We start from the raw sequence: 124,411 nt of genomic DNA on the forward strand, positions 1-124,411 counted from the left end.
ATTTGATCACAAAAAAATCGATTGCTAGGATTAATAATCTCATTCTTGAATTTGGTTGTTTGAATTGATAAAACCAATTGAATGATTTTCAAATTGAAGTCGTATTGATTGTTTGATCGAAACCCTAATGTCTTGAAATTAAAATCGAATACTATCTTGTTTGATTGGTTAAAAACGAATGCTTGAATTGCAATAGAAATCGCTAGCTAGGTTAAATGATTTATGCATTCTCGTCTTGATAATAATCCGTCTAGTATTGATAGTTTTCATACATTCTCGAATGAACCCTAATTGTTGCATTGCTCGACTGTTTGATTGCAATTACACATTGAACTCTTAGAAAACCGTTTGCTAATATTGAGAATGAATAATCATTGTATTGATTGCATTGAAACCGTTTGCTAAGATTGTAGCCGTGCGGCTTGTTTGCATCATGCATGCATAATGGTACGAACTGATTGCATATAGAATCTGAATGCTAAGATTGAACATGTATGCGTCATATACGAATGACCTATTTGCATCATACCTAGAATCCGGATTGCTTGAACATATTGATTGCATTCGCTTGAACACTTTTAAATCTAAATTATGAAACATATGATTTCAGATGTCGAAAATCAACAACTTGGATTTTGCTGCTCTAAGTCTCTCTGGAGATAATTACTTGCAATGTGCACTTGATGCTAAGATCATCCTAAAATCCAAGGGACTCGGTGAATGTATCACCGAGGGCAATAATGCAAGTGAGAAAGATAGATATGGAGCTATATTAATTATACGCCATCATCTTATTGAGAGTCTCAAAGATCAGTATTTGACTATTGAGAATCCTCTAGACCTTTGGACAGAGTTGAAAACGAGATAAGATCGCCAGAGAACGGTGTTATTACCAAAGGCTATGTATGATTGGAGGAATCTCAGAATCCAGGACTTCAAGTCCGTGGACGAGTATAACTCGGCCCTGTTTAAAATAGTTTCAAAATTGAAATTGTGTGGTGAAGATATAACGGATAAGGATATGATTGAGAAAACCTTTTTCACCTTCCACACAAGCAATGTGTTGTTACAACAACAATACCGTGAGAAAAGGCTTCACAACTTATGCTAATTTGATCTCTTGTCTCTTGCTCGCTGAGCAGAACAATGAATTGTTGATGAGAAACAGTGAATTGAGACCTCCTGGAACAAACCCATTTACCTGAGGCTCATGCGACCGTAAAGGTTAAGAAAGAGTCGAACCATGTCCAGAGTGATAGCCAACACAACCGTGGTCGTGGAAAATGGCATGGACGTGGTGGTCGAGGCCAAAACTCCTTTGGTCGAGGGCGAGGCAGCTCATATGGCCGTGGCCAAGGAAACTCTTATGGAGGCCGTGGTACATCTTTCAAGCCACAAAACTCGACCAAATCCATATGCCATAGATGTGGTATGGATAATCATTGGGCTAAGGCATGTAGGACTCCCGAACATCTCGTTGACCTCTACCAAGAGAGTTTAAAAGGGAAGAATCCTGAAGCTCATATGACTTATCAAGATGGTGAAGATGATTTCAATCTTGAACGAGACGATCTTATGGATTATGAAACTTCAGATTGTTTAAAAGAATGAAGTTAAATTCGACATCTATGTTTTGTGTTCTTTGCTTTATGTTTTCTATGTTTTGATTGCTTTAAACTTATTTTATTAATGAATGAAAGTTTTTATATGAAGTCTCTAAAGTATCATTTCGGGTATAGCCAGTCTCATAGAGGGCTACGGCCAGGCTAACATCATGTTGCCTAAGGGTACGCATCTAGAGATATCTGATGCATTGTGTTCACCCAGCTCTAAGAAAAGCCTATTGAGCTTTAAAGACATTCGAATGAATGGCCTTCATATTGAGACTAAGGGCGAAGGAAACAAAAATTTCCTTCAGATCATAGAGATTGGCCAAGGCTATAAGAAAGTCCTAGAGTCTATACATGCGCTCTCTACTGGCCTTTTACTATGCTAAGGTCGGAATGATAGAGACCAATACTGGTGAGTTCACGTCCCAAGCGTTTAATGATTATTGTATGTCCATGGGGGTAAGTGTGGAACACTCTGTGGCACATGTACATACACAGAACGGCTTGGCCGAATCTTTCATAAAACGAATTCAGCTAATAGCTAGACCATTGCTTATGAGGTCTAAGCTTCCGGCCACAGCTTGGGGACACGTGGTCTTGCACGCGGCCGAACTGATTCATATCAGACCGTCTAGTGAACATAAATATTCTCCATCACAATTGCTTACGGGTCATGAGCCAGACATATCCCATCTTAAGAAATTTGGATGTGCCGTCTATGTATCAATTGCTCCACCACAGAGAACAAAGATGGGACCTCAAAGGAGGATGGAGATATATGTTGGATATGATTCCCCCACAATTATAAAATACCTTGAGCCAACTACAGGTGATTTATTTAAGGCCAGGTATGCGGATTGTCACTTTGATGAATCCGAACATCCAACATTAGGGGGAGATAGCAGTAAACTGGTAAAAGAAATTACATGGAATCAAACATCTTTATCTTGGCAAGATCCTCGGACTCAAAGAGTGTGATTTAGAAGTCCAAAAGATTATACATTTACAAAAGCTAGCTAATCAATTGTCAGATTCCTTTGCTGATCCGAAAAGAGTGACTAAGTCATATATACCGGCTGCTAATGCACCAATCAATATTGATGTTCAAGAGGGACACAATCAAGTTGCTACAGAGTCTAGACAACGTTTGAAACGTGGTAGACCAATAGGTTCCAAAGATAAGAACCCTCAGAAAACTAAGAAAGGTGCAGATAATGAAACCGAGGTTGTTAAAACCCTAGACACGACCGCGGCCGTTCCTAAATCCCGGGACTTAGCCGCGGCCGATCCCAAAAACCTAATAGCGATCACGGCCTATCATGAATGCTTAGATGCAGCCGGCCCTGATGTATCTAATACTGATTTTTGGGACGCCAAGATTCAAGGTACTGAATGTCCTGATAATAAGGAGATCTCAAAAAATTATGTCTTGTCTGGGATACAATGGAATAGAAAGAATGTCGACATTGATGATATATTTGCATACAAGGTAGCACTTGAACTTATGGATTTGAATGAGGATCATGAACCCACGTCTATTTATGAGTGCACTCAAAGATCAGATTGGATCAAATGGAAATAAGCTATAAACGTGGAGTTAAACTCTTTAAAGAAGAGAGATGTCTTTGGACCAATAGTCCGAACATTATATGATGTTAAACCAGTCGGCTATAAGTGGGTCTTTGTGAGGAAAAGAAATGAACACGGCAAGGTCGTGAGATATAAAGCAAGGTTTGTTGCACAAGGATTCTCACAGAGACCAGAAATCGATTATGAGGAGACATACTCCCCTATGGTGGATGCTACTACTTTTAGATTCCTGATAAGTCTGGCTATAAAAGATAAATTAGACGTGCGGTTAATGGATGTTGTAACTGCATACTTATATGGGCCACTGGATAATGAGATTTATATGAAAGTATCAGAGGGTATAGAGTTGAAAAACAAATCGAGTACTCGAGAACAACACTGTATAAAATTGAATAAGTCACTTTATGGATTGAAACAATCAGGCCGAATGTGGTACAACAGGTTAAGTGAGTACCTAGAGAGAGAAGGATACAAGATTGATCCGATCAGCCCTTGTATATTTATAAAGAAATCCGGCCAGGTCTTTGTGGTTATAGCAGTGTATGTTGATGATTCAAATATCCTAGGAACCTCTGGAGAGATTTCCCAAACAGTTGAATATCTTAAGAAAGAATTCGAGATGAAAGATCTTGAAAAAAAAACAAAGTTTTGTTTGGGATTACAGCTTGAGTACATAAGAGATGGAATCTTTGTGCATCAAGTGGCATATACAGAAAAAGTACTCAAGAGATTCAACATGACCGAGTCTCACCCCTTATCTAGCCCCATGGTCGTGAGGTCTCTCGGCCTGAACACTGATCCATTCCGTCATAAGATGGACGATAAAAATGTCTTTGGTCCCGAAGTGCCATATCTCAGTGCCATAGGAGCTTTGATGTATCTGGCTAGTCACACGACCAGATATATGTTTTGCCGTGAATCTATTGTCTAGATTAAGCTCTTGTCCAACCCAAAGGCACTGGAATGAGATTAAACATGTTCTTCGTTACCTGCAAAGAACGAAAGAGTTGGGTTTATTTTATACTAACCAAAACAAAGAAGGTTTAGTTGATTTTGCTGATGCAGGCTATCTTTCGGATCCACACAATGCTCGATCACAGACAGGCTATGTTTTCACACATGGTGGAACGGCCATATCATGGCGTTCCATGAAGCAGAAGATCGCGGCCACATCTTCAAACCATTTGGAGATCTTGGCTGTTCATGAGGCCAGCCGCGAGTTGTTCAGAACAGGGGAGTAATACGTGTTGTACTCTTTTTCCTTCACCATGGTTTTGTCCCATTGAGTTTTCCTGGTAAGGTTTTAATGAGGCAAAATATAAAGCGTATTACAATCCTTGTATGGTTATGGCATCCAAGGGGGAGTGTTATAAATCATATTGTGGATATCCATAACCGGCCCGGTTCATAACTGGTCCAATGCTAGAGAGAGAGAGAGTCGACCGTGAGGAGAGAGAGAGAGAGAGAATATGCATCTTACCTTTTTCTTATTAGATTATGATTTGTACTCTTTCCATATTTGTATTTCTTTTCTTTAGTCTTTCCATTATTCTATGACGGTGTAATTCCATATATATAAAGAGCTCTTTATGTTTATGAATAATACAGAAACATATAGATTCTATTATCTAGTTTCACAACATTGTAGCATTAATAGAAATAATTTTACTTAAATAATTCTGGTCATTTTGGTTTATATTTATTATTTATAAATACTGGATTGGTGATCTGAAAACAATAATGGTTCCATATACTTTTTGATTTAGTAACTATTTTAAAATATATTTTCAATAAATTTATGAAATACTAAAAAAATTCTCAGTAAAGTTTTTAAAACTTATATCATATTTTATAATAATCATACACATAAATATATATATATATATAATGAAAAGAAATATATAATTTTGAAAACCCGACCGATTCGACCAGTCACCCAGTAGTAATAGTTTTTAAAACATTGATATTATGTTATTAATTATATGAGTAAGGTAGAAAACATTGATAAATTCTGAACAAAATAATCACAGGTTTGAAAGCCATAACCAAATACATTGTTAGAGAAAATAAATATCAATATATAATAGCTTGTTTGGTATAACTTGTAGGGGCGAAATCAAAGCCAATGTAAAAAAGAACTTTAGAAGTCTCGAAAGCTGATAACATATCTCGTGGTAACAAAAATATATTATTCTATTACTCAAACATTAGGTGGTCTGGGTAACCAGATCGGAATAGAACAACCAATAAAACATAGAGATCTATAAAAAGAACGAGCATTCCTAACTAAAGAATCAGCAATTTCATTCTGCATTCTTGGCACGTAGGTGATCTTGAAATCCGAATAGCACATCATGATAATTTGAATGACTTCCAGCTCCGTTGAAAAGTTTGGCCATGCTTGGGGGACCTTTATCATCGCGATCAGGTCCTTACAATCTGTTCCAAAACTTTGCAGGTTGAATGCTGAAGCATGCTCTGCATCGTCCATTTCAACGCTTCCAGTTCCGAGTGTAATGATGTTTCCAGCCTTCTTAAGTTCTGTGTCCCCATAAGTTGGATCTTTCCCGTGTTGTCCTTCCAAACTCATCCAATGCCGCTGAATTGATCCGTGGATCACTACAAGAAAATAGCTCTATTGCAATAGAAAAATTGCGACGTCCATTTTCGTTAATAATTTGCTATGTTTATTGCAATATTTTTGCAATAATAAATATTTGTTACAATTTTATTACAAATTTATTGCAAAATAACAACTATAACAGCCGTTGCATATTTTTATTACTAAATTGTAAAATTTTGCAACATAAACAAATATCTGGCAAAATTTGCAAGAAACATTCAATATTTTTGAATCATTGCTAATTTGAAAAAAAAAATTAAAAAAATATGTGGAAAAAAATGTGACAGTGATTTTATTTTTATTATATACTTTTATAGAAAGGGTTAATAGTTTTCGCATATTAAATATAAAATATAAAATATATATTAATACTGTATATTTAGACATGTACACTATATTTTTAAGTTTCAGATTCTTGAGATTTTGTTAATAGTTTTATTTTATGAATTTTATTTTGTTTTCGTCTAATATGGTACAATTTACTTATTCCTATTGAAAATAAAGGGAAATTAGACAACAAAATTATTTACATATTCTTTCAAAGATAATTATTATAAATTAAATATGCTATACGTAACATCTTTATCTCTTCTTATTTTTTCTTTTACTCAGATAAAGATGCGTCGAAGGTCTTTATCAAAAAAAAAAAAAAAAACCTTCTTCCAAATCATTAAGTGAAAAAAACTATGACACAAAGAAACTGATGCGGTCTTTGGGGCTGCCTTACATGATGTTCTTGTTGTTGTAGTGATCATCAACTACTGTTGTTGACTGGAAGTCTAGAACTTAAGATTGTATTCTCGGGTTGCTTAGTGTTGTTGTAGTTTTGAAGTCAAGATTGTAATGACAAGTGATGAGTCGGGTTTAAAGATGCATTGGTATGTCTTGATGTAGTTTACTTGTTCTGTTTTGTTGTTGTAGTGATCATCAGCTACTGTTAAGAACTAACATCAGCTACTGCCTACTCTTTAGTGATTGAACATTATGTATGGCTCTTATTCAGATTTCTTCACACGTAAGTTATATTAGTTTCATATTAAAAGTTCTATATTTTTGTGTTTTTTCTGAAAATTTATTAAATAGTCCACACGAAAGGAGCTTGTAACTACTAGAATATTTTTACTTTTTATTCAGATGTTCTTCACACCTTATATTTCATTTGCAGCTTGACTTTAGTTTGTTTAGAGAATATCATGCTAAAAAAGATATGGATATATCCAATATCGAGAGGTTTAGATTTTGTTGTTTCCATATATATATATATATATACAGCTTATATGGTGTTTTTAATAATTCAGTAAACTTCTGCATCGTAGTTCTAAGAACGCAACTCATCTCCAGATGGAAAATGATGGTCAAAATCAAGGAGAAGCCCAACCTATGAATGTCTTAGGTGTTTTTAATCCTTCCAAAGTGAATGGATCATTGTGGTAAAAAGAAACGTACATATATTTATATACATCACGTTAAAATTTTAGTTGTGGTATATTTTTATTTTTGTCTACAGCTTTAAACGTGATTCCCTAATCACTAATGAGATAAGAACAATCATCCGATCTGATTTTCCTGGCCCGTATCGGAATTGGTCAGCTACACCGCAACATGTAAAAGATCCATGGTGGTACACATTTAAGGTATATCACAGAAACATTACATATACAAAAAGATAAAACCGTGAGAATATATTTTTCTTGTTTTATGTTTGCTATGACTAAAGATCAAATGATGAGACTTTTATGAAAAAGGTGCAAGACATTTCCGAAGAAATGCAGATATCAAAGAAAGGCTGAGCAAACTTGGAGGATTGGAGAAGATGATAGCAATCTTTTGTCCAGCTATTCTGTCCACTGGTGTCAACCGTTAAGTTTCAGTTGGCTGCTTTAGTTATTTTTCTAAGTTTTTATTAGGTTTTTCTAAGTTCTTATTAAGTTTATCTAGCTTTCAAATTATCGCTGTTTTTTCTCTAATAATGCATTGTTAAACTTTTTAATATATTTTTTATTTAATAAAGTTGGTTATTTGGCTTTTGTGTTATTATAAAATATATTTACTGTATAAACAAATAATTCATCTAATACTATTATAATAAAATACTGCAGTAATCATTTATGCAACAAAGTTAACAATTTACTAAATTTATTATATAAAAGTAATTAAAAAGAATTGCAACAAAAAAATGCAACAACATTCGCTAGATATTTTATATATCAAATTTTGTAACAATTTAAATTGCTTTGTTGCAGTAATACTACAAAATTGCAATATAAAATTCTTGCAAATTTTCTATGTTGTTTGCTATATATTTGCGTAGCAATGATTTGCCACAATTAATATTGCACAAATACGTTGTAAATATACAACTAAGTTGTTATAAAAACGTTGTTGCAATAATATGACAGATATAGCAACAAATTAATTTGTTGCTAATTTTCCAACGCATATGCTACAAATATGAATTTGCAACATTCAAACAGCAAGAAAATTAAAATTTTCACTATTTTATTGCAATTTCATATTTGCAACAATATGTGAGCATATTGCAACAATATATCATTATTGCAATAGAGCTGTTTTGTTGTAGTGGATGTCCATGAACCATCCACCATACAAATATTATCCAAGCTTAAGGCTTGTGTCTCTTCAACAATTGGTGCCTGTTGAGGAGTAGGTATAGAATCCTTAGCATTATATCTGACTAGTTCCAAAGGGTCTCCATCTATCCCCCTGAATAGCTTATCATTTCTTGCCTTCCAGATGTACCAGATTATCCAGGGGTAAGGGTCTCTATCATCTTCCAGCCTCCTAATTGTATTCTTCCTCCGGAAAAGATAATCCATATTGGCGTACATACTTGATATAGGGAATATTTGAGAACTTGACGGCGTTGATGATAGTGTCCATGCTTGTAATGCTGGTGGGCATTCAAAGATCGCGTGAGTACCATTTTCATCTGGCTCTCCACATCTTGGACAATAATTATCACACCGCATATTATGATGTATTAAATTCCTTGTTACAGCTACCTGCCCTGAAATTATTTGCCATATAAGATGACGAATTTTTTGTGGTGCGTTCACTTTCTAAGCAAAGGCTTGGAGTTCAGTTATGCTAGGCTGTAGAACTCCTGTTTCCTCCTCTACTGTCAAAATATTTGTAGCAACCCAGTATCCAGACTTCACAGTATATTGACCATTTTTAGTGATCCAGCAGAATGAATCCCGTCGATGGGTCGGGCTTATGGCCAAACTCATAATCATCGGTATGTCCTCTTGATCAACATACTGTGCCAGTATTCGAGCGTCCCACTCCTTTGATTCAAAATTAATAAGGCAACTTACAAGCATCTTCGGATTTACTAATGGGGCGATGGGTCGGGCCGGCCAAGCTGGCGTTGAAGGAATCCATGGATCCTGCCAGACATTGATTTCATATCCTGAATGCACTTTACTCCTGATACCCAAAAAGTAAAAGCTTCCTTGCCGCTGAAATACTTGTCCACACATAAGATGGGTTTTCCATCGCGCCAATTCGCAAGGGCGAATTGAGGCGGTAATATTTTCCCCAAAGAACTCTCGCCACTAATGAATCTGGGTATTGAACAAGACGCCAGAGCTGCTTCGCCAGAAGAGCTAAATTAAATTCATGGATCATACGAAAACAATTTCACTCTCCTCTCTGGGAACACACATCTTTTCCCATTTAGCCCAGTGAACCCCTCATTTTGGTGGGTTTGAACTCCACCAGAATTGTGCTATGGCACTTGCAAGGTTCTCACAAATCTCCAAAGGAACCAAAAAGCTGGACATGACATATGTAGGAAGAGCTAGGAGAATAGATTTAATCAAAACTTCCTTCACTCCTTTCGATAACCATCTACCTGTCCAACCATTCAGTCTATGTAGTAGTTTTGCTTTTAGGAAAACGAAGAGCTTACACTTAGATCCACTGATATCCTTTGGTATTCCTAAGTATGTGCCCATTCCCCCTTCATTCTGGATTCCAAGTGTGTCTTTAATTTGTTGTCTATCATTCGCTGCAATCCTCTTACCAACGAGTAATGCACATTGTCCTGATGCTTTTCCATACTTCCTGACTACTTTCATAACTTCTTCACATTCACGGGGCTCCGCCTTACAGAAGAAAAGGCTATCATCAGCAAAGAGAAGGTGCGATACCGGGGGGCTAGCGCGTGCGACTTGCATCCCCGTTATCTTTCCTTGATTCTCTGCATGATTTAGAAGGCTAACGAGTACTTCCGTGCATAGAATAAATATGAAAGAAGACAAAGGATCTCCTTGACGTAAACCTCTTCCTGGAACAATATTTCCCCTTGGTTCTCCATTCATCAGAACTCTGTACTTAACCGAGGTGATGCATCTCATAATCCAGTCAATCCAAATCTCTGAGAAACCCATCTTCCGCATAACCGCCTCAATGAATGATCATTCCATCCTATCATATGCTTTACTCATATCCGTTTTGATGACCATTCTCTTAACTCTTCCAGCTGGCTTAGTTCTCAGTGCGTGGAACATCTCCTGAGCTATCACTATATTATCTGTAATTTGTCTACCCGCAACAAAGGCTGATTGGGTTTCAGATATCCGTTGGGGAAGAACCTTCTTTAATCTTTGGCATAAGACCTTAGATATTATTTTATAGCTGACGTTACATAGACTGATAGGTCTAAACTTTGTCATTTCGTTTGGCTTAGTCGTTTTAGGAATTAGGCAGATATTGGTATCATTTAGCCCCAGAGCCATTGTTCCTTCAAAAAGAAACTGATTTACCATACGAGTTAAATCCTCTTTGACAATATCCCAAAAATTCTGATAGAATAGGGCTGTCATCCCATCGGGTCCTGGGGCTTTCTCTGGGTGCATGGAAAACAGCGCTAATTTAACCTCACATTCAGTTACTGGAGCTATGAGATCCTCATTTATTGCCCCAGTAATCGTTGTCGAGACATTTTCCAACGCATCAGCTATACCTTTCGAATTTCAAGACTCAAAAATTTGTCTGAAGTAGCTAGTAGCAATAGCTACTAATCCTTCTTCATCCTCCACCACATTTCCATTTTCATCTAGAAGCTGTGTGATCCTATTTCTTGCCCTTCTTTGTTTCACTAGTGCATGGAAGTATTTTGAATTTCTGTCACCTTCCCTTAACCAAAGAACCCTACTCTTCTGTCTCCAAAGCATCTCTTCTGCCTTAAGAGCATTAGATAGTTCTTTTAGAGCATCTGCTATTTCCTCGGAAGTAGCATCATCATTCGAGTATAGATCTTCCACATTTTCCTTAAGCTCTTCCACTAGTTTTTCTGAGTTCACATTGTTTTGTCTCCTCCACTGACTCAAGGCTTTTCGACAACTAGCAATATGTTCCATTATATTCGCATCAGGAGGCAGGTCCTCTGATTTCCATCCCTCGAGAATGACTTGTCTTAGTTCCTCATTATCCAACCAGGGTTTATCAAATTTGAATTTCTTTTTCTTTCTCACTAGTTTTGAGAGAATATCTGCAAGGATCGGACGATGGGAAATATATCATATTCTCAAATGCCTAAATGAAATGTAAAAAATGTGTACTCAGAAATCCTGGGAATTTTGAGATATATCTAATGTTTATTATCATCCGCACATCCAACAAAAAGAGCAATTATCTCATAAGAGAACCAAGCAATAAAAAGGAATCTGATCAAATTGCCATTAGAAGGTTATTAAATCCGGTAACGTGTGAGTGAAGTAAACTGGCTCATCAATAACTATAAGAGGCAGCAGACTCGGATCCACGTTGTACTCTCTATGTTGGTCAGTTTCTTTAATATCCTTACATGTGAAACACAAGTCATCTTCGAAAACTTCCCATTTATCGGTTATGATTGTCTTGAACTCTGGTCTCTCCACTAATATGATACTCTTTTCTTCCACTACTTCCTCTTGCTCGTCCTTTGTCTCCTCTTTCTCTTCGACTCCGTTAATGGCTTTCTCGATTGCTTCAATGTCTTCTTCGGGGATTCTGACAAACTTAGGGATGTCGTGAGCATTTGAGACACCAAACTCTTTGCAGAACTCAAAGTAGAGAGCTAGGTCTCCTCCTTGAGATGTAGCCTTCTTTACAACCTTGAGAGCCATCACAGCTTCAGCTTTTTCAGCACCTGGCTGGATCTTGATCAGAAGCTTGGCGATGGCACTGCAGATTCTTCCATAAACGTCAAAGATCTCGAGGACTACGCAGTCCATGGCTTCAAGGATAAGCGTCTTCTTCATGTTCTCAGCCATGGGACGGATCTGGAGTAGCATATGGAGAAGAGACTGAAGCTTCTGGATCCTCTCCAGCTCTTGGTCAACAGAATCTTCCTGAGTTTTTTTGCCACGACCACGTATTTGTTCGGAAAAGAAGAAAGCGTACTGGTCAAGAAACGAGAAGTAGGCTCGGATAAAAGCGTTGAAACCCCAAGTCTTGCTTGGACGTGAATGACCATCGGAGAAGTCAGATAGGTCGAAAGGGAGGCGACGTATCTCTTGTAGGGACGTGACTTTGCAGCAAAGGACACCGTGGACAAGCATTAGGGCTTTCACGGCGACGATCCAGCTTCTTGTACGGTTAACCCTAGAGGAAAGCGCGTGAACAAGGGGCTTGAGGTTGGCGGGAGAGGAGCGGACCCATTTGTAGACACGGTGAGCATTGTGGTAGTCGACGGATAAGTCGTCGTGAGAGGTTGCGTGGATGATGGCGGAGTCAAGATCAGGGTTGCGGAAGGAGGTTTTACGGGAGAAGCTGATGGAAAACAAGCTTTTACGGTCTTTGAGAGCACCGGAAGCTCGTTTCCACAGCTTCATCATCACCCTCCTCCTCTTCTTTTTGCGCTCTTTTCCTTTCTTCTCTTTCTCACAAACCCACCAAACGTTACCTTTGTCTCTATTTTAAGGTTTTAAATCTTTTGCCACCTTTGTTTTTGACCGTTGTAACCGGTTTTTCTTTTTCTTTTTCCTTTTTAATTTCAGACAGAAGCTGTATATAAATATAAGCTGGCACGTGTGATCCGCTACACGTTTTTGCTTAGTTTCGTGCACGTCGGCCTTATTAAGGACACGGTTTCATTACTTTTAATATATTATCTAATCAATCTTAGAGCACAGTTATCGGGGATATACGAGGGGGTTTTAAGTGGTGGGTTCCACTTTTTGTTTAAAAATCGGTGATAGAAGAGATGAAATAAGGATCCACTTCTGTCGGTTTCTTGTACTGTTTGCGGGTCCCACTGACACATAGCGGCCTGCTATTGGTTCTTTTTTTTAATTTTTAATTTTTTTTTAATCAGAGAAAACAAAAAAAATAAAAAATTTAAGAAACCCAAAAATCGGTTTTAAGGATAATCACAGCCTTATGATGCTATAATTAAGAACCAAAGCTGGGAACATTGCAGAGGTCCAGAAGTACTCTACAAATTTTGAAATCTTAGTGATATATAATAGTTGCGACTGTTAACAGTATAGTGGCTTTGTTAGGGTGAATCCTGACCTCAGTAGATTCGCAAAACTAAAGCATGTCGACTTTGCATAATTTCAGGCACCAAGTACTGGGCTCCAAAGATACAAAGAATAATACGTTGGCATATTTTATAGAAGCATATAGCTAAAAGCCTGAAAGGCTGCAACGTACAATTACAAACCTCAAATGCAAAACATGTACACGAGTGTTTTTTTTTTTTGCTTAAAAATGTACACAAGAGTGTTACAAGATACACACGCCTTATATCATGATATTTGTCCACGCCCTTCAACAAGAAAAAAAATGTGTCCCATTACACGAGAGCACACACCTTCTATCATGATTCTCTTTGGCCTTGTCAATCTAGCGCAGCGTACGAACTAGATAATCAGCTCAACCAAGGGATTTGATAATCTTTTTTGGGACCTGCTTCGTTCAATCAAGGGATTCAAAGAACCACGCTTGAGACCGATCGACTTCTTGTTGATGAATTAATCAAATCAAAAACAAGGAAAAATGAAAAACTCTCTAGTTTATTAATTATATCAAAAGCCAATGAACAAAAAAGCTAGCAATGCCAAAGCTTAAATATAGTCTCGTCTATGTCACAAACCGACTTAGAGAAAACCCTAAAGTAACTTAAAAGCTAACTACTAAAAGCCAAATATAAAATAGTTCAAAATAAATAATAAAAGCTAGCTACTGTCCATAATGTAATATTACCGTTTTATATTAAAAAGTTAAATAAATAAACCTAGATTTAATTTTACTAAAAAAAGTTAAATAAATAAACTTGAAAACTAAAATAAGAAAATATACAATATAAAAATGGTAATATTACATTTTTTACATTCAGTTTTACAAAAAAAAAATTAAAATAAATAAACTTGGAAATTAAAATAAGAAGATATACAATATAATAAATGGTAATATTACATTTTTTACATTTAGTTTTACAAAAAAATTAAATATTTTTTTTGAAATGGCATGTAATGTAATATTACCGTTTTATATTAAAAGTTAAATAAATAAACTTAGATATAGTTTCGCAAAAAAAGTTAAATAAATAAACTTGAAAATTAAAATAAGAAAATCTATACTATATAAAAGTTGAGGCTATAAGCTATCGAGAGCGTCCACATAGGATTTAAAACCTCTAGTCGTGTTTTGACACATCAGATCATTAATTTACTATTTTTAAATATGTCAATGTTACCAAAAATCGTATATTTCATAATAGAATATAAATCAATTTAAATATAGCAAATTCACAAAAGTCAAAGAATTATATATATGTTAACTTAATATATAATATATTTTCGAAAATCAACATAAAATATCTTAAAAACACGTGATTTTTAAATATATGTTATATGCTATTGAAAATAATCAATAATATGATTTAAAACATATAGGATTTAAAACAACTAATCATAAAATGACAAATCATTATATTAGTTTAATATTTTAAAAAATGTCAATATTTCCAAAAATTTGTTTATTTCAAAATAACATAGAAATCAATATAAAATAAGGAAACCTAACAAAAGTAAAAAGATTATATATAAGTTAACTGAATATATAATAAATTCCCATTTTTTCTATAAAAATTTAAAACAGGTAATATTAATTGTTATTAATAAATTAACAAAATTTATAACCAATATCAAACAAGGTAAGTTATCAAAAATAAAATATTAATAATAAATTAACTTAATATAGAAATTTTTTTTTGAATTTTAACATAAAAATAAAATACAATATAATAATAATCAATTAAAAATGCAAGACTTTCAAAAATATATAAGTAAATTAATTTAACTCATGATTTTCAAAGTTTATGCTATATGCTAATGAAAATCTATGCTATATAAAAGTTGAGGTTATAAGCCATTGCGGGCGTTCACATAGGATTTTAAACAACCATATATATTTTGACAAATCATTTGTTTTCATTTATTATTTTCAAAAATGTTAATATTTCCAAAAATTGTTCATTTCAAAATAGAACATAAACCAATATCAAATTAGTTAAGTTAACAAAAGTAGAACATTATAAATAAGTTAACTTAATATATAAAAAAATATTCAAAATTTAACATCTATATTATATAAAAGTTGAGGCTATAAACCATTGAGAGCGTCCACGTAGGATTTAAAACCACCAATCATATTTTGATACATCAGCATTTTAGTTTGCTATTTCTAAAAATGTCAATGTTACCAAAAATCGTTTATTTCATAATAAAATATAAATCAATTTAAATATAGTAAATTTACAAAAGACAAAGAATTATATATATGTTAACTTAATATATAATATATTTTCGAAAATCAATATAAAATATCTTACAAATATAATAATTAACTTAAAAATGCAAGATATTTAAACAATTAGAACCATAAAAATTAAAAACACGTGATTTTTAAATTTAGGTTATATTCTACTGACAATGTTTCAATAATATAATTTAAAACGCATAGGATTTAAAACAACTAATCATAAAATGACAAATCATTATTTTAGCTTAATATTTTCAAAAATGTCAATATTTCCAAAAATTTGTTTATTTCAAAATAACATAGAAATCAATATAAAATAAGAAAACCTAACAAAAGTACAAAGATTATATACAAGTTAACTGAATATATAATAAATTTTCTTTTTTGTAAAAAAAATGTAAGGCTTTCAAACAATTATAACTATAAAAATTCAAAACAGGTAATATTATTTTTTATTAATAAATTAACAAAATTTATAACCAATATCAAACAAGGTAAGTTAACAAAAGTAAAATGTTAATAGTAAATTAACTTAATATAGAAAATATTTTTCGAATTTTAACATAAAAATAAAATACAATAGAATAATAATTAATTAAAAATGCAAAACTTTCAAAAAAATTATAAGTAAATTAATTTAACTCATGATTTTCAAAGTTTAGGCTCATGATTTTCAAAGTTTAGGCTATATGCAAATGAAAATCTATCATATATAAAAGTTGAGACTATAAGCCATTGGAGACGTTCACATAGGATTTTAAACAGCCAGATATATATTTTCACAAATCATTTGTTTTCATTTATTATTTTCAAAAATGTTAATATTTCCAAAAATTGTTCATTTCAAAATAGAACATAAGCTAGTATCAAATTAGTTAAATTAACAAAAGTAGAACATTATAAATAAGTTAACTTAATATATAAAAATTATTCAAAATTTAACATATATACTATATTAAAGTTGAGGCTATAAGCCATTGAGAGCGTCCACGTAGGATTCAAAACCACCAATCTTATTTTGACACATCAGCATTTTAGTTTGCGATTTCTAAAAATGTCAATACATTTCACCGTACATGGTATTGCAAATTGCCCAGGATCACTCTTCTTCATTTTTTCTCTAGCTTCACAGAACATTCTCCTAATGTCTTCTTCGGTCTCTCTGGTTTCTCTGAAGAACATCCACAATTTGTGGGTAAAATAAGCCTTCTCTAATGGCTTTTCTAAAGGAATCTTGAATACTCTCTTTTGGAAATTTTCCCTTTCCTTTTCATTAGCTCTCCTCTTTAGATGTTTTGCCATTTTTTCCTTTCTTTTCCTCAGGGTTCTTCCCATAGGAACTCTATCAACTTCCATAGGATCTGCTGCATCATCTGAAGGTGTCATGATGGCCTCTGGTGGGTTATCTGAAGGTTTGGATTGTGGTCTGAGTGCACTGAGACGTGCAACGTCTATCTTTGGCATATGCACTCGGTAAGTAAGAGGTGCTCGTCGATCGGTGAGTGCTAGAGGTTATCGATCGATGGCGGTCTCTTTTTGTCGATCGACGGGAGTATCGGAAGTCGATCGATTTTGACATAAACAGGGCTGGGCGGATGTGTGTGTCTTGATGCGAACTCCTCGTGAGTCAGGATCCTCACGGTATTGCAAGATGCGGTTGACTCCGTAGGTGTCATCGATCAATGCTCTGGAGAGCATGTCGATCGATTTTGATTGAAGTCTGTCGATCGATGTTCGAAGTCAGGCGTCGATCGACACCAATGCGATCCGCCGAAACTCATAAAGCTTTCTACTTCGAAATCTCCTTCTTGCAGCTTCTTCTGCTTCACCACTTGTCAAAAATCATCATCTATGATGGCGTTCACGTGGTGCTTCATCACATCATCCCCTACCCCTCTTGTTAAGGCTTCTTGCCTCTTAACAGCTTATCCTGTCTGAACAACCTGCATCTCCAGCTTCTTCACATGAGTGCTAAAAGTCTCAAAATTTGTGTTCAGGTTGGTGTAGACAGAATCAATCTTCCCATTGAAGTCCACCATCATGCGCTGCTGTCCCTCAAGAACTCTGTCAAGCATCTCTTTAACCTTGCTCTCTTGAGTAGGTGGAGGTGGCTTCTGGTAGTAGGAGTTTCCATAACCCCTTTGTTGTTGTAGTTGTTGCTGTAGAGTTTCTGGTGCTGCGAACTTTGGTTGAAGTTACCCCTATTTCCATAGAAATTTCTGTTTCCACCCTGGTTTCCAGAACTCTGGAATCCAGTTCCACTGATGAAGTTCACTTCTTCCTCTTCTTCTGCTCTACCATCTGTGTCTACAGCCTTTGCATCCTCAACCAAGCAGACCTGCTTCCTGAGAAGCTTGTGAACATTATCCAGTTTTGTCTTCACTTCATCCATCTGGTCATTCCCAAGAATGGCTACAGATCTTTTCCTCTCAAAATCAGTGTTCTTGGTGCTGCTGCTGGATGCTAAGTTCTCAATAATTTTCACAGCCTCCTCTGGATTCCTGGTGTTGAAGTTCCCATTGCTGGAAGCATCAAGAGCCATCTGATACTGCACAGTGATGCCTCTGTAGAAAGTACTGAGCAACTGTACTTCATTGAATCTATGCTGTGGACAGTCTCTCTGATAAGACTTGAATCTGATCCAGGAGCTTCTTAATGATTCTGCAGGCTCCTGAGTGAATGTAGTGATCTTGCTCCTCAAGTCTCCAGCACACGCCTCATCAAAGAAGTTGCATAGGAATGCATTCTTGATGTCGCTCGAGGATGTGAGAGATCCTGGTGGTAACTGATTAAGCCAATGCGAAGTATCCCCAGCAAGTGAGTACTTGAAGAGCTTGCATAGGAGGTAGTCTTCAGAGACTCCCTCGACTATAATAGCAGATATGAGATCCTCGAACTTCTCCAGATGATCCATAGGATGCTCGTGAGATAACCCATAGTAGGGTGTATGTCCCACGAGTGTTTATTACTGCGGCTTCAACTCGAAATTCCCCCTCTAAATAGTTAGAGGACGAATGGCTGTTCTGTTGGTGTAGAAATGATCTGGACGGTTGTAATCAACCAACGTTCTGGGTCGAGCAGCCTCATCTACAAGTAGAGTAGTGCATGTAGCATCAGACTCAGGGATTGCAGCCCCCAGAGCGTCTATCCTCTGACCTGCTGCATTACGCAGATGACCCTCCTGGTCATGCAGGTCTCCCCTCTCATCATGTACAAGTATCAAGGTCGAAACCATGTCTCGCGGTTCAGTATCGATCAATGTTCGGACTGAAGTATCTATCGACGTCGGATGGAAGTTGTCGATCGACATCAGATGGATGCTGTCGGTCGACGAAAGAAGAGTGTCTTCGGTCAATGGTGGTGAGCGAGTGTCGATCGACGACACTGGTGTTTGGGTTGACGGTGGCTGACAAAAATTGAGCGCCGAACAAGTGTTGTTGTCGATCGATGAGAAATGTATTCCTTTGCGGATTGAACGCTCCAAGGTTGCAGGATTTGATGAGAATAGCAGTTGAGTTTCTTTGTTGCTTCTGGTACTGCTGGGCATATACCTGAAAAGCCAAGACAAAATTTTTGTGTCAGAAAGTGGTTTTAAGAAGAAACTTAGACCTAACAAGATTAAATCTATAAGTCGATCAAAGATCCCCGGCAACGGCGCCAAATTTGATATCACTCAAATTACCCTAAGGAGTGAATTACTCTCTCAAATAAGAGGTTCAGTTGTAGTACTTAGGGATCGAATCCACAAGGAGCTAGGGAACCTAATAAATCTAATTAGAATTGTTAAGCTAGGTTGTTTAATGTTTTAAATGTAAAGTTGCAAGTTTGTGAGCAAGTAATTGCTCGATTGATTGATTGGGGTTCTGGTATTTAAATGGAAATAGCTAGACTTAGGATTTTAATTCAGGTAATCAAGATTATAATCCTACAGATGCCTAATAAGTCGTATGCATGATATTATAGAGCTCAACACTTAATAACAAACCCGTAGGCTTTCGCTTTCTAGGTTTATCTATTGACCAGTGTCAGTCGAATATTCTATAGGAATATCGATCGATACACTTGTTGAAAATTCGACTGATTATTCGATAGAAATATCGATCGACGCTCTTGGTCAAGCGTTAATGCGTGGATTGAATATGCTCACTAAGCTTACTAGATCAGCTCTCGCTTATTCTAGCAAGTCTTAGCTCAGTTAGGATGGATTTAGAAACATGCATTAATGGCAATCCTAATGATGAATATCACAACTTAGCAATCTATAGTTGGGGCTAATCCCTATATAAACCCTAAAATCTAACAAGAGAACTAATCAAACATGGCCAAGCAGTTCATAACAGCAAAAAGGTATATAAACTGAATTAGATAAATATATAGATATCAATGGAGTTCCAATCACAAATCTCTTTGGATCTTCTCTCCAATCTACTAAAAATCCTAGAAAACCTTTGCTGTAAAATCAGTAACACCAGAAAGCACTCTTTGTCTCTAACATGTTGGCAAAGTTTATATAATTAGGTTAAAACTCGTCAGGGGTAATCTTGTAAATTGGTGAAGACTTGGGCTCTAAGTCGGCTGAGACCAAACGGGCTTTCTGCGCGCTTCGCTGTCGATCGATGTCAAGATGTGAACATCGATCGATTATTCTTCCTCAATGTCGACTGATGGTCGAGCTCGATGGTCATCTCGGGTGCTTACTCCAAATATCTCCAAAATGCCCCAAAATCATCACTTTCCTCCAAATCACTCCTGATTCTATAAATATACTAAATAGACTCTATATTATAATAAATAGTAGTTAAAACACATATAAACCATGGTTAAAAGTGGGTCAAATCCATGGTCTATCAAAAACTATCGATGTCAGGATTAGGGTACCGATCTTTCAAGGTTGGAATACCTACAAAATCTACATGTTGCTCTAGATCAGAAAAGGTATCGTCATCAATTTGGTAAATCCAAAATTGGTTTTGCTCCTCTAGAAAAGAATGAAGTGAGTCTAGAGATTCTTTAATTTCAGCTAAATGCGGTCCATCTATGGAATCAACTCTCCTTCCTCGTTCTACGTCCATCATTTCGTAGGATCTACCTGTAACAACATTGTTGATCAAACCCTTTGCTTCTTCATGGTTCCTAGTACTGAAGCTCCCTTCACTGGTTGTGTCAAGCGTGATTTGGTAATGTAGGTTAACACCTCCGTAAAAGGTATTAATAAGTTGTGGTTCTGAATAACCATGGTGGAGACATTCAAGTTGGTAACTCTTGAAAAAGTGATTAATGAAGGTATTCCTTATTTCCTTCCAGCATGTCAAAGAACATGTCGGTAGTTGGTCTAGCCATTTTCTGGCGTCGCCCTCTATGGAAAATGGAAAGAGACTACAGCGATTGTACTCGTCATCCATCATATCTTCTAGGTATTCGATGTGATCGTGTGGGTGCTCTGAGACGGTTCCACGGAAAGGGTTCTGACGTACCAAAAATAAGTATTCGAGGCTGACCCCGGATTTCTTGGTATCATCTTTTGGTAGTTTAATGGCGGACCTATTCCAATAGGTCCGCCAGGATTTAAGTAGTCTTGCAAAGGCAATTTTGTTTCTTGATCTCTTTTTGAGATCAAATTAATTTTAACAGGGATAGCAGTCCCCTGTTCATTTATGGTTTGGTTAATTGTGTTGCTTAGATGACCTCTAGGTTCACCTAGGACTACTCCCTCATTAGCGTGATTGGTTAGAGAAGACTTACCTGCTTCCGGCTGGGGGTTGTCGATCGATGTTTGCTGTAAACATCGATCGACGTTTCCATAGACTCGTCGCTCGATGTTGTCGTCACTTCATCGATCGATGTCCGGCCGAAATCCATATCCTCCATCTTAAGTACATGTGTCAGCAGGGTAAGAGGTAAAACGTTAGCAAATTCAGTAACAAAAATCTAGACTAAATTCTAAACTTAATCTAATGGTAATAAGAACGAGTCCCGGCAACGGCGCCAAATTTGATATCACTCAAATTACCCTAAGGAGTGAATTACTCTCTCAAATAAGAGGTTCAGATGTAGTACTTAGGGATCGAATCCACGGAGACTCTACGATTACACAGTAGATTTATAGTCTTCGAATTAAAACTAGATTTATAGGTTTTTAAAGCAGTAAATGAATTGGCGAGCAAGGTTATTGCTCGAATGATTTGTTTTGAGGTTGTTAACAGTTGGGAGAATAGTTAGATTCAAGTATAATCTCAGGTATGATAAGTAAATAACTTAATTTGGGTTTTTAAGGGTTTAGTGATATTAATTGTTCTCAAACTCAAAACTCAGATATAATCAATTAGATTATCTAATCTGGATCTCGGATTTCAACTCTCGTATGTTAACCGCGAGAAAGTGTCGGCCGATGATTCGTAAAGAATATCGGTCGATACACCTTTCAAAATATCAATCGACAGAACTATCGTTGCGTCGATCGCCGTTTCTTCCAGAAAGCTTTACGAACAGGTTTGATTTGTGTTATCTAATTTTCTAGACTAACTCTCGTCTGTATCTAGTCAGTTAAAGCATACTACTTTATTTTCTGGTATTGAGTCAAGCAATGACTTGATCTCAATTAATCCTAAGATCTAAGTTTAAAGGGTGATCAATCCTAAACTTAGCTTTAAGAACAACTAGATGAAGAACTATATTTTTAAACACCCTAGCAACAGTTTAAGTTAGCATTACATGTATCAACCTATTGAGAAACCTAAACCTAACAGCAAGGACTACTCAGACATATTCATGAAACACATAGTCATGATGGTCTGAATAATACTTAATTAAAATGAATAACAAGAGTAAGCAATAAAGTAAATGAAAGCAAGGGAGTTCAAGATCTTCTATGTTTTGCAGTTCAGATCTATCTCTCCTATCCTAAGCTCTCTCTTCAATGGTGGTTTGTTGCTTCTCTCCAAACTAGGTCACCAAAAGGTCTCTAGGCAACTCTGCCTCTAAAATGATACAAAACCCTAATAATATAGCCTAACAGACGGCCATGGACTTAGAATGTAATTATTGAAACTTTTTTGAAACTTACAATCTTCTAATTTTGTCATTAACTTCTCGGGTGGCTTCACCGTCGATCGATGAGAAGAGCTCAACATCGATAGATATTTCTTGGTAATCGTCGGTCGATATTCTGATAAATGATCGACTATCCCCTATTTCCAGCAAAGCTTAAAAGGTCTCCAAATAGCTCCAAATACATCATTTTCCTCTAGTAAGTACTTGAACCTATAATTTCTTTAAAAAGGGTCCAAATGCATATGAAAGACTCTAAAAACATGTATAAACCATGGCTAAAAGTGGGTAAAATTCATTGTCTATCACATTTACTAATTTCTCTTCAATAACCTTAAATATGAACATGTATATATGCCACAAATAAATGTTGTAGCAAGATGATCCGAAAAACTAGAAATTATAATTTTTTATAATTTTTATTTTCATTATATTTTCAAAATATTTATGTTAAATAGTTTTTCCAAATGTTAATTTTAGTTCTGATAGGATATATCACCACATAAAATTGCCAATTAATGACATTCATTTATTTATGTATATATATAATTTTGAAAACTTAAATATGTGGCTAAAATTAATTATCAATAAATTAGCAACTAATTTGTTATTTACTAATTTCATATAGTTGGAAAAAAAATATTCTTCGATTCTTAATGGGTTAATCTATAGATATAATGAAATCCGGGCATACATTTACTGAAGTGAAATAATATTATAGGTAATAGTTTATATAAAAGTTCTTATTTTCTGAAAAAAAAATATTTTATAGATTGATAAATAAATAAAAATATATTATTTGTTATATGAAAGATATAGATTTACTTAAGAAATATATATATATATATATATATATATATATATATTTAGGAAAAACATAGATTTTCTTAAGAAATATATATAATAGTCAAAATATTGTGTGGAGTATTATTAGATAAAATATAATACTACATAAAAGTTTACAAATTATGTATCTAATTAGAACTAGAGTTGATTACCAGAAGGGACACATTATGTCCTTTGTTTGCATATAGAGACACAATGAGCTTGTAAGGCACATTATTTTGGATCAAGTAGGAAATTGGACATTTCTGCCCCCATAGTTACTTTAGGGAAGTTGTTGTCCGGTTAGGAAACCGGTTTGCTAGCTGTCTGGCCGGTTTGTACACTCCAAGGATCGTGTGTGTACTTTTTTTCTTACACCGTTGGATTGGAAAAAGCACTTTTAAATCCAGGGGTGAGTTTTGAAAGTTGTGTGAGCGTTGGGTGTGAAAATGACGTGAGTTAAATGCACGTTGGTGCTTGACGTTTAAGAACAAGAAACAGACACTATCTTCTGTGTTTGCGCAAGAGGGAGCAAACTAGGTTATTTATTTTTTGTTTCCTTTCAGCATAATGAAGGCAAAAGAAGCTAAATCCTCACTCGTATTTCGTATTTTGTTATGTCTTTTTGAGTTTTTCAGGCGCTATGGAGGAGCAGTGCTTGGTGATGTGCGGCGACTGGGTGTGTGGACATGGAAGCAAGTGGGATTTTGTGGTTGACAAACGGCAAATGGCGCGGCTTGTTCCTGTTTCAAAAGGTATTACAATGACAGAACTTCAAGTGAGTGTATTGAGGGAGTTTGGTAAAGAAGAGAAGCTGTGGAAACCTGTTCTCAGTTACTGGCCGCCGAGTAGCTTGGAGCTAGCAACGGGGATTCGAACACCTCCTGTCCAGCTTACAAGTGATGGAGCTATAAACTATTTTGTGCAGCACTTTAGGGTGAAGGGGGCTATGAATCTGTTTGTGAGGTTTGAGCAGAAACTTACAACCTGTGATGTGAGCGAGAATGTTGATGACTCTGGAATGGGTTTCGTTACGCCGGTTGCCTTTGGACCTAAGCGTTCATCAAAAATAGGGTCTGGTATCTCCAACGGGGGATATGTTACAACGGATGGTTCGAAGGCAAAAGCTGTTGACTTTGTCGATGTGGAGTTTATGAGCGAGGTGGAGAGAGTTGAGGCAGAGATTGAAAGCGGAAGCAAGTGTGGGAAAGGTGACACTTTTGGGGCTAGTGGTGGTGGGGAGAAAAGCAAAAGCGGTAGCAAGTATGTCGAAGGAGAAGCTTTTAGCGGTAGTAGTGGTGGGGAGGACGAAACTGTAAAGGAGAAGAAGTGAACGAGCTAGACGTTCGCCCTCGAGGGTATGACAAAGATTTCTGGAACCCATTACTAAGCAGTGACTATAAAGGCTCCAATGCTGTTAATGTCATCTACAATGAGGACGAAATTGTTGATGGTTTGACAAGAAATAGTGGACCTCGCCGTTACACTTGCACCACTAATGATGCTTTTGACCATGTTGTTGAGTTGGGTGGTAGTAGCAGTGGCGTCAAGCTCCCGAATAATGAAGACTTTCGTAAGCAAAACCCGTGGCTCTATGGCGTGGATGCCCATGTTAGTGTGGACAGACCGCGCAGGGTGTCCACAAGAAAATTAGATGAAGTTGATGACGAGGAGTTTGATATCCCTCCACTGTTTGATGATACTAGCTACGCTGCAGCAGAGATCCCGAACATGGATTTGGATGACAGGGATGGGAGGATCTATGTTGGGAAGGTCTTTGGTAACAAGGAAGATTGTCAGATATCTTTGGAAATATATGCTATTAAGAATTAATTCCATTTCAAGCAGACAAGAACCAAAGTTGATTCCTTTGTTGTTGAGTGTCCCGATGAACACTGTGATTGGAGGGTTACAGCTCACGAGATTAGAGGATGTGGGTATTATGAGATAAGGAAAGCTCAACTAGATCATCGTTGCCCCATCGAGTCAAGGCAGGGGTATAAGAGCAAAGCTACATCTAAGGTGATTGCAGCGGTTTACAAAAGTAAGTTTGGGCAACCCGGTAAAGGACCAGTGGCGTCTGAGTTGCAGAGGCTAGTGCTGGAGGATCTCCGAGGGACAGCATCTTACATGAAGTGCTATCGGGCAAAAGAAAAAGCTATCATTGACATTCGTGGATAAGAGGAAGAGTCGTACTTGAAGCTGCCCGAGTATTTACACATGTTAAAACTTGCTAATCCTAGAACTGTTGCTGATTTGGAAACCGAGATAGATGAGGATGGAGATGAGCGGTTTCGTTATATGTTCCTTTCCTTTGGGGCGTCCATAGATGGGTTTAAGAAGCTACGTCGTGTGCTGGTGATAGATGGTACACACCTAAGAGGCAAGTACAAGGGGGTGCTATTGACTGTTAGTGGGCAGGATGCAAATTTCTAGATATTTCCTCTAGCTTTAGCTGTTGTGGACAGTGAAGACATTGATGCGTGGACATGGTTCCTCCAGAAGGTTGAGCGTATATTAGCTGATTCCCCAAGTCTGGCTATTATATCTGATCGTGCTACATCAATCTCTAATGCTGTGAAACGTGTATATCCATCTGCTCAACATGAGGCCTGCATTGTCCATTTGGCAAGGAACGTCAACTCACGCTACTCTAGCAAGCACTTGGCCAAGATGGTGACTGATGCTGCAACTGCATACAGACAACGGGATTACAGAGATCTGTTCAGTAAGGTGAGAGCAACGAACAGTGCATGCGGTGTTTATTTGGGGAAGATCGGTTCTGCTCATTGGTCTAGAGCGAACTTTCCTTGCGAGCGCTATAATATAATGACTATCATTTAAATTGGTAAATTTGTTTCAGGTGTCTAAGAAGACAAAGCTGATTCCTAATAGGTGTGGAAGATGTCGTGGTGTAGGGCACAACAGGAGCCGTTGCAATGAACCCATAAAGAGAGGAGAGTGAGATTTTTTTGCAGGAAACATAAGTGGGATAGGACCCCATCGGAGGAGAGAAATTTTTTTCAGAAAAAACTAACTTAACATGTTTAAGTCGTTTATTTGGGATCAGTATTGCTTTTCGGAGTATTTTAAGTCTAAATCATTTGCTTATCAAGACTTAAGTGTATTGTTTTTGAACTAAGTTGGAATAATTGGGTTTCCAAAAATTAAGGATGTTGAGTTGTTGTTGATTTTGGTTATCATTTTGATTGTCTGATTAGGTAGTGTGTAGTGCATGTGGGCGTTGTTATACGCACACATAAATAGAGGTGTGGATGTGGATATGTACATGGAACACATGTACAACGAACCTAAAGTAAGGCAAACACAGAGTAAATCCCCTCCATCACAAAAAACACTTTGAGATCATCTGTGCTAATTATATATGTAAAGAGCTGTAAATCAGATTAGATTATATGATGAGATAGTTGGTTGAACTAGGATTCATAGATTGACATAAAAACTTAGAGTAGCGACGAAGAAGAACTAAAACGAGAAGCAAGCATCGATAACTTAGTTATAATGTTCAGAGGAGCTTCCAATAGAGGCATGCGATAGCTAACACAATGCCAACAGCAGCTCCGAAGTTATGAACCGGTCCATTGTTGCTGAGAAGTGTTGTTTTCATGTTTGAATTGAGAGTAGCATCCATGTCTTCTTTGAACTGTCGAGTTGCTTCATCCATAGATTGGGCCACCTTCGACATTTGTTCATTGAGCTTAGACATCATCTCAACCTCAAGCTCCTGTAGCTAAGTCTTGTGTGAGTCAATCTGTTCAGTTACGCTCTTCGAGAGGGACTGAAAGTCGTGGACGAGATCCAAGACTTTGGCCTCCACCATACTAACTTCATCAGGTATTGCTTCGTCTTCCCACTTAAAGAGGTGGGACTCAGATTTCCTCTGTTTTAGGGGCAGAACAGAAGAAAAACTTATGACTTAAAGCAGTGATATTCGAATAATAGATAACTGGGGTGAAAGGAGGACCTGTAGGGTAATTTCGCAGCGGTAAAATCTTCGGAATGAGTTCGCCTTGGTTCTGAAGCCCAGATGCTGAGTCCTTTCACACACCAACATTTTTTTGGGACGCCGTGAACGGACCTGCGGGCAGCGGATATGGAGCTTGAAGAAGACGAACTGGTCATCTTCACTCCGACGAGGATGTAGAAAGTAGAGAGGCGGAGATGGTTTTCAGAGTTTTAACCCTAATTGAGAGATACGTCTTAAGCTTATCGTTTGGTACATATATAGAAGACCGGTTAAGTAATGGTGGTTTAGATTGATCTAACTGGCCGGTATGTACATCCATTTATAAGGTGATTTATGGGACCATTATGCAGCTATGTTGGTTCCAATTAAACAGAAGCAACAATAGGAAACTTAAAACAGATCCAACACAAACTGGGCAAAAAGTCTGGAAAACATTATCACCCTAGAGAAAGCCGATTAAGAAGCCAACTAGTGACTCTACAAAAAAAGGTTTTGCAGTCACCAGAGTTTACATAGCATAAGACACAATTAAAAGCTTAGAGACAATAGTACTAGAGCGGTGATGGAATGGACTCGTGATCAAGGAAATGTTGGAGCGTGATAAGCAGGTAGGACGATGGTTTTGTAGACATCCATGGCATACTGCTTGCGTAGATCATCAACTGCGATGTCTGTGATTCCAGACATGTGGGGTGCTGGATCACCGTGAGCGTGAAACTCCATGAACTTGATGCTGAGAGGTCCACAATCACCCGAGCGTTCGTTGATGTAGATATCCTTCATCCTTTTCCAATAGAAAGGCTCGAGACCACGGAACTGAGTTTGCTGTGGTTTGGCAACCTTCTTCACGAGGTAGGGGAATGCAGTGAGGAGCGCTTCCATAAACGTGGACACCTTCTTGTCTTTGTTCAACGAAGGTTGTGGGTCCATAATCTCAACGTAGCCCATGTAGAGGTTAATAGCGAGCCCCACCCAATGTTTATCGGCCCAGATCATTGGAGTGTATATCGTGGTCACATCCTCCATCCACTTTTCCCCCGCCTTTAGCACCAACTCAGTCAGACGCTTGCCCCATTGGAATAGGTCTTTCCTTCTCAACGGTTTGAACCTCTTCCATAACTCCTGAATTCCGGAAACTAGATGGGGTGTTGTGAACGCAAGACCCTCTCGATGAAGCATTTCTTTGTGCCTTCCAGCGAGCATGTACATCAAAATTTTCATATGCTGCATTAGGATGAAACGTCTTATGTTATAACGTGATAAGACAAGTATTGATCATAAAATCTACAAACCACAAAAAAAAAGAACTTACAAATGTGGTGACCCATTTTTGAGGCTCCGCTATTTCAAGAATGAATTTGTTGGAAAAGTCAAATTTAGAGGGCGTGATGTGAAACATGTTCAAGTGTTAGAACTTGAATGTCAAGATGGCTGTAAATGCTTAAATGTGTCGTTTGGACATGAATAAAGGTAGCAACACCCTTACACTTGAATATTTTACTTAAGAGTCGACTTGAAGAGCTCCCACTGAGTCTGTGGGAGCGGAACCAAGAGTGCAAGGGCTGGTATAGAAGGGCGTTTCTTGAGTTATGCTGCGAGGTGGCATTCCTCATCTGATGGCTGATGCCTTGGAGTGGGCCTAGCCGGGGAGGAGTCACTTACATCAACACAATCCTCCTTTACAAAAGAGGTTAAGGCAGTAAGGATTGGAAAGAAAGAATGATAGATTAACGGTACATCTACAATCAATTTCTACCTGGTTTTGATCAAAATTTAAGATGGGGGCGGAGGTACGTTTAGATGTAGCGGTTGCAGCGAAGGCATTGACAGAGTCGGCATGTTCAGCAAAGCCGCTGCTCTTAGTTGGAGAAGTCTCTGGTGTGATGGAGTTTAGTTGCTGCTGAGGATCTTTGCGCGTTGAAGTGTAGTATCGAGGATTATTCAGTGAAGAGGGCTCTTGACTGAAGGGCTCGAAGATTTCAAGACCTTGGTTAAGGAGGTGGTGCAAGGGGGGCTGTTAGGATGATCAGCAGCATCGTAGATGTAAGAACGATAAATGACAGGGAGGGACTCGGGATTGTACAACCAAGGAGGTGTGCCAGAAGGGGAAGCTGGGAGTGGTGAAGTTCGTACATGTGCAATGAGTTTGGAACCTGGTGGAACAGAGGGAGTGTGTTGCGGTGAGTTGTGGACGGTGGTGGTTTGTTTGGGTGAGTTGTGGACGGGAGATGTGTGTTGTGGAGAGTTGGGGACGGGGGAGCTGTGGACGGGGGGTGTGTGTTCAGGGGATCTGTGGACGGGCGAGGTGTTCTCAGGGGAGTTGTGGACGGGGGAGCTGTGGATGGGGGGTGTATGTTCAGGGGATTTGTGAACGGGAGAGGTGTTCTCATGGGAGTTGTGGACGGGGGGGGGGGTGTTCAGGGGATTTGTGAACGGGAGAGGTGTTCTCAGGGGAGTTGTGGACAGGGGATGTGTGTTGGGGTAGTGCAGGGATGTGTAACGGATTTGAGTTGCTTGTATTTTGGCCGTAGTGCTGAGCTGCATATTGGCTGACGACGGGGGAGTTGCATTGAGGCTGGTCTTCCTCCATAGGTGTCGGTCCTTGCAATTGGTGGCGGAGACGAGTAAAGAAAAAATATTTTTTGTGAATTTGAAGGAAATTAATAAATTGTACCGTTTTGTTAGGTGGAACATCTGTAGTTTGGACCATTGGGTCAGTCTGACATCCTCTGTGTTATAGATGAGCTTTCTTAGAACAACAAATGACAGAGTGGAAAGCAGATCGCTTGCTGTGGGTACGAGACTTTCTGCGTTTGATTAGCTGGCGCAGCACCTTGTTCTCTTTTCGGAGTTTGGAAACCTGGGTAGAAACTTTAGTCAACATTTGAAAAACCTGATCGTTTGAGTTTCTGGTTGAACCAGTTCTGGGGAAGTAGTTGTTGATCCTCTTCTGCTTACGGGACGATGATGGTTTCTTTAGGGTTTTCCTGGGCTTGAGAGCATTCCTATTCGGTGCTGGTTGCTCCTCATGAGGTACATAAATTAGAATGAGCCCAGACCTGTCTCCTCCAGGCCAAAGATGCTTCTTGAAGGGGTAGTGGTTCGCTATGAGGTTCTCCATGTAAGTTATCCGCTCATCAGCAACAAAGTCAGTCCAAACTCCCCATCCCGGTTGTGTTTGGCTTTGTATTTGTATCAGTGATGTTACTGCAAGCTGTAAATGGCAAAAAAAATGAGCAGCATAAATCATAATCTCAACAATTATCAGACATAGCTTATATGCACATATCTCAACCAGCATCAGCCTAGCTCTAATAGACAAGCAAATTAAACTTTAAAAAACAAAGACAGTGAGGTTCTTACATTCTGCTCAGCTTCCACGCGGAGTATGTCAACGTAGTTAATGTTCGAGTGAAGAGGAAGATGAGGTTCTTCAAGTTGACTGATTGATAAAGTGTCCACAGGCGCATGGATTATGGTCTGAAGCTGTGGGACAGCTTGAAATGCAAGAAGTTGTAATGCTAGGGGGAATCCCTTGAGTCTGAAAGAATCCTGCCTCAATAGACAGACAAGCTCTCCGATTGGGTCTTTGCATTCCTGGGGAGGTTTCATGCAAGTAATGGTCTTCAGAAAAGACTCCCTGCCCCAAGGGTGTTGGAAGAAAGCATCGACACTCTGGACCATTTTGACATACTTCAAAGTAGGGCGTGTCTTCTGTTGATGAGCAATTAGAACACTGTCAACAATTAATATTAGAGCCAGTTGCAGCTTCTTCCACCCTAGCATTCGTGCGTCGGTCTCGAGCTTGTGACGCAGATCAGCAATGGTAACAATTTTTTCCTTCCCAAACAGCTTGACCCAGTCAGGATCACTGATGTTGTTGCTCTGGACTTCTAATTCGGTGTCATAGTCTGTAGGGAACTCTCCACATGGTAACCCTGTGATTGTGCCAAACTCTTGAAGCCCAAACCGGATGGGATCGCTACGGAAGACTGTCCAGAGTGTGTTATTATCCTCGCAAAGTAGTTGTCTGGTGAGAAAGGCGTGAATTAGTTTACACGAGACATGACATTGACGTGCTGGGAGCTCAAACAACTTCCCGAAACAAGAGTTTTTGATGTACTGAAGCTCCTTTGTGTTCATTAAGACATGTTGTATGAAAGGTAGAATGTCTGGCTTGGAGTAGATGTTGAGCCGACCGGTAGGGGACCGGTCTGTCGCGAACAGCCTCGGTGGGAGGCGTTTGTCCGGTTTGTTGTTTCCTACAACGAGATGAGAAAAAGATTATGACCGTGAGAATAAAACAAACAAAACACATGAATAGAGAGGGGAGAAACCAGAAAACAAATGGATAGAGAAGGGGAAAATCTCGTAAATTAAAAATCAAATCTTTGGTAAGACAGAAAAAATCGCGAAAATAAAAAATCAAATCTCAGAGTTTGGTTTGAGAGACCAGTTTCAGAAAGTGTTTACCTCGGAGTAAATCTCGCATGTTGGAATCTGTCTACGCTGGCATAAAAAGTGTTATCAGCTGGGATAGTAGAGGTGAAACAGGCGAGTCTGAAACTAGGGTCTTAGTCTCCGCCGCAAACGTTGGGAGAGAGTGAGAGAGTTAGAAAAGAGGGGAAATGAGGGAGATAGATCGCTAGGATTTCGTATAAGTTGGTCTTGGTATGATTTGGTTTAGGGGAATACTCAGTTCGGTTTGGTTTCATTTACTATGAGGGTATCGATGTCTTTAACTTATACGAAAGGTTGCCTCAGGTGAGATGTGTCTCATCATGAAATACCTAAGTCAAAAAGTGCCTTGGAGAATAAAAAAATCTCAGAACTAGCACTGAGACGACCATTATATTATTTATTGGTTATCAAAGAGACACATTTTACGTGAAAATCACTTAATAAAAATAGTAGTCTAAACTACCATTTGCCAAGATACAACACGACAATAGTGTCAGTAATATCTTATGCATTATTGGACAACTCATCTTCAAAATCAATAAGATACATTTCTCATCAGTAACCTTGTTAATATTAATCATATATTGTTTACTATAAGACGTTTAAACACCAAATCATGTATTTTTAGTTATTCTATGATAAAAATTCTGCAATTAATAATGATGTAAATATGGTATATTATTAATTTACTAAAACTCTCTGTTTATTTCAAATAAAAATCATTATTGTCATGGTTTATATATTAAATAATCTAAACTTTCCCTTTCATTATGTTTTTGTAAGATTATTTGGTGTATATAAGAATGTGTATCATATAATGTAAATGTGTTTTATATGTAAAATGATAAAACAATATAAAAATGTTTTGAATTGTTAAGAATAATTAGAGATTGACTTCATTGTGAAAAATACAATGATTTTTTATTTATATTATACAAATTTTATGAGACCATATTTGAAAAGACCTCCACCATTGTGAATTTTTATAGAATATATCATCTTAAAAAATTGAGTCATATTTTGAATCAGCCCAATCCGCGACTTGTGATAACTATTAGTATTTGTATTAATTATTTTATATATTGTATACTATGTTCTGAAAAAAAAAAATATATATATATATATATATTTTTTTTTATTTAATAAACCAATTGTTTACAACATTTAAATTTATGTTACACACTTCCATCTTTGTGTCACATAGGATTCTTTGAGCATAGCTTTCTTGTTTTATCATGATTACCTCTGCTCCTTGAATCACTTATATGCCAAGGTAATAAGTTAGCTTTCCAAGATCTGACATCTCAAACTTCTTTGACATCTTTCCTTTGAATTGCTTAATCACTTTAAATGAAGTTCCCGTCACAAATAGAAGATCAACGTAAATTACTATTAGTAAGAAGTCTCCTCTTTCATTTTTGCGGTACACTGATGGCTCCTTCCTGCATTTATTAAATCTAATCTCCTTTAAAACCTGATCGAGTTTCACATTCCAAGTTCTTGGTGTAATCCATACAAAGCTTTGGGTAACACATAAACTCGATCTTTTCTCTTTTCTTTTCAAAACCTTCAGGTTGTGTCACATACATTAACTCTTTTAGATCACCATTCAAGAAAGCGGTCTTCATGTCCAAGTGATGTATCTCCCAACAGTTTGTTTCTGCAAGGGCTATTAAGAGCCAAATAGTTTCGAGACGTGCTACTGGTGCAAACACTTCATCGAAATCTATTCGTTGTCTTTGTACATAGCCTTTTTTCACAAGTCTCGCCTTATACTTGTTCATCATACCATCCGCCTTTCTCTTTATCTTGTAGATCCACTTTACACCTATATGTTTATCACCAGTCAGTCTATCCACAAGCTCCAACGTCTTGTTTCTTGTGATAGATTTCAACTCGGCTACCATAGCCTCAAGTCTATTCACTTCACAAAATAGATAGAACTCAGCTGACGTAAACTCTCATCCTCTATCGGTGTGAAAGGTTTTAATGGTTGAGTCGATTTTCTTCTCTACACTTTCCTTAAACCTGGGTGAACGATCAAATGCCTCACTCTTCTCCTTCATAAGTATTGTCCACATATACCTGGAGAAGTCATCTATTAAGACAAACACATACCGATTATTTTCTGGAGTTGGTAGTGTAATTGTTCCACACAAATCTCCATGCAATAACTCCAATGGCTTTGTCGCACAAAACATGGTTTTAGTCGGGAATGAGTGTCTAGTCTACTTCCCTGCTAGACATGCGTCACATACAATTTCTTCATGTATTACACTCAGCATTCCTACGACCATCTCATTCTTTTCCATGTTGTTCATAACTCCATAGCTTATATGTCCTAGTTGAGCATGCCACCTCTATGTAGCATCTTCATCTCTGACATGTAAACACTTCAGGTAGCTAATCTCCATTGGGGTCGTGTAGATACGGTTTGAAGATCTTGTAACTCATACTAGCAGTCTTCGACACGAATATATGAGTGTTAAATAAACATCTTTCATGTTAACCTCACATCCGTTTTCTGTTGCTTGTCTAAGATACAATATGTTATTCTTCAGGTCGGTATGTAATATATGTCTTTGAGTGCCTTTTTCTCTCCAGTATTGCACACAATAGTAACCACACCATTTCCTACAATATCAACACATAAACCATCATCACACTTCACCTTCCCTTTGGTGTTTTGATCCAAACTCGAAAAGAACTCCTTCTTTCCTGTTATGTGGTTGCTCACTCCATTATCTAAATACCAAACAAATGTATTGCCTTTGTCGATATCAAGATTCTTCAGAATCACTTTGTCTTCATTCAAGAACACCACCTCATGTACATAGAGGGCGTCGGCCTCTTGTGTGTCGTTTAGGTTGGCTTTTTGATTCTTTATCGGTTTCTCGGGATAGAAAGTTATATAGTGACCCGGCTTGTCACATCTCCAACATATCACCTTTGAACGATCCTTCTTCGTTGTGTGACACATGATTTTGATTGTTAATCGACCTCGAACATTGCCTCTTCCATTTCGTCCTCTACCTCTACCACGGAAACCCTAGAACTATATGACTATGTTGGTCGTTATTTGAAAACATAAGCTTCTCTTGGTTTTATTTTTGAGTTTTTTCCCCTACACGCTCCTCATATGCCTTTATCCTTCCAACTATGTCCTCAAAACCCGTAGAATTAAGGTCTAGGACTTCCTCAATAGACACTACGATCTGGATGTACGTGTCTCGGGAGTCCCTTTAAGAATTTCTTCAGCATCTTGGACTCTTCTATGTTTTCTCCCAACAAGACTACTTTGATAGGCCTGATTTCTTTCCCGCAAAGTCATCAACCGTATAATTATCATAGAACTTCAACCTAACAAACTCCATCATCAATGTCTGAAGTCTCTCCTCTCTTACACGATTTGAAGCGGTTTATTCTCCCACCTAGAGTATCAAAGTTTCAGGAATAAATTGAAACAAAAAAGCAGTCGCAACATCGTTTTTCTTTGATTATCTGAACCGGGTTCGATTATGTCCCATACTCATGAACACACAGCAAAACTTCCATCCTCATCGACTACACAGTATAGTTTGTTGATGACAACATTGGACATTGGATGGATGCAGCTCCAAAGTTGTTCGTACGAGGCACAACTCTAGTCACGTCGGCCATCTTGCTTACGTGATATTCTGTCTATCGCCAAGATCGATGAATCAACTTAAGCTTTGATACCAATTCAAATCTCTATAAACACAAAAAATTATAAGAACAACCTTCTGTTTTCCTTTAAAAACTTCTCAAAACTAAAGCTATCAATGTTTCTCTTAGATCTTATTGAACACCTTTCCATTAGATATCTATTTATAGTGAAAGACAATTTTTTTTTACATACGGAATATAAAAACACAAACATAATCTAAATAGTAAACTTCTCTTTTTATCTTAGATTTCCTTTTTGTGTATTTAACTTATTAAACACTTATTAATAAGTTAACTTGATGCGCAAGTCTTGGAATTATCCAACACCTTATAAGGCATCCTCTATATATTAAAAGGGAAACATTACAACATTTGAGATAGTCCGGGTCATCACCATAATGAGTTTTAGAATCCTTAGAAAAATATGTTCGTCAATCTATATACATAATAAGTTTTTTTATTAAATTAACCATAAATTTCTCTTCATTCTTTCTTTAAATAAAAATTACGGATTTACCTAATGTGGATATTAATGATTTTGAATAATAAAGATTTAATAAAAAATTAGTGTATCCTCTATCATATTTTTAATTTATAATATTATAATAAATTAAACAACTACATTTATATGACCATATAATAAAATTTTAGATTTTCTGTATATGTTATATTTTGATTTTTGTAAACAACTATAATTCCTAAAACTGTTATAAGTCTCACATTCAAATTTTTGTGTTCCATAGTTTAAAATATTTTATATGACAAGATACAAATGATTACAAAATCATATAAGTAGGAAGTTTCATTTAATAAATATTAAGATTAAAATACATATATATATATATATATATCATTTAAATTAAATTATATACCATATAAATTTTGAAATTTTCTTTGAAAATGCTTTTTGATAAAAGCTTGGAAAAATATTGAAAACTTAATATTTAAATTTTAAACTTTGCAGTGAAATTTTTACAAAAATTATAAATTACTAAAACTATTAATTTCACAATGAAAATTTTGTTATCACTGATTTAATGTCTTTGTAATAAAATATACAAATGATCAAAATATCATATGGGTAAGCATCATTTAATATAAATCAATATTAAAAATACATTATATATATATATGTTAATATAATTTAAATTTAATTGTATACCATATAAAATAGAAAAGGTGATTGTTTGCATTAATGAAATTTATTTATGTGTTCACACCAATTTAATTATATACGTAATAGTTACTGACTTTTTAATTGGGGCAATTCTCTTAAATAAAACATTTTTAAGTTTTTGTCATAAAAAGAGCTCCCAAGAAATAAATGACCAAAACATGTTTTAGTAAAGAGACAAAAGACTCTTATACACTAGATATATAAATATAAATAAAAAAGAATAAAAAAATATTTTTATAGATTCAAATTATATGTTTTCAAATTTGAACTTTTTTATTAAAAATATTTTGAATTTTTTAAATATTTTTTTATTTTTTCAAATTTTCTTTTTGGAATACGAAAATGCTTTTTAAAGTTGTTTTAAATTTTTAATTTTTAAACTTTTAATATTTATTTTTATTTTTTCAAATTTTAAGCCTCAGTCCAAAATTCTATCTCTTAATTCTAAACCCTAAAATCTAGATTAGTTAACCTTATGGGTATGAGTGTATATTTATTTATAATAAAACATTTTGGTCATTTTGATTTGTAAGGGTTATATTTGTGATAAAAACTTTTTAGGGCTATCTAAGAATAATTCTTTTTTAATTATTTAATATATATATTATTCTTTTTATTCAACATATATTTATTATTTTATAATATATAAAAAATACATAAAATATATATATATATATATATAATGCTCGTCATGTGCAAAGCACAGATATTAACTCTTAACCTAGTACACATATATAGATGTTGTTTGTAGTAATGAATGGCATTAACACAATCATAGACCAGTCATACAAAATCGTCTCCTGTAAGAAATCTGTATTAGATTTGATGGCTGCTCGACTCAGCTTACTACTAATTCTCAACTCCATTTTAGATTAATTATTGGTTAGACTTAGACTTTGACCCACAAAAGAACCATCTATTACAATATGACTCACCTACTGATTAATAAACACGTGGTCCATGTTTTACATAAACGCATCGTTTTACCTGCCACTTCCCAATTCTCTCTCTCTCTCTCTCTCACAGAGCCTTCCTTCTTTATAAAATCTCCTCTCTCTCTCTCTTCGAACCAGAGAAAGGACTATAGGAGAATCTGTGCTTTCCGACAAATGGCGGCTAGTACATTCCACAAGTCTTCTTCTTGTCTTCTCCAACCCAAGCCCGGATCAACCACACGCCTAGACCCTTCCTCTCTCGTCAAGCCCTGTCCGAATCCGACCAGTAAGTCTCGTTGTTTCTTAAGCGTTATTGGATTCAAAAGGTTTAATATTTTTTTGTTCTTTCCCTCTGGTTGATAGGAGTTTCGGTGTCGGGGAAGAGTCGTAGATATGTCGTTACGAAAGCTGCGATTGAAATGTCGCAATCGAACTCGACACCTTCCTCTTCCGTTGTTGTCAATTCATCTAGTAAGCAGCACAAGGGTGGTGGTCCCATCATCGTGATTGATAATTACGACAGCTTCACCTACAATCTCTGTCAGGTTCCCACTACGAGAACCCTCGATAGATTATGGTCCTGGTTAATTGCAAGCTCTTAGCTTTATAGGAATGTGTTCAAGTATTCATTGTTAAGATAATTATGTTTCACAATTCTAATCTTCGTTGGACAGAACTATATAATATTGTAAGATGATTCTCTCGTGTGTCGTTTATGTCCACACGTTGAATCTTATTGTGGAAAGGCATTAGTTCTCTAGAGAATAGTGTTTTTTTTTTCATTTGTATGTTTTGTCGTTGTAGTTCTTGATCCATCAAAAGCTGATACGGTCACTTCTTTGAACTTTAGATTAGTTTATTCCTAGTACTCGCTCTGTCTCGTGAAGTTCATTTGCTGCTCATGTCTGACTTCTAGCTCTCTCCTCCACGCATAATGGTGTCAAGTGCATCCAATTTGTCTTTCTCATCATATAGTTTCTGTATTCCTATGTTTTATTAAATAGTATCTGGGAGAGGTAGGATGCCATTTTGAAGTTTACCGCAACGACGAACTTACAGTAGAGGAGCTGAAAAGGTGAGAATAAACCAATATTCATTCTGCTTAAATCGGTGAGTGTTGATTTTCCTTTTGTTGTGCAGGAAAAATCCAAGAGGGGTTCTGATTTCTCCTGGGCCTGGTAAGTGTTTTAGCCTCTGACATCGTTTTGTATCTTTTATGATTCTTGTTCGGAAGAAAGAAGAAGAAGAAGATATACAGCTTTCTTAATATATTGATTGATAGGTACCCCACAAGACTCTGGGATTTCCTTACAAACTGTTTTGGAACTTGGACCACATGTTCCTTTGTTTGGAGTGTGTATGGGTTTGCAGTGTATAGGAGAAGCATTTGGAGGTTAGTTTTGCATAAGAAACAAAGACATCTTAGGTTTCCTCAACTCAAATGCGCCTTTTGTATGACATGTTGGTTGTAGGAAAGATCGTGCGGTCACCATATGGTGTAATGCATGGGAAAAGCTCTATGGTTCACTATGATGAGAAAGGAGAAGAAGGCTTGTTCTCTGGTTTATCCAAGTATGAATCTAGTTTTTATACTATATATGCTTTCTGCAAAAAACAATAATCATAAGCCTGTAAATATGCGTTCTAAAAAAAAATCTTGTTGGTGTTTCTTGTTCAGCCCTTTCCTTGTAGGTAGATATCACAGCCTCGTGATTGAGAAAGATACGTTTCCCAGTGATGAACTCGAGGTTACTGCGTGGACAGAAGATGGTTTGGTTATGGCAGCAAGACACAGGAAGCACAAGCATATACAGGTAAAAGAAAAACTCACTCAAGTGTTTCATGTTTCTTCTTGCCTTATCCGTTAAAAGAAACAGAACTCTTGAAGTCTTGTAAAAATTGGTTCACAGGGAGTTCAGTTTCATCCGGAGAGTATTATAACAACGGAAGGCAAGACAATTGTCCGCAATTTCATCAAACTTGTAGAGAAAAAAGAGGCTGAGAAGTTTACTTAGGGCTCTCCTCAATCAGAAAACATGAAGCTGTGTTCCTGTAATAACGTTTGCCAATGCAAAATGTTCCTTGTCATCTTCACATTGTTTTTATCATAAAGTTTCGATTGATTCAACAGAAAACTGATGCAACTTCTTTAGCAAAATTTGTATTACAGTAGTCAAGTTGAACACATGGATTGAAATCACTGATGCAACCTCTTCTTTAGCAATGTTCATTAAAGATGTGGCGAGTCCTTTAGAGGTTTGGGGATTTCATCTGTTCCTAGTTTCACCGCATTGTGTTTCTTTCCTCTACTTCTTGATGAGCTTCCCTCAATGAAAAATGTTCCAACAGTTTAATACTTTCCCTGAGATACCACTACCATTAATATATGAAATAAACGAATTTATTGTAAATAGATATTTTGCATCTAAGCAAACTAGAGATATACAAAAAGAGTCAAAACTTATAGATTTACAAGTACTATGGTGATCATATTACCCTTTTTTTTTTATAACGCTGGATATTATTGAGCCATCACCGCAAACATTCAAAACAAGGGAAAAACAAAAACCATACCAGTAGGCAGGTGAAAACAAATGAAGTATAAAATGGTTGTCTGAAAAGACATAACACCATAACAAACCATTCACTTCAGAGATGGAGGTGAGACAGGGGTGTTCCCATTTAAGGAAGAGGAGCAGCGTTCCAGGCTTCATACGCAATTAGATCTTTCAACCACTTAGGTCCACCAGTAGCTATGTAGGACTGATATATGCGTTCAGAGGTTACACTATTGGCTATTCTCTGTGCTATCACATTCCTAGCCTCCAGAACATGGTCCAAATACCAGATAGACCAGATTTGAAACCTTTGTACCATATCATATTAAGTGATCATATTACTTATGGATTAAGAATTTGCCAAGCGATCAGGATTACATCAGGCAATTTGTATTGGCACACACAATGGTCACACGGTTTCTGTCTCATTAGCCAAGCAGAATGCTTTGCAGCTACAAAACCGCTGCATTTAGTTTGAATTTGTTGTCCATTTTAACCACAATTTAAATTTTCTGATTACTTCTGTTATTTTACATTATTGTTTTGTTATATCATTTCAAAGTGCATATGGAAAACACATTATTATTTAGGACTTGTGAAATTCTCTTGTACGAAAAATATAAATAGTAGGACTTACAATAAGATTTTTTTTTTCCCCAATTTGTTAGAGTGTTGTGCTTTTTGCAAATTCAATCTTAATTAGTCTAAATATTATTTATAAAATGCATATTCTTCCCAGCATGTGGCATATTTGAATTTATTGTAACATGGAGGGGAGGCAAATCACCGTCCTATATTATTGGAACCCATATTAATATGCTATATCATTTTAAGGAAATAAATTATAACATTAGTACATATGCGCTGTGAAATGATGATAGGATGGGCATATGTTAAGGAGTGGTATTAGGATCAAAGTCTCTACGCTCCACTAGCGTTGTTTGATTCTTCAAGGCATAGCAAAGAAGTGGCACATGGGTGCATGCAGCTTTCTTCCCTTGCTTCCCTTTTCTCTTTTTCTACTTTATTTTATCCTTCCCTTTCCTTTCAGATTTAATTGGCGACGTTAAAAAAAAAAAAAAAAAAAAAAAAATTGGCGACGTTAAAAAATTTGGTGACGATTAAGAAAGAGTTAGCGGTTGATGACGATACGGTTGATTGATGAAATTGCGTTTCTAGACCGATTGCGTTACAAAAAAAGTAAACTATAATTTGTTACGATTTTATAAAAGTAAGAAATTACAATATCTTTTTTATGTGTTTACTGCAGGTGTGATAACACCTGATAATTTGATGAAGATAAAGATTGTAGAGATTAGAATTATGTATCAGTCATGACCGGTCTTTAGCATAGTGGATGAAAAATATACTTAGTTTCCAAAATTTAAATGATTAATTTCTTTTTATCTTTCAAATTGACATAAAAAATAGTATGTGTATAGATCACCTCACTTCAAATTTGAATTTGTTTGAAATTCTATAAATTTGAGAGTTGACCCTAGTGTTGGTGGTGGTACAAATTTTGTAACATTGTGGTTCTAGACCTATTATATCTCAAAACACATATCATAAGATTTTCTTGATTGACGTTATGTGACAATTTTAGAGTAATTGATTCGCTTAAGTGGTGCTACACGTGTTCTAAGTAGTTGAAATGATATATATTTTTCGAACCAATGCATATAATGATTAGCCGTAAAATTCAGAACGCGGTTCGTCCGCCATAATTGTTTAGCAAGATCCGTTTATGGGCGCTGCCCACATAACCTATTATTTGCAGATCAAGGCAATGACGTCGCCGTTTGTCCGAAAAGCGTTCTTGACACTTTCGTACACGTTTTCAAAAAGCGTTCTCCGCATGTTATAGTTGAGTTGGTAGCCACAAACCAACCCTAACAGATTGTAAATATATCAAAAGAAAATATTACAATATTCTCGAGTAGTACTAGACCCAATGTATTGGTATTTTTAAGCAATATTTTAGTCCCTTTGTGTTTGTAGTGGAAGCAAGCAAGTGAGCACAAAACTTTAGTTAGATTATAAAAAATCGTTCAAGTAAGATTGCAGAATTTCCGACTCAAGAATATCAAATTATATAAGGTATTTTTAAGCAATATTTTAGTCCCTTTGTGTTTGTAGTGGAAGCAAGCAAGTGAGCACAAAGCTACATTGTAGTTTTATAGAACTATTCACCTACATGACCTGAATTTAACCACTACACTAGAATAGCTTCAAAATTTTCTGGATCTCTTAAAATTTATATAGAATTAGAAGGTGTGAAGCAAAGTTTCTTGTCATTTTTGTTCTGAAACCAAAAAGTATGTAGACTCATATAAGACCGGGAAAGTAGCATTCATTTGCTTATATTGCATATTTACACATCTATAAAAGTGATGATATGGCTCGTTATTCCTAACTTAAAGGTTGATATTCTTAGGTGATATCTCTAAGAATATGATTCTAAATGTTAGTGAAAAATAGCAGTTACAAGTTCATATACGTTTCTTATCGTCGTGGTCCATTGATTTTTACGAACCCAACTAACCTTACTTGAGAGAAAAGAGAAGAAGCATTATCCCTCGAAAAAGGAAAAAGGGTAACAAACATATATTTGGGACATCGAACATTTTCCCTCTTTTCATGCGCAAAGCATCTAATCTTCACTAATTACTAATTATACCTTTTTCTTACTAATCATACAATTAAACATTAGTGACCACGTCAACATATTTTAATCATGATTTTGACTATCTACCTTATATTTTATTACCTTTATTATTTACCTTATATTTTATTAGTTCCTCAAATTGTATTATGTTTTAGACAATGTTTCATGTTTCACGAAATAAAATATTTTTCTATTTTAAAAATATTAAAAAGGGTAACAAAAATTATTTAATTAAAATGTTACTATATTTATATAAAATATGTTTTTATTATTTTATTTATCTAAAAGATCATACATTTAAAAAATAAAGAATAGTAGAAATTAGATATGTCTCACCATATATCCTATAAATTGTTTCATAATTTAGTAAATACATAAAATAAAAATGATGTTCTCTTTTTTTTTTTGCAAATTATCGTTTCTCAAAAGAATATAAACCAAAATATAAACCTAGAAATAGAACTTGTGGATGAGTGGATGGGATAGTCTTAAGGAAACATAAAAGCAAATTAATAAGTTGAACAAGAAAAACTGCCATTAAACTGTTGGATAAGCTTCAAGGAAAGCTTAGGAAACAAGTTATTCATAAAAAGGAAAGATGAAGAACAAAATCTATTAGATTTAGGATTAAGATAAAGTTAAGATAAGATTCCTAGATCATGATGTAATAGGACAAGATAAGGGTCTTCTATTACCTATATATAGAGATCTAATTGTAAGATAATCTCATAAGAAAAGAAGAAGAAAGTTAAGAAAGTTTAATAACACAAAGCAAAAGTTTTATTACGTTTGTGTTCATACGATCATACCAAGTTCGGATCCTGCAACTTTATTTGGTATCAGAGCCAGGTTAATCAAATCATGAGTGATTCAGAGACAAAACCAGCTATGAAGTTAAGCGCGTTACCACCCTCTGTCAAAACACCAATGCTCACAGCAACGAACTATGCTGTCTGGTCTTTAAGGATGAAGGTTCTATTTAGGTTTCATGAGGTATGAGAAACCATTGATCCAGGATCAAAGGACCAAAAGAAGAATGACCTAGCTACAATTCTCTTGTTTCAAGGAATTCCAGAGAACATAATTCTACAAGTTGGTGAGCAAGACTCTCCTAAAGGTATGTGGGAAGCATTGAAAGCAATGAATATTGGAGCTGATCGAGTAATAGAAGCACGCCTGCACACACTGATGATTGAGTTCGATCATCTGAGAATGAAAGATAATGATTCGATAGATACGTTCTCAAGAAAATTATCAGAGTTTGCAGGAACAGCTGCATCACTCGGCCATACGATAGAAGAAGCAAAACTAGTAAAGAAGTTTCTATCGTGTCTGCCAAGCAAATTTCTTCAGCTCTCAGCAACACTAGAACAAGTTCTTGACCTAAACAACACAAGGTACGAAGATGTGGTAGGTCGCCTCAAAGCGTTTGAGGAGCGCTTTCGTGGAGAAGAGAGAATGCGAGGAGAGAAACTTGAGGATAATGGAAAGCTCCTCTACTCCGATCATGGAACCAAAGGCAGAGGACGAGGTTCCAACAGGGGTCGTGGGAAAAGAGGAAGGGGGCGTGGTAGTAGCAACAGTGGTGATAAAAGCAAGGAGAAGAGAGATTACTCTCAAATTGAATGCTTTAATTGTCACAAAAAGGGATACTTTGCCTCCGTATGTCCAGAAAAGAAAGAGGACCAAGAACTCAACAATACAGAGACTGAGACGTCAGATAAAGCTCTGTACATGCATGAGGTTGTATTCTAAAACGAAGGGAAGGTAATACCGAAGAAGCTTGAAGCAGACAATAAAGAAAAAGGGATGTGGTATCTAGACAATGACGCTAGTAATCACATGACAGGGGAGAGATCTTTCTTTACCGAACTTAACGAGAACGTAAAAGGGAAAGTCAAGTTTGGAGACGGATCGTATGTTGATATCAACGGGAGAGGCTCTATTCTCTTTGAAGCAAAGACGGGAGAACAACAGCTTTTAAAGGATATCTACTACATACCTGAGCTCAAAAGTAATATATTGAGCTTAGGACAAGCCACAGAGCAAGGCTGCGACGTGAGGATGAGGGACAACTATCTCACTTTACGGGATCCTAGTGGACGTCTACTGGTCAAAGTCTTAAGGTCACCTAACAGACTCTACAAAATCTCATTACAGGTTGGGAAACCAACATGCTTACTCACACGGTTAAAGGAAGAACCATGGAGATGGCACGCAAGACTTGGTCACATAAGCTTCAAGACGATCAAGACAATGGCAACAAAGGAGATGGTTTACGGTTTACCAGAGATCACAGAAGAAAAAAAGATATGTGACTCTTGTCTAGTCGGCAAGCAAACCCGATATCCCTTCCCCTTATCCACGACATATAGATCATCTAATGCATTGGAACTATTGCATGCTGATCTTTGTGGACCGATAAGTCCGGCAACATTATCTCAAAACAGGTACATATTCGTCATTATTGATGATTGTACGAGATACATGTGGTCTATCTTACTCAAAGACAAAAGTGAAGCGTTTGAGAGATTTAAGATATTCAAGGCTCTTGTGGAAAAGGAAGTTAACAAGAAGATAGTAACTCTCCGTACGGATAGAGGAGGGGAGTTTACATCAAACGAATTTCAAGATTTCTGCAACGTCAATGGTATTAAGAGACACTTGAAAGCTCCGTATACTCCTCAACAGAACGGAGTCGTCGAAAGGAGAAACCAAACTCTAATGGAGATGACGCGAAGCATGTTAAAAGCCATGAAAGTACCTAACTACATGTAGGGAGAAGCAGTTAGGCACGCAACATATTTGATCAACCGTGTCCCTACTCGTGCATTAAGGGATCAAACTCCATACGAAAGATTAAGAGGAAGAAAACCGAGTATTGGACACATACGTGTGTTTGGTTGCATTGCACATACTAAAGTGGATTCAGTTCATACAAGGAAACTAGATGATAGGTCGGTGACTTTGGTTCACTTAGGCATTGCACCTGGTTCAAAAGCCTATCGTCTATACAACCCAAGTACGAAAAGGGCAGTTGTAAGTCGAGATGTCATATTCAATGAAGAAGCATGCTGGAACTGGAAGAAAGAGCATGAGCAAGAAGAGACAGAATCTGGAAACTTTAGCATAACTTGGGGTTCAAGTCTTGATGATGGTAATGGTTCTTATACTGTTGAATCTCAACAAGATGTTACCGAAGACGAAGAACAACATCAAGATGATAATGCGGAAACAGAGGAAACAAAACCAAGCATTGAGACGGGTCCAAGAAGATCATCTCGACAAGTGAATACACCTAAGTACTTGAAGGATTATGTATTGATTGCCGAGATTGAAGGTGCTATGTTACTACTATCTATCGACGATGAGCCCTCGACATATCAAGAAGCAAAGAGATATGATCGTTGGATAAAAGCATGTAAGGAGGAGATAGAGTCAATCAACAAAAACAAGACATGGACCCTGGTAAGTAAGCCGCATGGAGTCAAGGTCATTGGTCTTAAATGGATCTTTAAGGTAAAGAAGAATGCAGATGGTACTATCATCAAGTTTAAAGCAAGACTTGTCGCAAAAGGATATGTGCAAGAACTTGGCATAGACTATGAAGAAGTCTTCGCACCAGTGGCAAGGATTGAGACGATAAGACTACTTATTAGTTTAGCTTCTGCTCATGGTTGGGAAATTCACCATCAAGATGTGAAAACAGCATTTTTGCATGGTGAACTAAATGAATAAGTCTATGTGTCTCAACCGGAAGGGTTTGAAAAGAAGGGAGAAGAGCACAAAATTTTCAAACTATCCAAAGCTCTATATGGGTTGAGACAAGCGCCCCGTGCTTGGAACACAAAGCTGGATCAAATACTTAAAGGCCTCGGTCTTTCAAGATGTTCAAAGGAGTGCTCGGTTTACCGTAAGCAAGAAGGTAAACTAGTACTCATTGTTGCGACGTATGTTGATGATTTGTTCGTAACAGGGAGCTCTACGTCTGCTATTAAAGAGTTCAAAGAAGCAATGACTAAGCAATTTGAGATGTCTGATCTTGGATTACTTACATATTATCTCGGCATAGAAGTGAAGCAAGGACCAAATGGTATAACAATAAGCCAAGAAGCATATGCAAGACGTGTCTTAGAAGAAGCGGGCATGGACAATTGTAATCAAACTCATATTCCGATGGAGTTTGGATTACAAATGTCGAAGTCCTTGGAAGAAGCATAAATCGACTCCACCCAGTATCGGAGAAGAATAGTATGCTTGAGGTATCTGATGCATACAAGACCATACATGACATTCTCGGTTGAAATTCTAAGCAGGTATATGCAATCACCTCGAGAATCAAATGGGAACGCATTGAAGCAGGTCTTAAGGTATCTAAAGGGAACTCTAAGCTATGGTTTGGAGTATAAGCGTGAAAAGAAGCAAAAACTTAGTGGATACAGTGATAGTAGTCACAAGACAGACCCAGATGATGGAAAGAGCACAACAGGGTACATATTTTGTATTGGAGAAACGCCTATCAGCTGGTGCTCTCAGAAACAGGAAGTAGTAGCCTTGTCATCATGTGAGGCAGAATACATGGCAGCTACAGAAGCTACGAAACAAGCAATTTGGCTGCAAGAACTTATGAGTGAGATAACCGGAAGTGAAGAAAAGAAGACAGTGATAAGGGTTGATAACAAATCGGCCATTGCCTTGGCTAAAAACCCTGTCTTTCACCGAAGAAGTAAGCACATTCATAAGCGGTTTCATTTCATAAGGGAGTGCGTGGAACAAGGACTGATAGACGTGGAGCATGTGCCCGGGACGAAGCAGAAAGCAGATATCCTAACTAAAGCCTTAGCCAAGATCAAGTTCAAGGAGATGAGAGACTTGATTCAAGTTCAAGAAAATGGCTTGAAGCTTAGAAGGGAGAATGTTGGATAAGCTTCAAAGAAAGCTTAGGAAACAAGTTATTCATAAAAAGGAAAGATGAATAACAAAATCTATTAGATTTAGGATTAAGATAAAGTTAAGATAAGATTCCTAGATCATGATGTAATAGGACAAGATAAGGATCTTCTATTACCTATATATAAAGATCTAATTGTAAAATAATCTCATAAGAAAAGAAGAAGAAAATTAAGAAAGTTTAATAAGACAAAGCAAAAGTTTTATTACGTGTGTGTTCATACGATCATACCAAGTTCGGATCCGGCAACTTTATAAACTTCTTCTAGACAAATCTTATGACATTAAAATAAATTTAAAAGAAAAAGTTGGATACCGTTGTCAACATAATAAATTCAACTAAAACTTTATCCAACAAAATCCTGATTATAAATTCCGTAAAATACAATCACTTTTGTATAAACTTTATTATTATTATTATTATTTTTAAGTTAAACAAAAAATTAATATTTTAAGAGATCCGGCAAACACAATTCATTGTTAACCACAACAACAGTAGAAAACATAGTACTAAATACTAATATAGAATTTTATAAACATATTTTATTAATCTGAAAAGTAAGCATGTTCGAACTCAGTGTTTATGAAAAAGATGATGAGAATAATTAATGCTAATCTTTCCCTCATCCTCTCGCTGTCTTGTCAAATCTATTGGAGAGAAGAGAGAGAGAAACAACTGTAACAGCATTTAAATCTCTAATCTCACATTCTCATCTTTCTCACTAGAAAGAAAGAAGACGAAACAGTTCTCTCAACTCTCTCTCTCTCTCTCTAGCCTCTAGGTTAGCATCATTCTCTCCTCGTGTGGGAGCAGAACTCTCTCCATCTCTCTCGAAATCTGCATTATTATTATTATTCAACTCACTGACGACAGTGCTGCTGATACTTTTTTTTTTAAGACTGTGTATAGGTGTCTAAGCATTTTGGATCAGATCGGAGATGTCGAATGTTTCCGGCGACGGAGATGTATCGGCGAATGCAACTGAACCAACGACGGCGTCGTATCCGTCACTGACTGTGTCGGCGTCGTACAAGGAGAGCGGGGGAGGGAAAAGCTCGGCGAAGAGAAGGCCAATTAGGCCGAGCTTCGACGCAGCGGCCGACAATGAGTTCATAACTCAGCTTCATGGCTCGGATCCAGTGAAAGTGGAGCTTAATCGACTTGAGAACGAAGTTAGAGGTTTGAAATGAACAATGCTTTGCTTCGATCTATAGATTCTGATTATTTTTTTATATTTTTTTTGGTTGATTTAGTTTTCTTGTGTATTGAGATGTGCAGATAAAGATCGAGAGTTAGGGGAAGCTCACGCTGAGATCAAAGCGCTTAGGTTGTCTGAGAGACAGAGAGAGAAAGCTGTTGAAGAGGTTTCTTCTTCTTCTTCTTCTTCTTCTTGTCTGTTTATCAATTCTTCGAAGGATGTTCTTGTCTGATTCTTTTTTTTTTTTTTTTGAGATGTAGCAATTCTTTTAAGGAAGTTCTTGTCTGATTTGTTTTGTTGTTTTTCTTGTCTTATTTTTTTGTTTGTTGAGATTTAGCAATTCTTTAAAGAAAGTTCAGTCATTTTCTTGATTTATTTTTGGTAGATTTTTTTTGGATTCAACTAATTAATAATGGTTGAGTTTAGATCTTTCATTCACCACAAAGTCTTTAACATGAAATGGTTCAGTTGCATTTATCCCAAGTGCATTCAGGATCTTACTGCCCACTTAGTTCTTCGAACAATTCTTACATCATGCGTTTGTTCTTGACTACTATAAACTGTCAGAGTTTTGAAGACTGGACCTGTTATTTGTATTGACTTTTCCTCTTATGTGTTAGCTTACGGAGGAGTTTTATGTTTTAAACTGTCAGAAAGACTGGACCTGTTATTTGTACATTCTCTTTCTTGGTTGCAAGTAGTGAGCTTTCATTATCTCGTGGATTGACTTTTCCTCTTTATGTGTTAGCTTACTGAGGAGCTTGCCAAGCTGGATGAGAAGCTCAAGTTGACCGAATCCATCCTCCAAACCAAAGTATTGGCTTTATAATCCTTCCTTAAGCTCGATTATGTTCATCTCTCATTCTTTATATTAAACAGACATATTATTAACCGTGTTGCAGAATCTAGAAATCAAGAAAATCAATGAGGAGAAGAAAGCATCAATGGCTGCTCAGTTTGCTGCTGAAGCCACCTTAAGAAGGGTCCACGCTGCACAAAAAGATGATGACATGCCTCCAATTGAAGCCATCCTTGCTCCACTAGAAGCTGAGCTTAAGCTTGCACGCTCAGAGGTATCTTTAAATTTGCCTTTTCATAAGTTTAATTGCTTCCTCTCTCTCTCTCTCTCTACCTTTATATTGAAGTCACTATTCAACTGCTTTGTGTTTCTGAATAGATTGGGAAGCTTCAAGAAGACAACAGGGCTTTGGACCGTCTGACGAAATCAAAGGAAGCTGCTTTGCTTGATGCTGAGAGGACCATTGAAGGTGCCCTGGCAAAAGCAGCCATGGTTGATGATCTTCAAAATAAGAATCAGGAGTTGATGAAACAAATAGAGATCTGTCAGGTTCTGTAGTTATCTTCTTCTTCTCTGTAGTTATTCTAAACGCCACGTGTCATCTGATTAATTTGATCTTTCTGTTTTAGGAAGAAAACAAGATTCTAGACAAGATGCACAGACAGAAAGTTGCTGAAGTTGAGAAGCTCACTCAGACAGTACGAGAGCTGGAAGAGGCTGTTCTTGCTGGTGGTGCTGCTGCAAATGCCGTCAGGGATTACCAGCGAAAATTCCAAGAGATGAATGTAACTAACTATACACACTATAAAGTCTCTTGTCTGTTGCTACATTAATTCTTTATTGATGAAGAGATTCTGTTCTTGCTGTGTCTTTTTCAGGAAGAGAGGAAAACTCTAGACCGAGAGCTTGCACGTGCAAAGGTTACAGCAAACAGAGTTGCCACGGTGGTAGCAAACGAATGGAAAGATGGTAATGATAAGGTGATGCCTGTTAAGCAATGGCTTGAAGAAAGAAGGTTCCTACAGGTTTAAATCCCCTCTCTCCTAGATTCTTAGGATGCAAATAAATTATCATGTCAACATTCTCTCACCTATTGATTCTCAATTCTCTGCAGGGAGAAATGCAGCAGCTTCGAGATAAGCTTGCCATAACAGACCGAGCTGCTAAATCCGAAGCTCAGTTAAAAGTAATGGATCTTATCTCATATTAGTCATCTTCTCTCATTTAATCTTGTTACAAGAAAAGAAAAGTAAAATATTTGTTTGTGCGTGCAATTTACCAGGAAAAGTTTCAACTCCGGCTTAAAGTGCTTGAGGAGACACTTAGAGGAACATCAAGCAGCAGGAACACACCAGAGGCAAGAAGCATGAGTAACGGACCCACCTCTCGCAGGCAGTCTCTTGGTGGATCTGACAACTTACAAAAGTTTCCATCAAACGGTGCTTTTTCAAAGAAAGCTCCAGTTTCTCAGATGAGACATTCCTTGTCTATAAACTCAACTTCTGTGCTGAAGAATGCTAAAGGAACATCCAAGTCATTTGATGGAGGAACAAGATCTTTGGACAGGGGCAAGGCACTCTTAAACGGACCTGGGAATTATTCTTTCAACAAGCCTGCTTCTGATGATGCCACTAAGGAGCCAGAGTTAGCAGCTAACGGGTGGAAAGAAACTTCGGAGGAGAAGCCACAAAGTGAAAACCCTGCAGCGACTGAGGATAGTGTCCCAGGTGTTCTGTATGATTTGCTGCAGAAAGAAGTAGCGTCTTTGAGGAAAGCATCTCATGAAAAAGACCAAAGCCTCAAAGACAAGGATGATGCCATCGAGGTATAGTTTTTTTCTTTTACATGTGTTTGTTTCTACTGTTAAGTCTTGTAAAGGGAGTTGTGAGTATATGATAATTTTGAGGCTTGTTTGTAGATGCTGGCGAAGAAGGTGGAAACATTAACAAAGGCAATGGAGGTTGAAGCGAAGAAGATGAGAAGAGAAGTATCTGCAATGGAGAAAGAAGTTGCTGCTATGCGTGTGGAGAAAGATCAAGACAACAGAGCTAAAAGGTTTTCAAATAGCAAGAGCTCATCCAACACTGCCCAGATCCTTGCGGCAAGGTCTAATATATCGCTCATTTATATTATTATTGTTTGATAGACTTTGATTATTCAAAACTGAATATGGTGTTTGGATATGTGCAGAGCTGCTGGACGAAGCGGATTAACCAAGAGTAGCCAGTGAGATAGCAAGTAAAAGAATCTTTATAGGGCTCTTGTTATTTAACTTGTTTTTTACTTTGTATTGCCATATAACTTAGCATGCTTATGATCCTGAGGGAGGAGCGGAATGTTGACATTTTGGATAACATATTCAGTCTCCTTTTCGGAAAGTTGTAGTTTGTGTTTGGGTGTGTATAGGTTTAGAGAGCCTTTGTATTGGCTTGAGTTTGTGCAACTCTGATTCCTTATTTGTTTGTACTCTACTTTCAGTCTTGGTGTGATTATTCGTTTGTATGTTTGGGTTTGCTGATATATATGGTTTTATATAACTGCTTTTATTCACATGTACTTTGCTCTCTTTCTTCTTACGTTTTGCAAGTCAACTACTTACGGGCGGGTAAAAATTCATAGTCCACAAGTTTTGAGAAAAACAAATAATAGCACAACCAAGAAAGTTATGGGCCTAATAACAAAAAGCCCATTATAGGCCGAGATGACCCCAATGATTGAGCTAGGGTTTACTCACAAATGCCTCCCTCATTCTAGTGGCATATATATACAGTAGTGATGAGGCCGTACCCTAACACAATGCCATCACCTTCGTTGCTTCTCTTCGAGTTTTCTCGCTAGAATTTTTAGATCTGTTTATGTGTTTCTATAAAGCTTTATTCGTTTTGATAAATGCGTAGAAGTAGTTTGCCTCCGATGATGATCAAAACATAACTTTCGTTCTTCCTAGATTTTATCATGCGGAGAATTTATGGAGACCTGAACTGAGTGGAGGCTTCTCTTTTTCAAAAAATCTTTTCTTTTATTTACAAAATAGGTTTCTGAAATTTAAGATTTTATTTAAAACGTATTTGATAGAATACTCTAATGATGTTAAAACTATTAACTTTCGTTCTCCTGAGATTTCATTGTGCTGAAAAATAATTGGAGACCTGAACTGAAGAGTTTCTAACAAATAGTCTAAGTTTTAATTTTTGTTATCGTGATTGTTTATTTTTTTTTAAAATTAAAAAATTTGCAGCATCACACAAGTTTCGCCCCCTAGACTGTATTGATCCTTGTATATTTTGTAAAGAGAAATTGCTGGTGCTGTTAAGAAATTTGAAAGATCTTGTAGGCTTAGGGCAATCGTATGATATGAGATTAATTCAGTAATCTGACCCTTTATCATATTTAACTTTGGTAATGTGACAATCTCAAAAGGATTTATTAGTACTGTACACTAAAATAACTGAAAACAGTGGAACAAACATTTTTAGTTCACTGTATATTGTACTCACACTGGATCAAAACTAGACAAAGCAATAGTTTCCAAAGTTGTTCAACATTTTGAACCAGACACGAGACGGGCCAAAACTGAGCAATCTCGAAGTTATTAAGTTAGAACAGCCAAAATATTTTTTGGCAATCAAAACCCCCACCAATTCCTTTCGCATTACGCTCAGAAACAAGCTTAAGGGACATAGCTACAAAGGACTAGAAAAGGAGAATATGTACAAGTATCCATAATCTAATTCGAAAGGAAACTTCAATAACATCATCTGTAGTTCCTTGAAGCCACACATAAAGGTCGACTGAATTTTCCAGTGGCTCCTACGGGTCTAGAAAGCAACAGTTGAAGGAAAAAGTACTCACATGCTTTCAAGATTTATAAAATCCTCCTTTACTAGCAAGGCTGAAAGCTTATAGAGCCCAGATGGAACAGGGCAGTTCAACTCCAGTCTCTGATAGTATTGAAATTTAAATCCAAGAATTTGCGGAGCATGAGACTGCATATCAAAGAGTTTTTTTAGCCAAGAAAATAGTATCTAAGTTATGGGGAAGAATATATCAACACAAGGAGACATTTCAAACCTTGGGAAAGACAGGAATAACATTGAGTAACATGTCATAATCTCGTTCAATTTCAAAGCAATCCAAAACCTATTCATCAAAACCAAAGGGAGATAGTACATAATAAGGAAGGACATCTAGATTATGGCTGGGTTCGCGGGTCAACCCGCCCTGCATGACCCGCGTTCGCGGGTCAACCCGCCCTGCATGACCCGCCGACCCGCGGATCAATTCTATTTTTTAAACTCAAAATTCCGACCCGCATAACCCGCGAAAGAAAAATCGTAAACCCGCACCCGCCCAGCTAAGATTGCGGGTAACCCGCGAGGCCCGCAGATAATATTAAATTTAATAAATAATTATTTTTACTATCAATTAATTACTTTTTATAATAAAAATTATACATTTATAATTTAAATTATATAATTTTCATTAATTTATATATTTTTTACATATTTTTATTTTTATTTTTATTTATTTAAAAAAAAATTAAAAAAAATAATATTTTTTTTATTTTGCGGGTCGGCGGGTATCCGTAACTCAAATTTGGTTGACCCGCACCCGCCCCGCTAAAAATCGACTCAATCCGCACCCGCACCCGCATGCTGAAGTTTGTAAATCGATCGATCCGCACCCGTCCCGCGGCGGGTCAAACGGGGCGGGACCCGCGGGTAATGACCCAAATTCCCAGCTCTAATCTAGATGCTTCTGTGATATAAAACAAAAAAATGAAAGAAGCGACAGAAAAAAATTACAATGTCGAAAACACGGTTTGGATCCAGGTCAAAATGCCCAATTTGGATCCAGGTCAAAATGCCGAATTAATGATTACAAAGAAATAACCAGTTCAGAAAAGGAAAACATAGGCCTGTTTGTTTCTCCATCCGGATGAACCATCTGGATGGAGATGAGAGTTTTGTTCGTTTAGGCACTAAAAGTACAACTCATCCGGATTTGTTTGTTTAGGCACTAAAAATACAATTCATCCGGATGGATCATCCGAATGACTTTCGAAAATTTAGGCTTAATTTAAAAGTTCATTCAGCTGAATCAATTTGGACCATTTGAATGGAGATGGTTCATTCAATATGGTATAATGTCTATTATACCCCTGATGTAATTCACAAATTACAAACTTAAACATAATATCATTTTGTCACACACAAAAACTGACAAAACCACAAAAATGCATTTTCCCGCGAAAACCTAAAAACGAATTTTTCACGCCAAAACCCTTAAAACGCAATTCCGGACAAAATTGTAAAAATGTGTTTTCCCGTCAAAATGGCAAAAACGTGTTTTCCCGCAAAAAATCGCAAAGACATGTTTTCATGCCAAAATCACAAAAACGCGTTTTCAAGCCAAAACCCCAAAATGCAATTTTCCGCCAAAACACAAAAACATGTTTTCTCGCCAAAACCACAAAACGTGTTTTCCCGCTAAAACCGAAAAATGCGTTTTCTCATCAAATGCATTTCCCGACAAAACTGCAAAACGTGTTTTCTCATGAAAACTGCAAAACGTGTTTTCCCGCCAAAAAGAATTTTCCGCGAAAACCGCAAAAACGTGTTTTCCTGCCAAAACACACTTTCCCGCAAAAACCGCAAAAACGTATTTTCCCGCCAAAACATATTTTCCGTGAAACCCGAAAAAATGCGTTTTCATGCCAAAACTACAAAAACTTGTTTTCACGCCAAAACCACAAAAACCGCGTTTTCACGCCAAAACAACAAAAACGCGTTTTCCTGCCAAAACCGTAAAACGTGTTTTCTCGCCAAAACCGAAAATTGTCATTATCCTGCCAAAACCGAAAATTTTTGTTTTCCCGTCAAAACTGAAAAATGTGTTTTTCCCGCCAAAACCGAAAAATGTGTTTTCCAGCCAAAACCCCGACACATGCTTTTCCGCCAAAACCGCAAAAATGCGTTTTCCCACCAAAATCACAAAACGTGTTTTCTCGCCAAAACCGAAAATCTCGTTTTCTCGCCAAAACCGAAAATCTCGTTTTCGCGCCAAAACCGAGAAATCTCGTTTTCCGCCAAAACCGAAGTTACAGTCGGTTTATTATTAATACTCTTTTTAGTTTGAAACTCTAAAGTTTTTTTTCAAATACATGTTTATCAAATTTTTTTGGTTTTAGAAGTTATTATTGTAGTAAAACATATTATTAATTCAACACAAGGGTATTTTGGTAATTTGTTTACTAAACTCATTTGGATGGAAATGAAAATAAAGAAACAAACATAAGATCCATTTAGATGATTCATATAGATGAGCTATCTGGATGGACAAACAAACAGTCACAAAAATCTGAATGGATGATCATGCAAATGAATCATCTAGATGGAGATGAAAGATGCTGAAATGAACAGCCCCATAATGTACTGGCAGAATCAATACCTTGATAATTCTCATTGTTGCTGGTGATGCATTATCCGAAGAACTTGCAGATCCTCGGCATAAAAGGGTAGCCTTCACTCCACAAAAGAAATACGTTAATAAGTTGTTCTACTGTAGAATCTGAGTTTATCAAACTCCAAAAGGAAATAAAAACTCTGCTGACATATATGTTGGTTACTCTGCTCAGCTATATTATAATTAAACTAGCAGAAGATTTGCCTTCCAACTGGAACCGTGTGAAAAGCAAAAGCCAAATAAGCATTGTTGAAGAGATCATCCCTTTCAAAAACTAAAGACAAGCATTCCTAAGGTGGATTTCAGAGAAAAGGAAGTAAAGAGCGACGATGTATCTAACAATAGAGCACATAAAAGAAGACGAACCAATTTGGCATATCCCTCGCTTTTTTCACGGAGTAAGTTGAACTTTGTCTGCTGGTACAGAAGACGGGTGTTTAGTCGAACCTGAGTAGAACCAACCAGAAATGTAAGTTATAAGCAATGAGTAGAACTTACAATGGTAAAGAAGACTCTTTTACAGATAAATCTTCCGCAAAAGTAACTCATTCAAACTAAATATCACATAAATCAGACCACATTACATATGTGCTTACGATTAAGTGAGATGATATCATTATATCAATATCAAATTACCGCTGTCCCTATAGCAAATTTGTACGTCACAATAATACAGTGTTTACAGAAGTGTTAAACCCTCACCTCTTTCCCTTTCAGATCTTGGGCTTTTATTTTAACCATTTCAGCTTCCCATAGGAACTCCTCCAAAAATAAAATAAAGAGATCAATCATCAGCTCCTTCAGAAAATATACTTTCTTACTAACCAAGAAATGGAGAGATTAGCCAGAAGAAGATGGACAATTTGTGAGACCAGCTGGTCAACTGGATCTGGGAGGACCTTCGTACATTCTAAGGGATTACTGTGGCTTCAACCTTGGAGTTAACATCGAGAACTAACAACCTTAGTAGATATAATAACAACAATTACCTAGCTCTGTCTCTGTCTATGATTCCAAACTTCTTGTAACTATTTGTATGAGGTGTATATGCAATACCTATATCTATATGAGAGGTGTCCGTGAAGTGTGAGGGAGTTATTAATAACTGAGTAAAAGTTGTGAGGGGGAATAGAGGGTCCCTGGTTAAGAAATTTCTCAAAGCTGTATTTCATTTCTAAGTACTATTAGTATTAAATTCTCTTCGTATTACTCTATTTATTGGCATCTTCCTGATTATTCATTGGCTGGGTGGAACATAATGTTTACCTCGCAACACTCTTGGAAAATCCTTCGAGGGACATTTCCCCTACAAAAGAAAACAACTAAGGTACTAAATTTAGCTGTGAACATTAAAAAATTTCAGCCCCTACAAAAGAAAACAACTAAATTTAGCTGTGAACATTAAAAAATTTAAGGAGACGGTAAATGAGAACATAACGAAGAGACCAAAGTATGTTATCATCAAAAACCAATAAACCAACAGGTATGCTAATAACTCCAAATAAGCAGATCTGAGAACTTTGGAACAAGCACACAATGTAAAGTGAAGAAGAAACTGCACTAATAGAGTACTGAAGGTACTAGTACTAGGGTCAAAGTTTCAGCCCCTTAGGCGTAAAGAATCTTTTATGATAAGGAGAAGGTATGCATAAGGCGCCTTGCAACCCGCCAAAAATGAGCCCAACTGTTAGTGGAACCTTAAGACACTACCGATAGCAAAAACAACACATGCTCTAATTATTCAGCATAGAAGGCTATTAAATGATTTTCGTAGTGTCTTATCTCAAGATGCAATTACAAAGAGCTGTATTTCTCGTTTATACTTTATAAGCAAGACTACCAACCAGTCGCTAGAAAGTAAAAATACTGACCAATTTTGTTAAGCGGGAACGGTGATCCCCTAACATCGTAAGCTGCAAAATGAAAGAAAACAATACAGTAAGATCTTCAAAGAAAGTATTGGAAAGACGTACATCTTGAGCTATCTGAGTAACAACATCCGAAAAACAAGAAGCTAACTCTTCTTTCGATGGATTATCAAGAAACTTCACCTTCTCCAACACTGCCTTACAGCTCTGAATCGGCAATTCGCCACGAACCTGATAGCCCAACACAATGCATCTTCGGCAAACTCGAACACATATGCATAGATTGGAGAATATAAAGAGAGTGTTTGTGTGCGTGTATACCAAAATCCAACAGAGCTCGTAAAGGAAACGAAGCATCGGTACGGAGCTAAGCAGCTTGGAACAGTGGTTGCCATTCTTCGCTTCGCGAACAAACTCATCCGTCACGTACGTGCACTCTCAAGTAGCGGAAGAGACATCTTTGACCTTTTCGAAACACTAGAAGACGAAGAAACTAGGGTTTAGACTGCTGGAGAATTCAATTGGCGAGCATAAATAAGCATTCCTGGTGTCGAGTGATCAGACGGGGAAACAAAGGATTTGTTCAAAGAAGACAAAGTGAAATTAGGGTTTTGGGGACATCGTTTGAGTTGATGCAATGTGAATTGAAGATGATGAATATGATGATGATGATGTGTTATGCAGGGGAGGGGACTGTTCCTTTACTAATTTGCTCCTTATACAATTTTGTTCCTTGCGTTTTGTTTCAGCCAAAAGGAAAAGTTGATGACTGTGGTTTACGAACCTGGTACGGTTAAGTTTTAGGATATTGTTTGAGTGGGAGAGGGAGGGGGGGGGGGATTACGCTTTGCCACCGTTAGTTTTAAGTCAGAATCGATAGGGTCCTCTTTCGTGGATTTAAAGGTTGTAATTTTGTATGATGTCTCTTGCACTTCGTTGAAAATCAACCTACTGAATGGTGTTATTTTAAATAAATTCATTAAACGCTCCGTTTTGGTAAAGTGCGATTTTAAAGGCGATTTCGAGTGTTAAGATTTTGAGGATGGATTCGGCTGTGCCGCCGGATTCACCCGTCTCTCCGACGAGGGATAAGGGTGATAAGGAGGTCGGTGATGAGGGCTCAGTGGTTGGAAAGTCAGAGTCTTTAGGGGAAGCGAAGAAAGTGGTTCCGAATTGGCTGTCTGTAGACAGGAAAGTTTTGAAGAAGTACGAGGTTGAGGTTTCAAACAAGGGTGGTCTGCATACCGTTGAGATTCCAGATGATGTCCTCAACACTTCGACGCCGCTGTGGGAGGATTTCGTTGTCGGGAAGTTCTTAGACATTTCTCCTCATGTAGCAAAGGTTCATATGGTTTTGAACAAGATTTGGAAGTATGGGGACACAACAACAAAGGTCGATGTTTATGAGGTTAACACAACAACAATGAGGTTTCGGGTTTCAAATCCGAAAGCAAGGGAGAAAATCTTGAAGAGAGGTATGTGGAACATTGCTGGAGTTCCAATGATAGTCACGAAGTGGACGCCAAGGTCTGAGGAAGAGAAGCAGGAAGAGGAAGCGATTCCTATGTGGGTTCACCTCCATAGAGTCCCGCTCCATATGTATTCATGGGAAGGTCTCAGCTTCATTACTAGCGCAATGGGTTTTCCGGTGAAATTGTATCCGGAGACAATAGCGTGTTCGAATCTGGAGGTAGCAAAAGTTTTCGCAAAGGTTGACGTCTCAAAGGCTTTGCCAAAAGAGATTAACTTTTCAAAAAATGGCAAGGAGTTTGTGGTGGATTTTCACTTTCCATGGCTCCCATCAAGATGCAAGATGTTTGATAAGTGGGGGCAAACGGAAGCAGTTTGTGTGATGAAAGGGAAAAGCACAGAGAAGGAGGTTATAAGAGCAAAGGAAAATCTACAGCATCATAATACAAGCAAAGGGGGCGGAGAATGATCAGTCAAAGGTGGAGAACACCGATGTGGTTATAGCAGATGAGGTTCTCGAGGATGTGGAAACAACCAAGGATGTTGTGAGAGTAGAGGAAGTGGGTGCTCAAACTGAGGATGAGAGAGTTGATACAGGGGAGAAGGAAGTTGTTGAGAAAAATTGATGTTTAGTCTCGCCAACAAAAGTGAGAAGATCGCCAGGGAGTTCTTCACACAAAAAAACAGGTAGAGGAACTTCATATCTCGGCCTCGAAGTATGCGGTTCTTAGTGTAGATGAGGAAGAAGGGGAGGGTGAAATTATGGAGACAGGTCTTCAGTCTGGGGCTGAGACTCAGGGCACAAATGGCAACAATGAAGAAGGTAAGGAGGGGCCTGTGGAAGTTAAAATTGTTACCAACAATATTGGACAACAGGATAATGAGATAAAGGACAAAGGGACCAAGGGCATAACGAAGGAGCAGAGGGCAAAGAAGGCTAGCTCACATGATGTGAATCAGATGGCTACGAGCACTAGGTCCTCTTGCCGCCATCATTAATATGTCGACTTTCTTCTGGAACATCCGCGGATTTAATAAAACTTTGAAGCAGTCCGTGGTTAAAGATTGGTTAAATAATAAAGAGATGAGATTTGAGTGTATATTGGAAACAAGAATGAAAGAAAGGAAAGCAGAAAGGATTCTGAGCACTGTGTTTAGAGATTGGTCATCCATGACCAATTACGAGCATAGTGGAGGAGGTAGAATTTGGTTACTTTGGAGAGACACGGTTCGCATGACTCCGGTCTACAAGTCTGACCAGCTTATCACTTGTTCGGTGGCGCTGCAGAATGAAGAAGATTTTATATGTTCGTTTGTTTATGCAAGTAACCAGGCAGATGAAAGGAAAGGGTTGTGGGAGGATCTATGTAACCATCATGATTCTCCATATTTTCAAGGCAAAGCTTGGATAATTATGAGGGATTTTAACGAGATTCTCGATGGTAGAGAACACTCGGGAGTAGACAGTTTGGTGAGATGGCCATCGGGTATGGGAGATTTTCAAAAGATGGTACTGCTGGACAGGGTGCTAATGAATGACGTGGCTTTGCATAGATTCAACAATGCATACTCCAAGTTTGATCCGGGGGGTTGCTATGATCATATGCGGTGTAAGATTCAACTATTGCCAGACTCAGAGAAGATCAGACGGCCTTTCAAATATGTCAATGCCATAGGAAAGCTCCCAAACTTTTTGCCCATGGTAAAGGAGTACTGGGAGTCTACTGAGAAATTGTTTCTTTCTACCTCTGCCATGTACCGCTTCTCGAAGAAACTAAAGAATCTGAAGCCGTTGATACAAGAGATAGGAAGAGAGAAGTTAGAAAACTTAACTGTTAGAGAAAAGGAGGCTCACAACATTCTTTGTGAAAAGCAGAGGAACACAGTAGCTAATCCCACCATGAGTGCAATCCAGGAGAAAGTTGTAGCTTACGATAAGTGGCTACATGTAGCAGAATTGGAGGAAAATTTTCTGAAACAGAGATCAAAGCTACACTGGTTGGATGTGGGCGACCAAAATAATAAGACTTTCCACAACTCGATCAGAACTAGACAAGCGCAGAACACCATGAGAGAGATCAGATGTCGGGATGGAAGCACTGCTACCTCACATATGGCGATCAAGACAGAGGCAGAGAGCTTCTTCTCAAAGGTCCTCAACCTGGTCCCAACAAACTTTATAGGCGTTTCAGTAGAGGAACTGAGGGATCTTCTGGATTTTGAATGCACCACTGGAGATTGTAGTCAGTTGCAAGCGGAAGTCACAGTGGAAGAGATCAGATAAGTGCTGTTCTCCATGCCATCAAATAAATCCCCGGGCCCAGACGGGTTCCCCTGTGAATTCTTTAAAGCTTCTTGGTCAGTAATTGTGCAGGACTTCACCATTGCTGTTCAGTCAGTGTTTCAACTGGGCTTTCTCCCGAAAGGTATTAACTCGACCATTCTTGCTCTCATTCCCAAGAAGGCTGTTGCACAAGAAATGATGGACTACAGGCCCATTGCGTGTTGCAATGTCCTTTACAAAGTGGTGTCAAAAATCATAGCCAACAGACTGAAGGTCATTCTACCAAGGATTATTGCTGAAAACCAATCTGCATTTGTGAAAGGTAGACTGCTAATGGAAAACGTTTTGCTGGCATCAGAGGTCGTGAAGGACTATCACAAAGATTCGATCTCTCCACGCTGTGCAATGAAAATTGATATTTCAAAGGCGTTTGATTCAGTGGAGTGGTCGTTTCTGCTGAATTGTCTACTTGCTATGGGATTCCCGGAGAGATTCATACACTGGATCAGGTTATGTATCACCACACCCTCTTATTCAGTACAAGTTAATGGAGAATTAGCTGGCTATTTCCAGAGTACTAGAGGTCTGAGACAGGGGTGTTACCTTTCGCCGTATCTCTTTGTGATATGTAAGAACGTTCTATCGTATAAAATAGATCAATCTACGAGGGAGAAGAGATTCAGATTGCATCCCCGGTGTCAATCCTTGGCTCTCACGCATCTTTGTTTTGCTGATGACTTGATGGTTTTTGTGGAGGGTTCAAAAGAGTCAATTGAAGGTGCTCTGGCTGTTTTGAGGATTTTGCAGTTTGGTCGGGGCTCTCCATAAGTTTAGAGAAATCAACCATCTATATGGCTGGTATATCTGAAGAGGAGCAGGGTAGGATCCTCAGGAATTTCCCTTTCGATGTGGAAGATCTCCCAGTGCATTATTTGGGTTTGCCTCTGATGACTCAAGCTATGAGAAGACAAGACTTTTTACCGCTTCTAGAAAGGATCAGAGCTCGCATTAGTTCTTGGACCAGTCGTTTCCTCTCTTATGCTGGAAGATTGCAACTAATAAAGGCTGTCTTGATGAGTATTATAAATTTCTGGGCAGCGGCTTTCAGATTGCCGAGCCAATGTATCAAGGAGATAGAACAACTCTGCTCAGCTTTTCTTTGGACGGGACCGGACCTCAAGTCTATAGGTGCAAAGGTGTCCTGGCATGATATCTGTAAGAAAATAAATGAAGGAGGTCTAGGCATCAAAGCGTTGAAGGAAGTGAATAAGGTTCAGGGGCTGAAACTAATTTGGAGATTGGTCGCAGAGGACTCAGTTTGGAGCAAATGGATCAGATCTAACCTCCTTAGAAAGAAGAGTTTCTGGGAAGTCAATGTGAAATCACAAGCGGGATCTTGGATTTGGAAAAAAAATGTTAAAACTTCGAGAAGTGGCAAAGACTTTTCACATGAAAGCTGTTGGGAATGGTCACCACACCTCCTTCTGGTACGATAGATGGTCAAATTTGGGGGTTATGTCAGAGTTTCTTGGAGAAAGAGGAGTAATTGAAATGGGCATTAGGAGACCGTAGTGGAAGCTATGCAAAAAAAGCGGAGAAGGACTAGGCACAGAGGAGAGATACTAAATGAGATTGAAATGGAGCTGAGTCACATCAAAGCAAAGCAAAGTGCTGAGGGAGAGGGCATGAATGATGTTGACTTGTGGAGATGGAACTCAGGGTACAAACCGAAGTTTTCAACTCAAGAGACTTGGAAGATGACAAGAGTTAGTGCTGTTCCGTGTGATTGGGGTAGAAGCATATGGTTTTCTCAAGCTACACCGAAATTTGCTTTTATGGGCTGGCTTGCCATTCGAGACAGATTAGCTACAATGGACCGGTTGCTTTTTGGAGTCAAGGGATAGACACCGCTTGTGTTCTATGCAAAAGAGCTTCTGAAACGCACAATCATCTCTTCTTCGAGTGTTCATTCTCATCACAGATTTGGGAATCACTCATGAAAGGGATTTTGCATAGCTCTTATTCAGGCAAATGGGAGGAGTTGGTTCGACTACTAGCCACTCAGACCATGGAGAAAAATAAGCGATTTTGTTTCAGATATACTCTCCAAGCAACCGTTTACATGTTGTGGAGTGAGCGTAATAGGAGACGTCATGGAGAACAGCCTATGCCTGCTAATGTGTTGACAAAACACATCAATAAAGCTATCCGAAGGTATTGGAGGATTTGAAGGTAGTTTGCAATACTGGTTTGGTACCAGGATGTAAATACAGTTTCTTGGGTTAGAAGTTTTGTTCCCTAGTACAGAAAGTGTAAAGAAATAGGAGTAGTCTTCTTTCCATATAAAGTCTCACTTGTTGTAGAAAGTTTTTTTGATGAATAAAATTTAACATTCATTCCAAAAAAAAAAATGGTGTTATTTATTTCTTTCTCTATGTTTTCGTTCCACCTCCTTCTGTTCTTCTCCTATTTAAACCCTTCGTTGAAAAATAAGAAGTTCAAAATCGGTTTCCTCCCCAGAAGAAGATAAAGTCATGGCCATTAACTCTGGTAGATCCACCTGAAAGTTCCTGTCTCAACCAGCAAGTGTCATGTTACTTTGTATTTCTCCATTTTTTTTCAATCGGAGTCTAAAATCATTTTTCTAATCATTGATTGGTTTATATCGTCAAATTAGGCGAAGATCCGCGCCTTGCGCGGAATGAAAACACGGAATGAATATTATATATATAAATTACTTTTAAATATTATGACTTATCATGTATTAATTACGTATTATGAAATGACAAATATATTAAATAATTGAGAATCGAGTAACTATTATGTGTATTATTAAATTGGAGTAATCACATAAATAAAAATAATCGCTCTTGTTTATTTAAAATAATTTTTATTGGTAAAGAAATAAAAATAATGGTTTTATTTATTTATATGTTATATTATTAAACCGGCTCGTTGATTTGGTGGTCATCCATTACATCTTTGTGTGTTGTTTGGTGGTTAGCCATTCCGCATCTTTTGACGAACCTTTCAATCCATCTCAGTTCCAGAAGTGTCATTTTCCTTCTCCGATCATATCCAACACCCAGATAAAATAATCCTCCTATCTTAGGGTTCTTCAAGTGGTATCAGAGCCACTTTGGCTGGTTTGTTTTCATTTCATCTTTTCATCTTCTCATCTCTCCACAAATTTCTTTTATTATTTTTTTGTTGGATCCGGGCTGTACCTTTATTCCCTTGTGATCGCCTTTAAAACAAACAAAAAAAAAGAGTAAACGTTTTTGGCTTGAATCACTTCTGAAGAGAAATCCAGGGGGAGTGGTGGAAGAGAAACCCTGCTGGCTGAAGAGAAACCCAGCCTTAGGACAGTTAAGGCGGATCCACATAAAAATCTTTTCATCTTTCTTTCTCTCTTTACGCTTAAAAGTTGTTTGGGGTTTTGATTGCTGAATTTTGACTGCCTATCATCCTTTGAACCAGTGACAAGAACTCTGAATGATCACCTAAAAATCGTGAGCTAAACACTTTGAGAGTGTGAGGATTTTTATTTGCTAACTACTCTTTGGTTAAGTGTTTTTCAGGATGTTTAGACTTAATAAGAAATCAAATCAGGCTTCAAAACCACAACAAGAAGTTTTTTATCCTTTTAAAACCGTGTTTGAAAAAGAGCAATTGATTTTTGGAGATAAGAAACAGTTTACTTCTAATGGGTTTGATTTTGTGAAGAAACAAAGAAACCAAAGGAAGAGACAAAACATGTTAAATGATGACGAGAAGAGGGTCATAAATGGTGATTGTCCCTTCACCAAAGCCAAGAGAAGCAACTGTGATATGCTTGATCGAAACGAGCTTCCGACTTATGCCAGTTTGGAGAAGATGTTGCATAAGACAATTTTTGATATTCAGCAACTCAAAAAGAAGGGAAACACCAACACTTCTTCTGCACCAAAACATCAATGTAATTTCTCTTCTCTTTCAAATTCCAATTTGAAAACTAATGTGTTGTCTTTTAATAAAAGCAAAGCTGTGAAAACCACAAGCAAAGCTCTTCTACCTGGTATTTCAAATGCCATAGGATCGGTCATTATGCTAACAAGTGCCAAAACCAGAAACCGTTGGTGACTTTGGAGAATGAGAACGTTGAAACCGAGCCAGAAAAGGAAGGTTTATTGCCAATTTTCGATGACTATGCACATAAGCCGATGGCAGGTAGTTCTGAATTGATTTTTCAGTTTGAAAAGAATTTTAAAAAGGTTTTGAACAAGAATGAATTTTTTGGTCCTTTGAATGCTTTTGATATTGGCGCATATGACCTTGGTCTTGGAAGCTTTGTGTCAATGTATGATGGGACAGATAAAGAACAAAACCGCGGTCATCAAGCAAACCAAGAAGGACCTTCTTCCATTCAAAGGCCGAACCAAACTCAAGGTGAGCAATGTTATGATTATGATTCTTTTGCTTATAATCCGTTTCCTTTTAATGTTACAGATTTGAGGACAAATCTTTTTGAAGAGGGAGGGAATGATGTGCCCCAGCCCATGGATCAGTACATGGAACCAGATTAGTATTGAGTTCAGGACGTCCTGAATAATTCAATTGAGGTTCGCCCATCCGACCGTACCAATCAGATTAACCGAGTCGTGTGCCGGATCGACCCGCGTTCGTCCGGAATGGAGTTTCGGCTGGAACCACGATCAGACGATCGAACTGACCGTACCAGAGCTCATCTTTCCCAACCATCTCGACATTCTAAGGACAATAGTCGAGCCAGACTTAAGTTGGGTCGTGAAGAGCCCAAAAACGGACATGCATTCTCACTCGGCGGACCATCCGGACAGTCCCGCGTGCGTCCTTCTCCTTACCGTATTGGACACAGCCAGTTTGGATGAACATGGACAGTATCCGAACGGTCATCTTGACTGGTCTTCATCAGATTCCGCATCTTTGACTCATTTATCATTTTCTAGTCAATGTTTTCATTTTCTATGTATTGTTTTCTCCACAATTCCTTTATTAGTCTTTGACCACAAGTACTATAAATATGTAGTCTCATTCTATGAATAAGATCAGTCTATGTTTTTGAATTTATTTTCGTTTCTTCTCTGAGTGAGAGAGAGAGAGAGAGTTCTTTAGCTAGTTCATTGGTGTGAACCGGCTTGTTGATTTGGTGGTCAGTCATTTCATCTTTGTGTGTTGTTTGGTGGTTAGCCAACGCCACTACATTTTTTCTTAGGTAGTTACCCTTAGATCGTGGGTATATCAAGAGTCATTCTGTATCTCTTGACGATCCTTTCAATCCATCCCAGTTCCAGAAATGGCATTTGCTTTTTTGAATCATATCCAACACTCAGCTAAAGTGATCTTCCTATTAGGATTCTTCGAATATGCATACGTGAAAATAATATATTAGTGTGGATTTGAATTTATGTCAGATTGTGAACCAATTATATATATGCAAATTGTGAACTAAACAAATATTATAAATATGCAAATTGTGAACCAATTTAACAAAATATCGTAGATATACACAGAGGGAACTTACTTTTTTCAATATCAATATATGAACTTCTGTACATACAGTTTGTAATATTTTGTCTGCTGTGGATAAGATTTAATTCAACCAATAAAATGTGTCGTTTTGTCAATATGCACATAACGTTTTTGGTGAGAAAGCTGTTTATGTCGTATTTGTGTAATTTCGATGAGCAAACCTTTTTATATATATGTATTTGCTAAAGATCTATAGAAGAACTATGAAAGAAATCTACAATCAAGTTTACCTGCTGTTGACCAACAAACACACAGGGAAACTTAGAAGAAAATCATCAATTATTAAAGATGCTCCAATAATTTGTGTCGTCATTTTTTTTTATTCGATCAGACAAACTATATGCTATAATTGTATTAGAGAAGTCCAATAGCATTCTTTGTTATTAATCTAATGTATGAAAGGTATTTAAATTGAGAATGTGAGAATGATTGTTGAGTTGAAGCATAAACATAATTGCAAATTTGTTAATATTTTACAAAAGTAAGGTTATTTTTTAAAAATATTTCTCCTATAATATATAGAGAAATTACCTATAATAACACACATTTCTTGTGTAATGACTAGAATAACATACAAAAACCAAGAAGGAAAGAAAACATAATATAAAGTCCAAAATACCCCATCGAGGAATTAAATTTAAATTAAAAATACATTAGAAAACATAACTATTAAAAAATATTTTTACACAAAGATGAAAAAAAAATCCCCTTTTTGAAAGCTCCTTCCCCGACTCATGAACCCTAAATCCCTCAATTCCTCTAATCTCGGATCTCTTGCGTTTAGACTCAATTTCACCGAGAATCGATTTTTCTAACCCTTCTCGACCACCAAAAGCTTTGATTGACAAATGAAGAGAATTTAAATCCCAGAAATCCGACGAAGCCTAAATCCCCTTTCTGAAATTATGGGTTCCTTTGAATCTGACAAATTTTATAGAGTGTCATCAGCTGTTAATGGAAAACTAAGTGTTGAAGAAGAGTGTCCTTCTTCCTCTGCCGTTAATGGGTTTGATGGCGGTGAGAAAGTGAAGCAGGGAGGTACGAAAGGGAGTCGATTGAGTAGAAGGGCATCTGCTGACCTCAAGTGTAAATTTGTTCACAAGCGGCATTCAAACGAGACAGTATAAGTGTCCAGAAGTAATCTTTGACCTCAAGTGCTTTTTGATCCTCACAGTGAAGGCAATTATGACAAAGATGAGGTAATGTGGTTTGGCTTCCTGATTCTATCATTTATGTAGCTATAGCCTGTTGTTACTGGTGACATTTATGTCCAAAATTTTGTTTGTATCTAACAGGACAATTTGGCTTTGATGATGGAGCTTCTTGGAATGATGCCACACAAGGTAATAGAATCATTAGCAGGCTGCTGGTACATGCTGGTGAACTACTTTACCATTCTAGGCCTTCTAATCTCCAACTCTTTTTCTGTTGGATGTATTGCAGATAACTTTAGGAGGCCGCTACTCCAGGGATTTATTCAACAGGCATGGTGATATCAGAAAGAAGAAAGACCAAAAACCCGAAACGTAGCTCTAGAGAGAAAGAAGAGTGAGAACGATGAGCAAGAAGCTGTGGTTGTTAAAATGAGAAACCAGAAGGTCCTCTCTCCGGTTTGATATCTGAGTTCTGTTCCGTGATTGAGCGACTGAAAATATGATATAGTCAGAGCTTTGAGCCAACAGAACCTCTCTTACGTCAAATGTGCAGAGTGATATATTGTTTGTGTACTTATAAGAAACATAAGCTGTTTATTATTACATACCAAGATTGAAAACATTGACAGAACACAAAGAACAAAAACAAAGTTCAAGGCATATAGTTATAAACAGCAGAACTTTTCTTCTTGTTTTGTTTGATTACAGCTTCCCGTTGAACTCAGGAACCATCAGGAACTTTTCATGAAACTGAACCTTCTGACTTAACATATAAGCAATAGTTGTGGTCGGTTATACAATAATAACAACAATTTTTGTTTTTGATAAGTATGTGAACTTTATCCTCATGAATGAAAAATTCTTGATGCTTGCACCGAATGCAATAAAAAAATATTTAAATCTGTAACTAGACTCTACTACATAGCGAGTGTGTCCCAAACTAAGGTATTTGAATAACCACTGGCCAAAAACAACTATAACTTGCTCCATCGGATTTTTTTGGGATTAACCTAAAATAGCCAGTTGAGAAAAATTTAAAATCGAGGTTTGGAGAAGAAGTTTCACGGCTAAACTAAGTTTTAGTAACTAGTTGTGGTTATTGTTCAAATTTTTGGTCCCTTTAGTAACCGGGTTTTGTTAATTCTAATTAGTTAACCGATTTTGACGCGAATAAGTTTGCTACAACATATAACTCACGGAAATTTTGCCATAACTTATATTAAAGTTTGCTATTGCATAAAAGTTAGTTTTGTAATTAATAAGTCTGCAATGAAACATACTTATTCAGAAAGTTTATTGTTTATGAACAAAGAAAATATAAGTCTGCCATCTCATGAATAGGAAAATCTGCCAAATTATAAAAAGTCTACGAAATGTTATTATGAAAGTCTACCACATATTATAAACCTGCCATCATAAGAATAAAAACCTGCCATAAAAGTCTGTCAATTAAAAATAAACCTCCTAACGTAATTAAATCTACTATTACGTGTGGTATATTTATTGCTGAAAGTCTGTAACGATTTTAAGTTTGCCATAATAAGTATGCGTAAACAAATAAATCTGTTAGATACTAATAAATCTGTCGTCAAGTATCGCAGATTTTTAATAGCATACTTATTTATATATTTAGAAAATAATTTTATTTTTTTGTGATGTGGTAAAAAAAATTAATGGCATTTGTGTAAATAGTTTTTTTTTATTAACAAGGGAAATAATGGCATTTTCGGCAACAACAATAATCTAGTAATTAAAAAAAAATTATATGTTATTCTAGTAATAATAACATGATTTGATGTTATTTTAGTAATCTTCCCATATAGATAAGAGATAGTTCCACTATTCTTGCCTCACCTCAAATGAGAAACAATGTACAGTTTTTACAGTTTTAGGGCTGGACAAAAAAACTGAATCTGAAGAACTGAACCGATTCCGATCCATAAAAGTAATAGCAAAATATATTTTTAGATATATCCGAACGGGTTTAAAATTCGGGTATCCGAAATAGATTTACATACCTAAATATATTAATTATTTTTAGATTTAATGTATATTAAAAACTATCTAAAATATATAAGATATTTTTAAGTTGTCTAAAATACTTGAAAATATATACAAATAGTCAAAAGTAAATGTTTAAAATAGCTAAAATTTACTCAAAACCCAAAATACTTGAAATATTTATTGATTCTCTATCAAAATATTTAAACCAAACCAATTTATATGTTAAGTTTAGGTATTTTGATATGTGTTATTCAAATTTATATGCAATATATTATTCTATTTATAGATTTTGAGAAATTTAAAGTATATAATGAATTTTTAAATTTTAGAAATCATTTAAATGGGTTATCCGAACCCTAACCGAACCCGCAAAGATCCGAATCGAACCCGAACCAAAATTTAGAAATACCCGAATGCGGCTTAAATATTTTACCCCGAAAATTTGAAACCCGAATAGATCAAAACCGAAGCCGAATGAGTACCGAATGCCCACCCCGGTTCCAAAGCAAAGAAATTTATCGGTAGCTGATCAAAGTTTTCTTTCTTACACAACTATGTTCTCACCTTCCTTGACCACATCCTCCTCATTATTGACGAAGACCGGTTCCATTCACATGAAGAGATTTTCAAGCTAACCGTGGATTGAAAGGTGACCTCTATGGTAAACTTTCTAATCTTTTTAAGTCATTTCCAAAATGATTGTAGACGTTATTTTAACTTTTCAATTTCCACGACCAATGTTGTAGACGTTATTGGCCACATGAAACTGGTCAGTGGACAGACTCTCATTAACCGAACCGTCTTCGACGAAGTGGAAATTACAACCACACGGCTTGTTTTGATTCGTTTACAAGTTAAAAGAGTGTTTGTTTTACCTTTTTTAAAATAAAGACCTGGTCTATTTTGCATTGTCTTGTGTCAACCTTACAAACCAATAAAGCTTAACCCATCATTGATTATCATTTGCAGGGTGTAAGCTCAGGGATCTGGAGCTTGACATGCTGGTGCATTGACACAGAGAGAGTGTTGATTGACATGGTTCTTTGGAATATGGCTCGGACATATTCAAAGAATGTTGAAGTTTGGCGTGTTGCTGTTGTGTTACACATGGACGATAATGTGTAACACATCGACGTGGACAGAAGGAACTAAGACGTGATGACATGGAGAGTTCCCATTGGCTGATCTTGTTTGGACGTGATTTACAAACTAGAAGATCGTCAGATCACAAATTGGAAGATTTGGTGATGCTGATTTTTAGGAAAAGAGATATTGCACAATTGGAAAGAATTGGTGGCAATATATAGGAAAGCTTAGACTTAGGATTAGGTCAAGCTTTCAACGTTATATTCTCACAGAAACACAAACATGGGTTTTGGGGTTTCGGGAAGTGAGTGATTTGTAAACGTGATTAACAGGGGTTGGTTCACGCAAAGGGTAGATTAAGAATTGGTCCGTGACAAGCCGTGTGTGGTGTTGTGTAATTTGGATTAGACAAGTCTTTGTAAAAGATTGTTTAAGTGATTCTTAATAAAGAGACAGTTGGTCTTGAATCCTTTGTGTTTTTATTGGTTTCACCTGCTGTAGACTTTTCATTTGGTATCAGAGCGGGTCACCTCGTTGGATTTCGTATTCACATACAGGTTGAGGTCCTGCGGAAGAAGTCTTGAAACCATGAAAGAATTCATCACCCTACCGAGTCTCTACATGCTGGATGAAGGGAGTTTTGGCCATTGGAAAGCACATATGAGACATATCATTTGCGGAATAGATGAAGACGCTTGGACTGCTGTTGAAATAGGCTGGTAGGCACCTACTATGCTCATGGAAGATAAAACATATGCTCCCAAACCGAAGGAGAGATGGACAGAATCTGAAAAAGCCGCATCAAAGTTCAACTCTAAAGCACTTACTATGATATTCTCAGCTGTTGAACTCGACCAATTCAAAATTATCCAGGGCTGTGAATCAGCAAAGGAGGCATGGGATGTGCCGGTTAATCACTTTGAAGGTGACACAAGTGTAAGAAGAACAAGGATTGATCATTTAGCTTCAAGGTTTGAGAACCTACGAATGGAAGATGACGAGTCCATTGCTGGCTTTGTGTCTAAGTTAAGTTCAATTGCTAATGAAGCTACTGTTCTTGGTAAGAAGTATAAAGAAAAGAAGCTCGTTAAGAAGTTTTTAAGATGCTTGCCTCGACGATTTGAAGCTTACAAGGCAGTCCTTCAGATTACCATGAACATTGATGATATGAAGTTTGATCAACTAGCTGAGATTCTGAAAGTACATGATCTGGAAGAAGCTGATGAGTTATTAAAAGATTCAAAGGAAATAGTGTTCTTGGCTGAGTCTAAAGAAGAAGATGGTGTTAAAAGGTTAGAAGACAACCTGAGTCTTATGGCTAGGAACTTCAACAAAATGCTCAAACAGATTGAGAAAGGTGGAAGCAGGTCAGGTAATCAGTTCTCCAGGAATGATTCAGAGCGCTTCAGCCATCAAGGTTCTAGGTCTGATTCGTGTAAGGAAAAGAGGGAGAAGAATTTACAGTGTCAAGAGTGTGAAGGCTTTGGTCATCTTCGTAACAAATGCCCCTTAGCAAAACGAAAAGAGCTCAAGTGTATTGGGTGCAAGGGATTTGGACACACAAAGAGTGACTGTCGTAATAATCTGAAGAAAGACAAGTCTCTTTTATGTTTTAGTGACACTGAATCAGAAAGTGAGAGTGATGAAGAAGATTTGTTAAACAACTTTGTTGCTCTCGCTGGTCAAGATACAATGGTTGATCATCATTCTAGCTCAGACTCAAATTCAAATTGAGATTCAGAGAGAGAAGGGGAATATGTGACTGCTGATCTCAAGTCTGAATATACAACATTGTTCAAGAAATTTGCAGAGCTCAGTCATGAAAACCTGCAACTCATCAAAGATACATCCATGTTGAAAGCACAATTCAACATTCTGGAGCTAGAACAACCTGCTACAAAAGCTGAGACAACATTGAAGATAGCAAAGAATGATGGTAAAGACGAGCTTCAGTCTCTCAAGATAGTGATTGCAGAGCAAAACCAAGTTCAACAAGAGTCTGAAATAAAGTTTCATCAAATGAAACAGCTGCTGAATCAAGAACTTGAGAAGAGTCAACTTCTGGAAAGATAACTTTCTGAGAACTACAAAAAGTAAGAATGTTGAACACTGGATCAGCAAGTCTGGATCATATTTTGTCAATGGGGCAGTCTCCAAAAATTAATTGGGGTTTGGATTATAAAGGATTAACTTCACAAGATTATGACAAGGCTGAAGGGATGAGGTTCATAAAAGCTGGAGTAAAATCAGATGACACACCAAAAGTTGCATGACAAAAAGTTGACAAACCAAAAACTGAAGAAAAATCAGGATCAGTGACAGAGTCTAAAGAGAATCAAAACACAGCTTGTAGGAATGGAGGCTTGTTAAGAGGAAATCGAGGTCATCATGGAACTAGTTCTCAGGCAGTTGAAAAGAATGAAGTTACCAAGGTTGTAAAGCGTTCAAGCCCAGTTGTTTCAGCTGAACTAAAGGATGAATCTCAACACTATGACTCCAAAGATACAAGACATAAAAGTTGCTACTAAGCGAAGGAATGGCTGTCACTTTTGCGGTAAGATCAGACATAGTGTTGCTTACTGTTATGCTCGTAGAAATCAGGTTGAAAGAGCATGGAGGCTGAATTTGTGCTTCATAGAGCCCAAGAAGTATGGATGTGTGTGGATTGCTAAAAGAGATCTCTATCCTAAATTCAGAAGACAGACGCGTCATGGGTTACACCTTGAAACAGATGTGTCACACAAGCCTGTTGCAGAACCTGTTGAAGAAGTTATATGTAACTTTGCACGCATTGAAGTCAAAGAACCAGAGATCATAAATCAAGCTAGTCAGAAGCTAAATCTCAAACATGCTTTGTCACACCTAGACCTGGGACTTATTATCCGAGATCCGGATTCGATCTGAGATCCGCTCCGGATCCGCTCCGAAAATAGGATATCCGGGGTGCCCGGATCTGAATCTGGATAGTAAAATCCTGAATCCGTGCAAACCGAATCCGGATCCGGCTATCTTAATTTTTAGGTCCGGATATCCGGATCCGGATCTGTATTTTTAAAATACATTAAAATTTTAAATTTTATTAATATTTATATTGATATATTAATATTATAATATTATATTTTAGTTTTTACAATATTATAAACATATATAAATATATTTATAAATATTTAATTTATGTATTATATTAAAAAAAGTTAGTATTTTTTGATAAAAAAATTATTTTTAATTATTTTGACTGATCCGGATCCGGATCCGGATATCCGCGGATAATAGAATATCGAGACGGATATCCGAAACCCGGATATCCGGAAACCACGAATCCGGATCCGAATATTAAATCCACGGATCCGGATACCCTAAATTTCCCAGATATCCGGATCCGTCCCAGGGCTAGTCACACCTGAGTAGAGAGGAACATACTGCAGATTGTGTATGCAATTTGTCTCAAAGTCACCTTGAAAAGGAAGAAAGGATGAAAAGGGAAAAGGGAACTTCAGGTCGTGGTGATCAAGGAGTCACGGTTTATGGAGGTTGTAACAAGAAGAAAACTGGTACAAAACTGATTGGGCATGTGAATCAGATGAGATCAATCATCCCTAAAGCCATCGTTGCTAAAATAGAGAATCTGTCTCAGAAAGATGTAACACACAGAGATGAAAGTGTTACACACGAGAGTATAAGTGGGAGCTTGATATACGTCACTGCCAGGGGATCAGATCTCGGTCTTACCACTGACATATGCACCCCATGGCAAGCTACTTCAAGAGTATCACACCAACTGGTTATCAAACAAATCAGTAACCATGTGAAAGGTATCCTTAAGCTCAAGTTACATTATTCTTTTGACACTAACATGATGATGGCAGGAACTTGTGATGTCAATTGGATGTGTTACTGGGATGAGAAAAACTTGAAGATGTGACACAAGGCGTCACGTTGTCTTGCTGAAATGGAATACACAGCCTTGAGAAAGTTGTGGACCCATATATTGGTAAAGAGATCAACACACGTTGAGTATGGTAGTCTTTTTGACCCATTTGATGTTCACTGCAATAACTTGAATGACATTTGCATAATCGAGAATCCTGTTCAATTATCATTGACTAAGCAAGTAGAAATTAGACATCATCCTGTTAGAGAATTGATCGAGGAAAAACTTGTTGCCATTGAACATGTTGCATCTGAGAATAAACTAGTTGACACAGTTACCAAACTACCTGAATTCAATGGCTTTTTGTGTATGCGAAAAGTTTTTGGAATTTATGATCTCTAACCTGTTTTGTCTTTGAGAGAAGGTCATGTGTATAGCTGAAATCACATATTGAGTCACACCAACTAAAACCTCTTGTCAGCAAGTTTTGTCCATGTTAATAACAGAAACTACAATGACTGGGTCTGATCATAGCAGTTCACTGAAGAAAGGCACTCATCTCGGAATAGGATGCAACACATTTTGGTTCTGGTGTTGATTACTGTCTGGACTGAACGAAGTAACACGAGAGAGGATGAGTGTAACACATGCTAAGGTTTTATAAAAAAAAAAAAAAAGGAAGTTAAAAGTGTGTCCTGCAAAGAACAGGAAGTCTTACACACTGTAAAAAGAAAAGGTTAATAAGGCCCAACGTGATAGACACTCGATTTGAATCAGGATGCAACACATTTTGTATTTGACATCGATCACTGTCTTGATTGGGCAGAGGTGATTCATGTATTTTAATCCTCTGAAAAGAACATGAACAAAACACTACCGAAGAGGAAGAGGTAGGAACACAAGATACCCATCGTGTTGTCTGAAAACGGTGTGATCATGATCCCAGTCAAAGTGGAATCGGTTAGTAGCTGGACAGAGGAGCTTGTGACAGCTACTCGGCAGAGAAATAGCTACAGGTTTGCGCAGACAAGTTGATCCCTTTAATCGTCTTTTGTGATGAAATATGTGATAAGGTTGCTGCTGATCTATCTTCCTGACACAGGGAAGTTATCAAACTCAATTTTGTAAATTCATTTAATTATCTCAGATGTACATGCTAGGTGATTTATCATGGGGTCCTTATCTATTCTCTGCAGATGTGTCGAACTCAGCTTGCTATGTCTATTACACTTCAGTGTTTAAGTGAATTTAAATTTCTGGTTTGATAAAGTGAATAATTTGGGTCTTAACTGTCCTTATAGTCATTGATGTCTTTACTAACAAGATCTTTTGAGTGAGTCTCATAAGGTACATCCATATTCCTCTGAATGGTAGCCAACAGATAAGTGTCATTCTTCTCCATGATCATGCGACTCATGCGACTCCAGGTAAGTATCCTCTTTGTGAACCGGTTAGTTTTATCAGAATATGCAATCAAGTAGAATCTGGTTATGTGGTTACAAGCAGGGGGAGAATCGTGTAAAAGATTGCTAGAACTGTTGTAGGTACTTTTACACTGTACCTGCTTGAGAATTGAGCAACTCACATATTGTTCTGTGACTGATGGTTTAGTGAATTATATTGCTTCTGCGCTTCACTAGTTGTGTGTTTGTGAGTTGATGCTTGCAGATTTCTAGAGATTGACATATTCAGATAAAAAGGGGGAGAGTGTAAGCTCAGGGATCTGGAGCTTGACATGCTGGTGCATTGACACAGAGAGAGTGTTGATTGACATGGTTCTTTGGAGTATGGTTCAGACATATTCAAAGAATGTTGAAGTTTGGCATGTTGCTGTTGTGTTACACATGGACGATAATGTGGAACACATCGACGTGAACAGAAGGAACTAAGACGTGATGACATGGAGAGTTCCCATTGGCTGATCTTGTTTGGACGTGATTTACAAACTAGAGGATCGTCAGATCACAAATTGGAAGATTTGGTGATGCTGATTTTTAGGAAAAGAGATATTGCACAATTGGAAAGAATTGGTGGCAATATATAGGAAAGCTTAGACTTAGGATTAGGTCAAGCTTTCAACGTTATATTCTCACAGAAACACAAACAGGGGTTTTGGGGTTTCAGGAAGTGAGTGATTTGTAAACGTGATCAACATGGGTTGGTTCACGCAAAGGGTAGATTAAGAATTGGTCCGTGACAAGCCGCGTGTGGCGTTGTGTAATTCGGATTAGACAAGTCTTTGTAAAAGATTGTTTAAGTGATTCTTAATAAAGAGACAGTTGGTCTTGAATCCTTTGTGTTCTTATTGGTTTCACCTGCTGTAAACTTTTCACAGGGTACTTGTTATGGAATTGTATCTCTGGGACCTGGCTGTAACAGAATTCTCCAAGAAATTTACAGCCTGTTCGAATACTCCCATCGACCTTTTTAAGTTACAACCGTGAACACAAAACGTGTCGGAGGTAATCATTTCTCTCTTTTGCTTAACCAACTGACTTCAAATTGTAACATGTGATGTTTCTATAATATTTGGCACTAGATGATGTGCGCCGGGTTTTTATACTAATGTTTGTTTATTAAATGGTTTTTCCATTTGCAACACTACATACTTTATCGATTGTAAAATGATGAATACAAATGTTGGTCTCTTAAATGTATCATCGTTGTTGGAGAGTTAACATATTATAGTTTATTTTAATTATTTTTACGATTTCATGTGCACAAAAAAAATTAAATTTTGCGGATGATACAAATCACAAAAACCAGATAGACAATATCGATTGTAAAATGACGAAAGAGGATTAGGTTTTCTGCTCTCGATTTGTTTACTATTGACTCTCATAAGTGTTTTCATTTTATACTTCTATAAAATTGTGCTTTCGTTCTCGTTTATATTTCACTGATATGAGTTTTTTTTTTTTTTTTTTTTACTTTTTCTGTCAATTCAAGTGAATTACATAAGTGTCAACTTTAAAAAGATGGACATCTGTAAAAATTTGTTACACTCCATATACATATCTAAGAATCAAAATTTTAAAAAAATCACCAGCAAACTCTATTCACAGGTTAGTGTTCAAATCTAATATATCAAGCTGTTAAAGAATATGAGTGCAAACTCGAAATATAAATGTTTTGTCTAATATATATTTCGGTCTAAAAATCATCCAATTCTAGAAAAACAAAACAAATTACTTATTTTATTAACATATGCGTTTGAGCATTTGTTACTTAAGAGTATACCGATACAATTTTTTTTACCTTTATAGTATATGTAAATTATGTATAAAGTAAGAACTGCTTGATTTATTAAATGATAAATCAGAAAACTTATAATAAACAGTTCAAATCTCTCATTCTTACAATTATAGTAGCTAGATAGAGTATTAGGGAGAAACAAATATTAGATGAATGATCAAATCTCTCATTCTTCGAACAAACTCAAAAGAAGGTGATTGAAATCTTACCATGATATTTCATTAAAAGCTTTTTAGAAATAAAAATCAAGACTAAAATATTTAATCTGAATGAAATAATATATGTGTGTATTTCTGGGATTGTCAGGATCAAATGACATATTAGAAACCACCTATTTAAAAATAATTTGTATACATAAAAGTATATACATTAGAATAATCACATAAATCAAAACCAATACCTTTTGTTTATTTACAATTATGTTTTTGGTAAATAAATCAAAACAATAATTTTATTTACTTTAGTGATATTGACATATATACTATATATAGTATATTTTAATATAAATATTTATTATTGACACTTCCTACTCATATGATTTTATTAACATTTGTATATTTGCAGTAACACAAATCTAAACTATTTATCACAAAACTTTTAATGTGAGATTTATCAGTACAAATTTCAAATTAAAATATTAATATCTCAATATTTTTTAATGCAAATTTTGAAATTAAAATATTTTTATATAGTATATAATTTAATTTAAATGATATTAATATATATATATATAATATGAATATCTATTAATGATATTTCATATTCATTTCTACCATTTTTAGTAATTTATATTTAAAATTCAAAATATAACATATAATAAAAAATAGATTTATTTTTTATTATATGCTTAATGTTATTGTTTAATTTTGGTTTAGTAATATAAAATTAAACAAAAAAACAGAAAAGATGATACAAAAATTATTATCAAAAATTTATTATTTATACTGCTTTACATTAATTGTTATTTGAACAAGTCAAAGTTTTGTCTTGGTCTGGGTGGGGATAGCAGTATTTTTTTCTCTCAATTTTCTTATCATTAATTATCATATATATGTTAACCATATTAGACAATTCTGTAGCTTTTATTTAATGAAAGAATTGAGAATATTTTTTTGTACACTACTTATCAATTTGATAATTAGTTTAATAAAAAATATAATAGATATTTGTATAGACCAACTTATTTTTTCTAAGGATTCTAAGAATCATCTTAGTCATGTTACATGACTACGAAAACATGTTGTAATGCTTTAAAATTAATTTCTACTAATATACTTATTTAATCATGTGAGATTTTTTTTTACAACGTCAGTAATTCAAATTGTTAAACATTTAACTTGAGAAAGTTTTTTTCTCAGTCAAACTACTTAACCTTTAAAAACTCCAATTTGGATATTTTGGTTTGGCTTGCTGATCTCTAACCAGAAATCAATACCTAAGCCCAAATAGTATGCTCTTGAAGCAGCAACTGGATCAATCAATGCTTGATAGGTTTTGTTCGTATATAGTTGACTTTGATTACTTATATCTTCAACTAATAGGTGTTAATCTTGACTAAGTGTTTATGTAGCCTTATGTTAATCAGTGTTGCTGACGTTTATGTTTTTTTACGTCAAAACCTACAAGAACAACAGGGAACCTTGCTCTGAGCTCAATGTCATCCTCACGTGTTTTCCTAGACAAAAATGCCACACCCACCATCGATTACTTTAACTGGTTAGTGTTTGTACAGCCAAACGATATTTTAATTCAGCCTATTTTCAGTGACAAATTGCTAAGATAATGAATACGGGGAGTTGACTAAGGCTGAGACAATGACTATTGTGGAAATCTACGCCTATATCAAGCCGGAATACTCCAAGCTCTAGATAACTCACTAAAAAATGAGCAGCTTGTTTATGTAAATCAATTGCGTTATGAATCATAACTTATGATACATTTGCTTCTGCGTAGGATCTTTCTGGTCATATAAACTGTTCCCATCTGATATTATTCGAAATAACAGTTCCTCTTTTTGCATTTACATACCCTACTTCGGAATTTCGTATTAAAACTTGATCAAATGAAACGAAGACGACATAGTTATTATTACATAGTAGTCTTGCCAACATAGTTATTTAGAACTCTTCCCCTCGTCTCCTGATAACGAGGTTTCCCACAAAATTTGCATACATTCCGGGTCTCATCCGCTCTCCAGTAGATCATGCAGTTGTCAATACATACATCTATCACTTCGTACGGTAGTTGAAGACCGGCAACAAGTTTCTGAACCTCGTAGTATGAACCCGGTGCAAGGTTATCCTCAGGTAGAATACTTTTGACAAAATCAGTAATCGCATCCATACATTCTTCAGCCAAATTATAGTCTGTCTTAATACCCATTAATCTAGTTGCAGATGATAAGACTGAATGACCATCTCTACAATTTTGATACAAAGGTTGTTTTCCTTCATCCAACATGTCAAAAAATCTCCTAGATTCGGGATTTGGTTCTTCCCCTCTATAATGATCATGTAACATCTGCTCAGTACCTACACCATAATCTATATCCGTTCTAGATTCTTCTAACCTAATATCAGGCTGAAGTTCACTAACAGGCTGAGGTTCGCTAGTACTACCATATTCATAACCAGTTTCCCCATGAAGGTACCAAACTTTATAATTACGTGAAAACCCTTTCATATACAAATGAGTCAAAACATCAAATTCTTTTATAACCTTATTATTATTGCAAGTAGAGCAGAGACATCTTAACATACCACTTTTTGCATCCGGTTGCTGTTGAACAAGCCTCATGAATTCTCCAATCCCTTGAACGTATTCTTCCGTAAGCAAATTGGTGTTCAGATCCAAATGAGGTTTATCCATCCACGAGCGATAATAAACTTCTGAAGACATGATTTTCCCGGAATTGTTATGACTAAAGAGAATGAAGAGAGAATGAAGTGTGAATGAGTTGAATGAGGAGGGGTTGTATTTATAGGAAATTGCTTACGGCCCTCCGACGACTTTCCGACGAAATTCCGACGGATGTAAAGCAGTCCGTCGGAATTTCGTCGGTATTTTCCAATCTCAAACGGCTATACAACGGTCATATATATTTGTCGGCAACGGTAACATGGTTCGTCGGAAATTCGTCGGAAAATTCTGACGGAATACCGACGACTGTACTGTTAATCGAAATGTCGTCGGAAGTTCGTCGGTATATTCCGACGAATTTCCGACGACTACAACGGTTACATTTTTTATCGGAATGTCGTCGAAAAGTCGTCGGAAAATTCCGACGACCCATGTTTCGTCGGAATTCTGTCGGAAATGGCCGACGGAATTCCGACGACTTCAAATTTTTGGTTTTCGTCGAAAATTGGTCGGTAATCCGTCACAAACGTCCAACGACATTGATGTCCGTCGGAACCTCCGTCGGAATTCGGCGTGTTTTCTTGTAGTGTTAGATGCAGCCGTTTCTTTTGACATATCGAGATTTACTTTATTAGACGAGAAGAAAGAAGATGGTTCTGTGTGTTTGATCTTTTAGCGCCCGTGTGATGCAAATGACTCCGTAAATGTAACCGTAGCGATCGAACTAGGCTGCGCAGGAGACGCGGTTGCTTCAGTGGTTCCAACGTTTTCTCGAGCTTTCACAATGTCAAGCAGGTTATGAGGTAGCTGAGCCACGCCGTCCAAGAACTAGATGACGCTGGACATGCTCGGTCTCATGGCTGCAACCGGAAGCGAACAGAGCAAGCCCAGCTTAAGAACCATTGTTACTTGCTCCACAAGGTACTTATCATCATGCTTCACCCTCTCATCAACCACTTGCAGTATGTCTTCTCCCCAACAATCTAGCACCCAATCAGTAAGTACCATCTCGCTTGGCGAAGACGCTCTTGGCAAGACGGGTCTTCTCCCACAAGTAATCTCTAACATGAATACTCCAAAAGCAAATACATCAGAGCTTGTGCTTGCCTTCCCTGTTCTTGAGAGCTCCGGTGAGATGTACCCAAACGTGCCAGCCACGTTAGAGGTCTGAGGATCGATTCCGTGTTCACAAAGCTTGGCAAGACCAAAATCACCAAGCTTTGCGTTCATAGATTCATCAAGAAGGATGTTTGCTGGCTTAATGTCCCTGTGAATGATGAGTTGAACCCATTGCTGGTGTAGATAACAGAGACCAGAAGCTACATCTTTGATGATCTTGAATCTTTGTGACCAATCAAGACTCTGTTCTGGTTGGTGGTAGAGAAACTTATCGAGACTGCCTTTTGGCATACAATCGTAGACCAAATAGAGCTCCCCCTTGCGTCTGCAGTAACCAAGAAGCCGAACTAAGTTAGGATGTCTGAGACGGCCAATGGTGGCAATCTCGGCTATAAACTCTCTCATTCCTTGTCTCGAATCATGAGAAACTTTCTTCACAGCAATGTCTAGGTTAGACGACAATAGTGTACCTTTGTAGACTTTTCCAAACCCTCCTTTACCAAGAAGCTCGCTGTTCTTGAAACCCTTTGTGGCAATGTAAAGATCCTTGTAAGCAAACCTATGTGGACCAAACTGAACCTCCCAGTCTTCAAGAACTTCCATTAACTTCTTTCTTTTCAAGAAAAGCATGAAACTTATGGTCAAGAAGACGAGGACTGCGAAGCCGGTCATACTCAAACTGATGGCCAAGATCTTTTATATACTACTTTCTTGATAGTCATCAGGAAGTTTTGGAAGACGAGATGGGTCTATGTCTGAAGCTTTCCCATTCAGCTTGAACGTCCAGCCAAGAATATAATGAGATGAAAGAAGAGAGCCTGTGGATGAAGTGAAGGCAACGTACATCGACTCCAGGAGATATGGTGATAGATCTTTGGTTAGAGAAAGCAGTGGAGTCTTTGGCTTAGCGACATGAAGAGGATGAAGAGTGATATTCAGTTGTTTCCTTGATGAATCATATTCAACCCAGGCTTGTATCGGTTTCCTACTTATAAGAGATATGTTTTTGAAAGTACCATCTTCTTTGTAATAACCTGCTGAAGCTGCTTTCTCTGATATCAAGCTATTGGTGTCGATACCAACATGGTTATCATCCATGTCATTGAATTCAATGCTTTGGATTGTATCAAACTCAACTGCTACAACATGATTTGAGGGATCCCCATTGTTTGTCGAATTAAAGAGCCCTAGATATTGTGAGGGAAAGCTATAGGGCAAGCCTTTGGTAAGAGAAATAACAAAAGCGATTCCATGGCCACTAAATGTTGGAATCTCAGAGACTATAGCGAAAACAAAAGTAGTGGAGAAGGACGAAACGGTACCGTTGGGTGAGTTCTTGAACCGAACAGGGAAGTTGTAGAAAACTTGACCTGTTTCATGTTCTGTGTAATTTGTAAGCTTCAGTAAGCCATTGGAGTCAAGATTAGCACTTCCATAGCTGTCGTACAAGTAACCATTGAAGCCGAACTCTCCTCTTTCACCTTGAGAAACTGCCTTGTTCAACAAGAGAAGAAGCAGAAGTACAAAGATTTTCATAGTTCTGACTTCTGCAGAAGAAAAAGTTTTCTGATGAATGATCTTGCCATTTGTAGCAACGACTTTGGAGAGTCAAGACTAAAAGTCTTTGGTACTAAATATTGGATGGTCGTCATGTGGGGCCCACAACAGTCACTGGTACGCGTTTTGAGCATTTATCAACTCAGCTGGAGTTGGAGCTGACTGTTGCTGAAGAAGAGAGAGAATCATCTTCGAAGACTTCTTATCTCTTTTCCTTTTTTTAGCTTCTTTATCTCTTTTATCCACGAAACCAAAGAGCAGACGAGAGGAGACAGACAAAATGAGATAAACCTCTCATCACCTCCTTCTTCGTTTCTCTTCAGGCTCGTTTGTCATACAAAGTAGCGATTTTTTCTCGGTTTAGTTTCTCTGGAAGAGTTTTATCAGAGCAGAGACGAACTTAAAGGTAGTTCCTTTCTTAGTTATGCTAAAATGGGTTTCTCTCAATGTAATTGTGCAGTCATTGTACCGGCCCATGTTCCATTTATCTTCTCAAATGGGAAATCATACAAAATTACAACCTTTAAGTCCATGAAAGAGGAGTCTATAGATTCTTGCATAAATTAATAGAAGAAACGTGAAACACAAGCGAAGCAATACATGACCAATGAGGGAGGACTGATGATGAATCAAAGCTGGATGTTCTTATACTCACTCTAAATGAATGTCTGCCTATTGGGGGAGCAGAAGCATGTTCCCCGTAAGATAAAGAAACATAAAAAGTTGGATAGAAAAGGGATAGAGAAAGCAGAGACTTTAAAACATGTGAAATTTCAGGCCCCCAAATCTTCTTTGAATTGATGCTGTTATGTTTGATTTTCGCTCAGGAGAGACAAAGAGTTAGATCTATATAAAGATCAGATTAATAAAACTTGCTGTTTGATATGAGACATGAATTATAAGTTCTTTATACATAAATCAACATATGTAGCATTGCAATAGCAATCCAACCATGCATGAACCGCAATCGCAAAACACTGTACATAAAAGAACATTCTTTAGAAGACATCTCCAAGATCGAATAGGGCACTGTGAGGTGAAGCAGCGACATTGGCCAAATCCTTTGAAAGATTTTGCAACACGAGATGATATATGCACAGACAAAGCACATAACTATATAGCCAGGAACCAATGGAAAAATGTAGCATTGAGATGTTCCAGCCTCCATGCAATTCTTATAAACAAAACCGTAGTCTCTCGAGCTTGGCCAATATTACTGCAAGTGTAACACTTTTTTATTGCAATAAGTTAATCTAACGATGAGAGTTGGACTACAAGGCATTGGCTTCCATCGTAGAGCTGGATAACGTACATGAGGTAAGCTTTTTCATGGTGTTAGACAGTTTGGGTATTCTTTCTCCATTGTGTGCTTGTAAGGCTTCGTAATCGTTCATTTATAGTTGGCTAGCTCTCGTTAGACCATCATTAACGCTCAAATCGTGAATCAGTTTCTTAGGAAATTATTTTTATTTTTTTTGTCCGAAAAAAAAAAAATTAAAAAGCAAACCAATCGCAAGCAAACAGTGTAAAAACCCTTCCAAGATCGGTCCTTATTTCACATCTCTAAAAATCGATTTTTACAAAAATAATATGGGATCCACCACTAAGAAACCCACTTAAACCCATTTAAGGTTCACATGTTATACAGCCGAGAATATGTTAAAACATCAAAGGAAGTTTTGTATTTCAAATCTGACGCAGTTTTTTTCTAATCATTAAAAATTTGTTGATGATGTTAACAATACAACACATATTAGCTCGTACCTGTTTTTATGTGATTCATATATCTTGTTTAATTTTTAATAATACTAATATGTGGTGTTTACCCTAGTTAACAATAGTTTCCGTTAATATATTAAAGACCATTTTGACTTTGAAATGATGATGAATAGTTTAACAAATCTCTCAAACATCATCATCCACTTGTTGATTATCTAGAAGCGGGTTAAGAGAATTGGAAGAGCAGTAATTCTCGTACTTCTACCCATTAGAATTCTAAAAATGAATGTGTGTATATATATATTGTATATATATATGTAGTTGTGGAGTCTACTAAATAGTGTAGAACTCCTATCTAAAAGTTCTAAAAACAAAACTTTTAGAACCTTTAGATAGGGGTTCTACACTATTTAATAGACCCTATAACTACATACACATATACAATATATACGTATACATATATTTATTTTTAGAACTCCAATGGGTAGAACCTTCCATTAGAGGTGTTCTTAGGCATGAAGCTCTCTGTTACCAAACATGCCTCCCATCTCTATATTGTATACATTCCCTAAATACCAATTTGTTTTTTTTTTTGAAAAAGAAATATAAAAAATACCAATTTGTTCAAATACATATTCGCTATGTAAGCATTCTAATAATAACAACTAAAATCAATTTACACACAATCTAAGATTTATTCCTGATTTAGTTGAGAGAATCCCAAATTAGCATAAGCTATCCAGAGATTCATTCGCTTCCACAAGAATCACCACAAATACAAATACATCTCTCTATCTCACACCAGCGAGATTCGCAACCATGTTCAACAAGAAAAACCAATCCACTGGCTCGGGCGATGGCGGCTCGGTATCCCGAACCGGAGCAGACTCTCCGTACCTCCAAAAAGCACGCTCAGGTAAAACCGAGATCCGAGAACTCGAAGCTGTTTTCAAAAAATTCGACGTGAACGGAGACGGCAAGATCTCATCGAAGGAGCTCGGCGCGATCATGGCGAGCCTAGGTAACGAGGTACCAGAGGAGGTCCTGGAGAAGGCGATCACGGAGATAGATCGGAAAGGAGACGGTTACATAAACTTCGAGGAGTTCGTTGAGCTGAACACGAAAGGGATGGATCAGAACGACGTGCTTGAGAATCTAAAGGATGCGTTCTCTGTCTACGACATCGACGGGAACGGATCGATATCGGCGGAGGAGTTGCATGAGGTTTTGAGGAGTTTGGGGGATGAGTGTTCGATCGGAGAGTGTAGGAAGATGATTGGTGGTGTGGATAAGGATGGAGATGGGACGATTGATTTCGAGGAGTTTAAGATTATGATGACGATGGGATCGAGACGTGATAATGTCATGGGTGGTGGTGGTCAGAGGTAGAGTTTAATGGCCGAGTGATGTTTGTGTTCGTCTTTGTCTTCCTTATTTTCTCGTTTTGTTCGTCCATTGTTATTATTCCATCATTGTTTCAATTTTTTTTGGCTTGTTCTTTGGGAGGATTGCATTGCCCTGCAAGCTAACGTGGTTTTTGAAAAGTTATTCAACTCTTTCTGTTTCAGTTCTGCCTAGAATTGAATAATTGAATGCATATACAGTGATTACAAATATTTTAATCTTTTTTTTTTTTAACAACAAAATATTTTCATCTGTTAGTATTTAAAATTGTGTAACACAAGTTGTGTATAATTTTAATTTCTAAAACTATATAAAATAGAAATGTAATGTTTTTTTTTAGAAATAGAAATGTAATGTTAATCTAAAGTTTTGAGTCCAAAAACTTTCATGGGAGGATTATTTGGTTAATTTGGAAAGCTCACGATCACAAACTTTTCAAAGGCATTATTGACTAAAAACTAATCCACATTGCACCGCATGCAAAAAGCAAAAAGTGTGTATTGAGCATGGCATGAGGCAAACTTACTGAAAACTTGAGTTTGCTTCAGAACCCTTCATATCCTCAAAACGTATGTTTAAGGGACATGTATATTCCGTTGATGGTTCTTGAATCTCTCTTCAGTGGTATCAAATGGGTGTGTATGGGGGTTGGACGGCTCACATTGTTTTTGCTAAATGCCCGTAATCAGCCACGTCGGTTGCCATCTCTATACATGCAGAACCTAAAGCGCTTTTTTTGGACAATACAATGTAAGCTCTAGTATTCCAACATTCAAGCATATGAGACAGAGATTGTCGAGATATGATCAAGATATTATATATACCATTTGAAAGAATAAATAATGGTATACTTTCTCAACCGAATTCAAGAGTTTGCGCGATTGAGGGGATGCTTCTCATTCTGCTCTATCTCCTATATTGGACTGCCGATTCGTTGACCAAAACCACTAAATTTCATCGTGATGTAAAACTGGTTTTGAGCCCAAAAAAAAACAGTTATCAACTTAGCAAAGCCCATTAGAGATCTCTTGAGCCAGCCGTAGTATCACCCGACCCGAATAGAAGCTAAACCCGGCCCGTTCGCTCTGTTCCGGATCTATCTTCATCTCTCTCTCGAGCAACTCTGGACAGAGTCAGCCTAGTTGCAAGTCATGGCCACGTCGAAACTAGCAATAACTTCTCTGGCAGCTCACATTCGTCCCTTCACATGCTCCGTCGCGTCTCAACCCTCCCGTTTAGCTCCTCATCCGCCGGACCTAGTCCGTTGGATCAAAAGAGAAGGCGGCTTCGTTCACCACGCCGTCAAGCTATCTCAGGATACTCCATTCGGCATCGGTCTCATCTCCACCGAGCAAATCGCTCAAGGCACCGACCTAATCTCCCTCCCTCCTCACGTTCCCTTACGCTTCCGATCAGATGAAACGGCACCGTCTCCTCTCCTCGCCGCCTTAGCCCGTCGAGTTCCCGGCAAGTGCTGATACCTCGCTCTTGTTCAATGTTGTTTACTGCTGATATTAGAGAACAATCAATTAATTATTCAGTTGTCTTGAATCTTGAAGCTTAGCTCATAGAAGTTTAACTGTGATTCAGTGGATTATCTCAGATATATCTTGGTGATATTCATCTTGAAGCTTAGCTCATAGAATCATGTTTTCGTATGATTGATTTGGCAGGAGAGTTGTGGGCAATGAAACTGGGACTGAGACTATTACAAGAAAGAGCCAATGCTGATTCTTTCTGGTGGCCTTACATTAGCAATCTTCCCGAGACTTACACCGTTCCCATATTCTTTCCTGGAGAAGACATCAAGAACTTGCAGTATGCTCCTCTTCTCCACCAGGTTATATAAGACATCCTGAGTCTCATTCTCTACTATTTCAATTAGGTGATGGAAGATTTGTTGTCTTCTTTGGGAGCAGGTTAATAAACGATGCCGTTTTCTCCTTGATTTTGAGCGAGAGATTAGACAGACTCTTGAAGATGTTAAGGCTAGTGATCATCCTTTTAGCGGCCAAGATGTGAATGCATCCGCACTCGGGTGGACCATGTCGGCTGTTTCTACTAGAGCGTTTCGTTTGCATGGTAATAGAAAGGTTCGAGGTGGGTCTTCTGATCATGTTCTCATGATGCTTCCTCTGATAGATATGTGCAACCACAGCTTCTCGCCGAATGTCAAGATAATTCAAGAACAGGACGGTTCTGACTCAAACACCCTTGTTAAGGTTCTGTGTCTTAGTTCTCTGTTTCTTTTAAGTGTTTTGTTTTTTATTTGTCTCACTCTCACTCTTTCTTTGTGAATCAGGTCGTTGCAGAGACTCAAGTTAAAGAAAACGATCCGTTGCTACTCAATTATGGTTGCCTTAGCAACGATTTTTTCCTTTTGGACTATGGCTTTGTGATTGAATCAAACCCGTACGACACCATTGAGCTTAAATACGATGAAGGGCTCTTGGACGCTGCAAGCATGGCGGCTGGTGTTGCTTCCCCAAAATTCTCTTCTCCAGCTCCATGGCAACATCAGTTGCTTTCCCAACTGAATCTAGCCGGGAAAATGCCAAATCTCAAGGTATCCACATTGTGTATCTCTCTAACTCGGTAGCTGAAACAGTCTTCATCTCTCTAATTCTTGTCATCTTATTATTCTGTGATAGGTAACCATAGGAGGTCAAGACACAGTAGAGGGAAGACTATTGGCAGCTATAAGAATACTGCTTTCCGGTGAACTGGTGGAAGTAGAGAAGCATGACTTAGAGACGCTCAAATCTTTATCCTCCACAGCACCTCTTGGAATTGCCAACGAGATTGCCGCTTTCCGCACTGTAATCGCTCTTTGTGTGATTGCATTGAGCCACTTTCCGACAAAGATAATGGAAGACGAGGGTATACTGAAACAAGGTGTTTCAGACACAGCAGAACTGAGTATCAAGTACCGAATCCAGAAGAAATCAATGATCATAGATGTCATGAAAGACCTCACACGAAGGGTTAAGTTACTATCAGCTCAGGAGACACCAAGTGCTTCATAATGATGATAAAAGCATCATCTTGTAAGTTCTCTAGGCTTTGCTTGTTCCGAAACCTCAGTTTCCAAAAAAAATAATTAAGATTGTTCACTTTTGAAAACATATAGCGATCGCCGAGCTATGTATTGTTCGTCTTCCTCATTTTCTTCATCCATTCTTTTATTATTTGATTATTGTTTCAACTTACAATCTAAGTTTTTTAATCAAAAACTATTATATAATAAAAAAACAATTTAAACAAAAATCAGTTTGCAAAAAATGAAAAGTAACAAGATATAACAAAATAAATAATACACCAATATGAAATCTGTTTGATATGAAAAGAGTAAACATTCTGTGTTTTTTGTTGTTGTGTAGGATTCTTTTAACTCTTTCTTGTGTGTTCTCTGCCAAATCCATCATTGGCCGGTTATACCAATCTGTAAATACCGTATGTTAATAACATAGATACATTTTATTCAATAATATAATATTTAACGTATGAGCTAGGCCAGTTGACTGATTTTATAGGCAGATAACTAAAAAAAATGTAGAGTCAAATTACTTTTTGATTTATTTATTTGTAGAGTCTACCTTGATGTAAACTATTTGATTAATTTGAAATTGTGTGAGATCGTCTCTTCTTGGAAAATGTATTCACACAGTTTAGGTGTACATTCTTTTTCTGATTATCAGAAACAAAATGTATTCAATGGTGAATTGTTCAAACTTATAACTAAGTCTTCAATTGCTATTACCAGTTTTATAACGCACTGCCTACCTACGGCTAATAGGTTTCCACTCTTGTTTATTCAGTCCGTGGGGCAATCCTATCCTATCGTACCGTGCGTTAATATTTTGAAAGTTCGAAATCATTGTTTACTGACCCTGTAATCACCACATGATTTTTCTCCGTGCTTTGACCACATTCACACGGTATCGCGAATCAATTTCCGATAGGTCACCTTCCTTCCACTACTCCATCTCAAATACGCTTAACCCTGCATTTTTAAATGGATGTGTGACAAAAAAAATAAGTACATTTTTGGTGACATATGTAGCCAAATTAATTTTGTTAATCCCTTCTATATACCACAAACCGGGATTTTACGAGGTTATCCCGGACCCACGTTATATTCACGTAGTTTAAGGATTATATTCTGTTGTGAATATCTGCGTAAAATCCTAATTCTATGAGAAAATAAGAGAGAAAGCGATATTGAGAAATATATCCTTCTGTGACCCCTTTATATAAGCCTCAAAGTCAAACCATACAAATAAAAATATGATACCTATGATATCTTTCTTATTCTCCAAAAATAAATTCTAAAACTTAGATATACCATTTCTCAAACACACTCAGAAATTATATTTTTGCCATAACACTTAAATTACTAGTCACTTAGAACATCTCCAAAAGACACTGTATAACTTCAAATATGAAGTTTTTTGCTCTCCAAAATGAAACTTCAAAACTTCAAATTTGAAATTTTAAGAAGTGAAACTCTATATTTGAAGTTTCACTACTTAAAACTTCAAATTTAAAGTTTTATATTTTTATTTGCATTTTGGTCCTTACAATTACACATCTTATTTATGATTCATAAATATTTTAATCGTTTATTGTTTTCATCCTTTAAAAATTATATCTCATAAATATATTAAATTTTGTTTACAGAATTTAAGTTTTACACATAAAATTAAATAAAACTTTAAAATAAGATTTAAAATATTCTAAAACTAGATTTAGACAACAATAATATACAAAAAAAATTTAACAAAAAAACTTTCTAAATAATTACATGAAGACATAACTATAACACAAATTTAAATATTACAACAACACTAATAGTCAGGTAAGTTTGATCTGGAACCTTCAAAATTTTTAAATATTGTCCAATTTTTTTTTTTTGTGTGTAACTGAAGATGGTTGTTGTTGTTGTTTTTGATGTCTTTTTCGTTCAATTTTTTCTTGTTCTTATCGAAATATTTACGAGTATTAATATCTGATAAAAACATTTTATATTTCTCTTTTGTTTTCTTGTTCTGATCTAATTTATTTACAAGTATTAATATCATATATGCATTACACAAAATCATTTAATGGAATAATATGAAGTTATGTTTGAAAGTTTAATATTAATTAAATTATTTTTATTTATTTTAATATAATATTTTATTAATTATCATTGTTGTAATATGTTTATATATGTGCTAGTTATTTACAAAAGTCTTATGATGATAAATATGAGGACCATATTATAAAATATAAATAGTAGTGAAGTTGAGTTTGAAGTTTTGCTTTTGGAGAAGAACACCTTTAAACTTCAAATATAGAGTTTTGAAAACTTCAAAATAGAGTTTCTTTTTGGAGATACTCTAAGAGCATCTCCAAAAGACACTTTATAACTTCAAATATGAAGTTTTTTGCTCTCCAAAAAGAAACTTCAAAACTTCAAATTTGAAGTTTTGAGTAGTGAAACTCTATATTTGAAGTTTCACTACTTAAAACTTCAAATTTGAAGTTTCATATTTTTAATTGCATTTTGGTCCCTACAATCACACATCACCTTGATGATTCACAAATATTTTCTCGTTTATTGTTTTAATCCTTAAAAAAATTATATCTCATAAATATTTTAAATTTTGTTTACAGATTTTAAATTTTACACATAAAATTAAATAAAACTTTAAAATAAGATTTAAAATATTTTAAGCTAGATTTACACAACAATAATATACAAAAAAAACTTAACAAGAAGATTTAAAAAAAATACATGAAAACATAACTATTACACAAATTTAAATATTACAACAACACTAATAGTCAGGTAAGTTTGATCCAGAACCTTCAAAATTTTCAAATATTGTCCAGATGTTTTGTGTAATTGAATATGGTTGTTGTTGTTGTTTTTGATGTATTTTCGTACAATTATTTCTTGTTCATATCGAATATATTCACGAGTATCAATATTATCGAAAATAAATTAATCTTTTAGAAATATTTTATGTTTCTCTTTTACTTTCTTGTTCTGATCTAATGTATTTACAAGTATAAATATTACCCGATTTCAACAACTTTTAACTCGTAATCTACAAAGTAAAAATGAGGAAAGCCATTTTTACTTCGAAATGCACTAATAGATTATATATGCACTACGAAAATAATTTCATGAAATAATATGGTATTTTGTTTGAAATTTAATATTGATTAAATTATTTTTATTTAAATTTTTATATTTAATAGAATATTTTATTAATTAATATTGTTGTAATATGTTTATTTATGTGCTAGTTATTTACAAAAATTTTATGAATTCAAATTAGTTTTTCTTTTTGGTAGGGTGCAGGAGACCTAAGTCTCCTACTCTTCATTCAAATCATAAAAATCATTACAGGCAAATTTGCCGAGATCTAGATACCTCCTGAAAGTCCTCCAACAAAACATAAGCAACACAATCTGAGAGATCTTCAAAGAAATGTAACCCAAACGATAGAGAAAACGCATAGTTAGCTAATCCATCCGCCAGATAATTAGCCTCCCTATACACATGAGAAATTTTCACTAACCATTCTCTTGATATGAAGCCATAGAACAAACGTACTAGGAACGACAGGGGATGAGAATCATGGATCCCTGTCTGATGAAAACCCGCCACACTCTCCGAATCAACCTCCAACTCCAACCGACGAATCCCACGGTCCCATGCTATACACAAGCCATAGTATACTCCCCACAACTCCGCCAAAGGGGCTGAACAGATGCCTATGTTTATTGCAAAACCCCCATTCCATTCTCCATACTCATCGCGAATAGCCCCACCCACCGTAGCAAGTCTCGGGTTACCTCTAGATGCTCCATACTTGTTCAGTTTAAACCAGCCATTTGTTGGTCGATTCCATGAGATCTGCTTCTCTACACGTTCCCGGCTCTGCACTTGTTCCTTTAGTTTTACATTTGCTTCTATCACCTCCCGAGCCTTATCCTGAAGGAACAGCACCCTGTCTCGACATTTTCCTTCCTCTCCAAAAACATACCCACATCTCCATTTCTAGCACCACCAAACGGTCAGAGAAAACAGCGTTGGCCATAGCTCCCCCAATCCTGGTCTATTCCTTGCAAGGTTATCATAAAGCCATTCTAGGAGAGGTTGGTCAAAGAACCGTTGTTGTCTCCTTAGGGGAACAAATCGCGCCCGTAACCCCGCAGCTGCCGGACAGTCCCAAAGAACATGCAGAATGGTTTCTTCTCCCCCCCTTACACAATGAACATATACTATTCTCACTCAAATGTCTGCGTTTCCGTTCCATGTTTGTCATGATCACCTGATGAGTTACCAGCCATAGGAAGACTCGTACACGTTTTGGAGTAGTGACACGCCAAACCCGCTGATATAAGGCTTCCATATTAGGTCTCGGCTCCGTATCCCTGGTTAAGAAAGCATAAGCTGATTTCCCAGAAAATAAACCATCTTTACTCCCTCCCCACGACATTCTATCCCTTGCACCCGTAACATCATAAATCACCACTGAAGCCAACCTTAAGACGATTTGGCATTGACATATACAGTTCTATTATATGCGTTTTCCAACCAGCGCCAGTTTGCCAAAGATCCCGAGCTCGTACCTCCACCATCTCTTCCGGAATATCCACTGTACTCAACTCAGATGGTGGCTCATTCAACAACCAATTATCCTTCCAAAAACGTACTCGACGACCATCACCAAGAACCCAAGCCAAACCCGGGACAACAACCTCACGCAGCCCCAATACCAAACTTCTCCATGTTGGTGACTAAGTTCCTTTAACGCTTAACCAAGATAAATCATAGCCCATAGGCCATCCTGTGTGTTCAGCAACCTCCAGCCTAGCTTTGCTAGTAGAGCAATATTCATTTCTTTAGCTAACCTTATCCCCAGCCCACCTTCACTCTTCGGTTTACAGAATTTTCCCCAAGAGACCAGATGCTGTTTCGTGTTTCCCTCACTGCTCCCCCAAATAAACGACTGAGCAATTTTATCAAGTTGATCCAAAGTAGATATCGGCAGAGCGATGGTACTCATCGTATGTACTGGAATCGATGCGAGAACAGACTTTGTAAGCGTGATCCTCCCTGCCAAGCTCAAGAATCGCCTTTTCCATCCCGCAAGTTTAGACGACACTCTCTCAATTACTTCCCCAAACGTCTCTTTATTAATTCTTTTTTGCAACACCGGCATGCCCAAGTACTTTCCCAACTCTTTTGTTCCTCTGATTCCACTCTCAGTACTTATAGAATTCGCTAAGTCCCGATGAACATTTGCAGAAAAGAAAATCAAAGATTTCTCAAGACTTACTTTCTGCCCAGAAGCTCCACAAAATCTCTCTAGCACCTTCCTAATCACCCGAATTTGCGAGATTGAGGCCTCAGCAAACAAGATCAGATCATCCGCAAAACAAACATGGGATAAAGCTGGTCCACCCCTAGATAGACTGATTGGTTTCCACTCCTTCCTGGACACAGAAAGATCAATTTGATGGCACAAGCGCTCCATGCATAATACAAATAAGTATGGTGACAAAAGATCGCCCTGCCGAAGTCCACGTTGAGGTGTAAAAGCTTATGTCCTCTCTCCATTCCACAATAGACTCATTCCCGGGTTTGTCACGCACTGCATGATTCATTGAATCCATATCTCGGGTAGTTATGCTGCGTAAAGAGTACCCTCTAGGAAATCACACCTGATTCGGTCATATGCTTTCTCGAGATCCAACTTGAGCAACATCCAACCTCTGCGTCCTTTCTTTTTCCTCATTGAGTGAACCGCTTCCTGGACCACAACAATATTTTCTGTACTAAGCCGGCCTGGGATGAAGCTGGCTTGCGCTGGACCAATAAGCTTGGGCATAAATTTCTTCAATCTCAACACCATCGCTTTAGTTATTATCTTGAACAAGACATTACATAAACTGATTGGTCGGAATTGCATGATTCTTTCTGGCTTGAGGACCTTCGGTATTAAGACCAGCATTGCATCATTCATACCCGTAGTAAGAACACCTGATTCAAAGAACTCAAGCCCACACCGAGTTACCGACTCCCCCACTACTTCCCATGAATCTTGGTAAAAGACCGGTTGAAACCCATCTGGTCCTGGAGCTTTAAACTTCCTCATGCATCGCATCGAAATCTCAACATCCACTGCAGAGAATGGTTTATTGAGTATCTCGTTCACACCCCTCGTAAGTTCAGTGAAGCCTTCTTGAGAAAGTTTTTTTGTATCTAAATTGATATCTTCCGTTGAGTACATGCGTTTATAATAAGTTATAACAAATATAAAGACCATATTATAAAGTATAAATAGTTTTAAAATTGAGGTTGAAGTTTTGCTTTTGTAAAAGAACACTTTTATACTTCAAATATAGAGTTTTGAAACTTCAAAATAGAGTTCATTTTTTGAGATGCTCTTAGAAATAACATATTTTTAACGATTATCATTAACAAATGTATTCAATGGTGAACTGTTCAAACTTATAACTAAGTCTTCAGTTGCTATTAAAGAAAGTGCAACAGGTTATCCACAAACCCACGTTATTGTAGACAAACATATTACTGTTGAATTTTGACATTTAATTAATGAATATGTGTTTGATTTTCTTAACTTCAGTAATTTCAATTGTCTATTTATACAGCTTAATATTGATCTAACATGTTATAGAAGAGGAGATCATTAATGGCGACGAAGAAAATACAAACATGTTTTCTTCACAAACATGTCTTCTTATACTTCTATGTTTGTTTATATCATGTTCAAGTCATACAGGCTACACTCCCTCACGCTGGTCAGTATTTTTGCTACATAAGAATTTAATGTTTTAGTATTTTAAACACTTTCTTGAGACTTGGAAAAATATCAAAATTCTAACAACATTGCTATCGTCTTTGGTTTTTTTAGTCAAAAAATTCACCTATCATCTAGAAAAAAATTCACTAAGTTGTGTCTTTCTCATTAGCTCTCACTATCAATATATAGTGGAGGTTCACTAGGATTTACAGCAAGGAGAGAATCTACACATTTAATACATATTGACTACAAAGATACAGACTTGGTCAAAGCTCATAAATGCTCCGGTTGAATGAGTCTTCATCTTGACTAGTCTTGGACGGATGTAGACGGACCGGAGACGGGTGTAGACGGACCGGATAGTCGGGTCAGATGTAAACCTCCTTGATGGTTAATGGCAATCCACATATCCATATCATGGATTTATAACACGAAAAAGTAAAAACAATGTATAATCGTATTTTTATGTTCTTTCAATCTTCAAAAAATGCCTACAGTTGATTCATTTGTTTGTTTGTATGGGCTGTACTAATTGACTGATTTTAGAGGCAATAAATTAAATAAGTCAATTATAGTATACGAGACAGATGATCGCATCCAGGGACTCTGATTTAGTGACGTGTAATCTGACGTGTCAGCCTCTCAAATGATTAAATTCTATTTTATAATAATAGATAGATATAAAACTTTATAAGTTATACTCCCTCTGTATACAAATCTATGATATTTAAGGTTTTTTTACATATGTTGAGAAACAATAATATACTTTTCAGTATTAAATTTTGGTTTTATCAAAAAGTTTTCACCACTCATATTTACTTTTTAATTTGGTTTTAGTTTTAAAGACAAATGATTAATTGTATCCTAAAATATTAATCTTTTTTATACAAGATAAAATGGTAAAACATCATACATTTGTAATTTCTCCGCAATACTTATCTTAATGATATTTTAAGTTTCGTTTTAGTAACTGATAATTTTTTGTGTAATTTTTTCCATTTATTCAAGTGTGTATAGGCTGGACTAATTGACTGATTTTAGAGGGAATATATTAAATAAGTCAATTATGGTATATATAAGTTTTATTATTTTGTCTACAAAACTTATCTTTAAGTTTCTTTTTGTAACTGATAATTTTTTGGTGTACATTTTTTTAATGTATCCAAGTTCGCATTCTCCGTGATCCAACAATAGTTACTCCCCCTTCTCCGCCGTGTGGATCTCCTATTGGATCTCCTATTGCAAGTGTGGATGCCAGAGTGACAGAGACTCCTTGTAGACGTCCACCACCTCATGCATAACAAGGGTGGTCTACTTGATTTCCGTTCGGTTATTGGGTTTTTGGTTTATGAGTAATATAAATTATACAGTTTATCATGGATGGTCTGATACAGCTTTGAATTAGGCTTTTAGTTAAACATCCTTGTCTTGTAAAAATATAGTTGGATTTTGGTTCATTGAACTGAATCGATTTGTTTATCTGGATTAAACATCCCTGCATGTCGTAGAAGACAAAATCAAGGATCAAACGTCCCAGGGGTTTTTAATAAAAATTAGGACTCGATTCTTTTCTGGTCTGTAATATAACGTGGTGAATTGGTTTGTCAAACACACAATTCTATAAATATTGTTTGTAATATTTTGATCAAATAAAGTATGAGATTTTACATAATTTTCTAACAAAATACTTAAAATAATGTAGTGCTGTTGGACTTTATTGAACCGGTTAATCATCTTAGACCCAGTTATTTTGATTCGGAAAAGTTAAAGTCAGTTGTCAGAGTCTGAAATTGGAATGATCATGTTTCAGATTATCTTATAATGAAAAAAAATCTAGCCCGCTCTGCCTTCAACACATCTCGATAATGGAAGGCGCTCTTCTTGGCTGCGGCTGTTTTCCCCTTAGCAACACGAATCTTGTAAGAACGGTTACGATTCACCCAGTTTATATGATGTCAAAAATCAACAGTTAGCACCAAAAGCGTAAAAGACCAGTTACATGAAATGGTAAATTACAAAACGATTACCTCGACGTTGGAGTGTTAAAATGAAGGCGCACACAAGCCTTCTGATGGCTGGACAAATGACTAGGCACCCATCTCGAGCTCAAAGGACAATACTTGCCAAGCTAGAATGGTCAAATCCCCTATATATTAAAAGAAAAGTATTTTCATTTAATATTTTCACATTACATTTGACACGTAGCAGCATCACATTGATTTTGATTTGAGTATGCTGACGTGTCGGCTTCACAATTATTTAACAATAAATACATTCACACAATAATTTTTTTTAACTCTACCTGTGTACAATTTAAGTGTTTACACTAATTTTTTTATTCAGTTCAATTTTAGTTCCTGTATTTTTAACCTTTGTAAACTAATGAATAATATTATTTTGAAAGAAATAAATTACAAACACTACAAGAAAACACAGTTTTAGCAAGGAAATTTAACGAGGAAAACTATTCCTCGTGAAATTACGATGACTTAACGATGAAATTGCGAGGAAATAAAGTTTCCTCGTAATGGCCTTGTAAAATACCGAGTAACTCTTTTCCTCGTAGAATCGTCGTAAGTTGACGTGGTTTTTCCGAGAAAAATGTGTTTCGTCGCAAATTCGTCGTAATTTTAGCATGATTTTTACGAGGAAATAACTTACGAGGAAAGAACGAGAAATCCACCAACTTAACACGTTTTTTTTGCCACCTACCTAATTTTTCGTCGTAAATTCCTAGCAAAATTCAACTACCAGATTCGAAAATTTTCTATATATATGGAGGTTTGAACATAATTTTAAGCACACCAACAAGAAAAAAAACGTGAAAAAAATGTCGGGCTTGGGAAATATTTTCGAGTTGCGGAGGTGGATGTATATGCATAGAGATGCTAACGGGAGAGTGACGAAAGAATATCTTGCTGGGTTGGAGCGTTTTATGCATCAAGCAGATTCTACACCGCTCGCCCAAGAAAGCGGTAAAATATTCTGTCCTTGTAGGAAATGTAACAATTCAAAGTTGGCAAATCGTGAAAATGTTTGGAAGCATTTAGTAAATAGAGGTTTCACGCCAAATTATTATATCTGGTTTCAACATGGAGAAGGTTATAGTTATGATCAGAATGAAGCTAGTAGTAGTAATAGCAACTTTCAAGAAGAACCGGTTGATCATCAATTGCATAATGCACATAGTTACCATCAGGAGGATCAGCCGATGGTAGATTATGATAGGGTTCATGATATGGTAACTGATGCATTCGTAGCTCATGATGATGAAGATGAAGAACCTAACATAGATTCAAAAAAGTTTTATGAAATGTTAGATGCGGCAAATCAACCACTTTACAGTGGTTGTAGAGAAGGTCTCTCTAAATTGTCATTGGCTGCTAGAATGATGAATATTAAAACTGATCACAATCTACCTGAAAGTTGCATGAACGAATGGGCAGATTTATTTAAAGAGTATTTGCCGGAAGACAATGAGTCTGCTGATTCTTATTATGAGATTCAGAAACTGGTTTATAGTCTTGGGTTGCCTTCGGAGATGATAGATGTTTGCATCGACAACTGCATGATCTACTGGGGAGATGATGAGAAGTTGGAAGAATGTCGATTCTGCAAGAAACCACGATTCAAGCCGCAAGGAAGGGGACGTAATAGGGTACCGTACCAAAGGATGTGGTACCTACCAATTACAGATAGATTGAAAAGATTGTACCAATCGGAGCAGACTGCTGGAAAGATGAGGTGGCATGCCGAGCATACTCAGACGGATGGTGAGATGACTCATCCATCAGATGCAAGAGCCTGGAAACATTTTAACAAAGTACATCCGAATTTCGCTAGCAATAGCCGGAATGTGTACCTCGGATTATGCACAGATGGATTTAGTCCATTTGGAATGTCAGGGAGACAATATTCATTGTGGCCTGTCTTTCTTACGCCATACAACCTGCCACCGGAGATGTGCATGCAACAGGAGTTTTTATTCTTGACCATATTAATACCCGGTCCGAAGCATCCAAAAAGGTCACTTGATGTTTTCCTACAACCACTGATAAAAGAGTTGAAGGATTTGTGGTCAACAGGGGTGAGGACGTATGACTGCTCAACGAAGAAGAATTTTACGATGCGAGCTATGCTTTTGTGGACCATAAGTGACTTTCCTGCCTATGGGATGTTGTCTGGATGGACTACACATGGGAGATTAGCTTGTCCATATTGTAATGGAACGACAGATGCATTTCAACTGAAGAATGGTAGAAAGACAAGTTGGTTCGATTGTCACCGTCGATTTCTTCCAGTTGGCCATCCGTACCGAAGAAACAAGAATTTGTTTAGGCACAAAAAGGTTGTGAGAGACACTCCTCCTCCATATCTAACTGGAGAACAAATTGAAGCGCAAATCGACTACTACGGAGCTAACGAAACAGTTCGCTGGGGTGGTAATTGGCATGTCCCTCGTAATATGCCTGATTCTTACGGTGTTCATCACAACTGGCACAAGAAGAGTATATTTTGGGAGTTACCATATTGGAAGGATCTTCTTCTGCGCCACAACCTTGATGTGATGCATATAGAGAAGAATTTCTTTGAGAACATCATGAATACAATATTGAATGTCCCAGGGAAGACAAAAGACAACATAAAATCGAGGTTGGACTTGCCGGATATTTGCTCAAGAAGTGAGTTACATATAAAAAGCAATGGCCAAGTTCCCGTTCCAATTTTTAGATTGTCTTCAGAAAAAAGTCGGTTTTGTTCAATTGGGTGGCATCAGAAGTGAAGTTCCCTGATGGGTATGTTTCAAATCTTTCAAGATGTGTTGAAAAGGGTCAAAAGTTCTCCGGGATGAAGAGTCATGATTGTCATGTCTTTATGCAACGACTTCTGCCATTTGCATTTGCGGAGCTACTTGCAACAAACGTACATGAAGCACTTGCAGGTAGTTTACAATAGGACAATAATATTAAATTGGTTTAGTTTACAATAATAGTATTTGACTAACAATGTGTTTAATTGTTTTTGGAATAGGCATTGGAGCATTTTTCAGGGATTTGAGCACACGCACTCTTAAAGAAGAAGTCGTAGAACAGCTTCAGGAGAACATTCCTATCTTATTGTGCAACTTGGAGAAGATATTTCCTCCAGGCTTTTTTGACGTGATGGAGCATCTAGCTATCCACCTCCCATATGAGGCATTGCTTCGTGGACCGGTACATTACGGATGGATGTATCAGTACGAGCGAGCCATGAAATATTTGAAGGGAAAAGCAAAGAACCTCGCCAAAGTTGAAGGTTCTATAATTGCTGGAAGTTTGACAGAAGAAGTTTCTCACTTCACATCGTACTACTTTGCGTCAAAAGTACGTACCCGAAGAAGAGCTCCAAGAAGATATGATGATGGTGGCGTTGCGCCCACATATGCAGTTGTTGGTGTTCCAGAAATCTTTAGCCAGATTGGACGACTTGGTGGGAAATCAAAACAGGTTTGGTGGTCGAGTGAAGAAGACGCTCATAGTGCACACACCTATATTCTACTCAATTGCGAGGATCCATTGATGCGTTATTTTGAAAGGTAACTTAAATTGAGTATACATTATATAATTGAGAGAGATTAATTCATGTAAAATGTGAATTTACAGCATGTTTGTTTCACAAGTCAAAGAAACATTTCCTGGTATATCCACAAGTGACGTAGACAAAAGAAAAGATCAACACTTTGTTAAGTGGTTGAAGAATCAGGTATTAATCAAATACTTTTAAAATTTTCATACATGAATGATTTGTATTTCAACGTTCTTTTTATTTTTAAATAGGTTGATTATGACGACGATGCAGATTATCCTAAGTGGTTACACGAAGTAATTCAATCTCCACTTGTAAAGGTCACCACATCACAGATGTATTTCACACGAGGCTATACTTTTCACACATATGAGTATGGTAAACAGCGGGCAACCAGTAACTATGGAATTTGTGTGAAAGGAGAAACAGATTTCTACGGAATCTTGACGGAGATTATTGAAGTCGAATTCCCAGGGATATTGAAGCTAAAATGCGTCCTCTTCAAGTGTGAATGGTTCGACCCCGTCGTCAATAGAGGTGTTCGGTTGAACAAATTCGGTGTAGTAGATGTCAACGGTGGCCGGAGGTACAACAAATTCGAGCCCTTCATCTTAGCTTCACAAGCAGACCAAGTTAGCTTCCTTCCATACCCACGGATGAGAGAGTCGGGTATAAATTGGTTAGCCGTGATCAAAGTTACACCTCGAGGACGAATCATCGTAGGAGAAGAACCACCATTGCAAGAAGAACAAATAAATGAAGTTCATGAACCTGAACAAGAAATTGATGACATCCTTCTCATTGATCCGCATAATCACGAGTATGAAGATCTTACCGAAGATCCCACGGAGGAAGCTGTTGAAGACGAGTTTCATGTAAATGATGATGTTTCAAGTGATGACGAGAATGTCGATGAATCCGATTAATGTATTTCATATTTGTATGAGTTTGATTTATTATATATAATTAAAGATAATGGGAGTTTATTTATAAATAAGATATCGACATTAATTATAAGTAAAGGAATTGTGTTTTTATAATTTTCGGTTTGGATTAGAATGAATTGCTTGAGGTTAAAGGATAGAAGTGTTTGATATATGAAGTAGAAGATAAAGAAGATGTGGTTTGGGATTTGGGGTTTCGTTTTAGGGGTTTAGAGACAGTCGTCGTACTTTCCACGTTATCTCACGGGAATTTTACGACGATTAATAATACATTACCTCGCATATTCCACGGTAACAGTAAACGTCGTAAGAGCCTCGTAACTTACGTGGACTAAGCGACGATTTATAATTAAAAAAGCGGACCTCGCTTATTCCACGTAAGACCAAAACGTCGTAAGAGCCTCGTTAACTTACGTGGAATGAGCGAGGTTAGCTTTTTTATTTTACTTTTCGTCGTTAATTCGTCGGTAAATATAAACCCTAAACTAAAATGAAACCCAAATCCCTAAACCCCAAATGTGCAAACCCTAAAACTCCCCATCCTACTTCATATAAACTAAAAAAAAATTAATTTTCAATTTTATATAAACTTAAAAAAAAAAGAGAAGAAAGATATTGGAAACACATATGACGAGATACGTAAGTGTAGCCCACATAAATCTACATCATTTGTATTCAAATATCTTCTTCTCTTTTTTTTTTGTTTTTAAACCTTTCATATATGATTTGTAGCGTGTGTTTGATTTGTTGTGTGATACGTCAAATTCAAAATTTGTAAAATTGTTTTCCAACGTATTAAACCTTTCAAATTCAAAAAAAAATATATATTGAAGTTAAAGGGTTAGAAATATATGAAGTATTAGATAAGAAATATAAGAAAGATAGGGTTTGAGGTTTGGAGATAAGAAAGATAGGGTTTGAGGTTTGGGGTTTAAGATTTTAGGGGTTAGCAAAAAAAGCCTCGCTATTTGCACGTAAAATCGATGATAAAAACAAAAATCGTCGCAAGAACGACGTTAAATAAAACACGGGCCTCTGTATATCCTCGTTAATTTGCTTGGGCCTTGCGACGAAACGAAAGACGGGCCCACGTAAAATCGATGATAAAACAAAAATCATCGCAAGAACGACGTTAAATAAAAGACGGGCCTCTGTATATCCTCGTTAATTTGCTTGGGCCTTGCGACAAAACGAAAGACGGGCCTCTGTCTTTCCTCGTTATTTTGCGACGAATTTTCGACGAACACTAATCCTATATATAGGCGAAACCGCAGCCCTCTTCATTTCCTCTCTAATTCCTCTCTACAGCCTCTCCATTTCCTCTCAACATGGTAACTCTCTTTCCTCTCTAAGTAGTTTAGGGAATTTAGATTAGGTGGTTAGTTTAGGGAATTTAGTTTACGAAATTAGTTTACAAAATTTAGGTTTCCTCATTTTATTAATTACGTAGTTAATACTGTTCATAATTTTTTATTTACTCTTGATTTTAATTTAGAAATTTAAATTTTGCAGACTATTCGTAGACACCAGCGTAGTGCTCACTACTCGCAGATGTTCGGTCCACCGGGTAGTCGGTTAGACCCGCCTTCACTTCCCGGTTCTTCTTCAGCTCCCGGTTCTTCGGGTCAGCAGGAGACCGTCCCCGAGACTCAATCTTCTCAGAGAGTCTCGCCTTCTTCTACGGCATCGCCATCAGTTCCTCATGTGCCTCCTCCGGTAGCTCCTCCTCCGATGCCAGCTCCTCATGTGCCTCCTCAGATGCCCGCCCATCAGGTTCATGCTGATTTGATGGTGCCAGCGAGTTGTCCTTACTCTCAGTACACTGTTGAGGACATTCTCGGTTTGCCAGGCAGAGAAGGCTTACCGATCATAGACCCCGACCGACCTGAAGGAACACTTTGGTATGTATGTTACATTTATTTTTTAAAATTCATTTGTGACTTTAATAAATATTTAAAACTTTGAATTTGTTTTTTTTTCCAGGTTTGGGGTTGATAACTGCCTTGCAACAGAAGTAACCGAGACGATTAAAGGTTACTTCTCCATGGCACATCCCAACTGGAAATCCACTCCGATCTACATCAGAAGGACGTGGTTCAAGATTTACGCTGTAAGTTTTTACAATTTATTCCTGATTTATATTTTTTTAAATTTTATTTTTCTAAACTAATTATTAATATTTTTTTTTTGCAGCAAAAATTTAATTGGTCCATGGGGGTCACTGAGAAGGTGCGGAAAGAGTTTATCGACAAGGCGAAGAAACGTTTGTTGGACACGGTCTCCAACTGGAAGGGTGACTGGATCGTGAAGGGCTATGAGCGGGGCAAACCCACAACCATCACCACGGACGTGTGGGATGGCCTCATCCGTTACTGGAGGGATCCTGATGCCATGAGAGTCGCCCAGTCTTGCTCCGCCTCCCGTAACTCGGTAGATGAGCACGGCCACAGGGCGATGCAACATAGTACGGGCCAAAAGCCACACGCCCGCGTCCGTTTGGAAATGGTACGTAATTTAAATATTTAACTTTTTGATTTTTAATATATATATATATATATATATATATATATATAAAAACTTTCTTAACTATTTTTAGGCCAAGGAGTTGGGACGTTTACCGACTCTTATGGAACTTTTCGATCGGACCCACAAGAACAAGGCGGGCGCATTTGTAGATGAGAAGTCTGAGAAGATCTACAATGATGTGGCAGCTCGTATTGACGAGCGTGAGACCCAGCTGGCGCAGGAGTCCGCCGACGGATCACCCGTCGTCTTATCCACAATAGAAGTGGATAGAATTTACGAGGAGGTAAATTTTATATAAATTTTTTATTAATTCCATTTTACTTTAAAATTTAAATTTTAATATATATTTTATTGTTTTTTAAGGTCGCTCCCAAGAAAAAGGGACGTGTGTTGGGGATTGGTTCCGTCAACGATGTTCCGAGAGCGACTTCCTCTTATGGCCAGAGACGGGATGATGAAGTCTCTCAGCTGCGCGACGTGTTGGAGACGACACAACATCAGCTGTCGTCGACACAAAACGAGTTGGCCTCGACAAAATCGTCGTTCACAGCTCGTATGACTGGTCTCGAGAACTTCTTGGACGTCATAGCGGCCACAAATCCGGAATGGGAGGCCATGTTCAGGACCATGAGACAACAAAACCCCATTCCAGGCGAGACATCCGTGCAAGTCAACGAGGAAGATCTCTCGAGAAGGAGCGAGGAATTCTACGACGCGGCAATGCAGCATTAGTTTTTTTTTTGTTATTGTATTTTAAAATTCAAAACTTATTTATATATTATATAATTTCATTTTAATTCGGCCAAAAAAAAATTTTCTATTCGATTTAATTTCAATTAAAATTTTATTAATAAATTAAATAAATATAATTTTTATTTATAAATTCAGTAAAGAAAACAAAGTAATTGCGTCGCTAATTCCCGATGTATTAACGAGGAAAATTAACGACGAAATATCGAGGAACAATTAACGAGGATTTTACGTGGATTTAGTTACGATTCTATTACGACGAATTGTTTTCGTGTTCCTTACGTTGTTATTACGACGAATTTATTTAGAGGTTTTTGCGGGTCTTTTACGACGAATCATTTACGAGTTTCTTACGAGGAAACACAACGACCGCGTTACGTGGAAACCCCACGTGGTCTTTACGACGAAAACTTAATTCTTCTTTACGAGGAAAATATAACCTCGCTAATTAACGAGGAAATGGCGACGAATCTTCTCTTACGACAATCATATAACGACGAAACGCCTTTCATCGCCATTTCCTCGTAAGCCGTCTTTTCCGAGGAAATAACGACGATTTTGGCCGTCGTTAAATTTGTATTTTCTTGTAGTGAAAATCATTAAGATTCACATCAACTAAAATGTTGGAATGAAAATGTTTTTAGAAATTGAAAGTTTCGTATCTTGACGAACTTAGCCATGGTTGAGGTTTCTATACACGAAGACAATAAATAATTGTAATTGGTTATGAATTAAGGAAATTGAGGTAAAAAAATACCACACACAAAGTCGGATCTTTAGTTTAGCTAAATATTGATTTTTTTTACAGAGTTTTCATATCAAACCAAGAATTAAAAATATAATCAGATTGATAAAAAAAATCAGAAATCAGAAAAGGTTTAAAAGAAAAAAATTAATGAAATCGAATGAAAAAAGAATTCAAGTGCCGACTGAAGAGATCACATTATTTTCCACAACTCTAACATTTTTCACTCGACTGTATCGTGTGTTTATTATATTTACCAAGAATGTTCTATAAGAAAATACACATTATTGGTTATAGACTAAGACACTTTTGCAACATGCCCAACAATATTGACACGACACCCAACCATTTTATTGGTATTCTTAAAGTATGGTCTAATAATTATGCATGTTAAATAAGCCTAGAATGTTTTTTTACATTTATTTTATTTTACTAAAGTAAATCTGAGTAAAATATCTGGATCCAAAGAACCAAACCGAAGTAGACTTGCAAGCAATACTAAACAAAAACTAAAACTGATTAAATACTCAGATGAATCTAAAAGTTTATTATCCATATAGCAAGATCCGAATCTGATCCAAAATAAAATATTGTGGATACCAAAAATATCTAAATCACAATAATATACTTAAATATGTTAATTATTTTAAATTTTATATCTATTAGATATTCAAAAATATGAAAATATCTAAAAATTATCAACATAGTCACAAGTAAATATCTAAAAATAACATAAAATATTTTAAAATACTGAAAATATTTGTTTGTTCTCCATCCAAATATTTAAATTGAACTAATTTTTATGCAAATTTAAATATTTAGTCTTACATTATTCAATTTTTTTATGTTTTATATTATTTTATTTTTGGATTTTGAGGATTTATGTATATTTGAATTTTTGTTAAAAAAAACGCATAATTAAGATGGGTACCGGAACTCGAGTCCGAACCCGAAATGATTAGAACCAAATCTAAACCAAAATTTGTAAATATCTGAATGTGATTTAAATTTCTAACTCCAAAATCTAAAATCCGAAAAGATCAACTGAATCCGAAAGGATATATGAATGCATATCCATGGAAAAAAACTATACAACAAATCCTTTAATACAACATACAATAAATAATCTAATAAACTATTTCACTCCGCGGACAGCGCGGATTACTACCTAGTCATAATGTAAAAGAGATAGAGCATTGAATGTGATCTTAAAAGCATTTGATACCCGCCGTAGATCATATCCCTAACACCTATAAAAAGACAGCCAAGGAGAAGAATATGGGGATCCCAAAGTCTATATATCGAATATATACTCTAATACTATTATACTTTCTTGTTCTCTTAGACTCTTCAGATCTTCACAAATGTATCAACTCATAAGATTAAGAAAAAATTACATGGAAAGACACTTTTTGTCTTTGTAATAGCACAAAAAGACACATCATGCTAGCAACATACTTTATGTGTGTTATTTCTCCATAATACCCTTTCACCTCACTTCTGGTTACACTTTTTTGTTGCCAGTGATATGTTAGATATTTTTATTTTTATTTTATTTAAATATTTCAAACATGTAAATCACTTTCCCAATTTCTCATCCAACCTAAAAACGAATTCTTCTTCCTTCTAAAATTTCGATTCAAAACCCTAATATGTTATGACTACAACGGTTTGGTCTTGTGGAGCATAACAGACTGTTCATGTCCGGTCCGATTGAAATAGGGGTGACTTCAGCGCCGTTGGACTCCACCGGAGAGATTTCTAAATCTGATTCCGCCGGCGTACATTTCTTTGCGCCACTTGGCAGCGTTTACTCGAAGAAGAGGCGGAAGAAAAAGAGTCTCTCATGGCATCCGGTTTCTGGGGAGAGGAAGCAGCGGCCGTGGGTTCTTCCGGTGTCGAACTTCATCATCAATGGTAAGAGGGAGAACACCAAGTGTTCCGATGTTGGCATTATCTGCCGAGGCAGCTTCTGCCGGAGATAACGATTTACAGTGGGCGGTGGGCAAAACCGAGGAGGACAGAGTGCAGTTAGCTGTTTTTGAAAAGCAAGGTTGGTTCTTCGCCGGAATCTACGACAGATTTAACGGACCCGACGCGTCAGAGTTTCTGATGGCTGATCTCTCTGTGCTGTTCATAGCGAGTTATAGGGCATGTTCAGGGAACTGGAGGAAGAAGAAGATGATAAAATGTTAGATATTAGTACTACATGGTTAGCTAGTTCGAGCAACGAGAGGGGGAATGTAAGACCCGATCCCGGCCTACTAGGCCGCGGTCGATGCCTCACGTCGCTCAGTCCATACCCGGACCGACACTCTAAAATTTTTTGTCCTTTATTTAAAACATCGCCCATAGGCGAGGGCTAACTCAGATCTTAGCTCAAGACTACCATAGTCTTTCCTAGCTTAGATCAATACAACACATACGCAGCGGAATAGTATCTACTCAACCATTGGACTAAATCAAATCTAACACTTGTCTGGTCAGATCTCCTCAGTTACTGGTCAGTAAACGCAACTGCCAGCTAGCTCCAAGGTCGATCCTGAACCTAGACCAAGTCATACAATCAGAGGTTCCGTTCCCTTAAGCCATTCTATCTACATCTATGCAACATTGACAGATCATACCCTTGCCACATTCCCAGAGCTTGTTAGCTCATTGTCCCAGCTGACTTGGCTAGCTCACCCAGCTAGTTGAGGTGAACCACTTCACTTGAGGTTTGCTGCTCCGTTCCAGCTGATCGAGCTGCGAGGTAGCTTTGCCCAGCTCCCCGTCCACTCGTCCAACTCCTTTATACCTGCATAAACTCTTCCCTTGGGTACTTAGTCATTCAGCCAACCATCCCCACAGACATAAGTAACCCTTGAGAAGTCTTCAAACAGCTAAGGACATGCATCTGGCCCTTACCGGCTCATGCACTGTCCCACATCCTTTTTGCCTTATCAACTTATGATACCAAGTCCAGCTCATGGACTAATAATGCCCATCAGATCCTGAGTCAATCAACCAACCACCCCACATGACTCAGAACTGATGAGTCTCCATACTTCCTAATCAGTCATGGAACCATGTCCCACTGAACCTGATTAGTGTTGCTCTTACCACCGGTGCATCCTTTGATCAATCAGATCAAACACCTTGATCCATCATCCAAGGATCAGGTCATCCATCCTTGCCCATGATCAGGTCACACACGGCCTGCCTTACCAACGCCAAGGTTGATAACCAGCAATTCCTTATGATCAATATCATAAGTGACAATATGTTCCAGCACACAAACATATGATCAGATATCCTAACACAAGGATCTGACCCCAATATGCCATCAGGTGCAATTTTGACCGCAAGCAAACCTGCTCCAAAAATCAATTAAAATTCATGACAATTCATGATAAATCATAACTAAGAGAATAGTCCAATCAGATTTCCCAGAACCGGCCTCCATCCCATAGATCTCGGCCAAGATCAACCAAACCGGCCCAAGGGACCATCTCTAAATCAATCCCTAAAAACTCATTAGGATTCATGATAATTCATGATAAATCTTAACTAAGAGAATGGTCAAGTCAGAATTCCAAGAACCGATCTCGATCCTATCGATCTCGACCTAGAACAGCCCCACCGGCCACCTTGACCATCTCGAAATCAATCAGATAAAAATCCCCAAATACCATGATAATTCATGATAATTCACCACTAAGAGGATTCCAAAGTCAGATCGCCATAAATCCATCAGGAAGTAGGAGATCCGGACTTAGCTGCCAAACCAAGGCCATGGAGGGTTCTTCTGAACCGGCCAAGCTATGGTTCAGTGCTACTATGTCTAATTATCAATCTCAATCATAAGAAGAAGAAATAATATGATTAATAATCATAAAACAGAGTAAGGTGTAACTGAAAGACCAGATCAGCCCATAGTGTACCAGACTATGTCCAATGGTCTGCAGTCCCCACCTGTTACCTCATCAGAGGCGTCCATGCTCCTCCTAGCACGCCTTCATCAAACCCTTATCACATACTTCCAGTATTGATAAGATCTAACCATGGTTCGTGCCCATCACTTCTTCCATGGAACTTCCATGAAACCAGTTTCTATACTGTATCCATCTTCAAGGCTGTTCATGCCTTTGAGAGTGAAGTCAAGCCTTCCCCCTTCTCTCCTAACCAATTGCGTGTGTTCCCAAGACACAGAGGAAGCATTAGACATGATCATCCATGATCAATCACAATCCAAAGGTCGTGCATCACTTCCCTCTTTGTTCCCCATGAAACTGCTTTCCACACCAATCTCCCTTTAAGGCTGCATTGGCCCTTGGGAATGGATTCCGGCCAACTCCCTCCTTTCCTCACCATTTGCGTGTGTTCACAGGCTCCAGATAAGGCTTTGGGTGTTGTCAACAATGATCAAAACCGTTCAGAGGGTCGTTCTCAACTTCCCCCTTGATCTGATGCCCCAAAACTGTCTCTTTATGGCCTTCACACCACCATGGGTCTTGGATTGGGAATCTGACCAACTCTCTGTATTTTTCTCTGGATTCTTTGTGTTTCAGGGGGTAGAAGGAAGCCCTGGCGTGCCTAGTATCCATCCTCTTGATCTCACAAACAAACTCCACCGGAAACAACCAGGAACCACCACGGATCAGATCGTCCAACCGTCGGTTTGCCTCTCTTTTCTCTCTGGAAGTTTGTCTGAGTTTTCTATCTTCTCTGTAATGATATTTTCGACCAGAGACCAGAAAAATGAAGAAGAATTCGGTCATAACCTCCCCCCTAACTGCCTGGACGAGCAGTTACCAAAAAAGTACCAAAAGGGGCAGTTTTTCCCTTAACCGCCACCAAGTAACTGCCCATGGCGGTTATTCTTCTTTTTTAAATTCACGTCCTGGGCCTTCCAAACCACCCCTGGACATGTCTAAAGCAAGCCCAAAGTGATTGCCCACGCCCATGGTTCAACCACAAGAGCCCACCAGCCCATCGGTACCCATGGGTCGTCCACAAGGCCCGGTCACTGTCTAACACTTGAAAACTCAGTACAGCTTCTTCTCTTCATCTTATTCAATCTTACTAAGTCCCTTGGTCTATTTCCAGACCTAGACTTAGGTTTCTCATGATCCATCCTGATCATTTACTTCATTACAGCTTGTTCACGATCAATTCCCATGATCTGAACCAAAGCAGTTCCGTTTCTGTTGAAACGTATAGACCCTATGTCAAGTTCCAGGAACGGGGACATGACAAGTCTCCCCCACCTGTGATGGATTCGTCCTCGAATCCAGTGGTGTTAACATCTTGTCTCATTGACAAAATGTTCCAACCGAACTCTTTGCATCCAGAACATGGAGCATGCTTGTTTGGTTCTTCCTAACCAATTTATTGCATCTCCCTCCTTGTTCCTTCTAAATGATCACGTCTTGATCATCATATATAAAAGTGTCCCCCACTTGATAGAGATTTAACCCAAAATCTTATCAAGGGGTCCATCTGGTTTTGCTTATGGCACCCTTACTTGGCTACTTCGACCACAGTCGAGGGTCCGTCAGGCACTATACAAAGACATGACTTGTGTCACTGACCCAACTCTCCAGGTTGCGGCTTTAGTAGGCACCAAGTCCGTGTCTTTCTTTAGAATGTCGTCTACTCTAGACTTGATTCTTTTTCAGATCTTAGTCCATGACTAGATCAAATTCAGTCCCTAGGAACATACTGCGTACTCAAGTCTTAGTAGATTTAACCAATCTTCAAGCCACTCGATGCACCAGCCAAGTCCTAGCGAACATGTCCCAATCTTTAGGCTGCTCACTCTACCATGAGTCCTAACAGATTGTTCTGTTTCCTTAAGTCCTTCCAGGACACTAAGGTTTATGATTCCAGCCAGAAATTATTGGATCATTCCTTAACCAGCCACAACCTTTTCCAGCTTGGCCATATTGCGATCTTAGTCTCCAGAAGACTAAACCGCCTTAACTTTACTTCTGTCCATCACTGGACTTTGTCATATTTCGATCCTGGTCCATTTAGGACGTGATCATATTCCGGTCCTGGTCCACTCAAGGACTCGACCGTGCATTCCGACCATAGGTCCATCTCCGAGTAGGTCGTGTCCTGATCCTCGTCCCTTACCGGACTTGATCATATTACGGTTCTGGTCCACTCAGGGACACAACCGTCTCAATCAATACACAGCCTGAAGCTACCATCTTTCTGTTTCACAAAAAGAACTGGTGCTCCCCAAGGCAATACACTAGGGCGTATGAACCCCTTCTCAAGCAACTCCTCAAGTTGCTTCTTCAGCTCTGCCATCTAAGCTGGTGCCATTCTATATGGACTTTTAGATAATGGGGCCGTTCCAGGTTCCAATTCAATGATGAATGGGTCAGCCCTATCAGGGGGAATGCCCTGTAGTGCCCCAAACACATCCTGAAATTCTCGAACCAACGGTATACCCTCTGGGTCACAGGCCCCTACAACCTCATCAGTGTAAATGGTAGCCAAAAAGGCCTCACAACCATTTCCAAGCATCCGTTCTACTTGGACTGCTGAAACCACCAAACTACAAGTGGTTGGCTTGATTCCTTGGTACTTAATCGGGGGTCCAAACTCGTTCTCAAGTTGCACCCTTCCCCGGTGACAATCTAGAGTTGCCCGATACTTTCCCAACCTGTCCATGCCCAAGATCACTTCATGATGCTTGAGGGGGACCACAATCAGATCTATAGGCATCGCCCTATCCAAGATCACCACAGGGATGTCCTTAACCAGACCGAGTGAGTTCATAACTTGCCCTCCGGCCGCACTCACTCGTTCAGGACCATCCCATGTTCCATACTGGAACAAACCTTTTCCAATCATACATGGACTCACAAAACTATGTGTAGCTCCAGTATCAAATAATGTGTTTCCACACCACCGATCATTAAGTACTTAGATGAGTAGGATCTCGGTTTGATCACACATTTGGAAAATGTCCCATACCATTCTCCAAAGCATCACACATCTGTGAACGTCCCATACCATTCACAAAAGTGTTTATAGTATACCTCAATCCTCATCATACTAAGATACTTAACATCGTGTTTCCAATTCCTCTTGGAATTGATCCATTCCATTCACTCAATCTTAGGGAATCCTACCTTGACTTACACTGAGTCCAAGATGATCCATCTGATCACAAGCCCACTCATGTACTAGCCATGTAGCGTCTCCCTTAGACTAACATGAACATTGCATATGCTCACTTGTTTTGAACGGCCACCAAGGGATAACATTTACCTCCAAGAGAGTGCTGCACGTTTCTTTCAACCTAAGCCACTCTCTGGTCCATGTTACTTCCCTTGTCCAGGCCGTCCATACAAAGATCTTGCATTGCGTCCATCATCCAATCCGTCCATTATTCCCAAATAACTAGATAAACTAACCTTTATGTTTTCAGGGTCTTGCCGTGGAAGAGTGTATCTTGGCTAAGCCGGATCATCTTGGAACTTCCCCTTTCACAAGCATGAAACCCAAACTTACCTCAACTCTCACTTGGCTCACCACAACTAAGGTTCCAAGTCATCTCAGTTTTCAGAAATAATTTCGGTTTGGAACTCAACATCTTTGAGCACTGTCCGTAACAGGATCAAGCATGCTCTGATACCAACTTGTAAGACCCGATCCGGGCCTACTAGGCCGCGGTCGATGCCTCACGTCGCTCAGTCCATACCCGGACCAAACCTCTAAAAATTTTTGCCCTTTACTTAAAACATCGCCCATAGGCGAGGGCTAACTCAGATCTTAGCACAAGACTACCATAGTCTTTCCTAGCTTAGATCAATACAACACATACGCAGCGGAATAGTATCTACTTAACCATTGGACTAAATCCAATCTAACACTTGTCTGGTCAGATCTCCTCAGCTACTGGTCAGTAAACGCAACTGCCAGCTAGCTCCAAGGTCGATCCTAAACCTAGACCAAGTCATACAATCAGAGGTTCCGTTCCCCTAAGCCATTCTATCTAGATCTATGCAACATTGACAGATCATACCCTTGCCACATTCCCAGAGCTTGTTAGCTCATTGTCCCAGCTGACTTAGCTGTCTTAGCTAGCTCACCCAGCTAGTTGAGCTGAACCAATTCACTTGAGGTTTGCTGCTCCGTTCCAGCTGATCGAGCTGCGAGGTTGCTTTGCCCAGCTCCCCGTACACTCGTTCAACTCCCTTATACCTGCATAAACTCTTCCCTTGGGTACTTAGTCATTCAGCCAACCATCCCCACAGACATAAGTAACCCTTGAGAAGTCTTCAAACAGCTAAGGACATGCATCTGACCCTTACCGGCTCATGCACTGTCCCACATCCTTTTTGCCTTATCAACTTATGATACCAAGTCCAGCTCATGGACTAATAATGCCCATCAGATCCTGAGTCAATCAACCAACCACCCCACATGACTCAGAACTGATGAGTCTCCATACTTCCTAATCAGTCATGGAACCATGTCCCACTGAACCTGATTAGTGTTGCTCTTACCACCGGTGCATCCTTTGATCAATCAGATCAAACACCTTGATCCATCATCCAAGGATCAGGTCATCCATCCTTGCCCATGATCAGGTCACACACGGCCTGCCTTACCAACGCCAAGGTTGATAACCAGCAATTCCTTATGATCAATATCATAAGTGACAATATGTTCAAGCACACAAACATATGATTAGATATCCTAACACAAGGATCTGACCCCAATATGCCATCAGGTGCAATTTCGACCGCAAGCAAACCTGCTCCAAAAATCAATTAAAATTCATGACAATTCATCATAAATCATAACTAAGAGAATAGTTCAATCAGATTTCCCAGAACCGGCCTCCATCCCAAACATCTCGGCCAAGATCAACCAAACCGGCCCAAGGGACCATCTCTAAATCATTCCCTAAAAACTCATTAGGATTCATGATAATTCATGATAAATCTTAACTAAGAGAATGGTCAAGTCAGAATTCCAAGAACCGATCTCGATCCTATGGATCTCGACCTAGAACACCCCCACCGGCCACCTTGACCATCTCGAAATCAATCAGATAAAAATCCCCAAATACCATGATAATTCATGATAATTCACCACTAAGAGGATTCCAAAGTCAGATCGCCATAAATCCATCAGGAAGTAGGAGATCCGGACTTAGCTGCCAAACCAAGGCCATGGAGGGTTCTTCTGAACCGGCCAAGCTATGGTTCAGTGCTACTATGTCTAATTATCAATCTCAATCATAAGAAGAAGAAATAATATGATTAATAATCATAAAACAGAGTAAGGTGTAACTGAAGGACCAGATCAGCCCATAGTGTACCAGACTATGTCCAATGGTCTGCAGTCCCCACCTGTTACCTCATCAGAGGCGTCCATGCTCCTCCTAGCACGCCTTCATCAAACCCTTATCACATACTTCCAGTATTGATAAGATCTAACCATGGTTCGTGCCCATCACTCCTTCCATGGAACTTCCATGAAACCAGTTTCTATACTGTATCCATCTTCAAGGCTGTTCATGCCTTTGAGAGTGAAGTCAAGCCTTCCCCTTCTCTCCTAACCAATTGCGTGTGTTCCCAAGACACAGAGGAAGCATTAGACATGATCATCCATGATCAATCACCATCCAAAGGTCGTGCATCACTTCCCTCTTTGTTCCCCATGAAACTGCTTTCCACACCAATCTCCCTTTAAGGCTGCATTGGCCCTTGGGAATGGATTCCGGCCAACTCCCTCCTTTCCTCACCATTTGCGTGTGTTCACAGGCTCCAGATAAGGCTTTGGGTGTTGTCAACAATGATCAAAACCGTTCAGAGGGTCGTTCTCAACTTCCCCCTTGATCTGATGCCCCAAAATTGTCTCTTTATGGCCTTCACACCACCATGGGTCTTGGATTGAGAATCCAACCAACTCTCTGTATTTTTCTCTGGATTCTTTTTGTTTCAGGGGGTAGAAGGAAGCCCTGGCGTGCCTAGTATCCATCCTCTTGATCTCACAAACAAACTCCACCGGAAACAACCAGGAACCACCACGGATCAGATCGTCCAACCGTCGGTTTGCCTCTCTTTTCTCTCTGGAAGTTTGTCTGAGTTTTCTATCTTCTCTGTAATGATATTTTCGACCAGAGACCAGAAAAATGAAGAAGAATTCGGTCATAACCTCCCCCCTAACTGCCTGGACGAGTAGTTACCAAAAAAGTACCAAAAGGGGCAGTTTTTCCCTTAACCGCCACCAAGTAACTGCCCATGGCGGTTATTCTTCTTTTTTAAATTCACGTCCTGGGCCTTCCAAACCACCCCTGGACATGTCTAAAGCAAGCCCAAAGTGATTGCCCACGCCCATGGTTCAACCACAAGAGCCCACCGGCCCATCGGTACCCATGGGTCGTCCACAAGGCCCGGTCACTGTCTAACACTTGAAAACTCAGTACAGCTTCTTCTCTTCATCTTATTCAATCTTACTAAGTCCCTTGGTCTATTTCCAGACCTAGACTTAGGTTTCTCATGATCCATCCTGATCATTTACTTCATTACAGCTTGTTCACGATCAATTCCCATGATCTGAACCAAAGCAGTTCCGTTTCTGTTGAAACGTATAGACCCTATGTCAAGTTCCAGGAACGGGGACATGACAAGTCTCCCCCACCTGTGATGGATTCGTCCTCGAATCCAGTGGTGTTAACATCTTGTCTCATTGACAAAATGTTCCAACCGAACTCTTTGCATCCAGAACATGGAGCATGCTTGTTTGGTTCTTCCTAACCAATTTATTGCATCTCCCTCCTTGTTCCTTCTAAATGATCACGTCTTGATCATCATATATAAAAGTGTCCCCCACTTGATAGAGATTTAACCCAAAATCTTATCAAGGGGTCCATCTGGTTTTGCTTATGGCACCCTTACTTGGCTACTTCGACCACAGTCGAGGGTCCGTCAGGCACTCATACAAAGACATGACTTGTGTCACTGACCTAACTCTCCAGGTTGCGGTTTTAGTAGGCACCAAGTCCGTGTCTTTCTTTAGAATGTCGTCTACTCTAGACTTGATTCTTTTTCAGATCTTAGTCCATGACTAGATCAAATTCAGTCCCTAGGAACATACTGCGTACTCAAGTCTTAGTAGATTTAACCAATCTTCAAGCCACTCGATGCACCAGCCAAGTCCTAGCGAACATGTCCCAATCTTTAGGCTGCTCACTCTACCATGAGTCCTAACAGATTGTTCTGTTTCCTTAAGTCCTTCCCGGACACTAAGGTTTATGATTCCAGCCAGAAATTATTGGATCATTCCTTAACCAGCCACAACCTTTTCCAGCTTGGCCATATTGCGATCTTAGTCTCCAGAAGACTAAACCGCCTTAACTTTACTTCTGTCCATCACTGGACTTTGTCATATTTCGATCCTGGTCCATTTAGGACGTGATCATATTCCGGTCCTGGTCCACTCAAGGACTCGACCGTGCATTCCGACCATAGGTCCATCTCCGAGTAGGTCGTGTCCTGATCCTCGTCCCTTACCGGACTTGATCATATTACGGTTCTGGTCCACTCAGGGACACAACCGTCTCAATCAATACACAGCCTGAAGCTACCATCTTTCTGTTTCACAAAAAGAACTGGTGCTCCCCAAGGCAATACACTAGGGCGTATGAACCCCTTCTCAAGCAACTCCTCAAGTTGCTTCTTCAGCTCTGCCATCTAAGCTGGTGCCATTCTATATGGACTTTTAGATAATGGGGCCGTTCCAGGTTCCAATTCAATGATGAATGGGTCAGCCCTATCAGGGGGAATGCCCTGTAGTGCCCCAAACACATCCTGAAATTCCCGAACCAACGGTATACCCTCTGGGTCACAGGCCCCTACAACCTCATCAGTGTAAATGGTAGCCAAAAAGGCCTCACAACCATTTCCAAGCATCCGTTCTACTTGGACTGCTGAAACCACCAAACTACAAGTGGTTGGCTTGATTCCTTGGTACTTAATCGGGGGTCCAAACTCGTTCTCAAGTTGCACCCTTCCCCGGTGACAATCTAGAGTTGCCCAATACTTTCCCAACCTGTCCATGCCCAAGATCACTTCATGATGCTTGAGGGGGACCACAATCAGATCTATAGGCATCGCCCTATCCAAGATCACCACAGGGATGTCCTTAACCAGACCGAGTGAGTTCATAACTTGCCCTCCGGCCGCACTCACTCGTTCAGGACCATCCCATGTTCCATACTGGAACAAACCTTTTCCAATCATACATGGACTCACAAAACTATGTGTAGCTCCAGTATCAAATAATGTGTTTCCACACCACCGATCATTAAGTACTTAGATGAGTAGGATCTCGGTTTGATCACACATTTGGAAAATGTCCCATACCATTCTCCAAAGCATCACACATCTGTGAACGTCCCATACCATTCACAAAAGTGTTTATAGTATACCTCAATCCTCATCATACTAAGATACTTAACATCGTGTTTCCAATTCCTCTTGGAATTGATCCATTCCATTCACTCAATCTTAGGGAATCCTACCTTGACTTACACTGAGTCCAAGCTGATCCATCTGATCACAAGCCCACTCATGTACTAGCCATGTAGCGTCTCCCTTAGACTAACATGAACATTGCATATGCTCACTTGTTTTGAACGGCCACCAAGGGATAACATTTACCTCCAAGAGAGTGCTGCACGTTTCTTTCAACCTAAGCCACTCTCTGGTCCATGTTACTTCCCTTGTCCAGGCCGTCCATACAAAGATCTTGCATTGCGTCCATCATCCAATCCGTCCATTATTCCCAAATAACTAGATAAACTAACCTTTATGTTTTCAGGGTCTTGCCGTGGAAGAGTGTATCTTGGCTAAGCCGGATCATCTTGGAACTTCCCCTTTCACAAGCATGAAACCCAAACTTACCTCAACTCTCACTTGGCTCACCACAACTAAGGTTCCAAGTCATCTCAGTTTTCAGAAATAATTTCGGTTTGGAACTCAACATCTTTGAGCACTGTCCGTAACAGGATCAAGCATGCTCTGATACCAACTTGTAAGACCCGATCCGGGCCTACTAGGCCGCGGTCGATGCCTCACGTCGCTCAGTCCATACCCGGACCAAACCTCTAAAAATTTTTGCCCTTTACTTAAAACATCGCCCATAGGCGAGGGCTAACTCAGATCTTAGCACAAGACTACCATAGTCTTTCCTAGCTTAGATCAATACAACACATATGCAGCGGAATAGTATCTACTTAACCATTGGACTAAATCCAATCTAACACTTGTCTGGTCAGATCTCCTCAGCTACTGGTCAGTAAACGCAACTGCCAGCTAGCTCCAAGGTCGATCCTAAACCTAGACCAAGTCATACAATCAGAGGTTCCGTTCCCCTAAGCCATTCTATCTAGATCTATGCAACATTGACAGATCATACCCTTGCCACATTCCCAGAGCTTGTTAGCTCATTGTCCCAGCTGACTTAGCTGTCTTAGCTAGCTCACCCAGCTAGTTGAGCTGAACCAATTCACTTGAGGTTTGCTGCTCCGTTCCAGCTGATCGAGCTGCGAGGTTGCTTTGCCCCGCTCCCCGTACACTCGTTCAACTCCCTTATACCTGCATAAACTCTTCCCTTGGGTACTTAGTCATTCAGCCAACCATCCCCACAGACATAAGTAACCCTTGAGAAGTCTTCAAACAGCTAAGGACATGCATCTGACCCTTACCGGCTCATGCACTGTCCCACATCCTTTTTGCCTTATCAACTTATGATACCAAGTCCAGCTCATGGACTAATAATGCCCATCAGATCCTGAGTCAATCAACCAACCACCCCACATGACTCAGAACTGATGAGTCTCCATACTTCCTAATCAGTCATGGAACCATGTCCCACTGAACCTGATTAGTGTTGCTCTTACCACCGGTGCATCCTTTGATCAATCAGATCAAACACCTTGATCCATCATCCAAGGATCAGGTCATCCATCCTTGCCCATGATCAGGTCACACACGGCCTGCCTTACCAACGCCAAGGTTGATAACCAGCAATTCCTTATGATCAATATCATAAGTGACAATATGTTCAAGCACACAAACATATGATCAGATATCCTAACACAAGGATCTGACCCCAATATGCCATCAGGTGCAATTTCGACCGCAAGCAAACCTGCTCCAAAAATCAATTAAAATTCATGACAATTCATCATAAATCATAACTAAGAGAATAGTTCAATCAGATTTCTCAGAACCGGCCTCCATCCCAAACATCTCGGCCAAGATCAACCAAACCGGCCCAAGGGACCATCTCTAAATCATTCCCTAAAAACTCATTAGGATTCATGATAATTCATGATAAATCTTAACTAAGAGAATGGTCAAGTCAGAATTCCAAGAACCGATCTCGATCCTATGTATCTCGACCTAGAACACCCCCAACGGCCACCTTGACCATCTCGAAATCAATCAGATAAAAATCCCCAAATACCATGATAATTCATGATAATTCACCACTAAGAGGATTCCAAAGTCAGATCGCCATAAATCCATCAGGAAGTAGGAGATCCGGACTTAGCTGCCAAACCAAGGCCATGGAGGGTTCTTCTGAACCGGCCAAGCTATGGTTCAGTGCTACTATGTCTAATCATCAATCTCAATCATAAGAAGAAGAAATAATATGATTAATAATCATAAAACAGAGTAAGGTGTAACTGCAGGACCAGATCAGCCCATAGTGTACCAGACTATGTCCAATGGTCTGCAGTCCCCACCTGTTACCTCATCAGGGGCGTCCATGCTCCTCCTAGCACGCCTTCATCAAACCCTTATCACATACTTCCAGTATTGATAAGATCTAACCATGGTTCGTGCCCATCACTCCTTCCATGAAACTTCCATGAAACCAGTTTCTATACTGCATCCATCTTCAAGGCTGTTCATGCCTTTGAGAGTGGAGTCAAGCCTTCCCCCTTCTCTCCTAACCAATTGCGTGTGTTCCCAAGACACAGAGGAAGCCTTAGACATGATCATCCATGGTCAATCACCATCCAAAGGTCGTGCATCACTTCCCTCTTTGTTCCCCATGAAACTGCTTTCCACACCAATCTCCCTTTAAGGCTGCATTGGCCCTTGGGAATGGATTCCGGCCAACTCCCTCCTTTCCTCACCATTTGCGTGTGTTCACAGACTCCAGATAAGGCTTTGGGTGTTGTCAACAATGATCAAAACCGTTCAGAGGGTCGTTCTCAACTTCCCCCTTGATCTGCCCCAAAACTGTCTCTTTATGGCCTTCACACCACCATGGGTCTTGGATTGGGAATCCGACCAACTCTCTGTATTTTTCTCTGGATTCTTTGTGTTTCAGGGTGTAGAAGGAAGCCCTGGCGTGCCTAGTATCCATCCTCTTGATCTCACAAACAAACTCCACCGGAAACAACCAGGAACCACCACGGATCAGATCGTCCAACCGTCGGTTTGCCTCTCTTTTCTCTCTGGAAGTTTGTCTGAGTTTTCTATCTTCTCTGTAATGATATTTTCGACCAGAGACCAGAAAAATGAAGAAGAATTCGGTCATAACCTCCCCCCTAACTGCCTAGAAGAGCAGTTACCAAAAAGGTACCAAAAGGGGCAGTTTTTCCCATAACCGCCACCAAGTAACTGCCCATGGCGGTTATTCTTCTTTTTTAAATTCACGTCCTGGTTCTTCCAAGCCACCCCCAGACATGTCTAAAACAAGTCCAAAGTGATTGCCCACGCCCATGGTTCAACCACAAGAGCCCACCGGCCCATCGGTACCCATGGGTCGTCCACAAGGCCCGGTCACTGTCTAACACTTGAACACTCAGTACAGCTTCTTCTCTTCATCTTATTCAATCTTACTAAGTCTCTTGGTCTATTTACAGACCTAGACTTAGGTTTCTCATGATCCATCCTGATCATTTACTTCATTACAGCTTGTTCACGATCAATTCCCATGATCTGAACCAAAGCAGTTCCGTTTCTGTTGAAACGTATAGACCCTATGTCAAGTTCCAGGAACGGGGACATGACAGGGAATAGACTGGCTTCTCCATCAGAGATCAAGTTGGGAGCTTTCCTCATCTGATTATGCAAGCATCTATGTTCTTGAACAACTCAAGAACTATGCAGTTGACAGTAACATCTCTCTCTTCTCTGGGTTTTATTGTGAAATTCAATTTATTTGAGATTCATGCTTAGTTTCTTTTGATATTTTTCCTTTTCTCTACTCAAAGTTACCTTTTTTGTAAGTTAATTTCAATTTTCAATGATATTTCTTATTAGGATTTTGATATGTAAACCGCAATGCCAATGTTTTGTGTTTATGAGGAAAAAAGTTAACATATCATGTTTCTTTTCTCGGACAAGTGGAAGAAATAATTTTTCCAAGAGGAAGAAAGATAACGAAGAAGTTGCTACAACATCAACTACCAAGTGGAAGAAACCTAACAAATGACAAGATTTCTGCAACAAAGATC

The 124,411-nt window shown here is 37.8% G+C and overlaps 10 protein-coding genes, 1 long non-coding RNA gene, 2 other non-coding genes and 1 pseudogene across 14 annotated transcripts; 10 read left to right on the plus strand and 4 right to left on the minus strand.

Moving 5' to 3' along the window:
• The first annotated feature begins 6,241 nt into the window (after nucleotides 1-6,241).
• On the plus strand, nucleotides 6,242-7,842 carry LOC125587818. The gene is made up of 3 exons (XR_007324198.1): nucleotides 6,242-7,253; nucleotides 7,331-7,457; nucleotides 7,569-7,842. It is a non-coding gene; the product is annotated as an uncharacterized LOC125587818 (long non-coding RNA).
• Nucleotides 7,843-11,393: 3,551 nt separating this feature from the next.
• On the minus strand, nucleotides 11,394-12,830 carry LOC106400295 (putative clathrin assembly protein At1g25240). The gene has a single exon (XM_013840670.3). The coding sequence runs from the start codon at nucleotides 12,666-12,668 to the stop codon at nucleotides 11,532-11,534; it is 1,137 nt and encodes a 378-aa protein (XP_013696124.2). The 5' UTR covers nucleotides 12,669-12,830; the 3' UTR covers nucleotides 11,394-11,531.
• Nucleotides 12,831-26,998: 14,168 nt separating this feature from the next.
• Nucleotides 26,999-27,779, minus strand: LOC111211191 (uncharacterized protein At4g04775-like). The gene is made up of 3 exons (XM_048757282.1): nucleotides 27,774-27,779; nucleotides 27,257-27,373; nucleotides 26,999-27,169 (listed from the first exon to the last, which is right to left on the minus strand). Exons 1-3 carry the CDS (start codon nucleotides 27,777-27,779, stop codon nucleotides 26,999-27,001), a joined length of 294 nt encoding a protein of 97 aa, XP_048613239.1.
• A 2,415-nt stretch (nucleotides 27,780-30,194) lies between these two features.
• LOC125587127 lies at nucleotides 30,195-33,828 on the minus strand. The gene is made up of 3 exons (XM_048757283.1): nucleotides 33,396-33,828; nucleotides 30,824-31,722; nucleotides 30,195-30,674 (listed from the first exon to the last, which is right to left on the minus strand). The coding sequence occupies exons 1-3, from the start codon at nucleotides 33,826-33,828 to the stop codon at nucleotides 30,195-30,197; spliced, it is 1,812 nt and encodes a 603-aa protein (XP_048613240.1).
• Nucleotides 33,829-37,747: 3,919 nt separating this feature from the next.
• LOC106367434 (anthranilate synthase beta subunit 1, chloroplastic) lies at nucleotides 37,748-39,920 on the plus strand. Its single transcript, XM_013807204.3, has 8 exons — nucleotides 37,748-38,006; nucleotides 38,084-38,265; nucleotides 38,725-38,795; nucleotides 38,861-38,898; nucleotides 39,003-39,113; nucleotides 39,193-39,292; nucleotides 39,399-39,534; nucleotides 39,631-39,920. Exons 1-8 carry the CDS (start codon nucleotides 37,895-37,897, stop codon nucleotides 39,733-39,735), a joined length of 855 nt encoding a protein of 284 aa, XP_013662658.1. The 5' UTR covers nucleotides 37,748-37,894; the 3' UTR covers nucleotides 39,736-39,920.
• Nucleotides 39,921-47,233: 7,313 nt separating this feature from the next.
• Nucleotides 47,234-47,872, plus strand: LOC125587128 (secreted RxLR effector protein 161-like). The gene has a single exon (XM_048757284.1). It carries the CDS (start codon nucleotides 47,234-47,236, stop codon nucleotides 47,870-47,872), a length of 639 nt encoding a protein of 212 aa, XP_048613241.1.
• A 586-nt stretch (nucleotides 47,873-48,458) lies between these two features.
• LOC106367435 (microtubule-associated protein 70-2) lies at nucleotides 48,459-52,444 on the plus strand. 2 transcript variants are annotated; one of them, XM_013807205.3, is made up of 12 exons: nucleotides 48,459-48,678; nucleotides 48,796-49,076; nucleotides 49,176-49,261; nucleotides 49,844-49,909; nucleotides 49,998-50,168; nucleotides 50,273-50,443; nucleotides 50,524-50,679; nucleotides 50,773-50,919; nucleotides 51,009-51,080; nucleotides 51,177-51,719; nucleotides 51,813-52,000; nucleotides 52,085-52,444. In XM_013807205.3, exons 2-12 carry the CDS (start codon nucleotides 48,836-48,838, stop codon nucleotides 52,122-52,124), a joined length of 1,881 nt encoding a protein of 626 aa, XP_013662659.1. In that variant the 5' UTR covers nucleotides 48,459-48,678; nucleotides 48,796-48,835; the 3' UTR covers nucleotides 52,125-52,444. The 2 variants fall into 2 exon arrangements, with proteins under 2 accessions (XP_013662659.1, XP_013662660.1); XM_013807206.3 differs by having other exon boundaries at nucleotides 48,540-48,678; nucleotides 48,807-49,076.
• A 356-nt stretch (nucleotides 52,445-52,800) lies between these two features.
• Nucleotides 52,801-52,887, plus strand: LOC125588186. Its single transcript, XR_007324580.1, has one exon. It is a non-coding gene; the product is annotated as a small nucleolar RNA Z159/U59 (small nucleolar RNA).
• An 84-nt stretch (nucleotides 52,888-52,971) lies between these two features.
• LOC125588184 lies at nucleotides 52,972-53,058 on the plus strand. The gene has a single exon (XR_007324578.1). It is a non-coding gene; the product is annotated as a small nucleolar RNA Z159/U59 (small nucleolar RNA).
• A 7,753-nt stretch (nucleotides 53,059-60,811) lies between these two features.
• Nucleotides 60,812-62,809, plus strand: LOC106363281. The gene is made up of 2 exons (XM_013803055.2): nucleotides 60,812-61,957; nucleotides 62,072-62,809. Exons 1-2 carry the CDS (start codon nucleotides 60,812-60,814, stop codon nucleotides 62,807-62,809), a joined length of 1,884 nt encoding a protein of 627 aa, XP_013658509.2.
• Nucleotides 62,810-62,832: 23 nt separating this feature from the next.
• On the plus strand, nucleotides 62,833-66,475 carry LOC106363282. The gene is made up of 6 exons (XM_048757285.1): nucleotides 62,833-63,468; nucleotides 63,544-63,747; nucleotides 63,843-64,195; nucleotides 66,057-66,190; nucleotides 66,309-66,409; nucleotides 66,470-66,475. The coding sequence occupies exons 1-6, from the start codon at nucleotides 62,833-62,835 to the stop codon at nucleotides 66,473-66,475; spliced, it is 1,434 nt and encodes a 477-aa protein (XP_048613242.1).
• A 14,437-nt stretch (nucleotides 66,476-80,912) lies between these two features.
• LOC106367439 lies at nucleotides 80,913-86,687 on the minus strand (annotated as a pseudogene).
• Nucleotides 86,688-86,748: 61 nt separating this feature from the next.
• On the plus strand, nucleotides 86,749-87,788 carry LOC106367441 (probable calcium-binding protein CML25). Its single transcript, XM_013807215.3, has one exon. The coding sequence runs from the start codon at nucleotides 86,975-86,977 to the stop codon at nucleotides 87,542-87,544; it is 570 nt and encodes a 189-aa protein (XP_013662669.1). The 5' UTR covers nucleotides 86,749-86,974; the 3' UTR covers nucleotides 87,545-87,788.
• An 882-nt stretch (nucleotides 87,789-88,670) lies between these two features.
• Nucleotides 88,671-90,723, plus strand: LOC106367440 (actin-histidine N-methyltransferase-like). The gene is made up of 5 exons (XM_013807214.2): nucleotides 88,671-89,026; nucleotides 89,233-89,399; nucleotides 89,479-89,781; nucleotides 89,862-90,125; nucleotides 90,211-90,723. Exons 1-5 carry the CDS (start codon nucleotides 88,711-88,713, stop codon nucleotides 90,583-90,585), a joined length of 1,425 nt encoding a protein of 474 aa, XP_013662668.1. The 5' UTR covers nucleotides 88,671-88,710; the 3' UTR covers nucleotides 90,586-90,723.
• Nucleotides 90,724-124,411: the final 33,688 nt, after the last annotated feature.

This window comes from Brassica napus, chromosome C5 (assembly GCF_020379485.1).
Source record: "Brassica napus cultivar Da-Ae chromosome C5, Da-Ae, whole genome shotgun sequence".
Taxonomy (NCBI): Eukaryota; Viridiplantae; Streptophyta; class Magnoliopsida; order Brassicales; family Brassicaceae; genus Brassica; species Brassica napus.

Bases quoted from the DNA above. Each gene is read 5' to 3' on its own strand.
- LOC125587127 (XM_048757283.1), bottom strand. From the start codon at position 33,828: ATGGTAGCCGAGTTGAAATCTATCACAAGAAACAAGACGTTGGAGCTT. The intron at 31,723-33,395 runs GTTTTAAAGGAG...ATCTCGTTGTAG, and splicing joins GGAATGTGAAACTCGATCAG to GAAACAACAAACCGGACAAA. The intron at 30,675-30,823 runs GTAAGAACCTCA...TGCCATTTACAG, and splicing joins GCGTGGAAGCTGAGCAGAAT to CTTGCAGTAACATCACTGAT.
- LOC106367434 (XM_013807204.3), top strand. From the start codon at position 37,895: ATGGCGGCTAGTACATTCCACAAGTCTTCTTCTTGTCTTCTCCAACCC. The intron at 38,007-38,083 runs GTAAGTCTCGTT...TCTGGTTGATAG, and splicing joins GCCCTGTCCGAATCCGACCA to GAGTTTCGGTGTCGGGGAAG. The intron at 38,796-38,860 runs GTGAGAATAAAC...TTTGTTGTGCAG, and splicing joins ACAGTAGAGGAGCTGAAAAG to GAAAAATCCAAGAGGGGTTC.
- LOC106363281 (XM_013803055.2), top strand. From the start codon at position 60,812: ATGAAAGAAAGGAAAGCAGAAAGGATTCTGAGCACTGTGTTTAGAGAT. The intron at 61,958-62,071 runs GTCACAGTGGAA...GTAATTGTGCAG, and splicing joins GTAGTCAGTTGCAAGCGGAA to GACTTCACCATTGCTGTTCA.
- LOC106367441 (XM_013807215.3), top strand. From the start codon at position 86,975: ATGTTCAACAAGAAAAACCAATCCACTGGCTCGGGCGATGGCGGCTCG.
- LOC125587128 (XM_048757284.1), top strand. From the start codon at position 47,234: ATGACATTCTCGGTTGAAATTCTAAGCAGGTATATGCAATCACCTCGA.
- LOC106400295 (XM_013840670.3), bottom strand. From the start codon at position 12,668: ATGATGAAGCTGTGGAAACGAGCTTCCGGTGCTCTCAAAGACCGTAAA.
- LOC106367435 (XM_013807205.3), top strand. From the start codon at position 48,836: ATGTCGAATGTTTCCGGCGACGGAGATGTATCGGCGAATGCAACTGAA. The intron at 49,262-49,843 runs GTTTCTTCTTCT...TTTATGTGTTAG, and splicing joins GAGAGAAAGCTGTTGAAGAG to CTTACTGAGGAGCTTGCCAA. The intron at 50,920-51,008 runs GTTTAAATCCCC...AATTCTCTGCAG, and splicing joins AAGAAAGAAGGTTCCTACAG to GGAGAAATGCAGCAGCTTCG.
- LOC106367440 (XM_013807214.2), top strand. From the start codon at position 88,711: ATGGCCACGTCGAAACTAGCAATAACTTCTCTGGCAGCTCACATTCGT. The intron at 89,027-89,232 runs GCAAGTGCTGAT...TTGATTTGGCAG, and splicing joins CTTAGCCCGTCGAGTTCCCG to GAGAGTTGTGGGCAATGAAA. The intron at 89,782-89,861 runs GTTCTGTGTCTT...TTTGTGAATCAG, and splicing joins ACTCAAACACCCTTGTTAAG to GTCGTTGCAGAGACTCAAGT.
- LOC111211191 (XM_048757282.1), bottom strand. The intron at 27,170-27,256 runs GTAACTGAACAG...CAAATGTCGAAG, and splicing joins TTCAGTCCCTCTCGAAGAGC to GTGGCCCAATCTATGGATGA.
- LOC106363282 (XM_048757285.1), top strand. From the start codon at position 62,833: ATGGCTGGTATATCTGAAGAGGAGCAGGGTAGGATCCTCAGGAATTTC. The intron at 63,748-63,842 runs GTTAGTGCTGTT...CATTCGAGACAG, and splicing joins AGACTTGGAAGATGACAAGA to ATTAGCTACAATGGACCGGT. The intron at 64,196-66,056 runs GTATTGGAGGAT...CAAATGCCATAG, and splicing joins ATCAATAAAGCTATCCGAAG to GATCGGTCATTATGCTAACA.